General features: G+C 36.7%; 4 protein-coding genes, 2 long non-coding RNA genes and 4 pseudogenes across 15 annotated transcripts in view; 7 read left to right on the top strand and 3 right to left on the bottom strand.

The window, feature by feature from the left end:
• The first annotated feature begins 45444 nt into the window (after positions 1 to 45444).
• LOC145819869 (uncharacterized) lies at positions 45445 to 55035 on the top strand. 2 transcript variants are annotated; one of them, XM_082913807.1, is made up of 15 exons: positions 46003 to 46188; positions 46908 to 47209; positions 47396 to 47617; positions 47809 to 48030; positions 48222 to 48443; positions 48635 to 48856; positions 49334 to 49426; positions 49776 to 50014; positions 50113 to 50164; positions 50250 to 50342; positions 50450 to 50569; positions 50704 to 50802; positions 51031 to 51090; positions 51183 to 51277; positions 54708 to 55035. In XM_082913807.1, exons 1-15 carry the CDS (start codon positions 46101 to 46103, stop codon positions 54790 to 54792), a joined length of 2214 nt encoding a protein of 737 aa, XP_082769933.1. In that variant the 5' UTR covers positions 46003 to 46100; the 3' UTR covers positions 54793 to 55035. The 2 variants fall into 2 exon arrangements, with proteins under 2 accessions (XP_082769934.1, XP_082769933.1); XM_082913808.1 differs by lacking the exons at positions 48222 to 48443; positions 48635 to 48856 and having other exon boundaries at positions 45445 to 46188.
• Positions 52310 to 53153, top strand: LOC145819871 (uncharacterized). Its single transcript, XR_014360624.1, has 2 exons — positions 52310 to 52522; positions 52560 to 53153. It is a non-coding gene; the product is annotated as an uncharacterized LOC145819871 (long non-coding RNA).
• Positions 55036 to 57237: 2202 nt separating the features above from the next.
• Positions 57238 to 60676, top strand: LOC145819870 (alanine--tRNA ligase, chloroplastic/mitochondrial-like). Its single transcript, XM_082913809.1, has 6 exons — positions 57238 to 57532; positions 58253 to 58331; positions 58706 to 58828; positions 58988 to 59197; positions 59284 to 59441; positions 60021 to 60676. The coding sequence occupies exons 1-6, from the start codon at positions 57456 to 57458 to the stop codon at positions 60355 to 60357; spliced, it is 984 nt and encodes a 327-aa protein (XP_082769935.1). The 5' UTR covers positions 57238 to 57455; the 3' UTR covers positions 60358 to 60676.
• Positions 60677 to 68372: 7696 nt separating this feature from the next.
• Positions 68373 to 87141, top strand: LOC114287377 (uncharacterized). Of its 6 annotated transcripts, none has more exons than XM_082913804.1 (9): positions 68373 to 68831; positions 78655 to 78846; positions 80476 to 80667; positions 81926 to 82117; positions 82231 to 82500; positions 84108 to 84299; positions 84413 to 84682; positions 86413 to 86607; positions 86721 to 87141. In XM_082913804.1, the coding sequence occupies exons 1-9, from the start codon at positions 68513 to 68515 to the stop codon at positions 86759 to 86761; spliced, it is 1863 nt and encodes a 620-aa protein (XP_082769930.1). In that variant the 5' UTR covers positions 68373 to 68512; the 3' UTR covers positions 86762 to 87141. The 6 variants fall into 6 exon arrangements, with proteins under 6 accessions (XP_082769930.1, XP_082769928.1, XP_082769929.1 ...); XM_082913802.1 differs by having other exon boundaries at positions 68374 to 68831; positions 81923 to 82117; XM_082913803.1 differs by having other exon boundaries at positions 68374 to 68831; positions 80473 to 80667.
• Positions 87142 to 87344: 203 nt separating this feature from the next.
• LOC114264796 (auxin-responsive protein SAUR67 pseudogene) lies at positions 87345 to 87755 on the bottom strand (annotated as a pseudogene).
• A 1209-nt stretch (positions 87756 to 88964) lies between these two features.
• On the bottom strand, positions 88965 to 89363 carry LOC145810414 (auxin-responsive protein SAUR68 pseudogene; annotated as a pseudogene).
• Positions 89364 to 104360: 14997 nt separating this feature from the next.
• Positions 104361 to 105799, top strand: LOC145819488 (uncharacterized). Its single transcript, XR_014360240.1, has 3 exons — positions 104361 to 104478; positions 105354 to 105488; positions 105676 to 105799. It is a non-coding gene; the product is annotated as an uncharacterized LOC145819488 (long non-coding RNA).
• Positions 105800 to 127955: 22156 nt separating this feature from the next.
• The window catches only part of LOC114264792 (alanine--tRNA ligase, chloroplastic/mitochondrial), a 21720-nt gene continuing 5496 nt past the window's right edge, over positions 127956 to 144179 (top strand). For both annotated transcript variants that reach the window (XM_082913798.1, XM_082913797.1), the window contains exons 1-3: positions 127956 to 128238; positions 129388 to 129468; positions 129575 to 129783. In XM_082913798.1, the coding sequence (XP_082769924.1) occupies positions 128115 to 128238; positions 129388 to 129468; positions 129575 to 129783 (414 nt within the window). In that variant the 5' untranslated portion in view covers positions 127956 to 128114. The remainder of the gene's footprint in view (positions 128239 to 129387; positions 129469 to 129574; positions 129784 to 144179) is intronic.
• Positions 136693 to 138500, top strand: LOC145819867 (vesicle-associated membrane protein 721 pseudogene; annotated as a pseudogene). Its single transcript, XR_014360623.1, has one exon. The product of XR_014360623.1 is annotated as a vesicle-associated membrane protein 721 pseudogene (transcript).
• Positions 142409 to 143708, bottom strand: LOC145819866 (uncharacterized; annotated as a pseudogene). The gene has a single exon (XR_014360622.1). The product of XR_014360622.1 is annotated as an uncharacterized LOC145819866 (transcript).

Below are 144179 nucleotides of genomic sequence, written 5' to 3'. Positions count from 1 at the left end.
TTTTTTATGTTGCTGGAATCCTACGTGGTGGAATTGAACTGCTTTTTTTACTAAACAATTTTGGATAAATTACAAATACACCATTTAAGATTTGTTTAAAATATGAATTGTTCATTGTGATTTTAGAAAATACATTTCGTCTCTTCAAATTTCTAATCCAATAACAAATAACCTCTTTTACTATTAATAAAATATCAAGTTAATTAATAATTTTTAATAATGTTAGAAATATATTTTAATTAACAATTCAGGTAATTTTATTATTGTATAAGAGAATAGTTTAAAAAGTTATTTTTTAATTAATTTTTTTAAATAACAAATTCTGACAAAAAAATATTTATAATTTTTAAAATTACATAGAACAATCCAAATTTCAGGGGTATTTGCATTTTACCGAATAATGTTTGTGTGGGACCTAATCAATGCTGATGGTGGATTTGGAGAAATATTTCTTTTCTTATGCAACCAAATCTTTGTTCAACAAAGTAAACAGAAGACCACTAGGACGACTCTTATAGCTTCCTTCCTGTTCATCAATGCTGCTGTAATTTATTTATTAGATAAAAATAATTTAAATGAATTAATTTTTTTAGAAACAAAGAGAATAGTATTTTTAACTTGAAACAGAAATATTTTTAAATTCTCTATTTATAGATTATTAGATTAAGATGACCTCTAATTTCAATCTTAATTAAGATGATAAGCTTCACAAATACATTATTTGTTTTCTTGTTAATACAACAATCGAAATTATAATTCAAATCAACTATATGTAGTCACGTAGATGACTAGATATCAGGTTTCTTTCAAATTGATCCTTACATAGTTTTTAATGATGCTGTTGGACCCTGATGGATAAGGTCGGGTAGATCCACGCCTCCCACACCGTTGTCCAATGGCTGGGCCTGCGGAAAAACCTGCACAAGAGTTCAACGGGGAACGGGAGTCCCCCAGCAAACCCTCCGACGAACAAGTTAGAAATGAGAGAATGATGGAATGCCCAGAGAGAATGGTGATACGGAACTTAACCTTCATTTTGTCTTAGAAGCCTGCTTATATCCTTTGCTCATCATTTCCTTATCTACTCCGACCTGTCATGTTAGCCGAAAGCCTATGTCTTAGCTTGCCTTGTTCATGGTGAGGCTACTCTGCCCCGACGTGAGGGGGTTATCGCATTAAATGCTGCAAGGAAACCCATTAATGACTGGTGCGTGGTGCAATAACTCTGTAGGATCTTTGTCTGTTTATGTAGTTGGTTCTTCTCTTAACAAGTGTTCAGATGTTATTGGTCCTTGGTGCAACGCTGGACTTTTTAGTGTTTAAATTATGTATTGGGCTATAAGTGGTGGGCCAAAAGTCCCTATAGGCCCACCTTTGTCAGTTTTTATTACCGTCACTCTTGTACTTTATCAACAAAGCGTGAATTAACCACCTTTCAAGTATTCCTTTGTAGAAAAAATTGTTGCATATCAATAGCGTGCATACTTTTAATTACCATCACTCTAATCTTGTATTCTCTTCTGTACGGGGAGGAAATAATTCTCCTCGTAAAATCCTGTTGACCAAGTCCACGCTCCTCCGTACGACGTCGCTTTACCACCTGAAAACACAAACGTGAGCTAGCTGGCGGGTGTGTGCCGAAAACCTCTCCGATGCCTAAGTCAGTAAGCTTGACAAATAGACAAAGTTTTATGTTCTCAGAAAGAATTGTGTTCAATTACCTCCTCCAAGGTGATGTTTGTGAGCTTTTATAAGTTTCCTGTGGCACAATCCTAGTAGGACTTGTATTTCTCCATGCAGAGTCCTCCTAGGATTCATACTCCTAAGGATAATGCTTATCCTTTTACACCCTCCCCCACTGCTTAAACCAAGTGGGATGGTTTTCACCATGGCCGAACTACTATATGACCGAAATAAGCTTGGCTATGCAGAGCCACAGAGAAGGCCGAACTGTCCTTAGCTCGGTCTTCTCCTCCAACTCCTTATCTCGGCTTTCCCCTGTTCAACCATGGTGTGTTTAGATCAAACTTCCAAGTAGCAAGTTCTGACCGACCTAACCAAATTATGACACGACCGGACTAACTGTAAGGCCGGACTTACTTCAAATTGCCACCGGACCGGAGTTGCTTTACACATTCTTGAACCGGAGTAACCACACCTCTCCTGGGCCGGAATAACTACACTTCTCTTGGACCGGAGTATCTATGCCTCTACTGGGCCGAAATATCACTACGGCTTCTTACCGATTCCTTCACACTTTGGGCCGCAGGGCCCAATTCACAGCTCGGCCCAATTCTTTCCCAAAAATTACCCTCTCATCTTCCAAACATAAACATAAATAAAAATAAAAGCATATTATTAGATATTCTTAGATTATGATATAATAGTGTTTACTTAGTACTAAATATGTTATCTTTTCTTGTAACTATCTAATAATGTGAATAATATCATATAATTTTCTAAGATTATTGAATAATTATCCAATAAATATAATGGACCTCACATTATCTAAGTTAATCATCACCACTTTGCCAACACCCTTCAAAATATAATTTGACTTTACTTATGTGCTATTCCTCACAAATGAATAATAACAAAACATATCAAGTTATCATTTGTTTTTCAATTACTTGACAAAAATGAGTCAACATTAGGTTGGCTTTTTGGCTTTTTGGTTTTTTTGACTATTTTAGCATGGGCTAAAAAGCTTGGTTTGGGAAGGGCTTTTTGGCTTTTTGAATTTTTTGACTTTTTTGTGAGAGAAGAATGTAATGATTATAGGTTGGATGTGATGTTTTGTTTGTTATGGCTAAAATAGCCTATTTTGTTTTTTGTGGCTAAAATAGCCAAAAAAGCCTGAAAACCAACTTGCCAAACAGAGGCTCAATAACAAAAAATGTTTGAGACTCGTAGACTCACTCCCCTAATTTGACTTCTAATAATGTGATATAATACATATTAAGTTTTTATTTGTGATACACTTATTATATAAGATCCAACTCTCTTACCACATAATTGTAGATGTATTATGGATCTAAAATTATAAATCTCTAATATTTTTAAACTATTTAATATGCCCTAAAAGCACATCTCAACAAAATTTATTTTTTATTACATCATGAATTAAAAACACTTTATAAAATAAAAAATATCACATAATATTATAAAAGTACTAAATAATTTGCTTTAAAAAGTCAGAGTTGCGCGCCAAATTTTCAAAGAAGGCAGCTTGCATTTTTTTGTCGAAGCAGGTAAGGTCTTGCCTCATCTTAGCTATATTTGGCATGGATTTGTTTTTTTGTTTTTTTTTTTTGGTTGCTATTTTATTAATAAAAAGGTAAAATAGATTAAAAAAATTAATAAGATAAAATATTATATTTAAATTATAATTATTTTATTTTTTCTCTCATAAAAAAAAATGCCAAAAAAGCTCATCCCAAACAAAAGCTTTTTATTTTCCTCACATCACAGTTAATGTTAAGATTTTGTTGTATTTTTTATATGTTTTTAAAATTTGATTTTTGATTTTTGATTTTTTTAAAAAAAAATTAATTTAATGAAAAAATAATAAATAAAAAATACTCATTGTTTTCCATATAATTTTATCTTCTTTTTATTGAAAATAATTTTTTTAAAACCTTTTTAATATTTTATTTTTGTCACACTAATTTTTAAGTTTAACATTTTATTATATATATAAAAAAATTATTATTATTTGATGTGACACATAATAAAGTCCACTTCCAAAAAAAACAACACTATTTCATAATTTTATCCATCTGAATTTAAAAAAATAAAAATTAGGTTTAAGATGATTTTTAAAAAAATGTTCCCTAAAATTGGATTTGTTTAGAAATGAAAATAACAATTCATGATGATGACATCTTCGCGATTTATATGTATCTTGTATTAAAAAAATTAAACATATTATAACTTTAATTCTCTAAATTTATTTTTAATAAAATTAATGTTCTTAAATTTCTTTTTTCGAGATCTTTACAACAATATCTATATTGCATATATGGTTTTGAAGGGAAAAAAATTAACAAATATATATATAAATGAAGTACTAATAAATTTTAAAATATAATTTTGTGAATTGTCTACTTTTTTTTTTTTTTTTCCTTATGAATCTAAAACTTATATTAAAGTAAAAATTACACAAAAGGATAGTCACTTATATATTTGGATTTAATTTTTTAGTGATAAAAATGAGTTTCTCCAAATATGAAATTATACATTTAGGCAATCTACATTGTAAATGTTTTGAATTTTCCATCATTTTGGAACAAATCCAACATTACAAATAATAATGTAACATTCCAATATAACATACTAAAAAATTACTTAGTGTACTTTTTCTAAACGTAATAAAGTAATACTAAAAAAAAAAAAAATTCTTAATATACTTTTCCAACATAACATTTTAATCAATGTAATTACAAATACAACGCTCCAATGTAACACAAAAAATACTAAAAAATTTCTTAGTGTACTTTTTTCAAATATAACACTAACAGTTTGAAATTATACATTTGTCTAAATCTTACTAAAGAATTTTTGAACTCATTTTGGAATGGTTTGAAGAATCTCACATCTCACATCCCACATCTTTTTTTTAGCCTCTGTTTGGGAAGTGAGTTGGCTTTTTAATTTTTTGACTTTTTTGACTTTTTTAGCCTGGGCTAAAAAGCTTGGTTTGGGAAGGGCTTTTTGACTTTTTGGCTTTTTTGACTTTTTTGACTTTTTTTGTGAGAGAAGAATGTAATGATTATGGGTTGGATGTGATGTTTTGTTTGTTGTGGCTAAAATAGCCTATTTTATCTTTTGTGGCTAAAATAGCCAAAAAAGCCCCATTTAGCTCTTGCCAAACGAACCCTATTGGATTGCTATGTTTGAAAAAAAATACACTAACGTTTTTTTATATGTTATATTGGAGTGTTACGCTAAGAAATTTTTGAGAATATTATATTGGAGTGTTACGTGTAGAAAAAGTATATCAAGGAGTTTTTTTTTAGTGTTACATTGAAATGTTACGTTTTAGTGTTAAAGTTTAAAATTATATATTTGCCAAAAACTTACTATGTTTGAAGAATCTCACACACTTTTGAAATGTTTGAAGAATCTCGCATTTTAAGAAATTCATCCCAAATTTGATTCCTATTGATTGTGTATCTTACCTTTCTAATACCAAAGAAAAAAAAATAAAAAATAAAGAAATAAAAAACATAATAAAAATAAGGATATAACAGTAAATTTAATTTCTAAATAATATATTAAATCTACCTTCCCAAAATCAATGGGACTAATTGGTCTATAAAAAAATTTTTGGAACTAAACAGACCACCATTCCTCAAGATATAATTTATAGGTAAATTTTCCTATGTAAATCCCTAACTATGTTTATCAAAGATGTATTTTCCAAGCTAAAAGTAATTAATAAAACAAAATAATCCATCACATATCACCCTCTACATTTTTAAATATCTTTTTATAAAAAATTAAAAAATCAACTAAAATATGACATACATACACATACGCTCCCTCAACAATCACTTTATTCCATTATTGATAAATTTCAATAATATCATCAATTTAAATGAAAAAAATTGAGAAAATGAAACAAAATATGAAGGAGTAGGTTCCTAAAAATAGTTTTTGCCATAGAAAAGAATTTTAGAATAAAAGGAGAGCAACCCGAGTAGAAATATTAAGGAAATATTGTCCATATAAGAATTTCAAAAAATCAAAAATTTGTATGCCCTTAGACGTAGACCTTAGAAATATTAGATTTCAAAAAATCAAAACCGTATATGCCCTTAGACGAAGGGCATACAAAAATCAAAAATTTTAATTTTATTCCTTAGGTCTTCGTCTAAGGGCATATACGTTTTTGATTTTTTGAAATCTAATATTTCTAAGATCTACGTCTAAGGGCATACAAATTTTTGATTTTTTGAAATTCTTATATGGACAATATTTCCTTAATATTTCTACTCGGGTTGCTCTCCTTTTATTATAAAATTCTTTTCTATGGCAAAAACTATTTTTAGGCAATGTTTGTTTTCATTACATGTACTCCCACCTTGAGACTAAGCCTCGTTCAACATAGTATATTTTTATTTTCCATTTTTTACTTTTCCCTTTCTGCCTACAATTCGCCCTCCAACGCCTAACCACGGCTTACACGGGCTCTTCAACTAAGGTCACTCAGTAACAAAATAGAAAACTGAAGATACTACGAAGGTTCAAAGCATGTAATATTAATGAGCAAACAAGCATTCCATAAACTTAGTTTTCCTAAAAAGAAAATAAATTTTTAGAATAGAAGAGTTACCCTTTCGAAATATTTAAGGAAAAAGAGAAACTACTCACACTTCATATTAATAAGAAATATACTTACAAAGATTATATTACAGACTCTGAAACTCTGAAAAAATTAATACACTTAGAGGTTTTTGAGAGGGGTTGGAAAATTTACAACGCAGAGTGAAGTGGTGTTTTTTCATTCTGCTTTCTTCGTTGGCATGCAAGCCAATTTATATAACTCAAAAGAAAGATAAAAACAAAAATCCTAATCTATGTCCTATGACTAGCCTTTCTTAATTCAAAACCTACAAGCCTAGACTCTAGGCTTTTTGCAAACTTTGACGGCAAATTGTATGCATATAAAGACAAAACATATATGTATACAATTATATGCTTGACTTAAATCACTATTTTAGATATAGATAAATTTTATCAATAAAAGATTAGGATAATGATATCGGGTACTACTTTGGGCCCCATCGCATATCATTCAATCCTTTTTTTTTGACAAAATTTTGACACTATAATTTATTACAAGACATGTATAAAGATTTTCACAGCTTTTCTTTAATAAAGCAGGATAAAAGATATCCACTTTATTAAAGTAGTGAGTGAAGGAAAATCCTTATCACTGACAGACTCATAAAATATCTACAAAAATCTTTTTTGTCTTTTCTTGGCGTGCATTTTTCTGATATCTGAGGAGAATCTTTATCTTCTGTGGATTTTGTCTTCTTTTGACAAAGAGCCAATTATTGATGCTGACCCATGGAGTGATACTTCTAGGTGGGTTCTTGAATGTTTTGCAAAATTGAAAGAGTCACGTAGAAATACTTTTTAAAAGATTATATGAGTCTTGTAGAGTGGGAACCTGTTTTTTTTTTTTTTATCCATACATTCTGTCTGAGAGATCATCCAGGTCTGCTGCTGAGAGTTGGTCGTAAAAGTCATCCCCATCTCCCATGGGTGGTTCATCGTACCATTCTTGATCATTTTCTCCCATTACTGGTGATTCATGAGAGACGCCATGCTGATAGTTAGGGTACTGACTTTCGTCGACAAATGTTTCTTTGCTGAATGGATATCCTGGGATGGCTAAATTACAATGTATCTTCTGATATCTATCTTCACAAACTACATGTCCATAATTTCCGTTATATGCTAATAGTGAGTTGCTGGCAAATTTTCTCCATTTATTGAGCTGGTCTTTGAGTGGAAATCTTCTGCATGGCCAGGGTCTCCGATTGAGAAGTCCTGGGTATCCTGGGAATGTAGAGGTTCCTCTGAGGTACATTTTGTGTTTAGCTGGATTGCACCACATTCCCTTCCACTCTGGTAGTTTGCTATCTATCAAAGCTTCCACATACGGATGATGTTCTTCCATTACGCATAGTACTGCATGAGCAAGCTTATGTCCAAAGTTATCTGTCTGATCTGGATCTGTGAAAATTAGTCTAGAGACAAAGCCGTAATCTAACAATTTTGGGGCTGTTAGATAACGAATTTCGCCCCTAATTTCTATCTCCAATGGCTCGAATGTAGCTAAATTTATTTGGCAAAGGCAAATGCTGAAGTCTAGGTTACACTGACATCTACCAAAATGTTCGGACCTTTTTCTGCATTTTTCTTCTTCTACGCAGGGCTGCTCTTTTTCTTCATAGGTATAGGTCCATTGATAAGCTAGGCCAGGGCAGTCAACTCTTGCTATGGAGAGGTCTTGAAGAAATTGCTGAATAATGACTAACTCATTATTTCTGCTATCTTCGGCTAAGGTGTAAATATAGGGTTTTAGGTCTTCCATTACTTGGCTTTTCTCACAAAAAGATCGAATGATAGAATGCCTGAAGAAATACATTCTAGCACTCAATTGGTCAAATTCCTCACTGGTGAGTTGTTTGATTTTTGGGTTAGGTAAGGAGGTAGGTGTTCTTTCTGGAGCTAATTTTTTAAGCTGGTTGGTGAGGGTTCGAACGGTTGCTCTCAATTGTTTTTCTTCGTCTCGGAGCTGGTCTAGCTCTTCACTGACCCTTTTGCCTTTATCCATAATTTTCTTGAAATTTCTGGAAAGGCCTTCACAATGTCTGCACATCTGGAGAGGATTTTGAGAATCTATCTGAGGGTTAGAACTACTACTGCCTGTACTACTGCTTCCAAATATCTGGCTAGTTGGAACTCCACTGGTAGCAAGAATGGTTGGCATCCTGCTCAATGTGTCCAAGTAATCTTTAGCTATCTGACTAATAAAGTAACTGGTTCCTATTTGTCTTCGGGCATAGGTACTGGCTGACTCAAAATCATAAAATCCTTTAAACTGGGGTATAGGAAAAAATTTAACTAAGGGTTCTATTTCTACCCAGTCATGGTAAATTCCAGGCTTGGTTCCTTTAGCTACTACATAGAAGGAAAAGCTTTTTGACAAAGGTTTATTTTGGATTTTTGAAAAATATATACTGAGAGAATTTAGGGCTGAAAGGCGTTTAGCTGGGTGGTTCTGACTGTTCCAAAGGTTATCTAAAAGACACTGTTGAACTGGGTCTAACTCAATCCCTGTTAAAGGTCTGAACTTGGTTCTGCCTTCATGAATGGGAAGAGAAAATCCCCCAAAGTTCATGGTCTTGCTGTTCTCCATTATCTGCAAAAAAATTAAACCGGTTATCTTCTTTTTCTAAATAAATTTTTCTACTTAGCCAATCTGTTAACCTATTATCACTTCCTTTAATATGTTCAAATTCTACTTTATATCCTTGTCCTACTATACAATCTAAAAATTTTGCCCATCTTCTAGTACTTAATTTACGTTCGTTTAGTTTGTTATGAAATCTAACTATGGCTTCACAATCTGTTCTAATCGTAAAAGGTTTGTGCAAAAATAATCTAAATTTATTTATTGCGTATACTACTCCTAATATTTCAAAATCTAGACTGGTCATGGTTATATCTTTTTCTTTAGATTTTCCAGAACTGTATCTACAAATGCGTTCTTTATTTTTACTGTCATATTTACTAGGTTTAGCTAATAATATTGTTCCCCATCCTAATTGACTTGCGTCTGTTTCTACAACTATATATTTTGATTCTAAGGGAAGTTGTAGGTCTGGTAGATTTTTACAAATGTCTTTTATTTTTCTAACTAGAGCTATATCCTGCTGATTGAAATATTTCTGTCCTGTGGGTGTAGTCTTACTATAAAGGGGTCCTATTATTTTACTAAGGTTAGGAATATACATTCGTGCATAATTTAAAATTCCTAAAAAAGATTGAAGTTGTTTTGTATCTTCTAATTTATCTGGATAGTCTAAAATTTTCTTGACTATATGAGGTTGTAACCTAATTTTCCCATCTCCTAGCTCCATTCCTAAAAATTCTATGTAAGGTTTATATAATACCATCTTTTTCTTACTAATTATTATTCCATTATTTATGAATTCTTCTAATGTTATATACAGGTGATCTATGTGACTATTTTTATCTGGACTGAACACTAATATATCATCTATATATACCAGTATAAAACTATATTTACTAAATATACTATCCATTTTACGCTGAAATATGGAAGGTGCATTTTTTAATCCAAAAGGCATAACTAGCCACTCATAATGTCCTTGAAGGCAACAGAAGGCTGTCCACGGTATGCTTTCCTTTTCCATTTTTATCTGCCAAAATCCTGACTTACAATCAAATTTGCTAAATATCTTTGCTGTCTGTGTTCTATTTATGAGTTGGTCTTTATCTGGTATATTATATTTATCATCTTCTGTATTATCATTTAATCTCTTATAATTTATAACCATTCTAGCTTTTCCTCTTTTTATTTCTGCATGATTTCTAACCATAAATGCTGCGCTCCTATGCGGGCTATTGCTGGGTCTAATTACTCTTAAATCTAGTAACTCCTTAATCTGTGTTCTAAATTCTTCTATGTCTGCTGGTGTATGATCTATTTGTGCTGAGGTAATCCTATAATCTTTATTTTTTATATCTAAACTGGCTAAAATTTTATTTCTTTCCCAATATTTCGTGGGCTGTTCTCCTAAAATCTCTGTTGTTTCAGCTAATCTTATTATCTCATCTAAATCATTTTTTGTTCTTTTGTATACTGGTTTTTTCTTTAATTTTCCTATTTTTGCAAAAATTAATTCTAAGTTAGCTGTTTCATGAAAATCTTCTAGGTTCCAATAGTCTCCTTTATTTTCAAAATCAAAATTTTCTAAATCTTCATAATTTTCTATGTCTAAAGTTTCTAAAGAAGTATTTGCTATCTCATCAGGTATATATTTTTGAGCTAACTCAGGAAAAATATTTCTACTAGGAAATAAAAAACTTGCGGGAACTGAATCTACTCCTAGAAGGAAAAGAGTGACTGTCTCTTCTTCTGATTTGGTTCAAAATCCCACTCATAAGACAATTGCCAGAGTAGTAGAAGAGGAACTCACTTCTAAGGAATCCGAATCCCAAATTGAAGAGAGAGAAATTGAGAAGGAGCAGACAATACCAATACAAAGAAAAAAGAGACGAAAGATGACTGTCTCTCCTTTTGAGTTGGTCGAAGACCCTATTCATGAAGCAGCCGTCAAGGCAGTAGAGCATGAACATTCTAAAGCCATGATTGTCTTTGAGAGAGCTGAGAAGAGACGGCAACAGCAATTTTTAAGAGATGAAACTGCTGCTGCTGATGCAATTCAAAGGGAAACTGCAAGAAGGCAACATATTCCTGAGCACTATTCCCTTCGTAGCTCTCCCATTGTTGCTATCACTCCTGGAACAAGTAACTTCTTTTATGCCTCTACTGTTTTTCCTTGCCAAATTTTGATATTTGAGACTTGACATTACTTTGTACTTCTTCTTTTACAGCAACAACTACTGAGCCTATTCTTCCAATAAGGACTCCCTCAATTTCAGTTGAAGTTGATCAATTACAGAATGTGAAGTCCATTCAGATAATTCTCCAACTTCCCAGGCCTACATTTTCTGTACCCTTTTTGAGGCCAAGTATTCCTAAATCTCTTTCTTTTGACTTAACTCCATATCTTCCTTACTTGTCTTTTGATCTAACTCAATTTAGTTCTCTTTCGAGCCTTGTTCTTCCTCCTCCTCCTCCTAAGGAAATTATAACTGCTGCTCCATCTCTGATGGCAGCTGATTCCTCTACAGAGGGTACTGGTAGCTCTCCAACTCATGGTTTATTACCTTTACCTAGTTCCAGCCTTTCTTCCCTTGATCTATTGGTGGCTAGGACCATAGAGACTGCTGAAGATACTCCACCCATTCTCCTATCCCTATGCAGTCCTTTGTGCCTTCCACTACAGCTCTTTCTGCACCCCTCATGTCCACGGATGAGGTAGATATCTTTGAAGCAAGACTAGCCAATCTCTTCGACATATCTTCTACCTCTCCAATAGTTAATGAAGAGACTGAGCCATTAGTTTTGGCCGACTCCTTGCTAGAAATTTTCGAGAGCTCTTCCTCCAGCAGCAAGCCTTCTTCACCTCTGATGGACTTAAACAGTTGTCTGGAGCTGTTAACATCTTTTTCAAGGATTCCTTTCGAGCCCCTAGAGAGACCTATAATACGAAATGGCTTCCTTCAATGCTGCAAGATCGTTGAACAATCTAGCATAACTGTTTCAAGTCATTTATCTCAGGCAGCAGCCACTATTGACTTTTACATCAATATTTGTCATGCTGCCAAGGCTGCAGTGGAGAATATAGTGAGAGACTAGAGCTTTGTTTCTAAAGTACATACTGAAGTATCAGGGCTAAAGGAACAACATTCCTCTGTCTCCCATTTTCAAACTCAACTATTGGAGAGGAAAGCTCAACTTGAGGAGGAGCTATCTGCAGTGAACCAGGTCTTAATCCGAACTAACACCAAACTGCAGATCACCAACCAAGGACTGGCCGATCAAAAACAAGAAATGACCACATCCATCCAGTTGTTTTCATCATTTAAGAGTAAGACATCTGTTGTAAAAGAACAGCTAAAGCATTGTAATGATTTCTGGGCCAATTTATGGCAGAATGTATTCAACTCTTTGTGAAAAACAAATTCTTATTTATCATTTGAGTATTCTTGTGTTCTTGTACTTAGTGTTTATTTTATTCCTTGTGTTTCCCAAATGGTTGAAAAATAAGGTTTCAGATATCTGCCATTAATCTTTTTGGAGTGTACATATCCATTCAAATTTCTCAAATGGTATGCTCCAAAAGGCAGGACTCTATGAACTTGATATGGTCCTTCCCAATTAGGTGATCATTTGCCAAACTTATGGCTTTTAATCCTTATTGGAAGTATTGTCTTCCATGCCAAATCACCTTCATCAAAGCCAATGTGTTTGACTTTCTTATCATAATTTTTGGTTGCTTTCTTCTTTTGAAAAAGAATGTTATTTAATGCCAGAATTCTAGCTTCATCTATGCTTTCTAATTCCAAGCACATACTCTGATGGTATTGCTCAGGATCTAATTGGTCTTGGCATTTTACCCTCAAGGACTTAACATTAATTTCCACAGGTAACACTGCATCATGCCCATATACTAAGGCATAAGGAGTGACTCTTGTACTTGACCTTGGGGAAATTCTATAAGCCCACAAAACATCCAACAATAAGTTATGCCAATCCCTAGTATTGTCTTCCACAACCTTTTGTATTCCTTTTTTCAAGGACTTATTGGATGATTCAGCTTGACCATTGGCTTGTGCATAATATGGGGTGGAATTAACAAAGTTAATTCCAAACTCTGCCACAAAAGACTTTACCATCTTCCCATCAAATACAGTCCCATTATCAACAGTTATAGTCTGTGGGATACTAAATCTATGGATCAAATCTTTAATGAATCCAATGACCTCAGTCTGGTCTACAGCCTTGTATGGCTTAGCTTCGACCCACTTAGTGAAGTAATCAGTGGCCACTAAAATGAAACAATGATGCTTCAAAAAAGGTGGGTGTATTTTTCCCATCATATCCATGGCCCATCCTCTAAATGGCCAAGGCTTCACTACTGCAGGCCATACTTTTGACATGCCTGGCAACCTTTTGAATATTCTATGCAGTCTTTAAGGATATTTGGCCAATAGTAGGAATGTCTTCGAAGTAACCATCTCATTTTCACACCAAGCTAATGAGCACCACAGATGCCTTCATGAACCTCAACCATAGCTGTTAATGTTTCTTTTGGGCCTAAACATTCCAACAATAAACCATCTCCCCCTCTTTTGTAAAGAGCATTACCATACATCATGTATTGCATAGATTGCAATTTAATTCTTCTGCTGGCTTTCGAAGATGGGCCAGCTAAGTAATGCATTATTGGATGCCTCCAATCTTGTTCTTGTAAGTCATTATGATTGACTTTCAGGACCACATTCCTTTTATTTAAGGGTGGTATTAATTTCTGATATGTTGTTTGGCTTATGTCCCTTTGAGCATTATCCCTTCTCTTGAAATTCGAAGCTTTCTGAGCCACATCATTAGCTCTATTATTCAAGAATCTTGGGACATGAGTTACATTTGCTATTTGAAACTGAGAAAGCAGATGTAATGCAACAACATAGTATGGCAACATGCTTATACTTTGACATTTGAAAATCCCTTTCACTTAGTTAACCACTAATTGAGAATCTCCAAATATGTCAATTGCATGAACTTGTAATTCAATAAGAATTTCCAATCCCACTATTAAGGCTTCATATTCAGCTTGATTATTAGAACAAGTAGCTTCATCCACTCTAAAACCATGTGTGGTTTCTACTCCTTGTGGTGACTTAATCACTATACCAATTCCAGTTAGGCCATTGGCTTTTGATCCATCGAACCACATTTGCCATGACTCAACACTAGCCATACCAAGTTCCATTATCTCTTGGCTTTCTGTTTAAGATGGATGATCTGTCAAAAAATTAGCTAAAACTTGTCCTTTTACTGCCTTTTGGGGAACATATTCTAAATGAAATTCTGATAAGGCTAGTATCCATTTGCTAATTCTTCCCCTCAATATAGGTCTAGATAACATATACTTAACCAAATCTGTGATTGCAATTACCAAGACAGTTGTAGGCAAAAGATAGTATCTTAATTTCATTGCAGCAAAATACAATGCAAGGCACAACTTTTCTACAGCTGAATATTTACATTCACAAGAATTTAAAAACCTACTAAGGTAATAAACAGCTTGCTCCTTGCATTCTTCATTGTCTTGGGCTAAGAAAGCTCCCAATGAATCTTCTGCTACAGCTATGTACAACTTCAAGGGCTTATCACCCTTTGGTGGCATCAGCACTGGAGGGTTGGCCAAGTAGGCTTTGATTCCTTCGAAAGCAATTTGATGCTTTGCTGTCCACACAAATTCCTCTTCATCTTTTAGCCTTAACAAAGAAGAAAATGCTTTAGTTTTCCCTGCAGTGTTAGAAATGAATCTTCGAAGAAAGTTAACCTGTCCAAGGAATCTTTGTAATTCTTTCTTACTTGATGGAGGTCTAGCTTTAATGATGGCTTTGGCTTTGTTCTGGTCAATCCGCATTCCTTTCTTGTGTACTACATAGCCCAAGAAGTTTCCAGATGATACGCCAAAAGCACACTTAAGAGGATCGAGTTTCAACTTAAACTTCCTCATTCTTTCAAAAACTGCTTCTAAGTGAAACAGATGTTCCTCCATGGATTGAGATTTCACTACAATGTCATCAATATAACACTCTAAATACCCTCCAATGAGGTCATGAAAGATAGTGTTCATAGCCCTCTGATATGTAGCCCTAGCATTCTTCAGACCAAATGGCATTTTAACCCATTCGAATGTGCCAATATTCCCAGGACATCTGAATGTCGTCTTGTGGACATCCTCCTCTGCAATGCAGATTTGGTTATAACCAGAGTGCCCATCCATCATTGATAAAATTTGATGTCCTGCTGAACTGTCTACCAACAAATCTAATATAGGCATAGGATATTCATCTTTTGGAGTTGCTAGATTCAAGTTTCTGAAATCAATGCATACCCTCATTTTATCATTCTTCTTAACTACAGGCACAATATTGGATAACCATTCAACATACCTGGCTGTCCTAATAAAACTTGTCTTGAGTAGTCTAAGAATTTCCTCCTTAACTTTCTGAATCACTTCTGGACTCATTCTTCTTGGTTTTTGCTTGTATGGCTTAAAATTAGGCCTCATAGGGAGCCTATGTTCTACTAATGACCTATCCAATCCTGGTAGTTCATTATAAGACCATGCAAAACAATCTTTATATTTCGTCAAGACAACCAACAACTGGTCCCTGTCCAGAACATTCAACCAAGCACTTATATATGTGGGCTGTTGTATAGAACCTTCCCCTAAATTTACTTCTTCTAAGGAGTCTTGTGTCTGAGAACTTACTGAGGCTTCTTCTTTGATTCCTTCTGCCTTCGAAGCAATCTTCTTGCTTTGTTCTGGTCCCAGGTTCTTTAATTTAACATCTTTACCCTCCTCCTCATAGACAAAGTCTGTCCGCAAGGCTTCTTCTTCCTGTATCTCCTAGACTTTTGTTTCAATGTCTAATGCACAGTATTTATCAAGGGCCAAAACTCTGACCTGTTGCAGCTCCTGCTTGCAGCCAATTATCATGGCTTCTTTCTCTTGCTCCTGCACTTTCTAGATTATTGATTTTACATCCAATGTTGAGAACTTGATTAGAGCCAAAGACTTGGCTTCTTGTGCTTCATCTTTTTGCCTATAACCAGGCATCATTGTCATCCTTAATGACAATCTCTTCATCAGCACTCTCCTGGACTAAGTGCTTCAGGTGTGTCACTTCCTCATCAGCCGTCACTTCAGCTGAGCCATCAGGTTTCCTCAGTATACTGAGTGGTGTCACTCCCTCAATATACAATTTGGCCTCTGCGAAGTTTGCACAGGCTATGAAGGGTTGAGGATCTGCATCAATTTCCTCTGTCTCCCCATTGCCCAAAGCCATCATTATTTTCTGATGCAAAGAGGAAGGCACACATTTGTTAGTGTGGATCCAATCTCTACCAAGTAAAGCATTGTACTTAGCATTGCTGTCGATAACGAAGAATGCCATCATGCAGTCCCTGGTTCTCACACTAAGGTTGATGGGCAGAATTCCCTGAGCCATCTGTTTGTCTCCAGCGAAGCCAGCAATGGTTGTGCTAGTAGGGATCAACCTGGGGTTCCTTTTCCCTAGTTTCTTCAAGGAAGATTTCGGTAATAAGTTCACTGCTGCTCCATTGTCCACCAAAACTCGATTCAATTGTATCCTGTCGAAGAAGGCCTTGATATACAAAGGCTTGACATGTTGTGTCATAGAGTTCGAGGGATACTCAAAAGGATAAGAGAGGTTAATGCTCACCTCTTCTTCACTCTCGTATTCAATTTCCATTGGGGTAGCCATCTTGGATTCATCTTGCACCATACTCACTTGTGAATCTTCACTAGAGACTGGAATTGGGTCAATTTCTTGGCCCTCTTGGTTCTCATCTCCAGTTTGGAATTCATGCGGTAGTATGTGTACCATATTCACTGACATTGAGCCAAATTGGATGGCTGGTTGTGCCGGTCTCTCCTCTTGGCCACCTTGTTCAGTTACTTCAGATGCATCTTTCATGCTGCATTCTGGCACTTCATTACTAACAGACTCTTTCGAATGGTCTTTTCCGACTGGCTTTGCAACCAAAAATGTTTGTTCAACTATGAAGGCTTTGAACATTTCTTCCTCAACCATTCATTTCTTTTGGCCTAGGCCAACTTCTTCTTCTGTCTCGCTATCACTCTGCATCAAAGCCTTCTCCAATCCTGCTAAACTGGACTTCTCTCTGGCTTTTAGTTCAGAGTGAACTTTGGCCAACTGTTCTCTGTTGCAGCCCATTTTGCCTTGTAGAGTTGGTTTTGGAGTATGGTCTGACTTTGGATTCTTCCTTCCTTCTGTCTGGACCAATGAAGAGCTCTTTCCACTTTCTTTCAGGTCTTTCTGGTACTGAGTGTACCTACGCTGAATCTTTCTCCTTTGTGATCTTGAAATTACTAGAACCATATCTGGTTCTTTTGTTTTTGGGTGTTTAAGCAATACCCAATTGTTTGGGGCCACCAAAGGAGGTTTGACCATCCTGCCTTGGTTTCCAACAATATCTCTTCGGGTAGATACCTCCCTAGGTTTGTTCTGCATAACAAACCAATCTGGAACTCCAGGTACCCACGAACTTACTGACCCAGATGTTGAACTGTTCTTTTCTTCCTTCGAAGCCATCTTCGAAACTGGCTGTGAAGGCCGCTACTTGGTCCTGACTTCATGTTTTGGGCCTAACTCAGGCCTTCGATGAAGGTGGCCACTTTTTGTCCTGCATGAGGCTGGTCTGGGGGGCCAATCTTAGGCCTTGATCCCATGAACTGAACCCTTCTCCAATTTTCTTTCAGAATGACTGCTCTCCATTCTGTAATAATTAGGTGGCCTGGACTCATACAAAGGTCTCTTGCCTTTAGAATGCATTCTATCGGCGGTTGGCTCAACCATTAATGGTTGCTACCTACCGCTAGTTGGGTATGGCCTTTTGTTGTAAGCATTGGTTGGTTTAGTACGTCTCTGCACATCCCTGTAATATTGCTTCTCATCAACTGGAAGCCCTTTCAACCACTTATAACTCAATTTGCATCTGGGACACATCCTTTGCATTATAGCCGCCTCTAAGGAATCGTCATCCAGTGCTTCTTCATCTGAGTTTTCCCTCTGGTGTGAGAAACCTTGTCCAATAGTTGGTAAATTTCCAGTGTCTTTCTTGATAGTTGTCTGGTTGGCAACATGCATCTGCATATTGACTTTTTCCAATTCTTTCAATGACAAGCTCTAGATGTCTGGCATAATGACATTGGCTGCCACCTCTCCAATTTCTGAAAATGTATTACTGTCGATCCCCATGGCTTTTTCTGCTTTGGCTGGGAATTTCAAACTTCCTTTCTGAATTTGTTCTTGGATCCTATCTCGAAAAACAATACAGTTTTTAGTCGAGTGAGACCAAGAGTTATGTCATTTACAATATACTTTTCCTTTAAGTTCATTTGGAGATGGAATTTTGACTCCTTTTGATAACTTAAGGTAGTTGGCCACAAGCAAATGATCAAAAATGTCATCTGCCTTAGTTAAATCGAAAGAGTATTTCCTATGAAGGTCTTTCTTTTTAAACTGTTGGTCAATTGTTTTATCCTTATGAACTAATGCTTCACAGATCACAGGTTATTTTTCCACAATCTCTGCTGCATCGATCTCATAATTAGGATCTCTATAATATGTCATGTACGATGCATTATTTCGATCTTATTCCTCCTCTAGTAATGCTTCGTACCTAGACACCTTATAAGTCAGTTCCACTAAGTCCCTGAACTCAGTTGAGTCAAACTTCTTCCGAAGCCTAAACTCTAAGCCATTTTGAGCCAATCTTACGAATTCTGGCTCTGGTAAGATGACTCTATATTTATTTCGAGCCCTTTTAAATCTGACAATAAACTGAGTAGCCTTCTCCTCAGGCCTTTGACTTAATCTTGCCAAATCTGCCATGGAAACCTCTGGCTCTGATTGGAAGAATTGGGCATGAAATGCCTTTTCCATTTGTTGTCAAGTTTGGATAGAGCCAGGTGTAATGTTAATGTACCATACAAGTGCTCCCCCAGTTAGAGAATTTAGGAATAACCTTAACTTCATATAGTCATTATTAGTAAATTCACCGCATTGAGCAGCAAACCTAGCAATATGCTCTACTGTTGATTGGTTTCCATTCCCATAAAAAAGGGCAAAATCTGGTATCCTGAAATCTCTTGGGTATTCATGTACCCTATCTACCCATTCTGGGTATGGTTTCTTGTACACAGGAGTCTGGACCCCCCGAGCCATCGGTCCACACATCTCTCTAACAATATCAGCAATTTGGTCCATAGGGACCATATTTTGTGCCTGCTGAACCACTACTGGAGGGATAAACACAAGATTTGGTGAACAAACTTATGCCTGCGGTCCTCTTGGTCCATAAGGTGGTAAATTTGGGACTGGTTGTCTCTGTGGTGTAGGTTACTGTTGGGGTGCTGGGTAACCCCTTTGAGCTTGTCCTGCGAAAGGACCTGCGAAAGGTGCTGGAACAGACGTTGTGTCTCTTCCATTTGTAGGAAAACCTTCTAACCCCCCGGGTATAAATTCGAATAAGGGATTTGTGAACCCCCTCGTGCCAGGTATGGCTTCGAACATGGGATTTAGAACCATTCTTATGCCATTTTCTTGTACTGGGTCAGATCCACCAATTTGCATGGCTTCACTGTTAAGTACTGAGGCATTTTGACCTGCTATAGGCCTCGAAATAGGTTTGTACCAAGACTGAGGTGAGGGTCTTTCATAGTTCTGATTACTAGTTTGACCATTAGAATGTCCATTAACTTACATAGGCTGTTTATCTTTAGTCAATCTTTGTTGAGGGACATTTAAAACTTCCTCCATGTGTCTTGCGTTTGTTTGTTGGTGGTTGTTCATTCGATCCAAAAAGGATGTTGCCCACCTTTCCATTGTGTTCATTAATTGCTGTCCCATAGCATGTACTAGGCCACTCCATGGCTGAGTAGATGGAACAGTGGATGGTCCAATTCCTTGGTCTCGTCCAATATTATGAACATGTGGTACTTGTTCTGAAGTGCTGGTCTGTTCGACCATAGGTTCTGATAAAATGGGAGTTTCCACAGGATGTGTTATCACATTATCCTCTAGATTAGGTATCTCTATCTCTCCTTCCACGCCTTCTTCCAAGCGTTCATTTTCTCCTTGTCTTCTACGTCTAGCCATTTCAATTAGTCCCACTGGGCGTGCCAAAAATATATGTTGGCTTTTTGGCTTTCGAAGGTTATTATTGTAATTGCGAGCGTGCCAGCAAGGATCAATCAGTCATTACAGAAAAATAATTGCCAACCAATTATCAGACGATTGTGTTTTAGTTCTTTCAGCCTCAATGAAGAGAACTTTTACTGGTGGCTTGATTTAGGAGAATTAAGCAAAATAACAGTTAAATGAAGAACAATTGAAGCATTTCATTGAAATGAAAAACTTACAATGATCCAAACTCAACCTCGTAGAGGTTTACAACAACAATCTACTTGAAACTACTCCTATCGAACAAAGTGCAGTGCAGGAATTTTAAAGTGCAGAAATGTAAAGAACAGGAATGTAAAGAACTGGAATGTAAAGAACAAGAAATGTAAAACTGGAAAAGAAATAAAGTAGAATAAGACTGGTTTTTTGGATCTGAGTCTGGGGTTTTTTTCTGGGGCCTTCTCTGCTATTTATACTTCTCAAGGATGACCATCGAATTGCATTTCGAACCATCGAACTGCTCATCCATGATCGTTGATCATGTTGCCTTATAATTAGCTCCACTACGCCATCACTTGCAGTTAGGCTTCCCTCCTAAATTTGAATTTAAATGTGAGTAACCGTTGAAGCCACATCACCTTGCATCTCTTTGTTGATCCACTGCTACCCAGATCTTGTAATAACCAATAATAACTACCACGTGTACGATCAGGATCGAAGACTTGAATAATCTTCCGGTATTACCCTTATTCTGCCACGCGTTGAACTGTAATTGGCTTGTACAAAATATGTAGCCAACAATATCTTTTGGTCATGTTTGATTCACAAGATTAATAGTGAGATATTAATAATCCTATCAAATTAGTGTAGTATTTACTATCCAATAGAATTAATAGGATAAATTATTCATTGGATTAATAATCCTATCTCTACCCCATTATTAATAATCCTACAAATTTGTTAGATTAATTATCCATTAGATTAATAATCCTAAACCAAAATGTTAAAACAAACATAAGATAATTAGGCTCACGAATTAATAATCTCAATTACATATTTTAATCCATCCAATCAAACATACCTTTGAGTACATACGCGTCTTGGGCAGGTTTGTTGAGGTTTGACGACAATCATTGCATCAAAGGGTATGCAAAACAGGGCATTAGGTCTTAGATCACAAAATAAATAAATAAAGTAATCAAGAAAGATTCAGCTCTGTTGCTGGTACTGTTTCATGGGTACTAATACTAAATACTGAAAATCCATAATTGGGTGCAGGGGCAGAGGCAGCATAGGGCCGCCACCGCTGCCGCGGGGGGTTCACGTGCCCCTCAGTTTTGAATTTTTTTTTTTTTTTTGGTGATTGCCATGTATAAAATGTATTTTTTTTTTCTTAACATGTTCTTTGGTTAAGAATTTATTATATTATTCGCAATAAGTAGTTATTTGATATTTTAAGAATACTATATGCAGGGGCCGAGATAAAGAGGAGGCAGGGGGTCACGTGCCCCCTGGGTTTTGGTCTTCTTTTTTTTGTTCTATTTTTTACCAAATATAAAGAAAATATTTTTTTAAAAATTATAAAAATATTATTTGGAGTGAAATGTCAATGACATTTTTAAAATTATGAGAACAATAATGGCTATTTTGATTGAAAATTAAAAAATTACGATAGATTATATTATTATCTATGAAAAATTTATAATATTTTTAATGTAATGGTGATATCTATTATTATTAAGCATAATTAATCTTATTACGAAGATATATAATTTATTGGATTGTTAGTTACATTTGACATGTAAGGTTCACTCTTCATGTATTTCTTTATTATTGATTGATGATATCACATATCAATGTGTGGGGATATATTTTCTGAGTACCAACACGTGGCATGGTGACGCCGACGTGTCAGCCGAGATGCCACGTGTCGTGGTAGTTATGCCGAGGTTATCGGTAGTTATGCCGAGGTTATCTTGGCGAGGCCGAGGTTATCTCCGAAGATATTGGAATCCGAGATAAACGGATAAGGGACAAGAGTCCTAAAATGAAGAGGAGTTTTAGCCAAGATAAGGATAAAACTCTTAGGGAGTTTATCTTTATCTCTTGAAGAGTCCAAAGTCAGTATTGAATTGGAGTCCATAGAGGTCATGCTTCTAGTGGGACTTGGATTGAGTAAACTATAAAAGAGAGGCACCCCCGTGGGTCTAAGGTATGAGTTTTATGCTTTGAGCAGTGATTTTGGCAATTGATCATCTTTGAGAGATATACTGACTTGATCGTCAAAGTGCCCCCGGGTGGAAGAGCCACCACCGGAGCCTTCTCTTTCTATTACAGGTTGGCTGAAGTCATCTATTCTGCCAATGTTCTCCAGCTGAAGACTAAGTCGGGCAGTGTGGTCAGATTTTTACCCACACAATTTGGCGCCGTCTGTGGGAAGAAGGAAGAATAGATGGCCAGTAACGGACAGAAGGAAAAGATTGGGGACGACGCTCCCGCTGGGAGTAGCAGACTAATTGACCTTGACATTGAAGGAGACAACCACAACGCAGAAACCCGTGACCAGGGTCACAGAGAGAAAGACGTCGTCCAGGAGGGCGACACTTCGAAGAAGACAGACCAAGGAAAGTACTACAACGAAGATAACCTCCAGGTATGGAGGGACAGGTGCCTACGGAGGGATGAGGAAGTAAAAGAATTGGCAAACAAGTTGGCAGACCTACAGTCGGTCGTCAACTTTATGATGCAGAATAATGTTATGCAGCCACCATACCCCCTGCAAGATACACCGATGCCAACAATTAATACCCAGAAGGGAGGAAGGAAAACAATCCCCGAAGTCCCTCAGCACACCAGGAGCGGAAGGCACTCTCATCGACCTTCCAGGGAAGTCGGACGAGAAGAGCCAAGGCAAGAAGAGTCCCGAAGGACGCATCACACAAAGGATTCAGAGCCTAAAGAACATCGGCATATTCAAGGGCAAGCACTCTTCTTTGACACAACCCACGGAGAAAAATCGAAACGGGCCCACCAAGAGGCCGAAAGTAGTGTGCCAAAAAGATTGAAGTCCAAAGATAGCCGAGCTCTAGGGAGGAGTAAAGAAGACTTGAGGAATTACCTCAAGAGGAAGCAACAGAATGTTGAAGCCGAGGTAAATTCCCCAGTTAAGCCGAGAACACCATTCTCGGTGGAACTGGACAAATTCGAAGCACCAAAGAGATTCAGTATGCCGAGGTTCCAAATTTATGATGGTAAGTCAGATCCCAACTTTCACGTTGGACTATACCTAAATTCAATGGCATTATATAGTAGGAACGAGCCGTTGCTCTGCAAAGTATTCCCCGCATCCTTTGGGGAGATTGCATCCGATTGGTTCCATAAGCTACCGAAGGGAAACGTAAAGACGTGGGAAGGCCTGGCCGAGATGTTTGTGGCCAGGTTTGTGACAAACAAGCTGCAGCCCCTGAGGGTCGATGCCTTGATGGCTTTAAGAATCACCAAGGATGAAGGCCTTAGGGTCTACGCGAAGAGATACTACGAGGTGTTCAATCGAATACCCGAATGCAACCAAGAAGTGGCGGTCGTGTCTTTCAAGAACGGCCTGAAAGATGACTGCCCACTACGGAAGTCTTTGGCAAAAACATTGCCAAAAAGCATGGAAGAACTCATGGCGAGAATTGAGAAGTACGCCAGAGCCGAAGAAGATACATCGGGAAACAAAGAGATAAAGCAGGAGAAGGGAAACGGCTCGCCGAAGCGAGGCCGAGGTAACAACGGGCCGACTAAACAAGAGACGAAATTGAGGGGTAAACAGGCGATGACGACGGTGTTCCGAATCCCTATCCATAAAGTCCTGGATCAAATTCAAAACCAACCTTATTTCAGGGCACCAGCAAGAGCACCAGGAGAATTTATGGGAAGAAACGTTGGTAGGCGTTGTGCTTACCACAATGAAGAAGGGCACCCAACTCAGGGTTGCAGAGCCTTAAAAGCACACTTAGAAGACTTGGTAAGGCAAGGCCTTCTGAGGGACCTGGTCGATGAAGCCAGGACGAGGGAAGAACAGGCAAGATTGCCTCAAGCACCAGCAGCTCCACCACCCCCAGCACAGCAACCACAGGCAGGAGGACCACGGGTGGTTAATGTGATCCACTTAAGGGTCAACGAGAACAAAGTCAGAGGGGAGACCCAGAGGGTAAGGCATTTACAGCATGTCTACCAAGTTGGGGAAAAAAGACATCGGCCAGAAGAGTGCCAAGGACCGGTGATAGCCTTTACTGAAGCCGATCTGGAGTTGGTCCAACATCCGCATAATGATGCCTTGGTAGTATCCCTCCAGGTTGGGGAGTACCAAGTGAAACGCATCCTGATAGATCAAGGCAGCTCTTGTGACATCATGTATGTTAGATGTTACAAGGAGTTGGGCCTTCACCCAGACGACATAGAGCAATCGAATGGCTCGATGGTCGGCTTCAACGGAACGCCGACGTGGCCACTTGGCGCAACAAGCTTGGAAGTTCAAGCCGGCACGAAGAAAATCAAGACGGAATTCATTGTGATTGATACACCCTCGCCATACAACATTATCCTGGGAAGGCCATGGTTGCATGCAATGGGGGCAGTTCCCTCAACATTGCATCAACTACTACGGTTCCCAACAGAACATGGGATTGAAGAAGTCAGAGGAGATCAACTACAGGCAAAGAATTGCTCCATGGCAGTAATGAAGTCCACCTGCAGCGTACGAGAACCAGAGAAAGCAGAAATTGAAGATGAGGATGTAGAAGTCCTAGAAGACGTCGGCAAAGAACCAGCCGAGAAGAGCGAAGAGGCGCTGAAGAAAATCCTCGTCCAGGATGGGGATGAAAAACGGTTCTTCCTTCTCGGCTCAGGCTTAGCCGAAGAAGAGGAGAAAGAGTTGGAAACTTTTCTAAGAACCAACATTGAGGTGTTCGTCTAGACACCTTACGAAATGCCTGGCATTGACCCCGAGGTCACTTGCCACAAACTGAATGTCGACAGGTCGGCAAAGCCTGTGATTCAACGAGCCAGAAGACCAACGTTGATGCACGTTGAAGCAGTAAAAGAAGAGGTAGACAGACTTCTGGAGGCCAGGGCCATCCGAGAAGTTCACTACCCGACATAGCTGTCCAACACAGTAGTGGTGAAGAAGAAGAACGGCAAATGGAGGGTCTGTGTAGACTTTACCAGTCTCAACAAAGCCTGCCCCAAAGACAGCTTTCCTCTGCCCAAGATTGACTAGCTAGTAGATGCTACTTTAGGGCATGAAAGGATGAGTTTTCTGGATGCATACAGGGGGTACCACCAGATTGTAATGTACCCTCCAGACGAGGAGAAGACCGCGTTCATCACCCCTAAAGGCCTGTACTGTTACAAGGTAATGCCTTTTGGGTTGAAAAATGCAAGAGCAACTTACTAAAGGTTAGTAACAAAGATGTTCAAGCACCTGATTGGCAAAACGGTAGAAGTCTACATCGATGACATGGTCGTGAAGACCAAGGAATCTAAGGGTCATCTTGCTGACCTAAAAGAGGTCTTTGATATACTCAAAACATACCGGCTCCGACTTAACGCATCAAAGTGCGCATTTGAAGTTGGATCAGGTAAGTTTTTAGGGTATCTGGTAACAAGAAAGGGCATTGAGGCCAGCCCAGACCAAATCAAGGCCATCCTAGAGCTGAAGAGCCCGACGTCGGCAAAACAGGTTCAGATGCTTACTGGAAGGGCCGCAGCCCTAAACAGATTCATCAGCAGAAGCTCAGATAAGTGCAGACCCTTCTTCAACCTGGTGAAAAAAGCCACAGACTTCCTGTGGACAGAAGAATGCGAAGCCGCTTTGACCAACTTGAAAAAGTACTTGACCACAACTCCGGTTCTTTCCAATCCAGAACCAGGGGAAGAACTGTTTTTGTACTTGGTAGTTTCAGAACACCCAGTCAGTGCAGTACTAATCCGAGAGGAAAAATGGGAGCAAAAGGCTGTTTATTATGTAAGTAAAACCTTGGCCGATGCAGAAACAAGGTATCTACCACTGGAGAAATTAATGCTAGCCTTAGTAATGGCCTCAAAGAAGTTGAACCATTACTTTCAGGCGCACAAGATTGTGGTCCTAACAGAGCACCAACTGAAGTCCTTGTTGCAACAAGGAGACTTAACAGGAAGGATAGCAAGATGGGCAGTAGCCCTGGGCCAGTATGACCTGGAGTTCAGGCCGAGAACAACAATAAAGGGCCAAGTTTTGGCCGACTTCGTGGCAGAATTCACCCCTGAAACTGTCAAACATCGGGCTCCGTTGAGCCAGGATGAGCATTGTCCCAGCAAGCAAGAAGAATCCCAGCCAAAGGCAAAAGAACAAAGGAAGGAAAAACTTAGACCCTGCAGCATCTACATCGGCGATTCATTCAGACTGTTTGTCGATGGAAGTTCGAACCGACAAAGAGCGGGGGCAGGAGTACTACTGATATCTCTAGATGGAGAAATAATAGAACAGTCCATCCGTTTGGGGTTCAAGGCCTCAAACAATGAAGTGGAATATGAAGCACTAATTGCAGGGCTAAAACTGGCAGCAGCAGCAGAAGCAGATGAGGTAATAGTTTTTTGTGATTCACAGCTTATTGTTAACCAGTCAACAGGAGAATTTGCAGCCAGGGACGAAAGAATGTCGACATATGCAAAAGAGGTCATCACATTGGCCGCCCTATTTCAGAACTGCCGACTACTCTAAGTTAGCCGAGATGACAACACCTACGCCGACGCGTTGGCTAACCTGGCAAGTTCAATGCAGACTGGAAAAACAAGGACAATTATGATCGACTACATGTCGGGCCCGAGCATAGAACCACAGAGCACCGAGCAAGAAGCAATGTGCGTGGACTTGGGACCAAGTTGGATGGATGCAATCATTGCATTCCTAAAAGAGGGAAAGCTGCCAGAAGACCATAAGGAAGCACATAAAATCAGATTGAAGTCGGCCAGATTCAGCCTAACAGCAGAGGGCCATCTCTACAGAAGGTCCTTCACTGGGCCCCTTTTAAGGTGCGTACACCCTTTGCAGGTTGAAGATTTTCTGTACGAAATTCATGAAGGGATTTGTGGAAGCCACGCTAGGGGCAGATCATTAGCCCACAGGGCCATTACCCAGGGGTACTGGTGGCCCTACATGCAAAAGGATGCTGAAGCCTACGTAAAGAAGTGTGAACAATGCCAAAGGTTTGCACCTTTGATACATCAGCCAGCTGCTGACCTAAACCCAGTATCCAGCCCTTGGCCGTTTGCCCAGTGGGGCATGGATCTTGTTGGGCAACTTCCCCAGGCAACTGGGCAGAGAAAATACTTGCTGGTAGCAACAGATTACTTTACGAAGTGGATAGAGGCAGAACCTCTTGCCAAGATCCGAGATGTGGACATCAAGAACTTTATATGGAGAAACATCATCACTAGATTTGGGATTCCAAGAGCAATAGTTGCCGACAACGGAACACAGTTTGACAGCAAACTCATCAAGAAATTTTGTGCGAAATTCAAGATCAAGAATTACTTTTCAACACCAAGTTTTCCCCAAAGTAATGGGCAAGCAGAAGCATCCAACAAAGTAATTTTGGACGGAATAAAGAAGAGGCTACAGGTAGCAAAAGGAAAGTGGGTAGGCGAGTTGCCCAACGTACTTTGGGCATATCGGACTACGCCGAGAAGATCAACGGGGGAATCTCCCTTTGCCATGGCTTATGGCACAGAAGCAGTCATCCCATTGGAGATCGGCATCCCAGGGATCAGAACCCAGGGAGTAGAGAATGGCACCAATAACATACTCTTAGCCCGAGATCTGGATCTTTTGGAAGAACGAAGAGAGAAGGCTGCAATTCAGCTCGCAGTATACCAGCAACAGCTTGCCAGAGCTTACAACAAGAAGGTCAACCCAAGAGATTTTCAAGTCGGCGACCTAGTCCTGAGAAAAGTCGTCGGCAACAAGAAGGATCCCAAAGAGGGCAAGCTTGGCCCAAACTGGGAAGGACCCTACAGAATTACTTCGGTATTAGGGAATGGAGCTTATCAGCTTGAAGATAACGAGGGCAAAGCACTGCCAAGACCTTGGAACACTTGTAATTTGAAATTCTTTTATCACTAGATGTGCATTATTTTTGGCCGATGTCATCAATAAAATCTTTTCCCTTTTTTTCAAAACACATATGATTGATCAAGTTACATATGGGTGTTTTTGGAGACATGAATAAATGAGAACCCAAGTAGAACTCAGGTTCACATTGGGGGCAGTGAGAAGACAGAGACACTTAATTCACTTGTTGAAATTTGTAGCAATTTACAAGTTGGAGTTAAGCTGATTCCTTATCTTCACTTGTTGAAATTTGTAGCAATTTACAAGTCGAAGTTAAGCCGAGATTATTCCTTAATTCACTTGTTGAAATTTGTAGCAATTTACAAGTAGGTTAGACCGAGATCACTGTCTAAACACTTGATCGAAACTTGAGAAAAAGTTTGCAAAGTTAACATTAAGTAGTATATGTTTCATACTTGTTACAATTTATGAAAAGTTTGCAGGTCAGTATCTTGCCGAAGTAAAAGTTTTGTAGTTATTACACCCGGGGTATGTAACCCCGAGAAGATTGCACAAGGAAGGAAGAAGTATGTTAATCATGCAAAATATTCTAAGTATAGAAACCATGCAGAAGCAATCAAAGAGGTGACAAAGATTCAAGCATTCAGAAAAGGAAAGCTGAGTTAACATTTACAAAACTGGGAGGCACGTCGGCCATACAAAAACTTACATTGTTCAGAAAAATATAAAGGAAAAACAAAATACAAGTAAGCAAACAAAGAACATAAAACTAAGGGTCTTCTCCTCCAGATTGTTGAATTTGGAGATCAGATACCACCTCGGCCTCCTTTTCTGCTGCTATTTCGGCGTCAATTTCCTGAAGAGTTTGTTCAACAGTCTTAACCTCGGAAGGGATGTCGGCTGGTACAGTGTCAGGAACAGCTTCTCGGACAACCTCATCACCTTCTTCATCTTGAGTCAAGTCAAGGAGTTGCTCATTCTGAGGAGGGGACTTAGCCCCATCAGCATCCTTTGACTTTCTGACCAAAGCCTCATCTTCCTCCCCATCGGCATCTTCAAACTCAGATTCAGATTCTCCTTTAGGTTGACTTAATGAAGGAGGAGGGGGAAATGGCAGAGGGATATCATCTGCCTTACACAATGGCGAGTCATCTAGGATGTTGAGCTTTTTGGCAAGGGCCATCCAACCAAGGGAGAAGTCCCTGTTGCATGCCTGCCTGACTTGAAGTTTGTATTCCTCAGTGACGTCGGCCATGCCCTGGGCGTAAGCCTTCTCATCAGCTTCTTTGATTTTGGCTTCTTTGGTGACCAGAGCCTTCTGAAGCTCCTTCTCAGCCTGGGCCTTTTTAACCTCAGCCTCTCTCTTCTCGGCCTCAGCAACTTTCTTTATGGCCTCGGCGGATTCGACTTTTTCCTCGGCTAGACTTTGGGCTCCGGTGGCGGCTTCAGCTTGGTCCTCCAGTTTTTTCATTTTTGATTGAAGGGTTTTGCTCTCCTTTTTAAGGGCAGCAACCTCCCTCTTCATGTTGGCCAACCTCTCCCTTGTTTCAAAAGCTTGCATGGAGAGGGAGTGGGCATGTTGAATGGCCTGAAAGAACACAAGGCACAAATTGTTACAAAATTTTACAAATTAAGAGAGAAAACAAATTTCAACACAAAGGCACTTACTTGGACAAAGTGTTGCAGCATAAAGGCATAGTTCTCATACTCACTCATCTTGGCATTCCGCTCAAGATCGCCTGGGAGGAGTAGAGCAGTACTAAGGGCCACGCCGACGTTTATGTCATCGGCACTGTCGCTGGCTAGGACTGGCTTATCTTCTAGAGTAATCTCTGGTCTCCAAGGGACTTTTGGTATTCTGGAACCCGAGGTCTTCGCAGACGATGACCTCGGCTTCTTTGATTGGGTGGAATCTGATGGCTGGGCCTCAGCAGACCTTTTTGCAGAAGTAGAAGCAGTTTTTTTACTCTCAGCCAATTGTGAGATGGGCAGAGCATCCTCAGCCTCAACCTCAGTAGCTTTGGCCTTAGGCTGAGCCTTTTTTATTCTTTTTTGCTTTGGTGGGGGCATGGATTGGGTCGGTACAGCATCAACATCAGCTGGGAGGTCGGCTAGGGGATCTTGGGCAACGGGCTTCGAGTGACCCATTTCGGCAGTTTTGACGAGCCTTCGCCGATGTTTCCGTTCAGAAACAGGGATCAAGTATGGGGCCGAAGTGGATGGTTGATTGGTTGGGTTAGATGTGGACTCTTGATTTGTTCGGGATGTAGAAGCGGTTATAGTTGTGGCAATAGGTGAAGAGAGGCTCTTCTTCTTCTTCTTCGGGACGTCGGGCAGAGTAGACTTGTACGTCGGGATAAAATTTAATACCAGGGGGGCTCTGCGTTTTTGGATTGGAAGATCTAGGAGCTTCTTTAAATCCTTGCCCGGAAAGTAGGATTGGCGGAAGTTTTTTGGTGGCTGATGAAGATCTGCAGGGCAAACAAACAGACATTAGAAACAGAAAGTATTGAAGACTTGAAAATAAATAACTAAGTATTGACGCTGGGCTCTTACCCTTGCCCTCTTTTACTATTTGAAGAAGAGGGTAAATATGGACATCTTTATCTGGGCCGAACTCCTAATTTCTCGAAGCAATAACATAGTCATCCCCAGCCCCCTTGTTGGAGTCTGGGAGGTCGGCTACGATTTTGAATTCAGTAGACCTCGGCTTGAGATAATAGACGTAACCTTTTTCCTTCAGGTTGAGGGGGCACATGGTATAACAATATTGGATGTCGGCAAGGGTGATCCTGACATTCTCCTGCCTAGCTAGGGTTATGATACCATTAATCACTCGATAGGAGTTGATGGTAAGTTGCATGGGGTTCAACCTATAGTAGTGGAGAACTTTGCAAAAAATGGGATTAAGTGGAAGCCGGAGTCCACATTCAGTAAAGGCTACAATAGGAAAAGGCATCGTATTGTCTGTAGGCATAATAGAGTCATCATCCCTAGCCAGTCTCAGGTGGACATCGGCAGGGATGGAGAACTCCTGCCTAAAGTATTCGAGTTTTGTTGGGGTATTTACCCTATGTCTCCACATGCCCATAACGTCGGCCTAAAATCAGAGGGCTAGGTCTTAGAAAGAAGGTATTCTTAAAAGGTTATTAGAACCTCGGCAAAAACCTAGGTAAGTATTGGTACAGCTTGTTTCAGTTTTCCCTAAATTAAAAGTTCTACAAACAAATCCCAAGCCTAAGAACTATGAAGATGAAGATCAAAGGCACATATCTGGAAAGGAAAAACAGAAAACAAGAAACAAAGAATGACGTTTCAGAATCAAAGAACAGAGGTATGGTTCTCAAAAACGAAAGAAATACAGAAGTAAAAGGTCAAGAACAGTGGCAAGAAAAGTGTTGAAATAGTGCAAGTGTTAAAGATATGAGCAAAATCATGGAATAGACACATCCAGATGAATAGTTCAGCAAATCAAAGGTTTGAACAAAGCAGTAATGGCAGCAAGTAAACAAAAGCACATAAAAAAAAATTGGGAATAAGAGGAATAGAGGCTTACCAGAACAAATGAAACCGGAGTGAAAGTCGCCGAGGTAAGGCAACGATTGTAGACACAACGGAACGGCGAAAGCTTCGCTGGAATGGAGGAATGAAGACGGTTGCAGAGCTTGGAGCTAGAGCAATGGCGGATTTGAGAAAGTTTAGAGAGAGAGAGAGCCAGAAAATCTAGTGCATAAAGTAAAGAAATGAAGATGGAAAGAAAGGTTTTATCAAAAACTTGAAACGGCTGCAAAACAGGGCATTTATTGCGCTTGGAGGAACGTATACGTCAGACGGCGCAGACGGATGAAAGACGGTCTACAGGCGCGTCACAGACACGGGCCAATAAAGATAAAGCACGTGAGGGGAACGGTTGAGAAGTGATGCATGACAGCTTATGCGCGTGAGGGAGTTTGTTTGAATTCTTGTTCTCCGAAGAGAACACGTCGGCTTGAAATGAATTATCTCGGCTAAACAGTTTTTGAGCCAATATGCAGAAAGAAATATCGATATAGGATCCATCATCTCAGAATACCGAGGTAATAGAACCTAGGGGGCAGTTGTGGGGATATATTTTCTGAGTACCAACACGTGGCATGGTGACGCCGACGTGTCAGCCGAGATGCCACGTGTCGTGGTAGTTATGCCGAGGTTATCGGTAGTTATGCTGAGGTTATCTTGGCGAGGCCGAGGTTATCTCCGAAGATATCAGAATCCGAGATAAACGGATAAGGGACAAGAGTCCAAAAATGAATAAGAGTTTTAGCCAAGATAAGGATAAAACTCTTAGGGAGTTTATCTTTATCTCTTGAAGAGTCCAAAGTCAGTATTGAATTGGAGTCCATAGAAGTCATGCTTCTAGTGGGACTTGGATTGAGTAAACTATAAAAGAGAGGCACCCCCGTGGGTCTAAGGTATGAGTTTTATGCTTTGAGCAGTGATTTTGGCAATTGATCATCTTTGAGAGATATACTGACTTGATCGTCGGAGTGCCCCCGGGTGAAAGAGCCACTGCCGGAGCCTTCTCTTTCTGTTACAAGTTGGCTGAAGTCATCTATTCTGCCAGTGTTCTCCAGCTGAAGACTAAGTCGGGCAGTGTGGTCAGATTTTTACCCACACAATTTGGCGCCGTCTGTGGAAAAGAAAGAAGAATAGATGGCCAATGACGGACAGAAAGATCAGATTGAAGACAACGCTCCTGCTGGGAGTGGGAGACCTATCAACCTCGACGCTGAAGGGGACGACTGCAACACAGAAACTCGTGACCAGAGTCACGGAGTGAAAGACGCCGACCAGGAAGATGACGCACCAAAGACAACAGATCGAAGCGGATACTACAACGAAGATGACCTCCAAGTATGGAAGGATAGATACCTGCGGAGGAACGAAGACCCTTCCAGAAGGGATGGAAAGAAAGGGGGCATGAGCGCTCCCAATGAGATAACATTCAAGTATAGAAGAACTCATCCTAAGTGAGCAGATCCCGGATTCCAGATCCTGGATCCCGGATCCGAGAAGACATGATCTCAGCCTAGACAAGTAGGCCTGAGAAGGCGAGAGCTCAGCCTAAGTGAGCAGATCCCGGATTCCAGATCCCGGATCCTAGAAGACATGATCTCGGCCTAGATGAGTAAGTCCGAGAAGAGAAAAGCTCAACCTGAGTGAGCAGATCCAAGATTCTAGCAGACAAGATCTCGGGACTTAAACCCGAGAAGAGAAGAGCTCAGTGAGCAAATCTTAGATCCCAGAAGATAAAAAAGAAACACACAAGATCGGACTGAAGTTAGCCAAGGTGAAGACCTGTTGTAAAGTCCACAAAGGAGTATGTGGAAGCTATGCAGGGGGTAGATCCCTTGCCTACAGAACCATATCAAAGGGATTCTGGTGACCCTACGGACAAAAGGATGCAGAGGCTTATAAAAAACATGAGAAAAGAAGCGGCTCGCCAAAGCGAGGCCGAGGTAACAATGGATCAAGTAAGCAAGAGGCAGAGAGAAGAAGAATATGTTTAACACTTGTTGAAATTTGTAACAATTTACAAGTCGAAATTAAGCCGATTCCTTATCTTCACTTGTTGAAATTTGTAGCAATTTACAAGTCGAAGTTAAGCCGATTCCTTATCTTCACTTGTTGAAATTTGTAGCAATTTACAAGTTGGAGTTAAGATGGTTCCTTATCTTCACTTGTTGAAATTTGTAGCAATTTACAAGTTGAAGTTAAGCCGATTCCTTATCTTCACTTGTTGAAATTTGTAGCAATTTACAAGTTGGAGTTAAGCTGATTCCTTATCTTCACTTGTAGCAATTTACAAGTTGAAATTAAGCTGATTCCTTATCTTCACTTAGAGTTAAGCTGATTCCTTATCTTCACTTGTTGAAATTTGTAGCAATTTACAAGTTGGAGTTAAGCTGATTCCTTATCTTCACTTGTTGAAATTTGTAGCAGTTTACAAGTTGAAGTTAAGCCGAGATTACTGTTTCTCTTCGCTTGTTGAAATTTGTAGCAATTTACAAGCCGAAGTAAAGCCAAGGTTATTGGTTAAACACTTGTAGAAATTTACAAGTTGGTTAACCCGAAGAAGATGCTTAACACTTGTTGAAATTTGTAGCAATTTACAAGATGACATTAAGCCGACATATGATCATCTGTTGAAATTTGCAACAATTTACAGGTTGAAGTAAAAGCTAAGTATATTGTTTAAACACTTGTTGAAATTTGTAGCAATTTACAAGTAGATCCTTATTTAACACTTGTTATAACTTGAGGAAAGTTTATAGGTTGAAATTAAAACAGTATGTGTTTTATATCTGTTGGAATTTATGCAAAGTTTATAGGACAAGTTATTGCCGAGGTAAATCATCAGTTTGTATACCCGAGGTATGTCACCCCGAGAAGGTTGCACAAAGAAGGAAGAGCATACTAAAGACACGCAAAATATTCTAAGTATAGAATCATGCAAAGGCAGTCAAGAAAAGACAAATGCACAAGCATTCAGAGAAGGAAAGTTGCATTAGACATTCAAGAACAAGGAGGCACATCGGCCATATGCAGAGCTTACAAGGTACAAGAGTACAAGCGACAAAAAAGGAAAAACTTCAAAAACTGAGGTGATGCTTAACCGGAGTTAAGCCGACATGATGTTTAACCGAAGTTAAATTGAGATGATGTTTAACCGAAGTTAAACTGAGATGATGCTTAACCGAAGTTAAGTCGAGATTATGTTTAACCAAAAGTTAAACGGAGATGATGCTTAAACCGAAGTTAAGCCGAGATGATGTTTAACCGAAGTTAAAACGAAATGATGTTAACACTTGTTGAAATTCTGAGAGAATTTACAAGTTAAAGAGTGCACAAAGTTAAATGTCGGCAAAAGATTCGCCGGAGTCAAACGTCGTTTTGATTAGAACAGAACCACTAAGTGCATGCCAGAAGTGGTGACCAGAATTGTGAAAGGAATAAATGCTTCAAGAAACAGCGATAATAATTTGCAAAGGCCAAGAGAAAGAAGGTCTAAAGGGGGTGAATTAAATACTAGAAGTTTTAATACATCAGTGAAAGAAGAACACATCAGGTCTGTGACTATGGCACGAAGCCAACTTCCCTAATGTGATCCTAAGTACAGCTTATGTTCACATTAAGGGGCAGAGAGAAGGTGTAGGGGGAAGGAATGATAATTAAGGAGCAAGGAATGTTAACACTTGTTGATTTTTTACCATTATATTGATTTTTTACTCACATTTTGTATAAAAAAATTACTTTATTATTATATAATTTATTTTAAGACTTATATTCATAACTTTTTTTGTATTGTCCATGATACATTAGTTACAAATAATATCATTTTTTTGATATTTCTCAAAGTCAATCGTAAAAATTTATGTTAAATATTTTTGAAAAAGCTTTCAATATTATAATTAATAAATGCCCCATCTGATTTAATTTTTTGGCTCTACCACTGACTATGTGGTATTATTTATATAGTAGTTTAAATCAATAGTGTAGAGAAAAATATTTTAGATTTGATATAATGAACTCATTATTTTCAAATAGTTGACATACCACTTAGTGTGATTTGTGATTTTTTATGCTTTGAGCATCATGTAAGTAACGCTCTATGGTACTCTAAGACTGTTTAATAATTTTCATTCAAAACATATTATTTATAAGAAATGTCATCTCTTTAATATTTTTCTATCAAATAAAAATTAAATATATTTTATAATAATTTGTGTTATAAATGAGATTTTTTTTTAATATTCTAAAAAAAAACTATTTAGAGAATTGACCCACTTTTAAAACTCTTTGGGAAACTAACTTGTTTTTTAAATCACATTTTGAAAATACGATTTTGAAATTGAAATTGTATTTTCAATATGCAATTTCACCTTGAAATCGCATATTGAAAATGCGATTTCAATTATTTCAATTAAAATCGTATGTTGAACATGCAATTTCACCATGTCATCATAAATTGTATTTTCAACCTGCGATTTCAAGGTAAAATTGCACATTGAAAATGTAATTTCAATTTCAAAATCGCATTTTTAAAATGCGATTTCAAAAAGTAAGTTAGTTTCCTAAATAATTTGAAAAGTGGGTCAATTCTCTAAATAGTTTTTTTTTATAGAATTTTTTTTTAAAATAAAAAAAAACTCCTATAAATGATGTGTTTTTATTTTTTAAAATTAGGAATTTTGATCCATAATTTTTTGTGTTAAAATTACAAATTTACGTCATCATCCCACACCGAACTATTCTACACTATTATAGAATTTTGATTTGTTCTTATTAATAATGAATATGTAATTTTTATGTTTAAATTTATCTCATAAAATTATAATTATTTTAATATTGCTCAAGATTTTTTTAAAATAAAAAATTATAATTAATAAATACCTCTCTAACTTAATTTGTTGGCTCCGCCGGTGATTATTAGGCCAAGTTTGGGAAGACTAAATAAGTGTACTTTTTGAATTTTTATGAAATATGGGTTGGATTTGGGTTAGGTTTGAAGTGATGTGTTAGAGAGGTGATGCGACTTAAATAAGATGATATGACTTAAATAGAATAGTGACTTTTTAACTTTTAAAATTTTTTTAAGAATGCCAAACTTGACCCTAGTAAATAGCTTTGAAATGCTAGGCATGTTGATTTTCAGTTCAGAAGAGTCTTTTTCAAATACAGCTTAGGACCTGTAGGTACTCTCTCACCTAAGACTGCATTGAAATTGTTGGCCTAATTAGACACCATCTTGTACGGCTATCTGAATTGAAATCAGGTCCAAAAGAAGCAAATTTTCATCAAGAACAAAACTTAAAAAAATTCTAATAAATTACATACTAAATTACTAATTACTCACAAGATCGTGTTTGGTCCATACCAATGTGGATGTGAGACTTCCACCACACTAATGTAGATAAGATTTTTCCAAATACATATTATTTGTCCCAAAAAATTTTATTTTGAGTTCTTCAAAATAAATCAACTTATTTGGTTTGGTTTTTCAGAATTTACTTTTCAAAAAACTAATTTTTTAAATTTTTAATTTTTTTTTTATTTTCATTGAATTTTTCAATATTTTCAGCAATAATTTTTTAATTTTTAAATGCACCTAATATAAATACACTTAAAATGTATAATATTTGTAAAAAAAATATTTAAAAAATTCACTAAATATAAAAAAATACGAAAATTCAGTACATTTTCGTATTCTTGTATATTTATTAATTTTTAAAATATTTTTTTGACAAATATTTTACTTTTTAGATACATTTATGTAAGATATATCTAAAACAAGTTTTAAATTTTGCTTAAAATCTGAAAAATATTCACTAAAAACAGAAAAACACAAAAAAATAAAATTTTAATTTCTAGAAAATTAAATTTAGAAAATTGAAATCAAACGCAATAAATAAATCTATAGACTGAGAAACTGATCATGGAATCAGTTACATATGACTAAGATTTTTTTTAAAAAAATAGACCATTCTAATAACTCTATAAAATCTTATTAATTTATGTGTATTATCACATAAAATCTTAGGGTGAAGCACCAATAAATCCCAAAATATAATCTTGTAAATTATTTAGTCTTTTCTTTTTTTCTTATGAATCTAAAGGTCCCATTCAAAGGAAAATTAGGTGTTTTGGAAAGTTGGTAAAAAGCTGACTTTTGACTTTTTTAGCTTATTTTGTTTTTTTTTGGTAAGTTATGTGAGAGGTAATGTGACCCAAAATTAATAAAAAGCTGGGAGCTGGCTTTTTACCAGCTTCCCAAAAGAGCACAAAATGGTAGTCACTTACATATTTAAGTTTAATTTTTGAGGAATAAAAATGGGTTTCTTCAAATATGAAATTTCACATTTGGACAATCCGCACTATAGAGGGTAATTCTATTTCCATACACCCACTTATCTCAGTGTACATCATTTATCAGTACACACATTTAGTAATTTGATTATGAGTTATTATTCTCATTCAACACATCAAATGTTCCAATCATACCCTTAACTCATATGCTTGTACACACACCACCTCAACCCTTTTTCCACAAATTTGTTCAAAATTATATACCAACGATTTAGACCCTATTTCGATTTAAGGCAACTCAAAGTTTTTAATCGGTGATGTGACTGTGAAATGGAGGATCAGTGGGTGGAACTTCAATGAATATGTGTTTGGACTAGACCTTGTTTTTCTAGGGAGTAATCAATGTAACAACCCTCATACTGTTTACTGATTAATGACTGATTGATTACCGATAATCACCGATTACTGTTAAACGGAACTGATAATGACTGATAACTGACTGAGAATTGAACTGATTAAAGTACTGAACTGACTGACCGAAATTGAAATTGAATTGAGTGAATACATCTGTTTGAATTGCATTTTATCTGTTGACTGTTTGTTTGATCTGTTCGTGTTTTACGTTTAAACTATTAATTGAAGGCCTTATCGGCGGCCGAACCGGAAATGGGTTAGTGTATTATGATCCTCATAATTAATGTGATTTTATGGTATAATTATCTGAAAACTGATTAGGTATGCTTAAATTAGATTAAATAAGCTAATTAAAGAGTTGGACTTAATTACCGTTTTGCCACTTAAGTGGCCCACTACTTGGGTCATCTTTGATTCTCTTTACACTCTTGCATACACATTTTGAGCACATCACCGACCTTGAGGGAGAGAGGGAGAGAATAGAATTGTTCTTGGGGGTTTGGCTTAGTCAACTTGAAGAATTGCTTGAAATTGAAGTGTATCTGTCTATTTGAGCTCCATCACTTCTAATTCTACACCTAAGGTAGATCATTCATCATCTTAATGGTGTCCTTGAGTTGTTCTTGCATGATTCATGCTTCATTGTAGAACTAAGTCTTGTTTTGGTTCATTGTTGTTGAATTGAAGCTTGATTGTTGCATGCATGTACATATATTGGAGTTTTGAGGTTGTAGTTCATAATACCTCACATGCATGTCCATCTTTTGGTCATACTCTATGAGTTCATCTTGTTTTTGAAGGCTTGAGCTCTTTTAAGACAGCATTAAAGTTTTGAAAATGATTTAAAGATCATGCATGTCATGTTTGAGGATTGTTCTTGGAAAATGGTTTGAAATTGGGTTTGAATAAAACACCCTTGGGCTTTGATTTCTCAAAATTGAGCTTTGAACCATGTTATTCTATGTGTTTATAAACATTTTTCAGAAAATGAGCCCAAGAGGTCGAGTTTTGATGCATTTGAGTGTGAGTTTGAGCTTGGAGGTGCAATCTGGGTTTTCCAGATTTCGCACTTCCGCTCGAGCGGGGTAAGTTCCGCTCGAGCGTGGAATCCGAGCATCCAGCATCTCTCTGCACTGTTCTGCAGTACGCTCGAGTGGATGATTGGGCGCTCGAGCGGAGTCATATCTCACGTTCGAGCGGGCGTCGAGCGGAGATTTCACCCATCCAGTACTTTAATGGTACGCTCGAGCGGGAAAGTTTACGCTCGAGCGTGTACCTTTGTTGCATTGCCGCTCGAGCGGGGAAACCTGAGCTCGAGCGGAACTCTGTTTTTCTGAAAATGCTTTTAAATGTACATCTTTGCATCCTCATCCCATTCTAGGCATTCTTAGGCCTAGTTTAAGGCATCTTGTTGAGGATATAGATGTAGAACACACCGAGGCATTAGGGGTTAAGTTATTATCTTTCCCAGCTGTGTAGCTTAGTGTGTTCAATCTGTTAATTGTGTAGGGTTGGCGACTGGAGAGGCACGCTCTAGCATACTGTAGCCCGAACTCTGTGAGTAACGAATGTGTAAAGATATGTTCACAAATGATTATTTTCTGAACAACTAAACTGTACTGTTTTCTGAACTGATTACTGTTAACTGAATGAATGTATGTCCTATATTCTGAACTGTATTGTGGCATTCTTGGCACCTACTGCTTACTGTTACTGTGACAGAATTCTCTGTCGGTTCCCTCATTGGAACCACTACTGTTTACTGACTGACGACCATCATTACTGTTCGGTCTTTTAAGACCTACTGTTACTGTTATGCTAATGGATGTACCACATATGACTGTTTACTGTACTGAGCAACTGACTGACTGATGGCCATCATTACTGTTCGGTCTTTTAAGACCTACTGTTACTGTTACGCTAATGGATGTACCACATATGACTGTTTACTGTACTGAGCAACTGAAATACTGATTGAAATGAACTGTTTTCATTACTGTAAGGGCATTCATTCTAAACCCCTTTACGCTTTATGTTATTCACTGGGCTTTAGCTCACTGCTCATATATATATGTAGGTGTACAGGCACCGGATTGAAGCTAGAGGCGTCAGGGTTACTCCAGTTTTGTCAAGCCAGCCTTTGTGCCTCACTGCGAGGTTCCGAGCCTAACGTGTTAGGGATTAGGGGTGTTTTACAATTCCCCCTTTTGTACTGTTTCACTGTTTTGTATAGACTGAATGTTTACCGTATTGTCATCTAGGGTTGAGTCCCTAGTCTGAATGATTGTAAATATTGTGCATACCGTTCTGTACTGTTTACGTATAAATGTATGAAAAATCTTTTCATATAGACTGTCGCAGCTCATTGGGCATTGTTTATTTACTGTTTTGGCTTCCGCCAGGCCCTGTACTCTGTTTTACTGTATTACTGTCCTGCAGGCCTTCGGTAATCTCTGATTACTGGCCGGTTACGGTGCTAAACCCATAGGGCCGGGTTTGGGTTGTGACAATCAAGATGATGATATTGTGAAACAAGTCTAATTTAGTGGCAAAACCATCATTCAAGAAAAAGGAAGGAAAGTCAGAGAAATTGGATTTACAGACCCAAATAGGTGAAGGTGAGATTGGTAGCGATGGTGGATCAATGGATAGGGAGGTGATGATAGGGAGTTTGTTGTTTCTAAAGAAGAGTTTGGATGATCAGAGGCAAAAGGTGATGAAATATGATTGATATGATTAGTGGAGGAGAGAATGTGGAAATCGACAGAGAATGCAAAAGGTGATGAAATATGATTGATATGATTAGTGGAGGAGAGAATGTGGAAATCGACAGAGAATTACAATTGATACAAGTGATTGAGAATCTAAAAATGGAATTGGAGGTTCTGAAAAAGATGACCTTTGAATTGGAGATGGAATTGGGGATTTCTTAGTTCATAGCAAAACAATAATCCCTCTGATTTTAAGATGGTTCCATGGATTTCAATGGCTTCTCTCTTTATCTAAATTAGGAATTTTTTTTTTTTACTCAAAAAATGTGCATTGAGATTTTTTTTTTTTAAATGTGTACAGAGAAAATTTAAATTCAATATTAAGGGTGTGTTTTGATATCCATTATATTCATTTTATTTTAAGTTATAATTGTCATTAAAATAATATTTCATTAAGTGTGTGCACTAAGATAAGTAGGTGTGTGAAAATAATTTTCCTACTATAGAGGTTATGGATTTTCCCTCTTTTTGGAATAAACCTCACGTTGCAAATAAGAACGCAACACTCCAATGTAACGCACTAAAAAGCTCCTTAGTGTATTTTTTTCCAAATGTAACAACGTAACACTCCAATGTAACACACTCCAATGTAACACGCAAAAAATAATTCCTTAGTGTATTTTTCTCAAACGTAACACTCCAATCAATATAATCTCAAATGTAATACTCCAATATAACACACATAAAAACATTAAAAAGCTACTTAATGTACTTTTTTCAAATGTAACACGCACAATTGGAAATTATACATTTACCCAAAGCTTACTAAGGAATTTTTGTTCTATTTTTGTAATAGTTTGAACAATTCCACACCCTTTTGAAATAGTTTGAAGAATCCTACATTTTTTTTTTGAGTGTTACATCGAAATATTACGTTTCGAAAAAGTACACTAAATAATTTTTTTGCGTATTACACTAAAGAGTTTTTTTTTAGTGTTGCGTTGGAGTGTTACATTGAAGTATTACATATTGAAATTATATATTTACTCAAAGTTTACTAAGAACTTTTTATACTCCTTTTGAAATCCTTTTGGAATGCTTGAAAATTTTCATATTTTAAGTCATTCCAAATAAAAAAGATTCTCATATAAAAATTCATTCTAAATTTGATTATCATAGGTTGTGTATCTTACCTTTCTAGCACACAAAAAAAGAGAGAGAGAGGAAAAAAAAAATAGAAATAAGGGTATAACCGTAAATTTACTTTTCAAATAATATATTAAATCTACATTTTCAAAGTCAATGGGACTAATTGGTCTATAAGAAAACTCTTGGGACTAATCGGATTATCATTCCTCAATATGAGATTTATAAGTAAATTTTCAAAAATCTTATTCATTTATGTGTATTATTATGTGATAGATTTTTTGTGTTCTACTTTAAATGTAGGGAAATTCTATTATACACGCTCCTTGAAAATGATGTATCATATGCAACCCCTAGTTATGTCATTTTTTTATTTAATTATGACTAATTTTCTCCTTTAAACATGACAATATTTTAGTTATGATTCATCTGATCTTTGGTTATTCCTCATGTGATGTTTGGTCATGACTTTTTTAAATTTTTTTTTTTTTTAGTTATGACTCAAAACGTATAAAATTATGCCTTTTTTTTTTCTTTAGTTATAAGATTCATATGATATGGTAGTGTGGTTCAAAATGCTTTGAAATAAGGGAACAAAATATATATATATATATATATATATACCAAAACACGGAAGCAGCAAGCAGAATGAAGAAAATGGATTACGAAATCAAATACGAAACAAAATTGATAAACAGAATTAGAATGCACTAATTAAACCAAAACCATTTAATATTAAACTTTGTAATTAAAATACAGAAAATAACTTACAATTACAATTGTATCAACTGCAAGGATCTTAATTGGGTTACAGACGGAAAGAAGTAATTTTCACTCAGAGCTCTCTGGCTTTCTTAGAATGAAGATTTTCTAAAATTGAAGAGTGCTGAATGAATATAACTGATTACAATATATAGAAAAGAAAAGCAAATTAGCATGTGATTGATGAAGGCAGCTGGCAGCGCATGAGGCAAAGCAGATGCTGTCGGTTGCTTTCGGTGGAGTGATTGCACAAATGAGCAGCTTTATCAACAGTTGATTGATTGAATAGTGAAAGTGAACAGTAAAAGTGAACAGTAACTTTTACTATTCATGCCTTTCGGTGGAACATGCGATTAATGGAATCAATATAAATACAAATTGGCAACTTTTCGCAAAAGAGTATTGATTGAAGCTAATTTGTATCTATGTAGAATCCAATGTTGATCAAGCAAATGGATCCTGAGCACCTTGAAACTCTGGACCTGAGTACTGATTGGTTGATTCTTCAGAAGAGTGTGGATTTTCTGAACCTTCTTCTGAATTATCTGAACTGGTTGAGTGGGAATCAGGTTGATCCATAAATTTGCTGACCAACTGGATCAATTCTTCCTTGGATAACTTGGACTTTCTTTTGGATTTGACTTTGGGCTGAGCAGGAGGTGAAACGGGCTTTGCTTGAGATTTTGACTTGGGCCTTGAATGAGCTTTGGATTGGGCTGTAGACTTAGCCTTGGACTTGGAATGATCAATATTGGGCTGAATCTTTGACTTGGATGATTTGGGCTTGAAGCCACTAGATGAGGGACTTCCAAGGTTGATTGGAGGAAGACTGTGCTGACTTCCTTGACTGATTGCAGCAGTTGGGATCTGCTGGGCTTTGCCAACACCCTTCAAAATATAATTTGACTTTACTTATGTGTTATTCCTGATAAATGAATAATAACAAAACATATCAAGTTATTATTTGTTTTTCAATTTCTTGACAAAAATAAGTCAACATTATACCTTTAAAAAAATTTCGTCTCAATAACAAAAAAATGTTTGAGACTCGTAGACTCACTTCCCTAATTTGACTTCTAATGATGTGATATAATACATATTAACTTTTGATTTGTGATACACTCATTATATAAGATCCAACTCTCTTACCATTGATTGTGTATCTTACCTTTCTAATACCAAAGGAAAAAAAATAAAAAATAAAGAAATAAAAAACATAATAAAAATAAGGGTATAATCGTAAATTTAATTTCTAAATAATATATTTAATCGACCTTCCCAAAATTCATGGGACTAATTGGTCTACAAAAAAATTATTGGGACTAAATAGATCACCATTCCTCAAGATGTGATTTATAGATAAATTTTCCTATATAAATTCCGAACTATGTTTATCAAAGATGTATTTTCCAAGCTAAAAGTAACTAATAAAACAAAATACTCCATCACACATCACCCTCTATATTTTTAATATTTTATTTTTGTAACACTAATTTCTAAGTTTAACATTTTATTATATATATAAAAAAATTATTACTAGTTGATGTGACACATTATAAAGTCCACTTCCAAAAAAAACAACACTACTTCATAATTTTATCCATTTGAATTTTAAAAAATAAAAATTAGATTTAAGATGATTTTTAAAAAAATGTTCCTCAAAATTGGATTTGTTTAGAAATGAAAATAACAATTATGATCTTGACATCTCCGCCATTTATATGTATCTTGTATTAAAAAAATTAAACATATTATAACTTTAATTCTCGAAATTTATTTTTAATAAAATTAGGCCAAGTTTGGAAACTTGACAAAAAGTTAAAAAGTCAAAAAATTATTTAAAAAGTTAAAAAGTTAATATTAAAAAATTAAAAAATTAACTAAAATATGGCATACATACACATACACCCCCTCAACTATCACTTTACTCCATTATTAATAAATTTCAATACTATCATCAATTTAAATGAAATAAATTAAAAAAATAAAACAAAATATGAAAAATTAAAAATATAATTCCGATTGCAAAAAAAAATCTGAGAGAATCTCAATTGAGACAGAGAAAGAGATGCTCTTTCTTTTCGACTTCAAATCATTGAGTTCTAAAAATTATGAAATATGTTCGATGATTTCTACGCAAACAAAGGGAGGAAAATCAACAAATAAATAACATATTTATCAACCCACATTCCAACAGCACTCGTACTCAGATTAGTTACCCAAAAGTTACACCTTATTAGCTTAGCTAACAATTTTTTCAACACACATTCCAACGGCCCTCTCTACTTTAACTATTTCCTTCAAAATATTAATAAATACAAGCACAGGGAAAGAGAGACAGAGGGGCAGAGACCCAGAGATTCGTCTGCGATGGTGATTAGGTCGGCGTCGATCGTCCTCGTTGCGTTCTCGTCCGCCGTCGATCGTGACTCGTTTAGCGTCGATTCTCCTCCTCCGGCTCGATCGTCCTCCTCTGGCGTTGATTTTCCTCCTCCGGCTTGGCCCTCCTCCTCCGGCATTGATCGTGAGTTGTCCAGCGTCGATCGTCGTTCGTAAGCAAAGCTTGGAGTGCTCGAAAGAAACTAATAAAAAATTGAGAGGCTACTGAACAGCGCCTCGTCTTCCCTGGCGAGGCACTGTAGCTGAAAATCAAAGTAGCTAGCCACCGGCGAGGCTGCTGGAGATGAATTTTCTGCTTTTAGCTAGCTATAGTAACAAAAATAGAGGAATAGAGAGGCTTCTGGAAGATTGGAAAAACCATATCAAAATTCCTAATTCCTTAATCAATCATTCCTTAATTAACTAATTCCTTAATTGATCAAATTTCTTTCAAAATTCCCGCAATCTCTCTCTCTCCCTCTCTAAATGCATTTCAAAATTCCCGCAATCTCTCTCTCTCCCTCTCTAAATGCATATATATATATATATATATATATATTCGCATACACACAGCTATTCAGTACGCTGTTGTAGTTGTTGCAATGGAGAATTTCTTTTTGCTGATTTTCTTGTTGCTGATTTTCTTGTCGCTGCTTATGATATTTCTTCAGAGGATGATTCGACTTTCAGGTTCTCCTTTTATCTTAGGTCCATATCCATGTTTTTGTTTGTTTTTCAATTCAGTGTAAGTTTTTACAAAAAAGTACAGTGAATAATTAAAGTCTTAAAACTCTTTTAGGAATTTGTAATAATTTTCTAAAACTACCATTGAATGGTAATTTCTCTTAAAAAGTATATGAATGAAAGATGAATATAAACATACATGTTCATCGAGTTTTAAATTTTTGAATAAGTTTGATTTGTCACATGATAATTTTTAGTTTCATCGACAGTTGTGTTTAAGTAATGCATGTGACCACGTTGCTGATTCATTCCTCGATATGGTGGATGCGAGATGTTCAATTTTTTTTTTTTTTAATCGGTAAAAAAAAAATTATTGATAAATTTAGACAGTAAAAAGTTTACATCGCCAAATACATCAATAAAAAAAGAAGCTTGGTGACCAACAATGTTTGAGTTGGTGTGTGTATTTTTGAAGGTTTTTGCAAGAAGTTCCATTAGAGATGCTGGTCTAAATTTTGTGCTCCTCTGTTTCTGTTTGTAATGTTATCGAAAATAAAAAATTAATGAATCTGTTTAAATTGTATTACATTTCTGTGCACGCATATGTTTATGAATTGCATATATACCTGTCCAATATCTTTGTTCTTGGATTTGTTTTTTATTTTTTTATTTTTGGTATGATTTTCTTGGATTTTATGCGTACATGTAACATGCATTTGAAGTAGTTGGTGGGAGAAAATTAGAAGGGCGTAAATCTTCCTCGGGAAAATCCGGTGTGGGCTCCTCTTCACACCCTGGTTATAATGTTAAGAACACGACACTTCGTGCATCACTGAACAAAGATGTAACACCTGATAATAATCAAAATGCCATGAGAGCGCCTCAAGCAAATTGTGACAAAGTAAGAAAGTCAAATATGTCCAAGGAATCTACTGCTAAGACTCGGGATTTGACTTTTAAATCTGGATGTGGAAGTAAAATCATTGCTGCCGCAAAGTCAGCCCACCTGGAAACTGCAAAATCAAAGGTGAGAAGCTGCAACATTTTGATTAATGACACCAAACTAGGCATATTTACTTCTGTTTGAAATCCATCTATTCACCTTCAATCTGCTACTTAGTTTTCAATCCTGAATAAGTTCAGCAGACTAAACACTTGGCATATTTAGTCCAGAATCATGGTTAGTCAGCTGAATTATGCATAAAATTTTCAGGCTAACAAAGTTGTGCATTCTAAAGCCACGAGGCTACATAGAGTCAATGCACAAGATTCTGTGACTGGTGCTACAAAAGCAAATGACAAAGTGGGAGTCAACAAGTATAATAGACTCGGAAATGGTAAAGAGAATGTTACGAGTCAGAGACCCAACACCGGAGCTGGAGGCACGGTTCAGCAGGTTCAGATAGTGACAAAGCAAAAGAGTATTGTTCCAAAGGTATATCAATTGTTAGTTAATTGATCTCTCATGTGTTGTTTTCAATATAATTTACTTTTGTTTGAAATCCATGTATTCACCTTCAATCTGCTACTTAGTTTTCAATCCTGAATAAGTTCAGCAGACTAAACACTTGGCATATTTAGTCCAGAATCATGGTTAGTCAGCTGAATTATGCATAAAAATTTCAGGTTAACAAAGTTGTGCATTCTAAAGCCACGAGGCTACATGGAGTCAATGCACAAGATTCTGTGACTGGTGGTACAAAAGCAAATGACAAAGTGGGAGTCAACAAGTATAATGGACTCGGAAATGGTAAAGAGAATGTTACGAGTCAGAGATCCAACACCGGAGCTGGAGGCACGGTTCAGCAGGTTCAGATACTGACAGAGCAAAACAGTACTGTTCCAAAGGTATATCAATTGTTAGTTAATTGATCTCTCATGTCCTGTTTTCAATATAATTTACTTCTGTTTGAAATCCATCTATTCACCTTCAATCTGCTACTTAGTTTTCAATCCTGAATAAATTCAGCAGACTAAACACTTGGCATATTTAGTCCAGAATCATGGTTAGTCAGCTGAATTATGCATAAAATTTTCAGGTTAACAAAGTTGTGCATTCTAAAGCCACGAGGCTACATGGAGTCAATGCACAAGATTCTGTGACTGGTGGTACAAAAGCAAATGACAAAGTGGGAGTCAACAAGTATGATAGACTCGGAAATGGTAAAGAGAATGTTGCGAGTCAGAGACCCAACACCGAAGCTGGAGGCACGGTTCAGCAGGTTCAGATAGTGACAAAGCAAAAGAGTATTGTTCCAAAGGTATATCAATTGTTAGTTAATTGATCTCTCATGTGTTGTTTTCAATATAATTTACTTTTGATTGAAATCCATGTATTCACCTTCAATTTGCTACTTAGCTTTCAATCCTGAATAAGTTCAGCAGACTAAACACTTGGCATATTTAGTCCAGAATCATGGTTAGTCAGCTGAATTATGCATAAAAATTTCAGGTTAACAAAGTTGTGCATTCTAAAGCCACGAGGCTACATGGAGTCAATGCACAAGATTCTGTGACTGGTGGTACAAAAGCAAATGACAAAGTGGGAGTCAACAAGTATAATGGACTCGGAAATGGTAAAGAGAATGTTACGAGTCAGAGATCCAACACCGGAGCTGGAGGCACGGTTCAGCAGGTTCAGATACTGACAGAGCAAAAGAGTACTGTTCCAAAGGTATATCAATTGTTAGTTAATTGATCTCTCATGTCCTGTTTTCAATATAATTTACTTCTGTTTGAAATCCATCTATTCACCTTCAATCTGCTACTTAGTTTTCAATCTTGAATAAGTTCAGCAGACTAAACACTTGGCATATTAAGTCCACAAACATTTTTTTAAACAAAAAAAATCAGAACCAAAGAAACATATATTTACATGTATTTGAAGAACACAATTATAGAATTCCACCACTTAATAAACTAATTTGCGAGAGACCATTGAGGATCTACTGTGATAATTCTGGCAGCTGTGTTCTTCTCTAAGCACAACATTAATGTAAACATTAAAAAATAAAATGAAAGGGTGAGAAATGCCCATGCCAGCTGAATATATTACTTCGGAATATGATTCTATGTAATGAGTATTATTATTTATTACTTACAAGTTATAAGTTTGTCCACCATTTGGTAGTCTAACATGTTGGATATGTAGACACAAGACCCAGAAATCGCCGAAAACATAGATACAGTAGTTGCTCCTCCGAGGAAGAACGTTGTTGAACCAGTCGATCAGTGGGCTTTTCTGGTAATTTCTGGTTCTTCATTTTCTTCGTGGTTTACTTGTTGATTCGCTAATCTCAACCCGCATTGATTATTGGTTGGTTTGAATCTTGGAAATGATTGAACTCACTAGTGTTTCTTATAATTTTGAAGAAAAAAATTTATAGGTTTTTTTTTTTTCCCTGTTGATTGCTTATTTTTTGATCTGGGAATGGTATATTCACTTCAATATGTTATGGATTCTTGATCTTGGTCTGTTTGGGTTCATGTTTAAAGCTAGGTTTTGATCTTCTTGAAATTAATTATTTCTTTGAATCTTTTGTTTTTTTTTTTGTCTCATACTATTGACCCCCTTTTTCCTCTTTCTTTTCCAGCCTAAGCTTCTTACGATACCGAAGGGCTCAGATCAGACAGATGAGAAACAATCAGAAGATGTTGGTGATGATGATGATGATAAGAAGGGGATGAAATGGGCATTGCCAGGACTGCAACAACCTAAGGTGTCCGAAACACTGATTTCTTCTTCGTTCTTTCCATCAGATTTTTTCGTGATATCAGAGAGTTTAGGTTTGGATTTGCATGTTTCGTCTTCATTAGATGGCAGCCATGGAAGGTTGGTTATAATAATTTGATTAATTTTTATTCTCTTATTTCTTCTTTCAATCGTTTCAATTTGGATCCTAATTGGGTTTGCTTTGAATTATTTTCTAGCTTCACTATTTCAAACAGGACTTCTGGTGGTGGTCACAAAAGCCGACGAAATGTAAGCATTTTTTTTTCTATTTCTAAAATGAAAAATGGACCTGTGTTTTTTTTTTTATTTTTAATATTCATTTTTTTCAATGTAGAGCTCTGAATCATCTGGGACCTTTGGTGGAAGTCGTTGGAAGAAGAAGCAACTCAAAGCAACCTACCAAAAACCCTTCAAGCTTCGAACAGAGGTGTGTGTTTATGGTTTTGTGAAATTGACTTTTGCTTTTAAATCCTTCTGTCTTTGCCTCAATTTACTTGAAATCATGTTAATTTTGGTGATTGATTTTTATTGCAGCAAAGGGGGAGATACAAGGAGGAAGAATTTGTCAAGAAATTACAACAAATGATGATGGAGGAGGAAAAGCAACGGATACCAATTACACAAGGTCTCCCATTGACAACAGATGAGCCAGAGGTAATTCCATTTAATTTGAGGAGAAAAAAGATGGAAGTTTCGCTGTGTTGTACAAATGTTTCTATCTCTAATTTCATATGTAATATTTTGTTGAAATGTGTAGCATGAATATATGCTTTTTGATGGTATTACAGTGCTTAGTAAAACCTGCCGTCAAAGAAATCACAAGACCGGTTGATTTGGTGCTGCATAGCGATGTGAGGGCTGTGAAGCGTGCTGAGTTTGACCAACAGGTGTATTTTTAACTTTCTTTAAATATTTTTACTCAGGGTTTTCATGTATTAATCAATTGTTTTGGGCATAATGACCATAACTTCACTCACCTATCACATACAGAGTAGGCATTATGTCATTACTATAGTCTTTACCATTCACTCACGTTCTCGCGCATATTACATAGCAATAATGAAATCCCCTTTATTGAATTACCTTTTAATTTTGCTTCTGTGATTGCATATTAGCTGGCTAAGAAGATGAGCCTTGTTGAACAGTACAGGGAGAAAAGGGAAAGACAACAAAAGGTACATGACAGAAAAAACCTTATGGGTGTGTTTTGGTGATATTATTGGTAGTTTACTGATATATGTGTGCATGTTGGATTTTGCTCCTGTAGTTAGCAGAAGAAGAGGAAATCAGGAGACTAAGAAAGGAGCTCATTCCAAGAGCTCAACTCATGCCCTATTTCGACAGGCCTTTCATCCCTAGAAGGTATCGGATAAAATCTAGAATTTTTAAAAACTTCTTTTGCTATACATGGTTTTCCATTTGAATATGGATAACCAAAAAATCTACTAAATAGAGAAATTATCTAGTAGGTTTGGCCTATAGGACACATGGTGTGTCTTTTCAATATTAGAAAAACATATGATCCACTTGTTTCTATTTTCTATACAAGAAGATATCATGTCTATTTTGGTGGGCGCGGAAAGCTGAACCTGCCAAATTACTTCTCCTACTAAAGACTTCAAATAGACCCTCTTCTTCAAATGATTCTTAAAAAGCAATATGTAGTTTGTATACATTGCTTTCTTTCTTCTTTTTTTATATACATTTTTTTCCCCTCAGTGTCACTGTAGCTGCAACTTTTCCAGCATATTTTATTGATCAGGTGTTGTTTGGATCTCCAATTTTGTAAAATATACCTCAAATCTAGAAGTTTTCTAATGCATCATTTGACTGGCACAAGTGGTGTAAACATAACTGTTAGAATTTACCATAAACCTACCACCACTACCACCTCACCTACTCCACTAAACCTAACCCACTACACCACTACCACCTCCACTTCACCTACTCTCCAACCACTACCACCTCCACTTCACCTACTCTCCACCTACTCCCAAACACACTCCTATATAATAGGAATCCTTGTAATTGTAATAGATACAACACAATACATCAATCAATAATACATTTCTCTAAAATAAAAGAGCTGGTTTAAAACCTAGTATTTTCGCTTCTCCGGCGGGCGGCAACCTCACCTTAGCCGCCCGCCGGACCTCAACCTATTCCGCTGATAAAATCAACAAAGATTTGTGCAACTGTAGTCATGTGTGAGGCTGATGGAGAAGAATTCTTCACCTCATATGACGAGACAGTCTGGAACTGGAAACATTGCAACATTCTGCTCTGGAATTCTGCAGCAGCTAGATTATAGCTTGGTTGAGTGCCAAGCTTTGGTTCTTCCACCCACTCTTGAACTTGCCCAGCAAAGTGTGAAGGTTCATGCTTGTGTTGGAGGGACTAGTGTGCGCGAAGATCAGCGCATTCTCTCCAGTGGGGTTCATGTTGTTGTTGGTACTCCTGGTCGTGTGTTTGACATGTTGCGGAGACAATCACTTCGCCCTGTTTACATCAAAATGTTTGTCTTGGATGAAGCTGATGAAATGCTGTCACGAGATTTTTAAAAATCAGATCTATGATATTTTCCAGTTGCTGCCACCCAAAATCCAGGTTGGGGTGTTCTCAGTTGCTGTCACCCAAAATCCAGGTTGGGGTGTTCTCTGCCACAATGCCACCAGAGGCTCTTGAAATCACCAGGAAATTCATGAATAAGCCTGGAAAGAGAAAAAGCTCATGCTAGGATTTGCGAAGTGATTCGCTGCAGGAATTTTGGCTTTGGATGAAACCCTTACCATACTCCACTCATTCTCTCCAACTGTTCTAACTTTTTATTTTTATTATTATTATTATTATATCAAATAATCAATGCACTCATGTTCCCCACTAACAGTGTCCACTTTTGACCCAAACCATTTTCAATCCATCATTTCTCCTTCACCTTTTGCACCCCACTCACCGACTCTCTCTCCACTTTATCACATGGGTTTGTCCCTCTCTCTCCTCCATTTGATTTCAAAAATCACTTATTTTTATTTATTTTTTCCAAGTCACTTTTCCTCTTTTTTAAATACCCCACTTTATTTTGAAACAATCGCACTGATGTTTTTCATATAATCCATCTATAAATATTTTTTATCTATTTTCTTTCTCCCTTGTTTTCTTTCATTTTATTTTTATTTTTTCAACAAAACACTCCCAAAACAAAAAAAAAAAAAACAAAAACAAAAAAAAAAAAAAACAACATTTTACAAACTTGTTATTTCTTCATGCCGGGGATCAACCCCGATCAGCATTTTACACCATAAAAAAAAAAAAATAAAAAAATAAAAAAAATAAAAATAAAAAAACACAAAACAAAACAAAACACAACCAACACAAATCGGAACAGTGGGATTTTTCTTCTCGCCTATTCCGCCGGTCTTTTCTTCTTGCCTCCGTCCTGGGCGGTCCTTGACGGTGTTGCCTCCGTGCTTCCTCGACCACCAAGCAAGTTGCCTCCTCCCTGCTCCTCCACTGCAGCATATGGTGGACCTCCAAATCGGAACATCACGGTGGCCTTCCGCTTCAGCTCCTTGTTTTCTGCCCTTAGCACGCTTATCTCTGCTCGCGCATCCTTATACATGCGTTGGAGCAGAGCCAGCTGGGAGTTTAACTGCTGCACCTCATTTGCCCTACTCTGCAGCCGGTTCGACAAGTTTGTAACCGCAGTCATGGTTTCCACACATGACTTTAATGTATACTGATTGGCTTCCACATCCGACTGCACTGCCATTCTTTGCTCCACAGACCGCATCGGAAAGTTCAGCGGAGTAAACTCCGGGGCACTCGGTTGATGTTCCAGTGCCACCGCTCCAGTTCTCTCTCTTGTTGACTCGTTGAGGTCGGGAAAGAGGGTGAGCAGACTCCGGGAAGACGAGGCCATTTTCTGGACAACAGAGTGTTACAGAATATCTCTCGTTACAGAGTATTACAGACTATCTCTCTCAGCACAAGGAACTCTCTTTCTCAGCAACACGAAGGATTTTTCAGAGGTTTCTCTCAGTTTTTTCTCAGCCTCAGCCTCTGCCTTCGTCTTGGTTATATAGCCAAGGCAGCCACGCGTATCGCGCGCCACTTGCCACCAGACGACAAACGGGCACGCCAACCAAGGCACTCACGTGCCTCGCCATCATGTCCGGCACATCTTTTTATGACTTAGGCTCGCCTTTTGATGGCACGTCTTTTTATGGATTGGGCACGCCTTTTGATGGCACGCCTTTTGAAAGATTGGGCACACCTTTTAAGGGTGCGACTTTTTAGGGGTCCGACAAGACTCTGTAAACTGTCCCGACATTGATTCCGGTTAGCTCCTTTATGGGTCCGACAAGACTCTGTAAACTGTCCCGACATTGATTCCGGTTAGTTTCTACAAGGGTCCAGCAAGACTCCGTAAACTGTCACAACAACTGTCACAACATTGTCTGCTACAACGGTCTGACATGACCCCACAAACTGTCTTCTACATCGGTCTGACACCGCCATCCAGTGTCCTCTACACCGTTATGACACCCCCATACAGTGTCCTCTACAACGTTATGACACCCCCATACAGTGTCCTCTACAACGTTATGACACCACCATCCAGTGTCTTCACCAATGGTCTGACACGACCATACAGTGTCACCTATCCTTTTTTTATTTTTATGTATTTTCTTGTTTTGTTCCTCTCTTCAAACTCAAGTTGGTTAGTTTCTATCCTCCTTGAGTTTGCGGGGGGCAATAACGATGTCCTTTGTTTGTTTCGGGTTATTTTCAGGTCGATGAAGCATTGCACCATACCTAGAGAGCCAAAGTTCCATATACCACCACAACACAAGAAGATCAAGCGTGGCATGTGTTGAGATGCTATGTTCACACACCAACAATGAAATGCAGAGAAGGAAGAAAAAATCAAGATTTTTCGTAATTCTTTTGTTGTCAGTTGCTTAATAATGCTGAACTTTTTTTTCTTCTTTATATGGTCCTCCAATATTCCTATGAAAGCAATCAATTTAATTGCAATTTTGATGAAACAAGTGATGGTAGTGTTGTATGCACAATTGTGTGCTATTTCAATGAATATTAGCTCATAACCATTCATTTCTCTAGTGTTGTTATTTGCCTTGTTTTCTTTTTTCTATCTTTGAAGCACAAGTCATGTATGCATCTTTATTTGAAGTTTTGCTCTTACCCTTTGTTTGTTTGAGCATTTTTTAGATACGTGTTGGTTAGACTAATCACATAGAAATCCAAACAAAGCCTATATATTTAATTAGCACAACCTCAATATACACATTTTGCTGACTTCTTCTAGTGTACGACATGGTAAACTTGGGTAGTTAGGACTTATAATGAAGTTTAGTTCACACCACCTTCAAAAAAAGTAAAGGTGGTGATTAATATGCTTGTGACCTTTCTAATTCACTCTCTCTTGAAAAGTTTGATCCTTGTATACTCGTGGCATTTCCTATCAACTCTATAGAAGAACTTCATAAGACTTTTTAGAGAAAATGAATGTTTGGTATATGTTCATCTAAGAAGTCCTTTAAAATCATAAAGTGCTTTTGTGCTTTCACCATGTAAATACACATTTGGTGACAAAATCTCAAATGTATTGAAATGACTTTCATCAAGCATTCTCCTTTACAAAACTTAATTTAAAAATACAATAATTGTGAAGGGAAAAAAACACAGGATAAAATAACGACATCCATACTAATAGATGCCGTTATTGTGTATCCAATTGTAACACCTATGAGATTACCATACTGAGCTATTCCACATAGCTTCACCTGGATGCCTCTTGAGAAAAACAGAAATGACCCAAATCCATGAATATTTGAAATTTCTACCTTTACCCATATCATAGTTTCAACAACAATAAAACTAATAACCAATCTAAAAATCAGAGGCAATCTTTATATGATTAGATTCTGTGTTTCTAAAAATCGGACATAATTTTCATATGATAAGTTTATGTGTTTCTAGACTTTTTCATTAATAAAATGATGGAATTGAAATTTGAGAGGTGGGGCTACCCCTCTATTACAGCCCATCCCATTTTATTTGCTTTTGTGTTGGAAAAATGTGAGGTGCCTTCAGATGGTGTTCCCATGTGGGTTCATGACAGACCTGTCACTGGCTAACTGATTGTCTAACTGATCCAAACACCCATGTCTTCATCCCAGATGCTTCCTCTGTGTGGTATTGCCAACGAATTTGATTTACTGTCAATCTGTATTCTATAATTCTGAAAGTAGTTTGGGACAACACTAAAAACATACCTATAAAACCCATGAAGAAAAACACCTTTACGGAGTGTTCTTTCTTTGGCCATCACATCATTCACCAAACTTAAAATTTTCCCTCAGTCACCAAGTTATATTCAATCATAATTGAAAATGGGAAAAATGAACAGTAAGAGAACCAAATGTTGATCAGCAAATTTGTATAAACAGAAATGAACCAGAAAATGGCAAGAGAAGAAAACGAAGGGGAACAGAAAGAGAATGGGAATAGAGACAGAAATCTTACCTTGCACAGATAAAAGCCTCAGGTTTGGTATAGCTTTGAAGTAGCTCTGTTTCACCAAATAATAAACCATGAACCAGAAACAGAAATGATGATAAACCAGAAACCATGAAGCAACAATTTAAATTTGAAGCATAGAGAGAAAGAGAGAGAGGGAGAGAAGTACCAAAGAGCTCCAATCGAGGTTCGAAGCAGAGAGAGAAAGTGGGTGGGTGGTGGTGGAGGGTTGCGAATTGAAGCCACTGAGAGAGAAGGGGGGAGATAAAGAAGAGGAACAAAGATGGAGATAGAGATAAGGAGAGAATGGAAGGAGACGTGCAACAGAGAGATAAAGATGGAATGGGGAGAGACGTGGTAGGTGGGAGAGGGAGAGAGCACCAAGTGTTTGGGCGGGAATTAAAGCATATCTCAACCATCTATATTTATCACAATTAATCTGAGCCCTTAAAATGAAATGTATCTCTGATACATTTTACATATTTTCAAAAATCGTTCTGCTTTATTATATAGATATATACTATTTTAAGCAAATGTATGATATGGAGTTATAAACACTTACCTTGGATAAAAAAATTATTTTCAAAAGGCACTGATGCACATCTCGTAATTGGGCTGGTTAACATATTGGCATGATGTCTGATGATTACCAAATGTATGATTCATTAATCTAGTAATTGACTGGTTTTTCATTAATGTGTGTCGTAGTTTCCATCTTCTTTTTTGCCCCCGTTGTTCGCCTTTTGATGGGTATGTGTCTCTTGGTTTTGGTCTACAAGGTCTGCTAATGGAATGCAATGATGTGGTCTTATTCATTTTGTTATTAATGAACATGTGTATATTACAGATGTTCTTTCGAATGCAATTTTGAGCCACTTTAACATCATCATCATCATATTTTGCTGAGGTACCCTGTGCCACAACTTCCCAAAGATGCATACGCGCAAATGATGTTGAGATTGTAGGTCGAACATCTAGACATCATACATTCTTTGAGATGCTTGGAAACTTCAATTTTGGAGATTACTTCAAGAAGGAAGCAATTAAATGGGCATGGGAGCTTACTACCTTGGAGTATGTATGAGTAATTTTATTGTGACACTAAAGTCTAGACTGATAATTCTCTTGTCTTCACACTCCTTTTGTTGATTGAATATGTCTATTTTTAATTTGTTTTTTTCCCTTCATTGGCATGCCATAAATCTCAACATCCTTATTTCAAGTTGGCACCTCTTATGAAGTTTTATGTTTCTCAATAGGTACCAGGCCTATAAAATTTCTGATAAAAACTGGTTTTTAAGTCATACAAGCAGTATTTTTTGAATAATATTTCCACAATTTTATGTGTACAATCAATGCCTGGAATTATTTATGACCTTAAAATATTATGAGTATCAATTCACTATATAAGATGTAACCATTCTAGTGGCTGCAAGTAGTTGTAGTTTCAAAGGCACATCCTTGGACAGTGTTTGTTGTGGGATGACACTGTTGTTAGCAATGGGAAAAAAGCAGCAGTCAAAACTGTAAATATTTTGGGATCCATACTAGTAGTGAAGAGTGCGAAGTACATGTGCACATCAGCCAAACAGACCCTAAAGTCAAGCATAAATGCCTTTTTTGGGGGGCGTAGGTTCCAATATGTTAGTACCAGATGTTGGTCAATACAGAGGATCTTACTAAAAGGATGGGTTTTCATAATTTTTTTTGAATAAATTTTTTCCTCGTCGTAGCTATGAATTTGTGATTGTTTCCCTGAGCAAGAAGAATGAAAGTTATTTTTTAATTGCGCAGGTTTGGATTGCCAGCTGAAAGAGTATGGGTAAGTGTTTATGAAGATGATGATGAAGCATTTGAAATGTGGCATGACGAGGTAAGCAGACAAGAACTTTAATCATATTGTTGTACTTATAGTCTAATATATCTTTTGTAATTTTCTCTGCTTGCGTATCTGATCATTAAAATTGTTTTCCATGTAAAGAGATGTCTAGCTATCCAAATTCATGCCAAAGAGGCTTGTCATGAATGTTTCCAAAATTTTCATACCCTTGTTAAAATCACTCTTCATGGTCATTCAAGTTACAAATATGCACTTGCCTGCTAAGCCCAAGGTGTCCATTTGAGACTTTTTTGTTCTTCACTTCTTGGGGACTGTATACTTCCACGTGAGAGTTCTTTAACTGATAGCTTCCAGATATAAATGATATGTGAAATTAACTTCATAAATCTGGTTCTTGCCTCGTGGAGATTGAAGGACTGATCAATAGCTGGATTGAGGACTCTACACTTCTGCAAACTAAAGTGATGCCTCTAACTGATGCTAAAAATGCTGGGGTTATTGCAATGTTCGGAGAAAAATATGGAGAACAGGTTCAAGTTTCTATAAAATCTTTTCTTTTGTACTTCTGAGTTCTGACAGAAAATGGTGTTAAAATATACGCTCATTTCACAACAGATAAATGCTGTAACTTATGGAACATACTTTTACATAGGATTTGATTTTTCCTTCAAATACTGTGATTATTTTAGGTACGTGTTGTAGAGGTTCCAGGTGTATCCATGGAACTATGTGGTGGCACTCATGTCAGCAGTACTTCTGAAATACATGGCTTCAAAATAATCTCAGAACAGGGGATTGCGTCTGGAATCATACGTATAGAAGCCGTTGCTGGTGAAGCTTTTATCGAATACATCAATGCTAGAGATAACTACATGAAACAGCTCTGCTCTACTCTCAAAGTATGTTTTCTTCTGTAATCTTTTTGCTAAATAGAGAACACCTTATTGTTTCCAATGTTCTCATTATTAAAATTCATTCTGCAAAGGTGAAAGCTGAAGATGTACCAGCCAGGGTAGAAACACTATTGGAGGAATTGCGAATGGCAAGAAATGAAATTTCAGCTATTCGTGCTAAAGCAGCAGTTCACAGAGCCTCAATCATCGCAAACAATGTATTGCTTGTGGGAAATTCTAAAAATATCAGGTATTAAATTAACTTCTGTAGTTCCATCTATGTTAGAGAGTAGAAATTTTGGATCAACTATGCATCTATGATAAAGAGCACACGAAATCATTCAAACTTGTAAAGAATAGCTTGTTACAGAGTCTTGGAAAAAACACACCCTAAAGTTAGCTCAGCATGAGGTGCCTTCAGATTTATATACTGCACATTACTTTTGTACCCAGTCAACGTGGAATTTCGCTTCACACCTCTTCCCTCACACCAGTGTGCTCGCTTGGCAGCACCCACCATGTACAAGCCAGGGATATGCACCCTACCCATCCCTAGTTCTCTGGCTCTGATACCATATGTTATATCACCATTAGTCCCCAAAGCTTAGGCTATTAGAAAATGAGCCCAACAATGTGTATTAAGCTATTCAACATAGCTAACTCGCACCGCCATCATTCAGACAACTCAACCTAAACCCAAGCACAGAAAAGAACAAAAACAAAAACAAAAAAAATTGACATTAACAAGTCTTGATATTATTTCCCCTTTGGAGTTCTAAAAGAGCATTCTATGAATAATACAGTTGCTTTCTGGAAAATTACTTTACAGGGTGCTGGTTGAGTGCATGGATGATACAGATGCTGATTCACTGAAGAGTGCAGCCGACTACCTAGTGGATACATTAGAAGATCCAGCAGCTGTGATTTTGGGCTCATGTTCTGGTGAAGGCAAGGTAAGTTTAATCGCTGCATTCTCACTGGGGGTGGTTGGCATGGGAGTTCAAGCAGGGAAATTTATCGGGCCTATAGCGAAGTTATGCGGTGGAGGAGGGGGTGGCAGGCCTAATTTTGCTCAGGCAGGTGGTAGAAAACCTGAGAATTTGTCGAATGCCTTCGAAAAAGCTCGATCCGAGCTTGTTTCTATTTTATCAGCAAAAGCTAGCTGAAATTCATTAGGCTGTCCCAAAAGCTAGGAGAATCATTATTCTGTGAAGCTTTTATAGATTCCAGTTATGCAACTGCTTAGGCAATTATCACATCCCAACATAGCAATAGCATCGAACCCTTTTCTCTTTTTATTTTTATTTTTATTTTTTTATTTCTGTTTCTTTTGGTTGGGGGAAGAGGGCAAGTAGAAAATTTGTAAAGTTCATCATATAGCATTGGTATTATTTGGTCAAACAATGTAATTTTGCTATGTTCATGGCTTAATGTGAGCCAATTGTACATAATAATCAAAAGTTTTGGGCTTTAGTACTTCAAAAATGACTGTTAGCCTGACTGGAAGAGGAAAAATATTTGCTAGTTTGGAAATAGTATTAATTCTTCTGCTTGTGATTAGTTTCAACTGTCAACGATTATTAGATTAATTTTTTGTTAGAAATATGACAGTAAAAAGCATGTCGAAGATGATAGTACATGACAAGAACATGGTTGAAGATAACGAGATTGTGCTTCTCTTTCTCAATATAGAGATAATCGCCCTCGCCAACCACATATACGTAGCATTAGGGTAAGAGGTCACAGTATCCCAACACACCACAGTGTGTTGACCTTTGTTTCCATTTTTACCTCTACTTTTAGCTAGTGTGTGCGGCTTATGCATACCTTTGTGGACACTTTCGTGTGCTTTGGAGCAGATGGTGTTTTCACAAATTTTTAAATGTTCCATGCCCTCTGAACTTCCCAGTTTTATATCTGCTCTTCACTCCATGCATATCAGGGCCATTTGAAGCTGGAAAAGCAATTATTTATGAAGTTGTTTATATAATTCCTATCTCTCTCTCTGAATCATCCAGATCTGTTGGGATAAGTATCAGATTTCTGACACACCTAACCTGATCCATGTATGACGGGGAATGAACCGTTATTAATATTAACATGTATAGTTCAATTGTTTACTGCCATTTTGTTTTTAAATTAATGTTTTAAGTTCGAATCCCTGACATGGAGGTATGGCTGATTAAACAAAAAAAAAATATATATATATGGTCTAAAGGTTAAGCACAAATATCTCTCAACATATTGTGTTCAGCGTGTATTTCTGCTTGTAGTTTATACTCAGTTATGGTCAAATTTGAATAGCTAATGTTTTCCAGCACATTAAGATAAGGATAATTAATAATTTTGCTAGAACTAAAGAAAGACAAAAAGAATCACATGCTTTATTCCACAGCCCACCTTAATTGTTCTTGCTTGATAAGATCAATTTTTTAGCTTTGTTCCTTTCTCTCCCCTCATTGACAAGATAAGCAATCATTTCACATCTCATGCTTTGCTTTGACATCTCATGTTTTGTTTTCGTATTGTTCTTAACTTCACAAGGTGCATTATTGATCATGTTTTGTTTTCATATTGTTCTTAACTTCACAAGGTGCATCCCCCACCCCCCCCCCCCCCCCTTTCACAAGGTGCATTATTGATCATGTTTTGTTTTCATATTGTTCTTAACTTCACAAGGTGCATCCCCCCCCCCCCCCCCCCCCCCAAACCTCTCTTCTAAAATCTCCACTTAACTATTGTCACATTGAGTCCAATAAAACATGATAAAAATACCATCTCCTAGTTGGTAATTGCATTTAAAAGAAAAAAACGATGATAGAGAATTTGCAAATCATGAGGCTCATGCATACTTCAAGGTTATAATGTTCATTTTGACCCAAAAGCACCGGTTACCGAATAAAGGTTAGATGTAATGGTGATCAAACGATTTTTATCAGTGTTCAGTTAAAAGTGTGTCACCAATACTCTTTGAATTACAAATGTGGTTCTCATAAATAAAAAAATACTAATAATTGAATGACTAGAGCCGATCTTAACTACCTCAATTGATTGGATAGGAGACAAGATCGGTTCCATCCATCATTTTGTGTGTGGTGTTATTGGTTGGGATTATAGAGTGCACATGTCACGGTGTTATTGGTTAGGAGTGTTACTGCCGCACTGGCTTTGGCAACCAGCAGCGCAGTAGTCAGGGGTGGTTCCGCACCCCCCATGTTGCCTGCAGCATAGACCTCCTGGGCACGATGCACCCCCAGCTTGACTTCCACATTGCTCTGCTGAGATTCCTAGTGTTAGTATTACTAGGATGGTGAGCAAAGAGAGAAGTGTCAAGGCCCCAACTAGACCTCATTTTGATTTTCACTTGTGTTTTGAAGTGATTTTGTTGATGTTTGAGGAAGTGGCAGGGGATGTATGGTTTATATATAGGAGGTGATGAGGCAACTGGAGAAAGCATTTTTTATGTTGCTGGAATCCTACGTGGTGGAATTGAACAGCTTTTTTTACTGAATAATTTTGGATAAATTGTAAATACACCATTTAAGATTTGTTTAAAATATGAATTGTTCATTGTGATTTTAGAAATTACATTTCATGCCTTCAAATTTCTAATCCAATAACAAATAACCTCTTTTACTATTAATAAAATATCAAGTTAATTAATAATTTTTAATGATGTTAGAAATATATTTTAATTAACAATTCAGGTAATTTTATTATTATATAAGAGAATAGTTTAAAAAGTTATTTTTTAATTAATTTTTTTAAATAACAAATTCTGACAAAAAAATATTTATAATTTTTAAAATTACATAGAACAATCCAAATTTCAGGGGTATTTGCATTTTACCGAATAATGTTTGTGTGGGACCTAATCAATGCTGATGGTGGATTTGGAGAAATATTTCTTTTCTTATCCAACCAAATCTTTGTTCAACAAAGTAAACAGAAGACCACTAGGACGACTCTTATAGCTTCCTTCCTGTTCATCAATGCTGCTGTAATTTATTTATAAGATAAAAATAATTTAAATGAATTAATTTTTTTAGAAACAAAGAGAATAGTATTTTTAACTTGAAACAGAAATATTTTTAAATTCTCTATTTATAGATTATTAGACTAAGATGACCTCTAATTTCAATCTTAATTAAGATGATAAGCTTCACAAATACATTATTTGTTTTCTTGTTAATAAAACAATCGAAATTATAATTCAAATCAACTGTATGTAGTCACGTAGATGACTAGATATCGGGTTTCTTTCAAATTGATCCTTACATAGTTTTTGATGATGCTGCTGGACCCTGATGGATAAGGTCGGGTAGATCCATGCCTCCCACACCGTTGTCCAATGGCTGGGCCTGTGGAAAAACCTGCACAAGAGTTCAACGGGGAACGGGAGTCCCCCAGCGAACCCTCTGACGAACAAGTTAGAAAGGAGAGAATGATGGAATGTCCAGAGAGAATGGTGATAAGGAACTTAACCTTCATTTTGTCTTAGAAACCTGCTTATATCCTTTGCTCATCATTTCCTTGTCTACTCCGACCTGTCATGTTAGCCGAAAGCCTATGTCTTAGCTTGCCTTGTTCATGGTGAAGCTACTCTGTCCCGACGTGAGGGGTTATCGCATTAAATGCTGCAAGGAAACCCATTAATGACTGGTGCGTGGTCCAATAACTCTGCAAGATTTTTGTCTGTTTATGTAGTTTGTTCTTCTCTTAACAAGTGTTCAGATGTTATTGGTCCTTGGTGCAACGCTGGACTTTTTAGTGTTTAAATTATGTATTGGGCTATAAGTGGTGGGCCAAAAGTCCCTATAGGCCCACCTATGTCAGTTTTTATTACCGTCACTCTTGTACTTTATCAACAAAGCGTGAATTAACCACCTTTCAAGTATTCCTTCGTAGAAAAAATTGTTGCATATCAATAGCGTACATACTTTCTATTACCATCGCTCTAATCTTGTATTCTCTTCCAAACATAAACATAAATAAAAATAAAAATATATTATTAGATATTCTTAGATTATGATATAATAGTGTTTACGTAGTACTAAATATGTTATCTTTTCTCGTAACTATCTAATAATGTGAGTAATATCATATAGTTTTCTAAGATTATTGAATAATTATTCAATAAATATAATGGACCTCACATTATCTAAGTTAATCATCACCACTTTGCCAACACCCTCCAAAATATAATTTGACTTTACTTATGTGTTATTCCTCACAAATGAATAATAACAAAACATATCAAGTTATCATTTGTTTTTCAATTACTTGACAAAAATGAGTCAACGTTGTACCTTTAAAAAAATTTCGTCTCAATAACAAAAAATGTTTGAGACTCGTAGACTCACTCCCCTAATTTGACTTCTAATAATGTGATATAATAAGTATTAAGTTTTGATTTGTGATACACTCATTATATAAGATCCAACTCTCTTACCACATAATTGTAGATGTATTATGGATCTAAAATTATAAATCTCTAATATTTTTAAAATATTTAATATGCCCTAAAAGCACATATCAACAAAATTTATTTTTTATTACATCATTAATTAAAAACACTTTATAAAATAAAAAATATCACATAATATTATAAAAGTACTAAATAATTCGCTTTAAAAAGTCAGAGTTGCGCGCCAAATTTTCAAAGAAGGCAGCTTGCATTTTTTTGTCGAAGCAGGTAAGGTCTTGCCATCTTAGCTATATTTGGCATGGATTTGTTTTTTTGTTTTTTTTTTGGTTGCTATTTTACTAATAAAAAGATAAAATAAATTAAAAAAATTAATAAGACAAAATATTACATCTAAAATATAATTATTTTATTTTTTCTTTCATAAAAATAAAAAATGCCAAAAAAGCTCATCCCAAACAAAAGCTTTATTTTCCTCACATCATAGTTAATGTTAAGATTTTGTTGTATTTTTTATTTGTTTTTAAAATTTGATTTTTGATTTTTGATTTTTTTAAAAAAAAATTAATTTAATGAAAAAATAATAAATAAAAAATACTCATTGTTTTCCATATAATTTTATCTTCTTTTTATTGAAAATAATTTTTTTTAAACCTTTTTAATATTTTATTTTTGTCACACTAATTTCTAAGTTTAACATTTTATTATATATATAAAAAAATTATTATTATTTGATGTGACACATAATGAAGTCCACTTCCAAAAAAAACAACACTATTTCATAATTTTATCCATCTGAATTTTAAAAAATAAAAATTAGGTTTAAGATGATTTTTAAAAAAATGTTCCTTAAAATTGGATTTGTTTAGAAATGAAAATAACAATTCATGATGATGACATCTTCGCCATTTATATGTATCTTGTATTAAAAAAAGTAAACATATTATAACTTTAATTCTCTAAATTTATTTTTAATAAAATTAATGTTTTTAAATTTCTTTTTTTGAGATCTTTACAACAATATCTATATTGCATATATGGTTTTGAAGGGAAAAAAATTAACAAATATATATATATAAATGAAGTACTAATAAATTTTAAAATATAATTTTGTGAACTGTATAGTCCTTTTTTTTTTTTTTCCCCTTATGAATCTAAAACTTATATTAAAGTGAAAATTACACAAAAAGATAGTCACTTATATATTTGGGTTTAATTTTTGAGTGATAAAAATGAGTTTCTCCAAATATGAAATTATACATTTAGGCAATCTACATTGTAAATGTTTTGAATTTTTCAGCATTTTGGAACAAATCCAACATTACAAATAATAGTGTAACATTCTAATATAACATACTAAAAAATTACTTAGTGTACTTTTTCCAAATGTAATAAAGTAATACTAAAAAAAAAAAAATTTCTTAATATACTTTTCCAACATAACATTCTTATCAATGTAATTACAAATACAACGCTCCAATGTAACACAAAAAATACTAAAAAATTTCTTAGTGTACTTTTTTCAAATGTAACACTAACAGTTTGAAATTATACATTTGTCTAAAGCTTACTAAAGAATTTTTGAACTCATTTTGGAATGGTTTGAAGAATCTCACATCCCACATCCTTTTTTTAGCATCCGTTTGGGAAGTGGGTTGACTTTTTGGCTTTTTGATTTTTTTGACTTTTTTGACTTTTTTAGCTTGGGCTAAAAAGCTTGGTTTGGGAAGGACTTTTTGACTTTTTGGCTTTTTTGACTTTTTTTGTGAGAGAAGAATGTAATGATTATGAGTTGGATGTGATGTTTTGTTTGTTGTGGCTAATAGGGGTGAGCAGCGGATATACCGATCCGCCAAAACCGACCGAACAGAACCGATCCGCCGCATTTTGGACGGATGCATGATGATGAGCGGACGGTTGAGGATTGATTTTCTCCAATCCGCCAATTTGGCGGACGGATGGCGGATTTGAGATTTTTTGGCCGCAACCGAACCGCCAAACCGCCAAATCGCGAGCACCTATAGTAATTTATAAGACTTTGTATTTTCAATTTGTTTAAATATTATGTTTGTGTTTTCAATTGAAAAAGAGTTTAAATATTCTGTTGAAAAAAAGTTTTCAACTTGAATATATTTTTGAATTGAAAAAAATAAACATATTATTCATCTATATTTTTTAGTTTTTAAATCTAACTCTAAAAATAATAAATAAAAAATATGATATATGCTGGTTGGTTTTTGTTTTCAAAAACATATGTAGATGTAACAATATAGAGACATTCAATCTCTACTACTGCTCTGTTTATGGTTTTGGTGGTTTGAATTGTTATTATATTTTAAGAATCACAGATTGTAATACTTTATAGGGATGAATCATGCTGTAATTGTAATATGTGGATGAAGCATACAGTGATCGTGATATTCTAAAGTTTCAAACTTTCTTTCTTTGGATAAGGCATACAGTGATTGTAATAGTTTTTTAAGTCATTGACTGTAATACTTTTTTTTTTCTTTTTTTTTTTAAGGAAGTGCACAAGTTGAATTATGTTGAAAATTTATAAAATTTTAAACCGCCAAACCGATTCGCATCCATCCGCCAAACCGCCAATCCGCTCAATCCACATCCGCCGGATTGGCGGACGGATGCGGATTGATTTTCTTCAATCCGCCAATCTGGCGGACGGATGGCGGATTGGAGGTTTCGTGGCCGCAACCGACCCGCGCCCACCCCTAGTGGCTAAAATAGCCAAAAAAGCCCCATTTAGCTCTTGCCAAACAAACCCTATTGGATTGCTACGTTTGAAAAAAAATATACTAACGTTTTTTTATATGTTACATTGGAGTGTTACGCTAAGAAATTTTTGAGAATATTATATTGGAGTGTTACGTGTGAAAAAAGTATATTAAGGAGTTTTTTTTTAGTGTTACATTGAAATGTTACGTTTTAGTGTTAAAGTTTAAAATTATATATATGCCAAAAACTTATTATGTTTGAAGAATCTCACACCCTTTTGAAATCTTTGAAGAATCTCGCATTTTAAAAAATTCATCCCAAATTTAATTCCTATTGATTGTGTATCTTACCTTTCTAATACCAAAGAAAAAAAAATAAAAAATAAAGAAATAAAAAACATAATAAAAATAAGGATATAACCGTAAATTTAATTTCTAAATAATATATTAAATCTACCTTTCCAAAATCAATGGGACTAATTGGTCTATAAAAAAATTCTTGGAACTAAACAGATCACCATTCCTCAAGATGTGATTTATAAGTAAATTTTCCTATGTAAATCCCTAACTATGTTTATCAAAGATGTATTTTCTAAGTTAAAAGTAATTAATAAAACAAAATAATCCATCACATATCACCCTTTACATTTTTAAATATCTTTTTATAAAAAATTAAAAAATCAATTAAAATATGGCATACATACACATACACATACATACGCTCCCTCAACTATCACTTTACTCCATTATTGATAAATTTCAATAATATCATCAATTTAAATGAAAAAAATTGAGAAAATGAAACAAAATATGAAAAATTAAAAATATAATTTCGATTGTAAAAAAAAATCTGGGAGAATCTCAATTGAGACAGAAAAAGAGATGCTCTTTCTTTTCAACTTCAAATCATTGAAATCTAAAAATTATGAAATATGTTGGATAATTTCTACGCAAAAAGAGAGGAAAATCAACAAATAATTAAGATATTTATCAACACACGTTCCAACAACACTCGTACTCAGATTAGCTACCCAGAGTTCCACCTTAGCTAACAATTCACATTCCAACAGCCCTCTCTGCTTTAACTATTCCCTTTAAAATATTAATAAATACAAGCACAGGGGGAAAGAGAGACAGGGGCAGGGACACAGAGCTTCGTCTGCGATGGTGAGTAGGTCGACGTGGATCGCCCTCGTTGCATTCTTGTCCGCCGTCGATCGTGACTCGTTTAGCGTCGATTCTCCTCCTCCGGCGTTGATTCTCCTCCTCCGGCTCGATCGTCCTCCTCTGGTGTTGATTTTCCTCCTCGTGCTCGATCGTCCTCCTCTGGCGTTGATTCTCCTCCTCCAGTTCGATCGTCCTCCTCTGGCGTTGATTCTCCTCCTCCAGTTCGATCGTCCTCCTCTGGTGTTGATTTTCCTCCTCCGGCTTGGCCCTCCTCCTCCGGCATTGATAGTGAGTTGTCCGGCGTCGATCGTCGATCGTAAGCAAAGCTTGGAGTGCTCGAAAGAAACTAATAAAAAATTGAGAGGCTACTGAACAGTGCCTCGTCTTCCCTGGCGAGGCACTGTAGCTGAAAATCAAAGTAGCTAGCCAAGCTAGCCACCAGCGAGGCTGCTGGAGATGAATTTTCTGCCTTTAGCTAGCTATAGTAATAAAAATAGAGGAATAGAGAGGCTTCTGGAAGATTGGAAAAACCGATATCAACATTCCTAATTCCTTAGTCAATCATTCCTTAATTAACTAATTCCTTAATCAATCATTCCTTAATTGATCAACTTTCATTCAAATTCCTCTCTGCAATCGCTCTCTCTCTCTCTCCCTCTCTAAATGAATATATATATTCGCATACACACTGTTGGAACAATCTTCTGTGTAAATAAAATAACTAGAAATAAACTCAAACAAAATAAATAAATAACATACCGGATTTATTTTGTCGAACCAAATAAAATTACAAGACCAAGTCGAGTGTGTGACACTCTGTCCTTAAGACAGATTCGCCCCGCTATGGTACTTACGGATGAGTGGCGTCTATCTCCCAGGATACAATGATCTTCACAAATTGTAATAGTACTCCAAACAATTTGTTCGGCGAACCAAACCTGTGTTCTAACTCTCTGAATATTATACTAAAACTAATATGAAGAATAAAAACAAATGCAGTATTTTTTGGACAGCAAAAAGACCACAAACACACTGAATTTCCCCCGGGCCTAAACCATTGCTGGAATGTAATATTTATAGGCAAATATTACTGTCCGAAAAGGTTCCAATATTGAAAGAACATAAGAGATTTCAAATGAACAGGTGCCAACTTATTCAAACAGTTTTAGCCGTTGCACATGGAATAGAACTTCCTTCCAACAGTTTGAAAAACAAAAAGCCGTTAGAGGACAAAGTTCTACACTACACTGATTGGAATAAATTTTATTAAACTATTTGCATAGTTTAATCAAACCAACAACCTTCACTGTTTGAAATAAATATATTAAACTATTAGATTTAGATTAAACAAATAAATCTAATAGTATAATAGATTTTAATAAAACCTGTTTGGAATATAAATATTAATCTTATTTGACAAACTTTAGGAAACCATTTAAGGAATCCAAAAATTTGAATTTAGATTTAAATTAAATTCCCACAAAAATTTTTATTGAAAAAATTCAAATGAATTTTGTCTAAAAATTAATGTTAAACCTGAAAACGATGTCAATTTCCCATTCACTCATAAATGGTTTTGACGTTCCGTGTTCATCGTGTGACTTGCCATGCGGCAAGGAACACTTCACCTCTTCGGACACGCCCCAAAATATTTTAGGGGCCTACTAAATTTTGGGCTCAAAGTCGGCCTAAAATATGCCTTATATAAACCAATTTTCCAACAATCCCCCACATGAATGGAATTTGACGGAGAGAAAATGCAACAACATGATCTAATACAGAGAGTACAGAAATTGAAAATATTCTGCAAAGGATAGGTAGCTTTTGGCTTTGAACCTTCCCTTGTGAGACACTATCGGATTTACTAGCTAACCAGTGAACATGATGTCTTGAACTGTTCAGCCGTTTGTGTAAACCAAGACAATAGAACTCACACAGTATATCAACAGACACAGTTTAGTTCTCACTATTGTGTTCATTTTGGCCCTGAACAACCTGGTCTTTCATGAGTGCTCTAAAGACTTGTAGCCCTTCACAAATCTTATAGAACCGGCCCAGTTCACACTCACATAGGTGATTCTTATGAAAAGTATCCTGCCATACTCAACTAGGTTTACCTAGATATAAGAATCATTAAAAGTATTACTTAACCTAAATCGCTGCAGACATCACTTATTTCATCATAGAAATGGGTAGGAGTTGGACTCCACAGTGATCCTTCTGAGTCAATCACAACTCGGTTGTCCCTTTGAACCTAGATCTTGGGATCTCCAGTCAACTAGGTTGGGTTGCCGTTGTGGTAACTCTTATTTAATAGGCTTAAGTCCCATTCCCCTCGATGAATTTTCAACTAACTCTCTTGCTAACCCTTTGGTTAGTGGATCCGCTATGTTATCTTTAGACTTAACATATTCTATGGAAATAATTCCATTAGAGAGTAGTTGTCGTACGGTGTTATGTCGACGACGAATGTGTCGTGACTTACCGTTATACATATGACTCTGTGCTCTACCAATTGCTGATTGACTATCACAATGTATGCATATAGCAGGCACCGGTTTTGGCCAATTTGGAATATCTTCAAGGAAGTGGCGAAGCCATTCTGCCTCTTCCCCTGCTTTGTCTAAAGCTATGAATTCAGATTCCATAGTAGACCTAGCAATACAAGTCTGTTTGGAAGATTTCCAAGATACAGCCGCCCCACCAAGAGTAAAGACATACCCACTGGTGGACTTCGAGTCTCTAGTATCCGATATCCAATTTGCATCACAGTATCCTTCAAGTACTGCTGGATATCTAGTATAGTTAAGCCCAATATTACGAGTAAATCGGAGATATCTTAGAACCCGTATCATTGCTTTCCAGTGTTTTACTCCCGGATTACTCGTATATCTACTTAATTTACTTACTGCATAAGCTATATCTGGGCGAGTGCAGTTCATCAAGTACATTAAGCTTCCAATTATTTGGGCATACTCTAATTGAGAAATACTTTCCTGTACATTCTTAGAAAGATACAAATTAACATCTACAGGAGTTCTAGCAAGATGATCATCATCTTTGCTGAATTTGTCGAGTATTTTCTCAATGTAATGAGATTGTGACAAAGCATATCCTTCTGATGTTTTGGTAATTTTCATACCAAGTATTACATCAGCAATGCCCATGTCCTTCATGTCAAAATGTTTATTCAACATTTTCTTGGTAGTTTTAATCATGCCATTATTACTACCAATGATGAGCATATCATCTACATAAAGACATACAATGACATAACCTTTATCTGTGTTTTTAATATAAACACACTTGTCACACTCATTAATTTTAAATCCATTTGACATCATTGCCTTGTCAAATTTCTCATGCCATTGCTTTGGGGCTTGTTTTAAACCATATAATGATTTAACCAATTTACACACTTTCTTTTCTTTCCCTGGAACAGAAAACCCTTCTGGTTGTTCCATGTAAATTTCTTCATTTAACTCACCATTTAAGAAAGCGGTTTTAACATCCATTTGATGAATTTCTAGATTGTACAGAGATGCAATGGCAATTAGCATTCTAATGGATGTGATTCTAGTAACCGGTGAGTATGTGTCAAAGTAATCTAGACCTTCTTTCTGTCTAAAACCTTTGACTACAAGTCTTGCCTTGTATTTATCTATTGATCCATCCGCTTTCAATTTTCTTTTGAAAATCCACTTGTACCCAAGAGGTTTACAACCTGGTGGCAAGTCCACTAATTCCCAAGTGTGATTTTGCAAGATGGATTCAACTTCACTGTTGATAGCTTCTTTCCATAAAGGAGCTTCAAGACTGGACATAGCCTCTTTAAAAGTTAAAGGCTCATTTTCTAACAAATATGTTAGAAAATCTGGACCAAAAGATTTTGAGGTTCTAGCACGTTTACTACGCCTAGGTTCTTCTTCCTCATTTTGATCTAACTCTTGTTCTTGATCATGTTCTTGATCATTACTAGTAATAGCATCAAAAGATCTTTTCTTATTACTAGTCTCTTGTCCAATCTTATTCGGAAATACATGTTCAAAGAACGATGCATTCCGAGATTCAATAATAGTATTTACATGCATTTCGGAATGTTTTGATTTATGAATCAAAAACCGATATGCACTACTATTCTTGGCATAACCAATGAAAATGCAATCAATGGTCTTAGGACCTATCTTAGTCTTTTTAGGACTAGGAATAGCCACTTTAGCCAAACACCCCCACACTTTTAAGTATTTGTAGGATGGTACTCTTCCATGCCATAATTCATAAGGTGTTTGATTTATTTTCTTTCGGGGTACTTTATTTAAAATATAATTAGCAGAAAGTATTGCTTCCCCCCACAAGTTCTGAGGTAATCCAGAACTAATTAACATGGCATTCATCATTTCTTTTAAAGTCCTATTTTTCCTTTCAGCAATTCCATTTTGCTGAGGTGAGTAAGGAGCAGTGGTTTGATGAACTATTCCATGTTCTTTACAAAACTCACCAAAAGGTGATTCATATTCACCACCTCTATCACTTCTAAGTTTCTTGATTTTCTTACCAAGTTGATTTTCTACTTCATTCTTATATTGAATGAAAGTTTCCAAAGCTTCATCCTTGGTTCGAATTAAATAAATATAACTATATCTAGTATAGTCATCTATAAAAGTGATTACATACTTTTTTCCACCTCTGGTTTGAATTGATTTAAAATCACAAATGTCACTATGAATTAATTCAAGTGGTTCCGTACTTCTTTCAATTGAATGAAAAGGAGTTTTAGATAATTTTGCCTCAACGCAAATTTCACATTTATGATTTGAATCAATGTTAAATTTAGGTAAACATTCCATATTAATTAATCTACGCAAAAATCCATAATTAACATGTCCTAGTCTACCATGCCATAAATTTGAAGACTCAAGCAAGTAAGAAGAAGATGTAGTATTATTAATAACTGAGGGTACAACGGTCATTACATTTAACTTGAAAAGGCCATCAGACAAGTAACCTTTTCCTACATACATCCCATTCTTAGTAAGTACAAATTTATCACTCTCAAATACTAGCCTAAACCCATTCTTACTCAACAAAGATCCGGAAACAAGATTCTTGCGAATGTCCGGTACATGCAGCACATTGTTGAGAGTGAGTTCCTTTCCAGATGTCATCTTGAGTACAATCTTTCCTAGTCCTTCAACTTTGGAAGTTGAGGAGTTGCCCATAAAAAGTTGTTCACCATTATCCACTGTAGAATAAGATGTGAACATCTTTTTGTCGGCACAGATATGGCGAGTAGCACCAGTGTCCACCCACCATTCTTTAGGATTTCCGACAAGATTTGCCTCGGAAACAACTACAGAAAGATTTATGACATCTACACCATTGGAAATTATATCCATTTTGGTTATATCGGCTTTAGTAACCTTCTTACTTGTTCTTCCTTTGCCTTTGCAAAAATTAGTTCTTAAGAACTTCTCTGCCTTTTCACTATTATTCACTGGCACAGTCCCAACAAAAGGAGAAATTGGCGTAATGGCAATTACCATACCAGTACTGGTTTGAACATAAGTTTGACCAGTTTTAGTAGCCATAAATTCTAAATTATAAAAACAAAATTATAATTAGAATTTATACTACACAGAAAATTAAACCAAATTCACAGAATTAAATTCTGTAAAAATAAAAGAAACAAGAATGTAACTTTTATTTTTCAATTAATTTGAAAATAAAATAAAATTTTATTTAAACAAATTAATTCCACACAGAAAATTAAATTCTGTAAAATAAAAGAAATAAAAACTATAACTTTTATTTTTCAATTAATTTGGAAATAAAATAAAATTTTATTTAACCAAATTAATTCCACACAAGGAAATTAAATTCTATAAAAATAAAAGAAATAATAACTATAACTTTTATTTTTCAATTAATTTGGAAATAAAATAAAATTTTATTTAACCAAATTAATTCCACACAAGAAAATTAATTTCAGTAACACTTCAATAATTAAAATACTGAAACAGAATTTTAATTAATGAAAACTCAGAAAATAATTTCTAAAACCCAAAATTAATTTCTGAAAAAATTCCACAAAAATATATTCTGAATTGTTAATGACACCAGTATCGTACTACTAGTTGTTGTCAAAGAAAAGAGACAGTATATTACTACTATCTGTCAAATAGCATATAATCACTATTTGTTTTTCCAACCAGAATATTATTTTGTAAATTCACAGAAAATAACTTTCTTCCGAAATTATTTACGAAGAATGGAAAAAGGAAAACAAATGAAAAGAATGTAACTTTTATTTTTCAATTAATTTGAAAATAAAATAAAATTTTATTTAAACAAATTAATTCCACACAGAAAATTAAATTCTGTAAAATAAAAGAAATAAAAACTATAACTTTTATTTTTCAATTAATTTGGAAATAAAATAAAATTTTATTTAACCAAATTAATTCCACACAAGGAAATTAAATTCTATAAAAATAAAAGAAATAATAACTATAACTTTTATTTTTCAATTAATTTGGAAATAAAATAAAATTTTATTTAACCAAATTAATTCCACACAAGAAAATTAATTTCAGTAACACTTCAATAATTAAAATACTGAAACAGAATTTTAATTAATGAAAACTCAGAAAATAATTTCTAAAACCCAAAATTAATTTCTGAAAAAATTCCACAAAAATATATTCTGAATTGTTAATGACACCAGTATCGTACTACTAGTTGTTGTCAAAGAAAAGAGACAGTATATTACTACTATCTGTCAAATAGCATATAATCACTATTTGTTTTTCCAACCAGAATATTATTTTGTAAATTCACAGAAAATAACTTTCTTCCGAAATTATTTACGAAGAATGGAAAAAGGAAAACAAACGAAAAATTCTGTAAACAGAATAATTCGAATCTGTCTTAAGATTGTTGGAACAATCTTCTGTGTAAATAAAATAACTAGAAATAAACTCAAACAAAATAAATAAATAACATACCGGATTTATTTTGTCGAACCAAATAAAATTACAAGACCAAGTCAAGTGTGTGACACTCTGTCCTTAAGACAGATTCGCCCCGCTATGGTACTTACGGATGAGTGGCGTCTATCTCCCAGGATACAATGATCTTCACAAATTGTAATAGTACTCCAAACAATTTGTTCGGCGAACCAAACCTGTGTTCTAACTCTCTGAATATTATACTAAAACTAATATGAAGAATAAAAACAAATGCAGTATTTTTTGGACAGCAAAAAGACCACAAACACACTGAATTTCCCCCGGGCCTAAACCATTGCTGGAATGTAATATTTATAGGCAAATATTACTGTCCGAAAAGGTTCCAATATTGAAAGAACATAAGAGATTTCAAATGAACAGGTGCCAACTTATTCAAACAGTTTTAGCCGTTGCACATGGAATAGAACTTCCTTCCAACAGTTTGAAAAACAAAAAGCCGTTAGAGGACAAAGTTCTACACTACACTGATTGGAATAAATTTTATTAAACTATTTGCATAGTTTAATCAAACCAACAACCTTCACTGTTTGAAATAAATATATTAAACTATTAGATTTAGATTAAACAAATAAATCTAATAGTATAATAGATTTTAATAAAACCTGTTTGGAATATAAATATTAATCTTATTTGACAAACTTTAGGAAACCATTTAAGGAATCCAAAAATTTGAATTTAGATTTAAATTAAATTCCCACAAAAATTTTTATTGAAAAAATTCAAATGAATTTTGTCTAAAAATTAATGTTAAACCTGAAAACGATGTCAATTTCCCATTCACTCATAAATGGTTTTGACGTTCCGTGTTCATCGTGTGACTTGCCATGCGGCAAGGAACACTTCACCTCTTCGGACACGCCCCAAAATATTTTAGGGGCCTACTAAATTTTGGGCTCAAAGTCGGCCTAAAATATGCCTTATATAAACCAATTTTCCAACACACACAGCTATTCAGTACGCTGTTGTAGTTATTGCATTGGAGAATTTCTTATTGCTGATTTTCTTGTCGCTTCTTATGATATTTCTTCAGAGGATGAATCGACTTTCAGGTTCTCCTTCACCTTACGTCCTGTGTTTGTTTATCAATTCAGTGTAAGTTTTTACAAAAAAGTACAGTGAATAATTAAAGTCTTGAAACTCTTTTAGGAATTTGTAATAATTTTCTAAAACTACCATTGAATGGTAATTTCTCTTAAAAAGTATATGAATGAAAGATGAATATAAACATACATGTTCATCGAGTTTTAAATTTTTGAATAAGTTTGATTTGTCACATGATTAATTTTAGGTTCATCAACAGTTGTGTTTAAGTAACGCCTGTGACCACGTTGCTGATTCATTCCTTGATATGGTGGATGGGAGACGTTCAATTTTTATTTTATTTTTTTAATTGGTAAAAAAAAAAATTATTGATAAATTTAGACAGTAAAAAGTTTACATCGCCAAATAAATCAATAAAAAAAGAAGCTTGGTGACCAACAATGTTTGAGTTGGTGTGTATTTTTGAAGGTTTTTCCAAGAAGTTCCATTAGAGATGCTGGTCTAAATTTTGTGCTCTGTTTCTGTTTGTAATGTTATCGAAAATAAAAAATTAATGAATCTATTTAAATTGTATTACATTTCTGTGCACGCATATGTTTATGAATTGCATATATACCTGTCCAATATCTTTGTTCTTGGATTTTTTTTTTATTTTTTTATTTTTGGTATGATTTTCTTGGATTTTATGCGTGCATGTAACATGCGTTTATGTTTCGAGTTGTCTTTCTTATGGGAGGGAAGTTGACCATCTCTTTTGAATTTTTTGAAGTGAATTCAATGAGGGCATTTGATGTAGTGATTGTTTAGCACCTCTTGTAAAATCTCTGGTTTAATTTCAATAGAAATGAGTTTGATACTCTTTGTGTGTGTTAGTTTATTTCTCCCCCATATTGTTTTATTTTTATTTTTATATTCTATCTATTGAAAATTGGAACAATATTTTATTTTTTTTAGTATAACTGCATCAAATATATTTTTTTTTATATATATATTTTTTTGCATCGTCAATATTTTTTACATATATATATATATATACATCTATTTGCTCTATCAAAGAGGAATAGACTTTCCAATACCTCCAAACCAATAGTATGGAGAAGAAGAACATTCAATTATCTCCTTGGATTTGCTCAGTAATTTTATACTATCGCCACCACCTCGGTTTAAATGACATCACTTAAAAAACTTTTCTTCATTTTTACGTACATATACATCAACGATAAATTGTATGTATATATATAAAATTTATTTTGACTTTTTTTGTGTGATGATGTGTATGAAACTTTTCATAGTCATTGTTGCGACATGCTTTAGCTAGATATAGTGATCTATCTGCCTGGAATTTTCATTTCATTCACTGTTATTAATTTCCTATGTCAAATGTGTTACAAACAGATTAAATAACTTCAATTTGATGATGGTATTATTATCCCATGAAAAAAAAAAAACAGAATAATTGATGATATTCTAAACATAAAATTAAACAGGGACTTTGAATATTTTGTTGATTACTTTTTTATTTTTCTTTTTGTCCATTTTTTTTTTAAAAATTTACTCGGTTGCTGATCTTTCGAAGTAATTTAAGGCATCATTTCTGGCAAGATTTCTAATTCTAATTTTCATGTCTTATTGTTGAAGGCATCATTTTTGGCATCATTTCTAATTCTAATTTTCATGTCTTATTGTTTATCATAGTGTTAAGACTAATAATCAATCCATTAGAATAGGCTTGTGTTTCTAATTCTTCGGTTACTTTCGGGGATGGGAGCAAAATTTTAAAAACCTTAATATTTTACAGTAGTTCCCTTATGGTAGGTCTGAATTTCTGTTATCGTTTTATTTGTGAGATATTTCATAGTTTTGCATCATCTTTGACTCTACCAATTCCTGATAACTAACACGTCAATATCTAAAGGACTCTAATTTACTTAGGCTGCATGAAAAATCACCAACAAATCTCAGTTTCTGCATCAACATTAGGAATAATTCTGCAGTTACTTGAACTGATACATTCTTCCATTTTCAATTTTAGCCTGAAACACTTTATTCTTGAATTCATTTTTACATCAGTGTCGGAGAAAATAGATGAGCAAGAAGGTTTCAAGCTGTTTGGGACCACAGATTCGCGTGAACCTGAAAATGCAGCAGAAATACTCAAGGAAAGGGAGCAAAAGCTCTTATTTTATGAATCCACTGAGTTGGGAAGAGCAAGCAACTTGCGCAAAAGTTTAGATTGGGATAGTGGCTTTCTCACCAGAGCAGGTATGGTTTTACAACAAATCTGAAATATTTGGAGCCTTGTGCCAATGTTAACTCCTCTGTTTCTGTTTGTAATGTTATCGAAAATAAAAAATTAATGAATCTATTTAAATTGTATTACATTTCTGTGCACGCATATGTTTATGAATTGCATATATACCTGTCCAATATCTTTGTTCTTGGATTTTTTTTTATTTTTTTATTTTTGGTATGATTTTCTTGGATTTTATGCGTGCATGTAACATGCGTTTATGTTTCGAGTTGTCTTTCTTATGGGAGGGAAGTTGACCATCTCTTTTGAATTTTTTGAAGTGAATTCAATGAGGGCATTTGATGTAGTGATTGTTTAGCACCTCTTGTAAAATCTCTAGTTTAATTTCAATAGAAATGAGTTTAATACTCTGTGTGTGTTAGTTAATTTCTCCCCCATATTGTTTTATTTTTATTTTTATTTTTATATTCTATCTATTGAAAATTGGAACAATATTTTATTTTTTTTAGTATAACTGCATCAAATATTTATATATATATATATATATATTTTTTACATTGTCAATATTTTTTACATCGTCTCTGTGTGTATTATATATATATATATATATATATCTATTTGCTCTATCAAAGAGGAATAGACTTTCCAATTCCTCCAAACCAATAGTATGGAGAAGAACATTCAATTATCTCCTTGGATTTGCTCAGTAATTTTATACTATCACCACCACCTCGGTTTAAATGACATCACTTAAAAGACTTTTCTTCATTTTTACGGACATATACATCAACGATAAGTTGTATGTATACATATAAAATTTATTTTGACTTTTTTTGTGTGATGTCGTGTATGAAGCTTTTCATAGTCATTGTCGCTATATGCTTAGCTAGATATAGTGATCTATCTGCCTATAATTTTCATTTCATTCACTGTTATTAATTTCCTATGTCAAATGTGTTACAAACAGATTAAATAACTTCAATTTGATGATGGTATTATTATCCCATGAAAAAAAAAAACAGAAAAATTGATGATATTCTAAACATAGAATTAAACAGGGACTTTGAATATTTTGTTGATTACTTTTTTATTTTTCTTTTTGTCCATTTTTTTAAAAAAATTTACTCAGTTGCTGATCTTTTGAAGTAATTTAAGGCATCATTTCTGGCAACATTTCTAATTCTAATTTTCATGTCTTATTGTTGAAGGCATCATTTTTGGCATCATTTCTAATTCTAATTTTCATGTCTTATTGTTTATCATAGTGTTAAGACTAATAATCAATCCATTAGACTAGGCTTGTGTTTCTAATTCTTCGGTTACTTTCGGGGATGGGAGCAAAATTTTAAAAACCTTAATGTTTTACAGTAGTTCTCTTATGGTAGGTCTGAATTTCTGATATCGTTTTATTTGTGAGATATTTCATAGTTCTGCATCATCTTTTGACTCTCCAATTCCTGATAACTAACACGTCAATATCTAAAGGACTCTAATTTACTTAGGCTGCAGGAAAAACCACCAACAGATCTCAGTTTCTGCATCAACATTAGGAATAATTCTGCAGTTACTTCAACTGATACATTCTTCCATTTTCAATTTTAGCCTGAAACATTTTATTCTTGAATTCATTTTTACAGCAGTGTCGGAGAAAATAGAAGAGCAAGAAGGTTTCAAGCTGTTTGGGACCACAGATTCGCGTGAACCTGAAAATGCAGCAGCAATACTCGAGGAAAGGGAGCAAAAGCTCTTATTTTATGAATCCACTGAGTTGGGAAGAGCAAGCAACTTGCACAAAAGTTTAGATTGGGATAGTGGCTTTCTCACCAGTGCAGGTATGGTTTTACAACAAATCTGAAATATTTGGAGCCTTGTGCCAATGCTAACTCCTCTGTTTTTGTTTGTAATGTTATCGAAAATAAAAAATTAATGAATCTATTTAAATTGTATTACATTTCTATGCACGCATATGTTTATGAATTGCATATATACCTGTCCAATATCTTTGTTCTTGGATTTTTTTTATTTTTTTATTTTTGGTATGATTTTCTTGGATTTTATGCGTGCATGTAACATACGTTTATGTTTCGAGTTGTCTTTCTTATGGGAGGGAAGTTGACCATCTCTTTTGAATTTTTTGAAGTGAATTCAATGAAGGCATTTGATGTAGTGATTGTTTAGCACTCTTGTAAAATCTCAGGTTTAATTTCAATAGAAATGAGTTTGATACTCTTTGTGTGTGTTAGTTTATTTCTACCCCATATTGTTTTATTTTTATTTTTTCTAGAAATCCAAAGTCTGACTCGACTTCGCCAAATTAGAGTGTTTCCTAATTATAGATAAATAAAGAAAAATAGTCTATCCTAAAAGATTTATGACAATTACTTTTTAATTTATATATATTTTTATTTATGGTCGTATCCTTTAACATAATCCATATCCTACTTTTTCAAAATTTGTATCGATGTATCCATATTGTGTCATACCTCTATCTTGTATCCCTCTGTCCATGCTTTATAAATTGTAACTAGTCACCTAATCTCGGCCAATACAATACTTTGTACATATGTCTTAAAGTGAGATAACATAAGTATATTTGAAGAAATACTCTGTAATAATCTGATTGTAGGTTATATGGTACGTGAATGATATTTCTCTGCTCCATGTAGGCATGTTTATATTCTAATTCTAATTTTCATGTCTTATTGTTTATCATTGTGTTAAGATTAATAATCAATCCATTAGAATAGACCTGCGTTTCTAATTCTTCAGTTATTTTCGGGGATGGGAGCAAAATTTTAAGAACCTTAGTATTTTACAGTAGTTCCCTTATGGTAGGTCTGAATTTCTGATATCGTTTTATTTGTGAGATATTTCATAGTTCTGCATCATCTTTGACTCTCCCAATTCCTAATAACTAACACATCAATATCTAAAGGACTCTAATTTGCTTAGGCTGCATGAAAAACCACCCATAGATCTCAGTTTCTGCATCAACATTAGGAGCAATTCTGCGGTTACTTGAACAGATACATTCTTCCATTATCAATTTTAGCCTGAAACATTTTATTCTTGAATTCATTTTTACAGCAGTGTCGGAGAGAATAGATGAGCAAGAAGGTTTCAAGCTGCTTGGGACCACAGATTCTCGTGAACCTGAAAATGCAGTAGAAATACTCGAGGAAAGGGAGCAAAAGCTCTTATTTTATGAATCCACTCAGTTGGGAAGAGCAAGCAACTTGCGCAAAAGTTTAGATTGGGATAGTGGATTTTTCACCAGTGCAGGTATGGTTTTACAACAAATCTGAAATATTTGGTGCCTTGTTTCAATGTTAACTCATTTCATATGGTTAGAGCAAGTTAAAATTCGAAGTCATTAATGCTTCATGCGTGATCAGGACTCCTAGATCCAGAAGAGTTGTTTGCCATAAATAAAGGATTTGAGAAGGCTGAAGCTCACCTATTACCCGAAGTTCAAGAAGATCTGTGTAGGTGGAGATATGCGGACTCAGAATCTACATTAGACAGCGATGACTTCTCTTTGGACAGCAACCAAAGCACTGAGGTTGATTTGTTTGAAGGAATAAGAGCATCCATTAAGAAATCCAATATAATGTCCGATGTTTGCAAGTCAGGAGTTGGAGAAGCCCACAAACGGGATACCCACTGTAAGTATATTGCAAATTCATAACAAATCTTACTGTGAATGGAACAGGAAATTTTTTCCTGTTCATTTTGTATGTGAATTGCAATGTGATTGCATTTAAGGTATCCAAAAGAGATTTAATGGGTAATCAGGCCTTCCGCTATTGTTGCAGCAGGAAATATTGAAACCTCACTTGTCCCAAATTCTTTTCTTACTCTTAGGCTTAGTAAGCATAATATCTTAGGTTGGTACCTAGCCTTAGTGTCTTGTAAAAAATGTTATATGGTCTCCCTTTTTATGCATCTGTTTATCACAAATCTATGCTCAATATCTATGGTTGCTTCTTTTCAGCCTTGAAGAAACTTGATGAAATCTGTCGAATTGTTATATGGTCTCCCTTTGTATATTTAGAATTGTTATTGTCTTTCAATGATTTATGCACACTCTGTGCTTGCTATGACTCCTAGTAATTTGAAAAACAGTCTTCACAAAGTTACTTTTTAAATTTATATATGTTTATATATTGTCGTATCCTTGACATAATCCATATCTTACGTTTCCAGAATTTGTATCGATGTATCCATATTGTGTCATACCTCTGTCTTGTATCCCATTCCATGCTTTACAGATTGCAACTAGTCATTTAATCTCTGCCAATACAACACTTTGAATTTTTTTTGCGTGCCGTGACTTTTGGTAGTTTGAAATTAAGACTATTTGGTAGAGTAGAAAGTCAACACATACTTGATGTGGTTGAATATATCGTAGGGAAGCATTGCAACTCTTGATGGTAGTGGAGTTATATGCGGAACGTGAGACTGGAAGTAGAGAGCTTACATACTTTATGGTGGTTATGTAACTGTGTATATAAAATAACTACGTGACTCTCAAATGATTTGATTAATTATCGCCATCTGAATAAATTAATCAAATTTTATTGAACTTTTTCTAGAAATCCGAAGTTTGACTCGGCTTCGCCAAATTAGAGTGTTTCCTATCGATGTATCCATATTGTGTCATATCTCTATCTTGTATCCCACTATCCATGCTTTATAAATTGTCACTAGTCACCTAATCTCCGCCAATACAATACTTTGTACTTATGTCTTAAAGTGAGATAACATAAGTACATTGGAAGAAATACTCTGTAATAATCTGATTGTAGGTTATATAGTACGTGAACGATATTTCTCTGCTCCATGAAGGCATGTTTATATTCTAATTCTAATTTTCATATCTTATTGTTTATCATAATGTTAAGATTAATAATCAATTCATTAGAATAGACCTGTGTTTCTTATTCTTCAGTTACTTTTGGGGATGGTAGCAAAATTTTAAGAACCTTAATATTTTACAGTAGTTCCCTTATGGTAGGTCTGAATTTCTAATATCGTTTTATTTGTGAGATATTTCATAGTTCTGCATCATCTTTGACTCTCCCAATTCCTGATAACTAACACGTCAATATCTAAAGGACTCTAATTTACTTAGGCTACATGAAAAACCACCCACAGATCTCGGTTTCTGCATCAACATTAGGAGCAATTCTGCGGTTACTTGAACAGATACATTCTTCCATTATCAATTTTAGCCTGAAACATTTTATTCTTGAATTCATTTTTACAACAGTGTCGGAGAGAATAGATGAGCAAGAAGGTTTCAAGCTGTTTGGGACCACAGATTCTCGTGAACCTGAAAATGCAGTAGAAATACTCGAGGAAAGGGAACAAAAGCTCTTATTTTATGAATCCACTGAGTTGGGAAGAGCAAGCAACTTGCGCAAAAGTTTAGATTGGGATAGTGGCTTTTTCACTAGTGCAGGTATGGTTTTACAACAAATCTTAAGTATTTGGTGCCTTGTTTCAATGTTAACTCATTTCATATGGTTAGAGCAAGTTAAAATTCGAAGTCCTTAGTGCTTCATGCGTGATCAGGAGTTCTAGATTCAGAAGAGTTGTTTGTCATAAATAAAGGATTTGAGAAGGCTGAAGCTCACCTATTACCCGAAGTTCAAGAAGATCTGTGTAGGTGGAGATATGCGGGCTTAGAATCTACATTAGATAGCGATTACTTCTCTTTAGACAGCAACCAAAGCACTGAGGTTGATTTGTTTGAAGGAATAAGAGCATCCATTGAGAAATCCAATATAATGTCCAATATTTGCAAGTCAGGAGTTGGAGAAGCCCACAAACGGGATACCCACTGTAAGTATATTGCAAATTCAGAACAAATCTTATTGTGAATGGAACAAGAAATTTTTTCCTGTTCATTTTGTATGTGAATTGCAATGTGATTGCATTTAAGGTATCCCAAAGAGATTTAATGGGTAATCAGGCTTCCGCTATTGTTGCAGCAGGAAATATTGAAACCTCACTTGTCCCAAATTCTTTTCTTACTCTTAGGCTTAGTAAGCATAATATCTTAGGTTGGTACCTAGCTTTAGTGTCTTGTAAAAAATGTTATATGGTCTCCCTTTTTATGCATCTGTTTATCACAAATCTATGCTCAGTATCTATGGTTGCTTCTTTTCAGCCTTGAAGAAACTTGATGAAATCTGTCGAATTGTTATATGGTCTCCCTTTGTATATTTAGAATTGTTATTGTCTTTCAATGATTTATGCACACTCTGTGCTTGCTATGACTCTTAGTAGTTTGAAAAACAGTCTTCACAAAATTACTTTTTAAATTTATATATGTTTATATATTGTCGTATCCTTAACATAATCCATATCTTACTTTTCCAGAATTTGTATCGATGTATCCATATTGTGTCATGCCTCTGTCTTGTATCCCATTCCATGCTTTACAGATTGCAACTAGTCACTTAATCTTTGCCAATACACCACTTTGAAATTTTTTTGTGTGCCGTGACTTCTAGTAGTTTGAAATTAAGACTATTTGGTAGAGTAGAAAGTCAACACGTACTTGATGTGGTTGAATGCATCGTAGGGAAGCATTGCAACTCTTGATGGTAGTGGAGTTATATGCGGAACGTGGGACTGGAAGTAGAGAGCTTACATACTTCATGGTGGTTATGTAACTGTGTATATAAAATAACTACGTGTCTCTCAAATGATTTGATTAATTATCGCCATCTGAGTAAATTAATCAAATTTTATTGAACTTTTTCTAGAAATCCAAAGTCTGACTCGGCTTCGCCAAATTAGTGTTTCCTAATTATAGATAAACAAAGAAAAATAGTCTATCCTAAAAGATTTATGACAATTACTTTTTAATTTATATATATTTTTATTTATGGTCATATCCTTTAACATAATCCATATCCTACTTTTTCAGAATTTGTATCGATGTATCCATATTGTGTTATACCTCTATCTTGTATCCCTCTATCCATGCTTTATAAATTGTAACTAGTCACCTAATTTCCGCCAATACAATACTTTGTACTTATGTCTTAAAGTGAGATAACATAAGTATATTTGAAGAAATACTCTGTAATAATCTGATTGTAGGTTATATAGTACGTGAATGATATTTCTCTGCTCCATGTAGGCATGTTTATATTCTAATTCTAATTTTCATGTCTTATTGTTTATCATTGTGTTAAGATTAATAATCAATTCATTAGAATAGACCTGTGTTTCTAATTCTTCAGTTACTTTCGGGGATGGGAGCAAAATTTTAAGAACCTTAATATTTTACAGTAGTTCCCTTATGGTAGGTCTGAATTTCTGATATCGTTTTATTTGTGAGATATTTCATAGTTTTGCATCATCTTTGACTCTCCCAATTCTTGATAACTAACACATCAATATCTAAAGGACTCTAATTTGCTTAGGCTGCATGAAAAACCACCCACAGATCTTAGTTTCTGCATCAACATTAGGAGCAATTCTGCGGTTACTTGAACAGATACATTCTTCCATTATCAATTTTAGCCTGAAACATTTTATTCTTGAATTCATTTTTACAGCAGTGCCGGAGAAAATAGATGAGCAAGAAGGTTTCAAGCTGTTTGGGACCATAGATTCGCGTGAACCTGAAAATGCAGCAGAAATACTCGAGGAAAGGGAGCAAAAGCTCTTATTTTATGAATCCACTCAGTTGGGAAGAGCAAGCAACTTGCGCAAAAGTTTAGATTGGGATAGTGGCTTTTTCACCAGTGCTGGTATGGTTTTACAACAAATCTGAAATATTTGGTGCCTTGTGCCAATGTTAACTCATTTCATATGGTTAGAGCAAGTTAAAATTCGAAGTCATTAATACTTCATGCGTGATCAGGACTTCTAGATCCAGAAGAGTTGTTTGTCATAAATAAATGATTTGAGAGGGCTGAAGCTCACCTATTACCGAAGTTCAAGAAGATCTGTGTAGGTGGAGATATGCGGACTTAGAATCTACATTAGATAGCAATGACTTCTCTTTGGACAGCAACCAAAGCACTGAGGTTGATTTGTTTGAAGGAATAAGAGCATCCATTGAGAAATCCAATATAATGTAAAAAGTCTCTACTGTGTCTATGATCCGTTGTCCTTCAAATGTTTCTCGTCAATTAAAAACTATTACTGATTAAATTTTGTTTCATGATTTTTCACATACTACTTGATTTGGAATTTCCACGATTACTTATGAACAACCAACTGATGGAATTTTGAGACACAGATTATATTAGTTCATAATAAAAATTATTTTGGTTGTCAAAGCGATTAACTGGGTTTTTTCTGACCATAATCTACAAATTTGTATGTCACTATTATCCACAGGACAATATTTATCATTCCAAAGCCAGAAGCTCAATTTCACTACAATAAAAAATTGGAAATGAAGGTAAACCCTCGGAATTTTTCATAATATGTATCAAGTTAGAACTGCACTGATCATTTACGCCACTAAACTTCAATTAAATCAATACACAAGTAATTGCTGCTTTGTCTTTCCATGGTGGAAAGATGACAATGATGATGAGCGGAGACTGGTAGCAACTGACATAAGTAAAGCCTTCTCTAGATCTTTAACTGCACCACGCTGAATCAATGAGACTATGTACTCCATGAAAATCGAATAACATGGCAATGTAATTGGTCCATCCCTTGGGAGCCCAAACTCTGCTTTGGACAACTTGAAGAGCTCTCTCGTGATCTCCTTGTTAAGATACGCTAGGGGAATCATGAAACGCTTTTGATCAGCGCTGTAGACAACAAAATGTCCCTTATCTGCCACGAATGAAGTACTACAGTTACTTGCAGTGTCCACATTTCTGTGAAATGAAATTCTCTTTGTCCTCGTGGCAGCAAACTTCTGCCACTTCCTTGCCATCTTGACGAGTTTCTTAGCACTGATCATGTTGTTGTGTTTAGAAATAAGAGGGAATAAAGATTTCAAGAGACTGAAATGCTAAAGATGCGAATGCAAATGGAAATGGTTTATATAAAAGAATGCCTGAGACAGTAGTGAAATTGTAGCTTTAAAATTGTTAGGATTGGTGGGTTGCAAGACCATGTGCTGGTTGGGTCGCAAGGGACCGCTGAGGGTGGACATGTTTGGCTACTTGGTTTTGTTCTGAAATCAAAACAAACATATGTGGTTTATCTCTTCAAATATGATTAGTGGTGTTTATAAGTTTGTACATGGTTATATCATCAAATATGCTAAGTGGTTTCAAAACATCACGGCCCAATCAGTTTTGCTTTCAGTTCATGTAATTCACAAAACCATACGTGGGTACAGTGGTACACAGAAACAATGACAAGTGCTTAAGGCACAGGAATGGTGATCATTGATAACACGTTTGGTCAGACAAGCGGGCAAGGTTTCCGAATCTCTGCTGAGGGGTCCAATTGAGTCGCTTCCAATAAAAATGCGACAAAAGAGGCATATTTTCAATTTTTGCTTTCCAAAACTTGTCAGCAATGATAGTTTACTGTAATAGCTTTGGGGTTTTTAATGTGATTGACATAAGAGGATATATGGAAGTTGCATATGATTTGTACTAGTTATTTGCTGCAGCTATATTTGATGAATGAATTCTTAAGTGGTTCAGGAATATATCAAAAATCTTTTACCAGCGAGATTGTAACATAGGAAATACAATGTAAATAATCTGATGAGGTTCCAGAAATGATCGTTATATTGAAATCTCAAAGGGTGATTTAAATGACAGGCTCAATTTAGAGTCTTCATGACATGTTTCAGGACCTTTATGACAAAACCAGAAAATAAAATATCCCAATGACTTGAATTCAGATGATTTCAAGAACAAATGTTACAACAAGTTCTTAATAACAAAAATTGTTCTTTGTAAGTTCGAGAGTTTTTTTTAAGTCATGAAACAGTGCTACATGATATCCTGTGCCCAACCATGATAGTTACCGAAGTTGTTTCACTCAATCCATAATATACAATTGGAAAGAACCAAACATGGATAAATTTTTGGATTTTCAAAGTATGTATGACCCTATATTAAGTTGTGATTGTTACATACAAAATTTGCACAATAACATTACAAATTAACCACAAAACAAACATCTACTTGTTTGCTCGTTTCTTGTTGAGTACAAAAGGTAAGGTGCCTCTACTGCCAACAACCGAAAAGACCAAGGCTTGCTCTAAATCTTGCTCTAAATCTTGAGCTAAACCTCTCCGGACAAGTGAGAGTATGTAATCTATAAAAACTGCATCACATGGCAACATAATAGGCCCATCTCTTGGTAGTCCAAATTCTTCTTCAGACATCTTGAAGAGCTCTCTGAAGACAGTGTTGTGGAGATACGCCAAAGGAATCACAAACCGCATTTGATCGGTTCTGTATACAACAAAATGTCCTTTATTACACCTGTCGGTGTCCATAGTAGTCCCTTTGGTTCTTGATAAAGAAATTGTTTTCCTTCCAATGGCCAGCGCTATCTTCTGCCATCTCCTTGCCATTTTCGTGAGCTTCTTGGGGCTTATGATCACACTGTTTTTCCTTCTTTTCTTTTTTTTCTTTTTTTTTTTTTTTTTTTTGGGGGGGGGGGGGTGGGGAGACAAGAGTTTAGAAGGAACAACATGAAAGGAGATTTGGGTCTTAAAACACTGAAAAGGTGTTGATGTGTTGAGTGGTATGAACTATTTATATACAAAGCTTTGAGAAACAATGGTTGCTGTTGTTTTTATTTTTTTACTTTTATGTTGGGACTCATACTATGTGATTAGTTGTACTAAAAATGTGTACGGTTGCGGAATAAACCACACACAAAAGCAACATGAATCGATCACATATAAGAAAAGCACCACACAAATTTAGGTGGTCCAACAAGATTATTTTATTAAACGAAAATAAGAGATGAATACAATGCGATTGTTTGGATAGACAACAATAATATATATGTTAGGGTTTTTATTAACAAATTATTAGTAATACCCTTAATAAAATTCATCTTCGAAGTATAGTCTTCGTCCAACTCCTGCCAACTCGCTGCAGAGTTGGATCCAGTATTAATTAGGCTTCACAAACCTAACAATTGGCATGTCCATTAAGTCTTGTGCAATTAACCCGAAAAGAGGAAGGATAAGAAAAGGTAAATTGTAAGATGAAAAGGATAGAGGGGAGAAACCAACATATACCAATTATCTTTAGAGGGCAGCCACAGGAGCAAGCCCCTACCCATTGGGAGCCGAACAAGAGGGGCTAAATGGACCTAACAATGCGAGGAAAAGCATATAGGTGATTCACAACATGAGGAATTTACATTCTTTTTCAAGATAGACTTAAGCCATAGACTAACGTAAGATATATCAATAAAGAGTCTCACCCCAAGCATTGCCCTAGAGACTCAAGTCCATGTCCTACCAAATTATATGGAAATTTTCATAAAGTGGTTTATTACTAATTTATGGCCCAAAGGACAACGTTGAGTTTGCTATGCAGGGTACTTCAGAAACACCATTTGATGAAGCTTTTATTGTGTGTTGGGATTCATGGGCAGCAAACCATGTGAATTTAATTATATCTTTGAGTACATACGCATCTTGGGCAGGTTTGTTGAGGTTGGACGACAATCATTGCATCAAAGGGTATGCAAAACAGGGCATTAGGTTTTAGATCACAAAATAAATAAACGAAGTAATCAAGAAAGATTCAGCTCTGTTGCTGGTGCTGTTTCATGGCTACTAACCACTGAAAATCCATTATTGGGTGCAGGGCGGAGGCTGCATAGGGCGAGGGAGGTCACGTGCCCCCTTCAATTTTGATTTTTTTTTTTTATTATTGTTATGTATAAAATGTGTTCTCTTTTTTTCTTAACATGTTTTTTGGCTAAGAATTTATTATATTGTTCACAATAAGTAGTTATTTGATACTTTAGGAACATTATGTGCAGGAGCGGAAATAAAGAGGAGCCAATGGGTCACATGCCCCCTGGGTTTTGGTCTTTTTTTTTTTTGTTTTATTTTTTACCAAATATAAAGAAAATATTTTTTTTTAAATTATAAAAACATTATTTAGAGTGAAATGTCAATGACATTTTTAAAATTATGAGAACTATAATGATTGTTTTGATTGAAAATTAAAAGATTACGATAAGTTATATTATTATCTATGAAAAATTTATAATTTTTTTAATGTAATGGTGATATCTATTATTATTAAGCATAATTAATCTTATTATAAAGATATATAATTTATTAGATTGTTAGTTACATTTAACTTGTGAGGTTCACTCTCCATGTGTTTCTTTATTATTGGTTGCTGATATCACATATTAATGGTAATGTAGTATTACAATTATATTGATTTTTTACTCAAATTTTATATAAAAAATTACTTTATTATTATATAATTTATTTTAAGGCTTATATTCATAACTTTTTTTGTATTGTCCATGATACATTAGTTACAAATAACATCATTTTTTTGATCTTTCTCAAAGTCAATCGTAAAAATTTATGTGAAATATTTTTGAAAAAAAATTCAATATTATAATTAATAAGTGTCCCCTCTGATTTAATTTTTTAGCTCCGCCACTGACTATGTGGTATTATTTCTATAGTAGTTTAAATCAATAGTGTAGCGAAAAATATTTTAAATTGGATATAATGAACTCATTATTTTCAAGTAGTTGACATACCACTTAGTGTGATTTGTGATTTTCTATGCTTTGAGCATCATGTAGATAACGCTATATGGTACTCTGAGACTGTTTAATAATTTTCATTCAAAACACATCATTTATAAGCAATGTCATATCTTTAATATTTTTCTATCAAATAAAAATTAAATAGATTTTATAATAATTTGTGCTATAAATGAGAGTTTTTTTTTTAATATTCTAAAAAAAAACTATTTAGAGAATTGTCCTATTTTTCAAACTATTTGGAAAACTAACCTGTTTTTGAAATCGCATTTTGAAAATGCGATTTTGAAATTGAAATTAAATTTTCAATATGGAATTTCACATAGAACATGCGATTTCATCATGTCATCATAAATTGCATTTTCAACCTGTGATTTCAAGATGAAATTGTATATTGAAAAAGTAATTTCAATTTCAAAATCGTATTTTTAAAATGCGATTTCAAAAAGTAGGTTTCCTAAATAATTTGAAAAGTGTGTCCTATAAATGATATGTTTTTATTTTTTAAAATTAGGAATTTTGATTCATAATTTTTTGTGCTAAAATTATAAATTTACATCATCATCCCACACCGAGCTATTCCACACAATTATAGAATTTTGATTTGTTCTTAGTAATAATGAATATATAATTTTTTATGTTTAAATTTATCTCATAAAATTATAATTATCTTAATATTACTCATAATTTTTTTAAAATAAAAAATTATAATTAATAAATATCCTTCAAACCTAATTTCCTGGCTCCGTCGGTGATAATGAGTGAATAGCTCTTTTTTTTTTTTTTTTTTTTTAATTTTTTTGTTGAAAAAGAGTGAATAGCTTTGAATGCTAGGCATGTTGATTTTCAGTTCACAAGAGTCTTTTTCAAGTACAGCTTAGGACCTGCAAGTACTCTCTCACCTAAGACTTCATCGAAATTGTTGGCCTAATTAGACACCATCTTGCACGGCTATCTGAATTGAAATCAGGTCCAAAAGAAGCAAATTTAAAATGACCTCAAATGGCAACTTCATCAAGAACAAAACTTAAAAAAATTCTAATAAATTGCATAGTAAATTACTAATTACTCACAAGATCGTGTTTGGTCCATACCAATGTGGATGTGAGACTTCCACCACATTAATGTAGATAAGATTTTTCCAAATACATATTATTTATCCCAAAACATTTTATTTCGAGTTCTTCAAAATAAATCAACTTATTTGGTTTTTTCAGGATTTACCTTCCAGAAATTTAAATTTTTTTATTTTTCATATTTTTTTTATTGACTTTTTTAATATTTTAAGTAATATTTTTTTAATTTTTAGATACACCTAATATAAATACACTTAAAATATATAATATTTGTAAAAAAAATATTTTATAAATTCATTAAATATAAAAAAATACGAAAATTCAGTACATTTTTGTATTTTTGTATATTTATTAATTTTTAAAATATTTTTTTTACAAATGTATCTAAAAAAGTTTTAAAATTGTTTAAAATTTTAAAAATATTCACTAAAAATAGAAAAACACAAAAAATAAAAATTTAATTTCTAGAAAATTGAAACCAAACGCAATAAATAAATCTATAGACCGAGAAACTGGTCACGGAATCAGTTACATATGACTAAGATTTTTTTTATAAAAAATAGACCATTCTAATAACTCGATAAAATCTTATTAATTTATGTGTATTATCACATAAAATCTTAGGGTGAAGCACCAATAAATCCCAAAATATGATCTTGTGAATTATTTAGTCCTTTATTTTTTCTTATGAATCTAAAAGTCCCATTCAAAGGGAAATTATACAAAATGGTAGTCATTTACACATTTAGGTTTAATTTTTGAGGAATAAAAATGGGTTTATTTAAATATGAAATTTCAAATTTGGACAATCTGCACTATAGAGGGTAATTCTATTTCCACACATTCACTTATCTCAGTGTACATCATTTATCAGTGCACACATTTAGTAATTTGATTATGAGTTATTGTTCTCATTCAACACATTAAATGTTCCAATCATACCTTTAACTCATATACTTGTACACACACCACCTCAACCCTTTTTCCATACATTTGTTCAAAATTATATACCAACGATTTAGAACTTATTTCAATTTAAGGCAACTTAGAGTTTTTAATCGGTGGTGTGACTGTGAAATGGAGAATTAGTGGGTGGAACTTCAATGAATATGTGTTTGAACTAGACCTTGTTTTTCTAGGGAGTAATCAAGATGATAATATTGTGAAACAAGTCTGATTTAGCGGCAAAACTATCATTCAAGAAAAAGGGAGGAAAGTTAGAGAAATTGGATTTACAGACCCAAATAGGTAAAGGTGAGATTGGTAGTGGTGGTAAATCAATGGATAGGGAGGTGATGATAGGGAGTTTGATGTTTCTGAAGAAGAGTTTGGATGATCAAAGGCAAAAGGTGATGAAATACGATTGATATGATCAGTGGAGGAGAGAATGTGGAAATCAACAGAGAATTACAATTGATGCAAGTGATTGAGAATCTAAAGATGGAATTGGAGGTTGTGAAAAAGATGAACTTTGAATTGGAAATGGAATTGGGAATTTCTTAGTTCATGGTAACAAAATAATCCCTCTGATTTTAAGATGGTTCCATGGATTTCAATGGCTTCTCTCTCTATCTAAATTAGGATTTTTTTTTACTCAAAAAATGTGCATTGAGATTTTTTATTTTTAAATATTGTAGACACCCCATTTTTGACCGTTCTCAAGACTTGGACGTCACCGTTTGAACACTTGGTGATCACCCATGTTTGTGTTCGTCTTGAGTTCCCGGAGGTCTCGGCTACGCGCCTTGCCTTAGGACCTCTCGACTCGACTGTTTTGTGTTTGGTTTTGCACCAAACACTTGTGTTTTGCTTTCAAAGGGCAGGGAATGGCTTGTTGGCCATCCCCACACCTCACCGGCCATGGCTTGAGGCCACCAGCCTTGTTTCCTTGCCACCGACTATTGGTGATGGCCGGTCGGCACTTTGTGTGGTCGGTCGACCATTTATTTGGCCGATGGTCTCCTTTTCTGGCCAGTACCACCTTTATGCCTCTTTCAGGCATAGTGCATGCCAGCTGTGCTAGCTGGAGTGCACGGACTTGTCATCCATACAGCTGTATGGAGGAACTTGCACCTTTTGCACCCTTTTGGTCTAGCTTCTTGAGGAAGCTTGGACCTTTGTCTTAGCTTCCTCAAGAAGCTTGAACCCTGTCTCAGCTTCCTCAGGAAGCCTTGGCCCCTTTGCCTTAGCTTCTTTGAGAAGCCTTGATCCCTTTAGATTAGCTTCTCTAAGAAGCTTAGCACCATTGCCTTGTCTATATAAGGAGACCCTCCCTCTCCTTTGAGGAGGTTGAGCAAAACCAGACCTAATTACATATATCTCTGATATATATCACCTTCTCTCTCTATATCTCCCTCTCTCTCTTGATTTGTGTGTGTTTGAGGGCCTAAAAGTGTAATTTGTTCTTAGTTTTGCACTAGAACACATAGTATTACACCATACTTCGACTTTGGAGGTGTTGAGGGTTTGTTCTTCAAGTTTTGAGCTGGTTTTGATCAGAAGAAAGCAGCTGGAGTGCTGTTCTTGAAGGGGTCTACAAGGGTAAGAACTTCACCTTTAGATACCCCATTTTTGCATAGTCTTTTTGCCTACCTTGAATCTATTTTTGAGCTTAGTGTATAACACATAAAAGTCTTGTTTTTACTTACTTAAAATAGTTGTTTAAGGTTGCTTTGAGCTTTGGGGTTGTTTGACCCCCCTTAGGCCTTGTTTGGCCCCCATTTTGTGCTATTTTGGTGAGCTCCGGGACCACCTTATTTAGGCCTTCTCACCACTGAAATCTTGAGGGATTTCAGTGGTGGGGATGGTGCTTTAAGGTCCTAAGAGGGAGAGGGCCACCCCCTCTCCTTGTTGCCTTCAATATGTGTCATTATAGCCTCATGTGTGAGCATCATTTTTAAGTGCATGTTGGCCATGTCTTAAGTGTTATTTGGTAGTATTTTGCCATATATTACCTCTATTTTTACTTGGTTTAGACACACCATGCTTGCCTTACATACATGTCTTGTAATGCCATGATTTGCCTTAACAGGTGTCTAGCATTTAGCCTATTATGCTTACTTGTTTTGGCCAACCTTTGTGAAGCTTTTGTGCTTATTTTAGCATGCTCAAGTTCTGTTTTTGGTTGTTTTGGTCGACCATGACATGCTTAGTATAGCCACCTTGCATTTTGGCTTGTTAGCCTTGAGTGTGTGAGTGTGGAGCATGCTTTACTTGCTTTGTTTCAGTGGTTTGGAACCATTTGCCATGCCATTTCAGTCCTCATGGTATGCTTGTATGCTTGCATTTGATGCCCCTTTAATGTGTTAAGAGGTTGGTGTTTCATGCCCCATGTTTGTGCTATTGTGTATGCCTCTAGGATTAGGTCATTTAGATGCCATCTAAGTGGTTTTTGGGGCTTACTTTTGCATGATTTAGGACTGTTTTGATTCATTTTGGTCATTTGCTTCATATGTCATATGGCCATGGTTTAAGTCCTTGGGTTTGGTTGCATGTCTTGCTTGCATTGACAATTTGATTTGGCATCATCGTCCACATGTTTTCCAAGTTTATCATGCATACCATATGCCCATGTTGTTCCTCTTTTAAGTGTGCTTAAAAGTTGTCTTTATGTGCCTAAGTGTTAGTCCATTTGCATGCATGTGTGCATGTGCATTTGTCCTTCATTTCCATAGCATGTTGGCCACTGTTTTGGGCCTAGTATAGAGCTGCCCAAATTAGTCTAAGTCCACTCTTTACATGTTGTTACATGTCTTACACTTTGCATGCTTTGATTGCATCATGTCTGGCATGTCCATTAACCTTGTATGTTGTTGCATACTTGGCCCATCACATGCTTGTTTGTGTGCTTGAACATCTGTATTGCATCTTGTATGATCGTTGGTTAGCATTGATGCTTTATGCCTTGTGTGCTTGTTTGCATTGTCATGTTGCATACTAGCTTACATGCCTAGGTTGCATTGCATTGACATGCATGCTTTGCCTCTTGAGTTGAGTATGATAGAGGTTGGGCCATTTGTTTATTTGGTTTGCATTACATTTGAAATCAAAATGCACAACTTGATTTCTTGGGCCATCACGCATTGGAATGCGTGATTGGTGGTCCGAGAATCGAGTACCATCCCATTTTGAGTCATGAACATGATAAGGAGTGTGGTTGGTGCACACATTGCTTGAAATGCATTGCCATGCCATGTTTTGCCCTCTGCTACTGTCAAAACAGGCCTCTACAGGAAGCTTTGGCCGGCCGGCCATCTATACTGCCGACCGACCAAATATGGATGGCCGAGAGCTCAACAAATGGTCGATGACCATCCTGCTATGGCCGGTGATGATTTCTGTTAGCCGGTGGTGATCCACAGTGTCCATGGAGCATACCTTGGGAGTTGTGCAATTTCCAGAGGAGTAGAGCAGGAAAAACAGAGGCAAACTTGTGCATGGCAACGGATTTCCGAGCAAACCCGAGTACGCGCGCTTTGGACCCTCTTCCTAAGGCCTTTTACTACTTTTCTTAGCTTAATTGGTTTGTTAATTAGTTAAGTGGTCTATAATAATTAATTAGCTTGTAGGTTAATTAATTTGTATATTCTTTTTGTTCCTCCGAGCGAGGACGAATTTGTAATAAGTGTGGGTGCATGTGTGCATGTCTTCCAATCCCCACTTCTTTCTCCTTTTTACTTACTTGCTTTGATGGTTAGTATTAGGGCATATTTAAATTAGCATACCTTATGCTATGCATGCGTGCATTCATTTATCAGTATCGCATGCACCGACCTCGGCGCATCATGCTAACTGCATAGTATTTCAAATCTAACTTGAATACATGTTACTTGTTGCATTCCACATGCCATCCTAGGATTAGCCGAGCCTATTCTAGTTACATTTTGTATGCGATGCATTAGCTACTTAACATGGACTTGGATCATGCATTTGATTGTTAACATGTTCTTTGTTTTGGCTCGGAGTACGTTGTAAGTATTTATGCTTTAGCATCTCGCATGAGTGTGAATGTTAACATAACAACATGCTTACCATGAGGCTAATTGCTTATATGATATATCTGCCTGAATGCCTGTGGGTGAAGGTTGGATTGCTCAAGTTGGAATAACTCGTTGAAATCCGTATTTTAGCCTACTTGCGAGTAGCAAATGCCAAACTATTTTCCGAACAAATGGATATGCAATGCTTCGTTCCAAATTAGGCGATCTAGTCTATACTTTTGTGTTGTGCGCATCACATAGTAAAGATTAGGCTAATAACCGGAATAAGAATGCATAATGTTTTCAAAACTAGATATCATGTTTAGTAGAGGCCGATCTTTGATCGGGCGAGAGAGGGTGCTCATAGCTAACCTTCCCCAATCGTACCCAAGTTCCCGAGCCGAGGCAACTTTGGTGATGACGGACACGTGGCCTTAGGCAAACGAGTCAGGATTTCCTAAATTCCCCCAAAATAAAATATTTAGGTGGCAACTTTGTATCTGGCAAAGCAGTCCATGTTTGGCACTTCTTTACAAAAATCTGTTTTCCAAAACGATTTGCCGGATTTGGACTCTTTGGTTCAGATTAAGAACCGAGACAATTTGAGAGTCCTGAACTGTAGTGAGCCCATAAAGAACAGAACGGGGGGATTTCCCTCCCGAGACGTTCGGGGACGTCTACAAATATGTGTACAAAGAAAATTTAAATTCAATATTAAGGGTGTGTTTTGATATCCATTATAGTCATTTTATTTTAAGTTATAATTATCATTAAAATAATATTTCATTAAGTGTGTGCATTAAAATAAGTAGGTGTGTGGAAATAATTTTCCCACTGTAGAGGTTCTGGATTTTCCCTCTTTCTGGAATAAATCCCATGTTGCAAATAAGATGGATTTTTCCTCTTTCTGGAATAAATCTCATGTTGCGAATAAGAACGTAAAACTCCAATGTAACACACTAAAAAACTCTTTAGTGTATTTTTTCCAAACGTAACAACTTAACACTCCAAGCTTTTTCTAAATATAACACTCCAATGTAACACACTTGAATGTAACACGCAAAAGATAATTCCTTAGTATATTTTTTTCCAAACGTAACACTCCAATCAATGTAATCTCAAATGTAATACTCCAATATAACACACATAAAAACATTAAAAAGCTACTTAATGTACTTTTTTCAAACATAACACTCACAGTTTGAAATTATACATTTACCCAAAGCTTACTAAGGAATTTTTGTACTATTTTTGTAATAGTTTGAACAATTCCACACCCTTTTGAAATGGTTTGAAGAATCCTACATTTTTTTTTTGGAGTGTTACATTGAAATATTACGTTTCGAAAAAATGCACTAAAGAATTTTTTGTGTGTATTACATGTTGGGATTTGGGATCCCGCCCATGACCTTATAGAAATCATAGCAAGCAGAAAAACACACCCACACAGAAATGAGACACCATATTTAACGTGGTTCGGCGTTAAAGCCTACGTCCACGGGAGAGCAACCAGTTATCACTATAACAATGGAGAGATTACAGAAAGATTATAATAGAGGAAGAGCTCACACTCTCCTCACTCAGCCACTCTCCCGTCTCCCTTGCTCACACCGAAAGAGACAGTCTCTCCGCCTCACATCTCTCACTTTTTGTTGTTCTTGGTTCTCACGGTTTGCTCACATTTTCAACTCTCCTCTCAACCTCCATTTATACACATTGGAGGAGAGGTGTGATTGGTCACCACCTACCCCTATGATGGTCAACAATGGTGGCTTCTCCTCAATTCAACAATGGTGGCTTGCCAACCCATTTCTTGCTAACCCATTGTCAACCATGGTGGCTACCATTCTTGACTTGGTTGGTTGGCTTTCCATGGGTGAATTTAACAAATCACCCCCTTCATCCATGTAAGGTGATCCACAGCACATACTGATGCTAATCTTGTTACGCCCAAATTTCAGCATAGTCTGCATCTCCTCGCTGAGACGTCGCATCCCCTGAAAGCTAAAGATAATACCCAGAGATACAAGAGGAGGAGGGAATCCTACATCCTCAACTCAACTCACACCACTCTCTGATTTGGAGAGAGCCTCTGCTCCTATCTCCCACAGATCTCTTTCACGTTTCCTGTCTCGGATGTCTACACCTGCTATGCTTGAACTTGCGCAACCGAGATATCCGACACCCCCTGATTGGATGTCCTGCACTCCCTGCTGGGATGCCCTTGACTGTCATGCCTTATCTTGCAGGACAAGTCATTGGAGCAATAGAAAACTAGTTGTTCATTAACGTCCTCGGTTTTTTTTGCTCGGAGTTTTTCCTCTGAACTATTAGCCTTTGCCCTATGCACTTCTAAACAACCTTCTAGCGTTTCCACATATGCTTGTTGTCTATGTCTTTTCAATCCTTGATTTGTTGTCCAGTAGATTGATGGTTGACAATAGCTCCATCTGTCAAAGCATCATCAGCTATGCACTTCCTTGCATAGTGCTCGTACCCATGGCTTCTGTCTCCCTGCATCGAGCTTGCTTGAGAGATCCGCATCAACTTTATCCCCCGCTGCCATGGAACTAGAGAAACCACCATAGAGAAAAAAAACTTTCCACTCTTTGGCACGCACTCTTGCATTTTACCCGTCTTAATTTCTCTGTCTGGAAGTTCCTGTGAACTTTCAACAACCCGTTACTGCACACTCTTCTCACGCCTCTGTACGACACTCTGGCGTATCCTTGCACTGCTGCACGTCTGCATTTGTGCTTCTGCGCTTAGTATGCTCCTCTGCAACTATTGTTCTACACGTCCACATACCATTAGTATCTACTCATATACAGTAGCTCCAACAGCCACAATATTTCCCTGAGCATGTACTCGTTGCCAAATCATCTATCTGATGAAGTGGACTTTTGATTGAACTAGATCTTCCGATCACATTAACAACTAGGAAAGTTCCCAGGAAAGACTGGTGGGGTCACAACCGGTCCCACTTAAGAACCAGTCTCCTTAGACAGTGTCTTTTTGACAGAACTTTCCTAAACATTGTTGATTTTGAGATAATCATGTGCAGTTCATCTAATCTCCCTTGAATTTGCTATTTGATCAAGCCTGATCTCCTTTGGTCTCCAATGATCTATTTCGATCTGTATCTGGTTGTCCAATCTGGTCAGAATCTATCCATTCTAACCTCTTCAGTGAATCCGCAGCGTTCCACAATATCCAGCAACCTTCCTTTGGCTATTGAAGATGGCAAACTCCCATGTTTTGACAATCTTTCAAAAACCGTTCAGAATTTCACTATTCTGACCTCGCGGTTGCGTCCAGAGTAGTCCATTTAGCTAGGACCAACCTTTGCTGCACTTCTGGGGAACTCACTGAAAAATTTCCCCAAAAGTTGGGCCACACCACAATTTACAAAAAATTCTGGGCCAAATTACAATTTTCAGAAGTTCAAGGAATATTCCGTATACCAACAGAATATTCCGTCTGCTGTACCTAATGTCGTCTGCCACTTTAATCTGCCTTCCTTTTACAGAAACTTCGATTCCAAAATCTGACCGTACGGATGTGTCCAGAATACTCCAAATAGTTGGAAAGAACTATTGGATCGCTAGAAACGGACTCCGAATGGCTTAGATCAAGCCAAAACATTTTGTACGCCTCAGATCTGCGGCTACACCTTAGCCGCGAAGCACTAGATCCTTTCACCTGTGGCACACCTTAGCCGCGCACCACTGGATTTCTCCTTTACATGCTGACGTGGCAGATGACGTGGCGCTGACTGGGCCTGTGACATGGTAGCCACGTGGCAGCCTTGCTGACGAGGCGCCACGTGTCGATGACGCGGCCTGCTGACGTGGCGTGCACGCGCTCCCCCTTAGTCGCCTTCTTCCTTGCGCCGCGCGTGAGGCGCTTTTGCACGACTGTGCCGACGCACCGCTACCTTCTCGGCGCGTGGAGGCGCGTGCTGTGACTGGGCCTCACACGCCTTCTTCAGGTGGCGCGTGAGAGCGCGTCCGGGCTCTTCTGGGGCTCTGTTTTGCATATTTGGACTCCTCTCGTCGAGCCCTTGCTCCTGGTATACTCAAAATTGGATTTCGAGTAATTCGATTTTTGGGCAGTTTCGAACAACACACTGTTTTTGTTCCGAAACACCATCAACGAGGCTCTGATACCACTTATTGGGATTTGGGATCCCGCCCAAGACCTTATAGAAATCATAGCAAGCAGAAAAATACACCCACACAGAAGGAGACACCATATTTAATGTGGTTCGGCGTTAAAGCCTACGTCCACGGGAGAGCAACTGGTTATCACTATAACAATGGAGAGATTACAGAAAGATTATAATAGAGGAGGAGCTCACATTCTCCTCACTCAGCCACTCTCCCGTCTCCCTCGCTCACACCGAGAGAGACGGTCTCTCCGCCTCATATCTCTCACTCTTCGTTGTTCTTGGTTCTCATGGTTTGCTCACATTTTCAACTCTCCTCTCAACCTCCATTTATACACATTGGAGGAGAGGTGTGATTGGTCACCACCTACCCCTATGATGGTCAACAATGGTGGCTTCTCTTCAATTCAACAATGGTGGCTTGCCAACCCATTGTCAACCATGGTGGCTACCATTCTTGACTTGGTTGGTTGGCTTCCCATGGGTGAATTCAATATTACATTGGAGTGTTATATTAAAGAGTTTTTTTTTAGTGCTACATTGAAGTGTTACATATTGAAATTATACATTTGCTCAAAGTTTACTAAGAACTTTTTATACTCCTTTTGAAATCTTTTTGGAATGTTTGAAAATTTTCATATTTTAAGTCATTCCAAATAAAAAAGATTCTCATATAAAAATTCATTCTAAATTTGATTATCATAGGTTATGTATCTTACCTTTCTAGCACCCAAAAAAAAAAAAAAAAAAAAAAACATACATAATAGAAATAAGGGTATAACCGTAAATTTACTTTTCAAATAATATATTAAATCTACATTTTCAAAGTCAATGGGACTAATTGGTCTATAAGAAAACTCTTGGGACTAATCGGATTATCATTCCTCAATATGATATTTATAAGTAAATTTTCCAAAATCTTATTCATTTATGTGTATTATTATGTGATAGATTTTTTGTGTTCTACTTTAAATGTAGGAAAATTCTAATATACACGCTTCTTGAAAATGGTGTATCATATGCAACCCCTAATTATGTCATTTTTTTATTTAGTTATGACTAATTTTCTCCTTTAATCATGACAATATTTTAGTTATGATTCATCTGATCTTTGGTTATTCCTCATGTGATGTTTGGTTATGACTTTTTAAAAAAAAAAAATTTATTAGTTATAACTCAAAATGTATAAAATTATACCATTTTTTTTCTTTAGTTATAACGTTCATATGATATGGTAGTGTTGTTCAAAATGCTTTGAAATAAGGCACTACAGGAATTTACACATTCGGTGACTAAAAATGCTGACTAAAACCAATTCAGTCGCCAAAGACACACACTCTAGCTACCAAAATAAATTTATTCGCCAAAGATAGGCACTTTAGCTACTAAAAGAAATTTGGTCAGGAAAGGTTCTATTTTCAGCTACTAAGAATAATTTAGTCGATATTGATGTTACTTTTGGCGACTAATTTAAGTTTAGTCATTGAAAATAGGATTTTGGGCTACAACAAAAAAAATCTTGGTCCCTACATGTACAATCTTTAGCTACTAAAAATAATTTAGTAGCTAAAGATGTTACTTTTGGCGACTAATTTAAGTTTAGTCGTTGCAAATAGGATTTTAGGCTACAAAAAAAATTTTGGTCCCTAAATGTACAATCTTCAGCTACTAAGAATAATTTAGTCGCTATTTATTTAACTTCTACTGACTAAACTATTTGGTCAGCAATTGTAATTAAGTTTTGGAGGAAGGATTCCCAATTCAATAATGCTAGGTATCATGAAAAGTCTTCAAGAAGATTCTCCATCTTTGGATTAGTTTATAGTGTTTATAGTGTTTTGTTGTATGTTATACAATCACCCTTTTGGATGGATTCCTAAAACAATTAGCAACTAAATTATTCAATTTGTCGGGAAAAACTAGTTTTATTTTGTTTTGGCGACTAATAGACACTGGTCGGGAAAAAACTAAACCTAAGAAATTAAAAGTCCAAGGTCGATCTGTCTCACTCTCATTTATGCCTCTGTGTCACTGTCTCTCTTATTCTCGCCTCATCCCTCTGTGACTTTCTCTCTCTCACTCTCGCCTCTGCCCTCATTTCTGTCGATTTGTCTTCGTCTGTTACACGAGCACCACCACAAGGGTTACACGAGCACCACAGTTGCTTCCAGGTATATCTCCTCTATTTCGCCCTTTCTCTATCTCTCTCTATTTGTCTCTGTGCCTTCCTCTCTCTGTTTTCCTCCATTCGGAACTGTGAGGCACCAGATGTTGAAGAAGTGGAACAAGAATTGTTCCTTCCATCTCCATCAACCTCTTCATTACAAAGATCTTGTGTATTATCCATCTAATTCACTGCAAAACCACACTACACCCAATAATCAAACCACTAGTTTTTGAAGCATTGTCGTTTGGTGATGATGAACAGACCTTGCTGAATTGATTGGAGTTTAATAATCGACCCAGTCCCAACCTTCTTTTCCATACTCCATCTATGAGGATGTTGGTCATGACCCATTAACAAACATAGCATCTATTCCCATTGAGTTCCGTTCATTGACTCACCCACAAAAACTACTTCTTTCCCTCTAATCAATACCAGAATTTTTGTTGCATTGAACCTAAGAAAAATAACAACCTTCTCTCTCTCTTCTTTCTTCTTCTCTCTCTAATTTCAATGGCATCAGATTGAACACCTCTATTCAGGTACCCCTCTCTCTCTCCTCCCAATCTAGTTTGGTAGAACTATTGTGTATACCTCTTTGTGTTTTTATTTAATGTTTCAACTGTTGAACCCAAATGAGTTTAACTGAAATGCTTGGGTAAATCACTAAGTGGGGTTAATTGGCTCAAATTTTAAGCATCTCATATTAGCCAAATGAACCATTGCTACACTTTTTCACATGTTGAGTTCAACTTCAGGCAATTGAGTATAACACCTTAGCACCTTAAAAAAGAAAAGAAAAAAAAAAAAAGACACAAAAATTAGCATAATAGGACAGATGGTTTGGTCATGTACAATGAAAACCTATAGATGTAACCATAAGGAAGATGGATGTGATCACCACATATGAAACTGAATGCAATAATAAAAAAAAAAGATATGAATTTGTTTAATCTAACTGAGAATATAGCTTTTGACAAAGAAAAATGACGAAAAAATATTCAAATACCCCACTTGATTGAGAAATAAGGCTTAATTTGGTTGAGTTTGGTTTGGTTTGGTTTGGTTTGATTTAGGAGAAAAGCAAAACCTATCATGATCTAAGATTGGTGACTGACAGTGATACATAATTTTGACTATCAAGAGCACAATGAGTTTGTTCTATGTAATGTGTGCATTCATTCAAAAACTTAATGAAGTTAATGCCTCTCATCAGTTTCATTAGCAAACAAATTAGTTGGTTTATTTAGGCATCATTTGTCACAGGGTTTTGGAAGAAAAATTTTCTTCTTCTGAAAGCAAGATCTGGCTTATTTTTGTTATAGGAGTTGAGAATCACACACACTGCACATGTCCTACTCAGTGTTTCAAGCAATTTATGTATTTCTTAATTTATTAATATCCATATCTCATGCAGTATAGAAGAAAGGTATGGCAACCAAAAGGAGCGTTACACGTTTCAGCATCAAGTGCCAAGAAAATCCTGATAATGGGAGGGACCCAGTTTATTGGTGTGTTTTTGTCAAGACTTCTTGTAAAAGAAGGCCACCAGGTATGAACCCTTCTATTTACATTTTAACATTTAGATGTACTGATTTTCTTTTCCCAATTGTTTTAACTTTCTTAACAATCTTTTCCACCTTATGGTGTGCAATTAAAATTGGGTTGACAAATTACTAAGATTTATATTTGATGACGTCTTTGACTTTTTAATAAACAAGTTTTATATCATAGTGCAGGTGACTCTGTTCACAAGAGGAAAAGCAACCATTACCCAACAATTGCCTGGTGAATCAGAGAAGGATTATGTTGATTTTTCTTCCAAGGTTATTAATTATGGCATATACACTGGAAAATTCTATTGGCCTTTTTGATTAGTTTCATATTTTTCTTTGTTGATGAATGAAATATTGTATTCTAAGTGTAGATCTTGCACTTGAAAGGAGATGGGAAGGACTTTGAATTCGTGAAAGCCAGTCTCTCAGCTGAAGGCTTTGATGTTGTTTATGATATTAATGGTATGCATTGCAATAACTTTTGCTCCTTATGCAATCCACACAATGTGTCTTATCTATGTGCTTATTTTAGACTTGTTAATTATGTTCTAGTTTTTGTTATAAAATTTGGAGTGTTTAGATTGTTTTAATTGTTCTAGTTAATTGCTTTGATAGCCTTCTTAATATCATATATGGAGTTTGTGTTACATTAATTGGGTATTGTCATTCCTGTCTTGTTCATCATCTATGGCCACCCTTTTACCATTTAATCTTAGAAAAGTAAATTGCTAAAGTTAAAATTTGTGTGTGATAATTCTTTGAGGATATGGCTTGCGACACATTCTTGAAAATTGTTCAGAAGTGCAAGCGTAAATTTGTTATTGTACAGGTAACATTATTTTAATCTTGTTGGTCAAATGTCAATTTTCCATATTGGATATAACTTTGAATGTGTCATGCTTTTCTTTTATTGTTTCCAGCTTGGAGAAAGCAAACCATTTGTATCTAAGCTTCTAACTGTAGAAGTTGTATAGGAAATGAAAATATCTTTGATAATAGATCTTGAGTATAGAGTTTCCTATTTATACAATATTAGAGTTTTTTATGTAGCTATACTATATCTAACTATGTAACTGAAAGTAGTTGTAACAGTCTTGATACAACTGAGCTTAACATCTAATGAATTACAATGCTTGAGCCTCGTCTATTTGTTCTGCTTGTGTAGCTGATATTATCTCATCAGGCCCCCGTAAGCAAAGAGGGGAGGCACAAACCATGAGCTTGTGTTGAAGGAAAGTAAAGCGAGCATAAGAAAGAGTCTTAGTGAAGATATTAGCAAGTTGGTCAGAAGAGCCAACATGTTTGACAACAAGTTTCTTGGATACACTTTGTTTTACTACAACAGAATGCACAATTTTTTAATTTTATTTTATTAAATTTTATTTATTGTGTTAGGTCCTTTAGTCTTGTCAATCTCATGAACAAACATGTTTTTATCGAGTTGTAATTTTTCTAAGTTTTTTTGTCTTGCTTGCTCGAGCGAAGGAGTTCTCGCTCGAGCGAAAGCTGCTTCTGTAAAAAACCTGAGGATGATTGGACGCTTGAGCGCAGGTAGCGTCGCTCGAGTGAGGCCACTTAAGAAAAACATGCGTTTTTGGTTCCTCGCTCGAGTGAGAGAGTCTTCGCTCGAGTGAGCTTCGTTGCCCAGTTTTCTATAAGTACTTGTTTTAGTCCAAAACGAGGATTACGTTTTAGAGATCTACTTTAAGGTTTTTGGGGTTTTCTTTTGGAGTTTTTTGTGAGTTTTCCTTGATGATTTGATTGACTATTAAACTCATGTTTTGAGAAGCACACATCAAGGAGATTGATTGTTCATATTCAAAAGTGTTCTTCTTCGGTGGAATCCAGCGATTCAAGCGTGGAGTATCAAAGGAGTTTGATACTATACGTGGTCATTGATTCGACGATAGAAGTTGTGGATTCAACTTCAATCTAATCAATTCCGAGACGAAGGTTGCAGTGAGAGATATATAGAAGATTTGAAGACAAATTGGAAGTATTTGGGTAATTTGTTTGTTATCTTTGTAATCTTTCTTTCTTCAGTAGTGGATTGATTAGTGGCGTTTCGCCCGTGGTTTTTTTTATCATAATTGAAGGTGTTTCAATTGTGGTTTTTCCACGTAAAAATCGTTTGTGTTGATTTATTATTTTTCGAAAACAATAATCTAAATCACTCTCGTAAGTGCTTGATGATTTAGATTGTGAGTTTTATTTGATTGGGAATTGGAATAATTAAATCTTGATCTAATCACGAATCATTTAGGTTTTTCAATTGGTATCAGAGCAGGTCACTCTTTGTTTTTATCCAAAGCTATAGGAGTGTGATTTTGTGTGATTGGTGATATGGATTCAATTCATGAAGGTAACTCGACCCATAGACCTCCGTTACTTGATGGTACAAACTATTCTTATTGGAAAGCTCGTATGAGAGCGTTTTTAAAATCTATCGATGAGAAAGTTTGGCACTATGTGATCTATGGGTGGAGTGAACCTATTGTCACCATTAATGGTGTTGATATTCCCAAACCCCTTGATAAATGGGACGCATTAGATTATCAAAACTCAAGTTGGAACAGTAAAGCTCTCAATTTCCTTTTTTGCTCTGTCACACCTGAAGAGTTTTGTCGTATTTGTGTCACGACCCGAACCCGCCCTTATGGGTTTAGCGACGTAACCGGCCAGTAATCTTTGGATTACCAAAGGCCTCTTAGCATAATAACATATAGTTAGGGGCTACGGAAGTAAATACATAAAATATACATAGTCCATCGAGTTGTGCAGACATACATGAGACTGATAATTTTAAACTTTTATAATCATACGAGTGACGTCATAGGTACAGCATTTACACGTCACTAACAAGTACATACAAAAGGGGAACTTGTTCTTAAAACAAAAGGATTAGTCTTGAACATTTACATTAACATAGCTACAAAACATGACATGATCTGGAACCTCCTCGGGAGGCGCGAAGGGTGGCTGACAACACAAAAGTACCCTAGGCATCAACTTAAGCCTGATCACGAACCTATTCACCGACATACATAATAAATAACTAGTGAGCGGAGGCCCAGTGAATAATGAATGATGTCTCAATATCATAGTTGAAATAAAACAATTTACATTCGTATTCTTGTTCTGAGCATGTAGACAAAAGTCAGAGTTCATACTTAATCTTTTGTATACGTTTATCTGTACTAGTAGATCTTACACAGAGTGACTTAAATTTTACTTGTCAGTTCCATAGAAGAACCTCCGGCCGGGTAATGATAACTTGTCAGTCCCATATAAGGACCTCCGGACTGGGAACTTGTATACTTGTCAGTTCTACTTAGGAACCTCCAGCCGGGTACAGATAGCTTGTCAGTTCCATAGAAACCTCCGGTCCGGGAACTTATAACATACTTGAATCATAACATCATGTCACTTATAACGTACTTGAATCATGGCATACATCACTTGCAACATACTTGAATCATAGCATAGCATCATAAATGCTTGTTAGTATCGGACAATCATTTATAGTATAAAACATAGCATTTCTTTCAACAGGTCTTACTTCGTATACAGAAAATACATAAAGTTGAATATAGCTTTACTAAGTTATTACTCACAGATAATAGGCGTCGTAAGTAGGCAATTCAACTTTCCTGTGGCACTTGACCTACACAGTTACAAAACGAACATATCCCGAATTACACACCCGAAAATAATAACTTGGTCCTTTCTTGTTCTGGTGTGTACCTATATCATTATCCTCATTATGGGGTCTTAATCATGGCCTAGGAATGCCTAGGATGGAATGAGGATGCAAAAATACACTTGAAAACATTACTCAAATTTTGCTGAAAATAGGGTCCACGCTCGAGCGTGGCTTTCGTCGCTCGAGCGGACATGCAAGATGTGAAGGTTCGCTCGAGCGTGACTTCCCTCGCTCGAGCGGACTGTAAACTTTGGAAAAAGTACTGGTTGCATGTTTTTTACGCTCAACGGACGCTCGATCCTCGCTCGAGCGTGAGACTCAGACCTATGCTCGAGCGTGAATTCCCTCGCTCGAGCGGACTGCAAAACATATGAACTTCTGGGTATATGCATTTCACGCTCGAGCGTGACTCATGTCGCTCGAGCGGAAGTGCACGTACTCAGAGTGCTCGCTCGAGCGTGAAGTTCCCCGCTCGAGCGTGGATCAAATTTCTGGAATTTCCAGATTTGATCTCCAAGCTTCAAGTTCAAACCAAACACCTCAAACTCAACATTTTGGGGCCAAAACTTTAGGAAATTCATAAAAACTCATAAAACAACATGTTTAAAGAATCATTTCAAGAAATCATGGCCCAATGGCTTGCCAATTGTGCAAAATTCAACTTGAAACTCAAGAATAATTCATGAACATGACATGCGTGCAATTCTTTAGACCAAAGCTTCTCAAAACATAATCAAGTGTTACCAAACAACATGAAACTCATTGTTTTCCCAAAATTGAGGTGAATTGGAGACATGCATGAGGAGATTCCTTGAAAACACTTTCAAAGCTCCATAAAATGCGCATGCACATATGAATTTATTCTTAATTCCATTCTTTATTTCAATTCTTATGTTAATTCATCTATCACCATTGATCTCATGCATTGATCAACTAAATTACAAAACTAAAGACTAAAATTCTTACCTAAGGCTCTCAATTCACAAGTATTGAAGTTGTAGCTTTCAAATCTTCCCCAAGGTCAACAATTCCAAGCAATCCCCTCTCATCTTGCTTTTGATCTCAATTTTCTTCCCTCTTTCACGTTTTTCTACTAGAATGGGCTCAACATGTATTCAAATGGATGAAAAGATGAGTGGGGCTCATAAAGAAATGGTGTTTTATTAGTTTAAGTCATAGGCAATTAAGTGGGATTAAATTAATCATATTTAATTGTTCCGAAATGAATTTTTAATTGAACCTACCATAAAATTCTTAAAATTCTAATTAACACATAAATCAAATCTATTTCTGTATCGGATGCCGATAAGGCCTTTAATTCACAAACCGAAACTAAAAACATGAACAGATCTTCCTACGCTGAACAGATAAAACATAAAATAATGCAATGCACATGAAATCAACTTAGGATTTCTTCTTAATTACTTGTTAGGCACACTTAAGCATGAATGAACGTTAATTAAGGGTCGGGGTTGTTACAATTTGTACGTGTGAGGTAGCAAAAAAGGCTTGGGACATTCTTGAAACGATTCACGAGGGTACTACTTTTGTTAAAAGGTCAAAACTTCATTGTCTCACCTCTGCCTTTGAAACCCTTTTTATGCGTGATGATGAGACGTTTGATGATTTCTATGCTAAACTTAGTGACATCGTGAATTCCTATTTCACACTCAGTGAAAAAATCCCTGAAGCTAAGGTTGTTAGAAAAATTTTGAGGTCTTTATCCGAGGGGTTCTAATCAAAAGTGACAGCTATTGAGGAGGCTCAGAATGTTGATACCCTCAAGCTTGATCAATTGGTTGGAAACTTGTAGACTTATGAAGCCCACCAGATTTCTAAGAAAAAACAAAAAGATAGTGTGGCTTTCACTAGTGCTCATGAGACTGCAAAAACTCCTGAGACTGAGTTTGATCTAGAGTCCGAGATGACGGCTATGTTTACTAAACAATTTAAAAACTATTTAAAGAAAAAGAAGCCTAATTTCAGAGACCCTATTTCAAAAGACAAAAGTAATGATAAACCCAAAAATTTTCCACCAAAACTTGCTCCAAAAACTGAAAAGAAGATGGTAAAGGGGCAAGGGGTCAAGTGTTATGAATGTCAAGGGTTTGGACATATTACTCTTGAATGTCCATCGAAAAAGAATCGGAAGAAAGTCTATATAGTGACTTGGGATGATGAAAGCAGGTCGGAGCAAGAACCCGAAGAAACTGAATCTAATGAAAATGGAGATAGTGCTTTCATGGCATTCTGGTCCACTTTCACTCAACCTCTTTTGAAGCCAGTGGAATTTCCTCGTGGTCAGAATCTGCACCGTACTCCCACCTTTGATAAGAGTAATTACTTATATTGGAAGATCAGAATGAGGGCATTTCTGAGAGCTTTCGACGCGGAAGGCTGGCAAGTCATTGAAGAGTATGTTGAAAGTGCTAACAATCCGAACAATTAGAGAGTTCTGATTACTATTCATGAAGCAATTTTTGATGAAGAACAACAATGAATTGCTCACTACACAAAGGCCAAAGATGCATGGGACATTTTAAGCCAATTTCATGAAAGAGGAGAATCATCTTCACCACCATCTATCACTTTCCCTGTCTTAGTTGCTCGACTGGATGAGGTTAAAGCGAAAAAGGAGCAAAAAGAAGATGATGAAACACCAGAAGACAATGATGAGATTGATGGTGATGATCTACAACAAGCTTACGAAAAGCTTTACGACAAATCTCTGAATTTGTCCAAGATCAATGACAAACTCACCCTCAAGCTCAAAGCATGTGAAAGCGAGAATGTCAAGCTAAAAAGAGAACTTGTAACAGCAAAGTAGAAACTGAATCCAGTGAAAATGGGGATAGTGTTTTCATGGTATTCTGGTCCACTTTCACTCAACCTCTTCCGAAGACAGTGGAATTTGCTCGTGGTTAGAATCTACACCGTGCTCCCACTTTTGATGGGAGTAATTACTTGTATTGGAAGATCAGAATAGGGGCGTTTCTGAGAGCTTTCAACCCGGAAGGCTGGCAAGCCATTGAAGAGTATGTTGAAAGTGCTAACAATCCAAGCAATTAGAGAGTTCTGATTACTATTCGTGAATCAATTTTTGATGAAGAACAACAACGGATTGCTCACTACACAAAGGGAAAAGATGCATGACACATTCTGAGCCAATTTCATGAAAAATGAGAGTCATCTTCACCACCATCGATCACCTTCTCTACCTTAGTTGCTCGACTGGATGAGGTTAAAGAGGAAGATGAGCAAAAAGAAGATGATGAACCATCAGAAGACGATGATGAGATTGATGGTGATGATCTACAATAAGCTTACGAAAAGGTTTACGATGAATCTCTGAATTTGTCCAAGATCAATGAAAAACTCACCCTCAAGCTCAAAGCATGTGAAAACGAGAATGTCAAGCTAAAAGGAGAACTTATAACAGCAAAGCAGAATGTCATCAAGATCTCTAATGACAGGCAAGACCTATGTAGGAAACTTCTATCTTGTGAAACTGAAAGGAATGAACTCCTAAAAGTATATTCCACATATGAAGAGAAGAGTGAAAGCCTTGAGATGTCATAAGCTACATTGGAAGAGATGGTTTGTCATAAAGATAAAGAACTTAGAATTGCTAAAGCCACAATTGCCATGTGGAACAAAGGTTTCAAATCATTAGAAGACATCCTCGGGTCTCAACAAATGGGTTGTGACAAAAGTGGGCTAGGCTATGGTATTGCGACAGCTCACAAGGGACATGCCTCTACATCTCATGACCTAAAGACTCAAGCAAAGGGAAAACTGAAGGTGCACCAGGGTGATCCCTCTCTTCATCTCCCTAACGGGGGTAAGATCAACAAAAGAGAGGTAAAACCTGTTTTTATTTGTTATCATTGTGGTAGGTATGGCTACATTCGTCCTTATTGTTTTGAATTATTTGGTAAGGTGTCTCAAAAGGATAGAAATTCTAATACTTTTTGGATTAGGAGACAACCTTACATGTCTAGGCAGAACACCAAGATTCATGAGGGTGTTCTCAACGCTAAGACATTTACCAAGACCGTCAGTCCTGATTTTGTTAAGACCAAAAAGATATGGATGAGAAAAGATGACTTGACTTTTTTAGTTGTTCACATTACTCTAAAAGCATATGACTCACACATGTGGTATCTTGATAGTGGGTGCTCTCGTCACATGTCAGGTGACAAATCCTACTTCACCTCCCTTTAAAAATATGAAGGTGAAATTGTTACCTTTGGAGATGATGGCATTTCTAGAGTCATTGGTAAGGGCTCTATAAGTGTGGCTGGTCTTCCCAAGCTTGAAAATGCTTTACTTGTTGATGGCCTTAAAGCAAATCTTTTGAGTATCAGTCAAATGTGTGATTCCCACCATGAAGTGTTATTTTCAAAAAATAAATGTGAAATTTTGGATAAAAAGGGAAATACTGTCATGTATGGGGTTCGCACATCTGATAACTGCTACGGATTGTTACTACTAATAATCTCACTTACCACTCAGCCATCATAAGTAACATTAATATGTGGCATCAAAGGTTAGGTCCCATGAATTTCAAAGACCTAACTAAGATAGCCAACAAAGAGCTTGTAAGAGGCGTACCTAAGCTGGGTAAGAATTTGAACCATGTGTGTGGACCATGTCAACTTGGAAAGCAAACCCGTGCCCCTCATAAAAAGGTGAACATCTTTACAACCAAACGTCCTCTTGAATTGGTTCACATGGATTTAATGGGACCCACTCACACTGAAAGCATTGGAGGTAAAAGATATATTTTTTTAACTGTTGATGATTTTACTTATTTTTCATAGGTAAATTTTTTAAGAAAAAAATCTGATACGTTTGATACTTTCCAGGTTTTAGTCCTTAAAATCCAAAATAAACAAGGTGTTTCCATTGAGCGTATCATAAGAATCCGAACTGATCATGGTCGTGAGTTTGAAAATAGTTCGTTTTCGAATTTTTGTGATATGCATGGAATTAAGCATGAATTTTCTGCACCTATTACTCCATAACAAAATGGAGTTGTTGAGAGGAAGAACAAGGTTGTTTAAGAGATGGCTAGGGTTATGCTTCTTAGCAAGAAAGTTCCTCCAAAGTTTTGGGCTGAAGCCCTAAATACTGTTGTTTATGTCATAAATCGTGTGTATTTAAGGCCCGGCACTTTACAAACTCCATATGAATTGTGGAACGGATTGAAACCTAATGTAAAATACTTCAAAACTTTTGGGAGCAAGTGTTACATTTTCAAAGATAGGGAGCCTTTGGGCAAGTTTGATTCCCGAAGTGATGAAGGTATTTTTCTAGGGTATTCAACCGCTGGTAGGGCTTTTCGAGTCTATAACCTGCAAACTTCATTTTTAATGGAATTGATCAATGTGGTTATAAATGACACAGGTTCTCTTACTTCAGCGAAAAATGAGGAAGAAAATGGTGAGTCTCCAATCTTGGATACAGAACCACAAAGTCAAAGTGAAATTGAGGTCCAAGCACAAGAAGTTGAGACAGCACCAACTTCTTAGGTAAGTCAGAGTCCAAAGAGTGCACAGAGAGACGCCACTTCTGATGCTTCTGTCACCACAAGTCCTAAGTTCAAACCATCAGCAAGAGTGAAACTGAATCATCCAACTCAACAGGTGATTGGGAGTGTCTCAGATCGAATGAAAACCCGAAGACAAATTCGGGATGAGGTATCTCATATGTGTTATGTTTCGTTAATTGAACCTAAGAATATAAAAGAGGCCTTACTAGATGATAGTTGGGTCAATACTATGCATGAAGAATTAGGTCAATTCAAACATAACAATGTTTGGACTCTAGTTCCCAAACCTAGAGACATGAATGTGATAAGTACCAAGTGGATCTTTAAGAATAAATCTGAGGAGAATGGTACTGTGGTTAGAAATAAAGCTAGGTTGGTTGCTCAAGGCTACACAAAAGTAGAGGGTGTCGACTATGATGAGACGTTTGCCCTAGTTGCACGTCTCAAATATATTCGTATTTTACTTGGTGTTGCATGTTTTCTTGGTTTCAAATTGTATCAAATGGATGTGAAAAGTGCCTTTTTGAATGGGTACTTGAAAGAAGAGGCTTATGTTGATCAATCAAAAGGGTTTGAGGACCCTAAATGTCTAAACCATGTCTAAAAGTTAGACAAGGCTTTGTATGGGTTGAAACAAGTCCTTCGGGCTTGGTATGATAGACTTATTACCTTTCTTCTTGATAATGACTTTCAAAGGGGTAGCGTGGATAAGGCTTTATTTGTGAAACATACTGAGTCTCATGTTCTTGTTGCTCAGATTTATGTTGATGATATTGTGTTTGGATCCATTGCTGATCATCTTGTAAAATATTTTTCAGATTGCATGACACATGAGTTTGAGATGAGCATGATGGGAGAGTTGTCTTGTTTCTTGGGTCTTCAAATTAAACAGTCTCCTTCAGGTATGTTTGTTTCTCAGACTAAGTATGCCAAAAATCTTGTGTCAAAGTTTGGTCTTGAGTCTGCCAAATATGCACGCACACCCATGAGCACCAGTCTTCACATTTCTAAATATTCCTCTGGTACTGATGTTGATCCTACCCTTTATAGGAGTATGATAGGGAGTCTTCTTTACCTCATAGCCAGTCGTCCTGACATTGCATTTAGTGTAGGTGTCTATGCTCGTTACAACGCCAGTCCTAAAGAGTCTCATCTTCTTGCGGTCAAACGTATCATTAATTCTAATGCCGACTGGGCAGGGTGTACTGATGATAGGAAGAGTACATCCGAGGGTTGTTTTTACCTTGGAAATAATTTGGTTGCTTGGCATAGCAAAAAGCAAAATGCCGTCTCTCTTTCGACTACTGAGGCTGAGTATATTACCGTAGGAAGTTATTGTGCACAAATGCTGTAGATGAAGCAAATGCTTCATGATTATGGGATAGATCAGAACACTCTCACTATTTTCTGTGATAACACAAGTGCCATAAACATTTCAAAAAATCCTGTCCAACACTCTCACACCAAACACATTGATATTCGTCATCATTTTATTCGAGAGTTAGTGGAAGAGGGCCTTATTGTTCTTGAACATATACCCACTAAGCATCAAAAAATTGATATTTTTACAAAACCCCTTGATCTTTCTTCAATTTGAGTTCCTTAGAAAGACCTTGGGTGTAGTGCTCAGTCACTAGGGTGTTACCTGTTCCTTGAGTAGGTGTGAGTGTTTTGCTTTTTGTGTGCTTGGATGCTATAATCTCATTGTCATTGATTCCTGTCATCTTTGCATCTAAATTTATATGAACACTGCTCATGCTGCTTACAAGATCTCATTCTTCTTTGTTCATAGCTCATTCTGAATGCCCATACTCATTGACTTCATGGTCTCATTTCGTACACATCCTTGAGATAAACTATTGCAGGGGTTTCCGCACAAGTGATCAAAGTTCTCTATGGACCACTAACAGTGTTTCTTGTACTTTTTTAGAGGAATTGACCTATACTTGTATATCATGGGTGATGTTGAGTCTCTTAACCATCCACCATCGTTTTTTACTTCCGCGATTTCTCCCTCAGTTCATTGAAGTCCGGGCATTAGGAAAAGGCTACCTTAGAGGCACCAACCAGGCCATCCTTTTTTATTTCATACTTCTCTGGTTTGGTCTCTATACTCTTGAGCGTGCATCCCACCAGTGAGTGCCCACAAGAAAGAAAAGTTGAAAAAAAAAGACTCATTAATTGAGGGGGAGCCTCCGCGTTTACTCAACAAAAACCCTGTGATTCTTAGTGGTTTAACTTTTCTCTGTGATGTTTAGTTACTCTTGCTAGAGGTCCAGCCATTCGATCACTATGAGGATTAAATCTAGCACTGTGGCCTCTCAAGGTTTGTACACACACGCGCATTCATTTTGTGAGCTCTCATGTTAGTTTTTGAGTTGTGTAATCTCATGTAGCTTATGATCATTGATTAAATTTTATCTAATTTGCTCATGATTATATCCTTCATATTGTTATAATTGCAAGTTTGCAGGCATCATGGTTTGTAGATTATTTCATCTTAGTATCACCTTTTTGCTATTGTGCTCACCTACTTGTGTTTCACGTTCCACTTCATAGTGTGGGTATTGTGTTTTTGCTCAAAAAGCATTTTTTAGTTTTTTCTTCTTTGCTCAAGCGAGGGAGTGTACGCTCGAGCGTGCTTCTGCAGATGGCTTAGATTCTGAGAGCGTGCTTTGTAGGCTCGAGTGACAAGATCTTGGCTCGAGTGACAAGATCTTGGCTCGAGCGACCCCGTGCGCATAAGTGTCTTCGCTCGAACGAGAAAGTGTTCGCTCGAGCGACTTGTCATGGTTTAAATTCTAATGCTACGACCCTTCATTTCATTTTTTCCCTCTTACTTCGAGTTCTCTCTCTCACCTAGGGTTTTTTACGCTCCCATTGCCTTTCATCATCTGGTGGGCTTCACTCGATTTTTGGGGGCATCACTCCTTCATTCATCTTACATTGTCATTACTTGGTAAGTTTTCTTTTCTTTTCTCTATTTTTTTTCATGCTCGGTTTGTCTTTGTGTCTGCTCTGTTTCGACTATGGTGTCTAGAGTTCTTCATTATTGGTTTTGGTCTTTTCATTATGGTTTATTGTCTTTCGATTGCATGTTGGTTTGGTGATTTGGCACATTGTTACTAAGGTTCATTATGATGGTTTTTGTTCTTAGGGCTTGATTTTTTTTTCCTACCTTAGTTTTTGTCCTTTGTTTCTAATTCTACTTTATGGTGGCCTTAGTACGTTGTATGACTGTTGGTTTTTCATGCTCTACTGTCTCCATATCTATCACATTACTGCAATTGGTTTATGTTGGAACTTTACCCTAGCTTTGCTTTTATTATATTTTATCTCATGCTATGGTTTTGTGCCTGTTATTATGGTTTAATTCTGTTGGACTAATTGTTGTTTGCCGTACTCTTGTGTTTTCCTTTGGGGGTTCTTATCGGCTTTGGTTGTTTTCTGGTTCTGCCTTGATGGGTTGTGGTCTTGTGGGTGTCTTCTCTTTTTAATTGGTCAGTCATTGGTAAGCCTTCAAAACGTCGTAAATCCACTGTGTCCCGCTCAAATTACAACACTGAAAAATTTGAATCCAAGGAAAAATCCAAACTGTTTAGGGAGTTCTATGCCTCTAGGAAAGTTCACCTTGAACGGAATGTCCTTCCTAGTGCGTTTGAGTTGCTCCACATCCGTTCGTTGTTTGATTCTTTAGGGGGTGATCAAGTTTTGCTTTTCTCAGGGCCTCAAAATCTCAGTTTGGTTCGTGAATTTTATTGTAATATGCATTCTCTCCGCAAGGAAATTGCACCCTCTTTTAGCACCTGAGTTAGGAAGAAATCTTTGGTCATCACTGACGATGTTTTTCTGTTGTTTCTTGGTCTTTTGGAAGTTCAGAATTTTCATTTTCCTTTCCTTACTCGCAGTGGTGTTGATTTTGATCGTGTTGCCACTGAACTTTGTGGTACTCCCCGGTCTTGGATTGCTAGGGCGCTCATTCAGCAGAATGAGCTTCTTCCTCGTTTTTGACTTCTTAACATAATTATTTGTGCCAACATTCATTTGACTACTCATTCATCTCACATTACCCAAGATCAGAGGTATGTGTTATATTGTATTGACCATCGCCTTCTCATTGATCTGCCGATGATGATTTTCTTCAAAATGATTGTGGTTTTTGAGGGGCGCAAATCTTTGGGTCTTTCGTATAGGTGTTTTCTCACTCGTTTTCTTACTTTCCTTGGTTTTCCTACTTTTGATGATGATGAGTTTGCTTTTCCTATTAAACCCATCACCAAGTTGACGGTCTCTCAGAGTCAAGCACATGTCCGGGGGAGTGTGTCGGGAGTTGGGATGCATGGGGTGTCTGATACAAATGATGATCCACTTGCCAAGGAGGCGGAGTTTGATGCAGCCACTGGTGCACCTGAGATGTATCCTCGTTTGTTTCGTGGCCAGCTACAGCAGTTTGAGCAATCGGTCTCGCATCGTCTTGATCAGTTGGATGCTCAACTGGATACACTTGATGGCCGTCTTGATTAGTAGGGCACGATACTTGTTCAGATCCTTTCCTTGCTCTAGATGCAGCAGCCACCTCCACCAGATTCATAGTTTTTTGTCAGTTTATGGACAATGTTTTTTTGGATAGTTTTTTATTTTCTTTTATTATGGTCTGTATATATTGTTTCTTTTGTTTCTCTCGGACCAAAAGAGGGAGTATTGGTTAATTTTTGAGGAGTATATATAGGATATATGTTGTTAAGTTTGCATACTCATTGTGGATTTTGCAGGCAGCCTAGACATACTACTGGACTAGTTTTTGCTTACATTATGATCTAGCTTCTGATGTGTTATGTCTTAATATGTTTTTTTTTTCTCAGAACCAGTATTCTCTATATTCTCTCATTCTTTTTCTTGGTGATGATTTTCTATTTTTGCAGATATTTGGTTCAGGTTGTTTTGTTAAGCTAGAATGGTTGTTTTCTTTAGCTCTTGTGTTGTCTAGGAAATTGTTAGAATGTTTTGTCCGGGAATTGAAAAAGGGGGAGATTGTTAGGTCCCCTAGTCTTGTCAATCCCGTGAAAAAACATGTTTTTATCGAGTTGTAATTTTTCTAAGTTTTTTTGTCTTGCTCGCTCAAGCGAAGAAGTTCTCGCTCGAGCGAAAGCTGCTTCTGTAAAAAACCTAAGAATGGTGATTGTACGCTCGAGCGCAGGTAGCATGGCTCGAGCGAGGCCACTTAAGAAAAACACGTGTTTTTGGTTCCTCGCTCGAGCAAGAGAGTCTTCGTTCGAGAGAGCTTCGCTGCCCCAGTTTTCTATAAGTACTTGTTTTAATCCAAAACTAGGATTACGTTTTAGAGATCTACTTTAAGGTTTTTGGGGTTTTCTTTGGATTTTTTTGTGAGTTTTCCTTGATGATTTGATTGAGTATTAAACTCATGTTTCGAGAAGCACACATCAAGGACGTTGATTGTTCATATTCAAGAGTGTTCTTCTTCAGTGGAATCCGGAGATTCGAGCGTGGAGTATCAAAGGAGTTTGATACTGTACGTGGTCGTTGATTCGACGATAGAAGTTCAACTTCAATCTAATCAATTCCGAGACGAAGGTTACAGTGAGAGATATACAGAAGATTTGAAGACAAATTGGAAGCATTTGGGTAATTTGTTTGTTATCTTTGTAATCTTTCTTTCTTCAGTAGTGGATTGATTAGTGGTGTTTCCCCCATGGTTTTTTTTATCACAATTGAAGGTGCTTCAATTGTGATTTTTCCACGTAAAAATCGTTTGTGTTGATTTATTGTTTTTCAAAAACAACAATCTAAATCACTCTCATAAGTGCTTGATGATTTAGATTGTGAGTTTTATTTGATTGGGAATTGGAATAATTAAATCTTGATCTAATCACGAATCGCTTAGGTTTTTCATATTGTTTTAGCATGGAGATATTTGAACATAATAATGGTATTTTTTTTTTTTGTCATTGAACATAATAATGGTGTCATTACAAAGAATTGTAAACATGCTTCAGATTGACAAGAAGAAATGTAAGTGTCCTTGTTATGTACTTTTTTCTTTATTTCCCTCTGCGTTGGCTATGGCGGGGAGTTAGTTAATATTACATATTGTAAAAGATTTATTGTAATTTGCTATTAATGGGTTCTGTTCTTTGTATCATTTAGATCAAATGGTTGTTTTTGTTAATAACTTAAACTCATCAACTGTGACTCATGGTTTATCATTGGTAATATATTCAATGAAACACATTAGATGCTTTTTGCTACTAAATCTTTTAGCTTTCTTTTTTGGGTCACCTTCTTCAAGATTATTTCTTTTTGTACCTTTCTTAAAAAGTATTTTGTTCTATGTTTCCCTAGTTTTTTAGATAGCAGATTGTGGATCTGTATACAAGATTCTTAATCTTGATAGGCTCTCTTATACATATCACTGTCACTTCATGCTCATGCTAAAGCATGATTCATGGAAGTCATTTTGTTTTTGCTTGCCAACAAATACAAGTGTTGCCAGTTCACTTGGAACATATTTCTTATCTCACATTTCACTTATCTTTTTGGACATGGTTAATGTATACAGGTATTATTTCGGATTACAATTTAGTCAATACTAATGATTAATTTTATTTTTTCAAATGGTTTTTGAAGTAGAAATGTGGATATGACTTTTTTTGACAAGTATGAAAGGGCATTGTTTTTATACCTCTGTCCTTATATATAATGGTTCGTGCAAATTACTTTTTTGGTGTGGTAAATATCTAAAATTTAGCTTCGTACAAATTAGTATTGGACGTGGTACAAATTAGTTTTAGGGTCAGTACAGATTAAATTCTTGGTGTGATACAAATTTCCTTTTGGATATTAAATTTGATTAACCCTCTATTATGTATGGAATTACATTATTGAGGTTTGATTGTACTTGGTTCGTATGGAATTTGTATTACATTTAGAATTGGGCGTTCAATATTAATTTTTGGTATGGTTGAAAGTGAAATGTGTGCACGTTGTCAAATAGTTGATAATAGATTGAGTATTGATGGATTATAATGTTTATACAGGGCACAGGTTGCACTAATAATGGATACAAGTGGTTCAGAAATTAAAAAAAAAATTAATATAGTATTTGGTGACTAAATATGTCGGTAGCTAAAAATGCAAGCAAATGTTTTGGTGGTAAAAACTATTGCCGACTAAATATAAATTTAATATAGTATTTGGTGACTAAATATGTTGGTAGCTAAAAATGTAAGCAAACTATTGCTGACTAAATATTTTAGTCACGAAAAACCTAGAATCCTTTGGCGACTAAAATGTTTGGTGGTAAAAACTAATGAAATGAAAATTAAGAGACTTTTGGCGACTAAAGTTCTTAGTCGGTAAAAGTAATGACCAAAAAATTTGGTCGCTAAATGTATGTATTATATTACCTGACTAAAATGTTTTGTCACAAATTGTATTATGGTAGGTTTTTGAGAACTTTTGGCGACTAATATTGTAGTCGCCAAAAGATAACCTTTGCTGACAACTAAAGTTTAGTAGCCAAACGTTCACTTTCGGCGACTAATGTTTTAGTCGGCCAAAATATAACCTTTGCCGACTAACCAAAGTTTAGTAGCCAAACGTTTACTTTTGGCGACCAAAAATAATTTAGTCGTCAATACTATTGCTGACAGGGTTTAAGTGACGACCTTGGCGACAAAAAAATTTAGTCGCTAATGCGTTTCAGCGACCAAAAATTGAGCTTTTGGCGACTAATTTTTTAGTCGCCAAAAGTGGCATTTCTTGTAGTGAGGGAATAAAATATATATATATATATATATTTTTTTTGTCCCTTTTTATGTTTGGCTACTTTTTTGACTAATTTTATTTTTTTTCACTTTGACCCTTTGTGTTTTAAGTTTTTTTTTTTTTTTTTTTTTTTTTTTTTTTTTTTTCAGCTTCACTCCTAAAGCTAATTTATGTTGAAAATTAGACAAAAAAAGGTCACAATAACTATTACATAATATAAAAAATATATTATTATATTGGAGCTTGAATTTATGTTATAAGTGTGAATTATATATAATAAAATATTAGGGAGATTTGGTCAAAACCCCCTCATAATAAAATTTTAATGCATTAAGGATAAGTACAAAAAAATTTCCTCGAAAAGTCTGACAAATATTACTATTATCAAAATATTAAAATTTAAAATAATATAACTTTTGATGTAGATGTCAGTTTTTAATAAAATTAATACTTTTAGAGTTCTCTCATCAAGATCTATCTAATAAGATCTAGGGCTAAGCAAGTAATTCATGAAATCTGTAATCCGATCCAGTCTAGTCTAATCCGATAGGTTTGGATCGATTTTTTAAATCTGCGGTTTGGTTCCGGATTGAAGAATTAAAAATTCATAATCTACGGATTGGTTTCGGATTGAACCCCACGGTTCCAGATTGGAACCGATCCGGACCGTATATAAATAGTCTATATTTTTATTATACATCTTCCCCCATAGTATCCTCTCTTAATTCTATATAAAATCTAAACTCAAATCTAAAACCGTATAATATCTTCTTTTATTACTTTTGTTTGTTGGTTTTTAGTTTTAATTTGTAATGGTTTAAATACTTATAGTGAAACTAGTTTTCTTATGGTTGTTTAAATTTTAGAACAGTATGTCGCTATTATAGAAAAATATGTTGCTATTGTGGAACTAATATAGTGCTATGTTTATATTTTTATAAAATGAAAGTGTTATATATATATATATATATATTTTTGTTATTTAATTATGTGAATCTGTAGTCCTAAACCGATCCAATCCGTATTTAAATGGATTGGTTCAGATTGGTTCCATGATTTAAACGGATTGGATTGGTTCCAATTTTTTAGGAACCGTAGATAACGGATTGGTCCTAATTTTATCTCAATCCGGTCCAATCCGGACCATGCTCACCCCTAATAAGATCCATGTTGACTATGAAATTTTTTTTAAAAAAAAATTTATTACCGTTGAAATTGATGTAAACAATAAAAGTAACATGTTAATCTGTTTGATAATTGCTCCACATGTTACTCTATTGGACAATTACTCTATTTGACAGTAACATGTTACTCTGGCAATATTTTCCAAGAAAAAAAAATAAAAAAAATATTTTACTTTGTCCTTACTCAATTATATATTTTCTTCTTAGGGGGTTTATGAAGAAAAATAAATTGGATTGTCGTTTTTAACAAATTAGGGTCCAGTGGATGGGGCTTTGACTCAATTTTCCAAAATAATTATTATGTCACGCGACTATCAATATATCATTTTATATTTAATTTTTTACAAACATTAGCTTTAGGAGTTAATTGAGAAACACTTAAAACATGAAAGGTCAAAATAGAGAGAGAGAGAGAGAAAAAAAAAAAACCTTTAAGGCCTCGTTTGTTTGGCGGATTAGGTTAGATGTGATTAAGAGTCCAGTGGAATTGAGTACGGAGATTATTAGTGTGGTGATATTAGGTTGGAGGTGTAAGATAAAATGTGTTTGTTTGTGCACTAGTGTGATGGTATTAGTTAGTTAGAATTAAATGTGCAAATTACGTAAAAACCCTTTTCACATAGAAGTTATTTTTGTTGATTTTGTAGAATGAGGGGCAAAATAGCCTTTTTGCTCCAATCCATGGGAGTGGAATTCTAATCCCACCCTTTCTATGGGAATGCTAATTCCACCGTGGGAAGGGATTGATAGTCCCATGGCCCCGTTTGTTTTCAGAGGTAGAATGGAGGGATTGATAGTGAGGGGATTTTTAATGAAAGGATTGATAATGAGGAGATTAGTAAAATTATGTTTATTTGATGGTAATTGTTAGTGTGGAGATTGTTAAATTATTTTTATATAAAATAATAAAACAAATAAAATTTTGATTTTTACTTAACCAAAAATACAAAAACATTAAACATTAGTGTTTTAAAAAAATGCCCAACAAGTGAAAAAAAAAAATTATAGTTGATCGATTGACCAGCTGAACGTCCGGTAACACCCAATTCAAATGGGCTATTTTGCTAATACCCTCTCTCAGCCCAAATTGCTAATACCCCTCGCCAAGGCCAAGGCCTATCGTAATCCGAAGAGACTACGAATTTGGAACTCCAAAACCAAAATAAACATAAGTCATCTTCACTGTTCATCTATCACAGTCCGGAGTGGACTGTGATAGCAGAAAACAAATGGGGCCCATAGGATTAGCATTCCATGTCACTTCTTCACAAATAAACATACTATAGGTGGACCGCATAGATTACTAATCCAATCTTGTAACGCCCTCAAAATAATACATAAATCATTCATTTATAAGGTCCAAAATCATAAAAGAAACATTATATTTTCATTCATTAGAGTCCTTTTTACAAAAGATATTACATGTTAACAAACTAAATAAATGCCCTATGGGCTTACACTTTCCAAGTAGACACTTGGTTACAACAAAAGAGGGTCAAAAGCCCTTTACAATTTAAAGCCCTCGGCTTGAAAATAAAAGCATATAAACATAAAGTGAAACAATAAAACGGAGTCTTCAACTCCTAAACCTCCCAAGCTAAGATCTTGAAGGCGGCATATCACTGGCATCTGAAAAATGATGTCCCAAATAGGATGAACCAAAGCCCAATGGAGATATGCTAAACAGTATATGAAAGTTAACTAAAACATAGCATTTGATAAATGTTTAACACATACAACATAAGTACATCCTTTCCATAACCAATCAATATTTACACCATGATTAGTCCACTTTCCATTATTTATCCAAACCGTGTAAAATGAGACTACAACCCATATAATAGCACTTCATTAACAAACATCATTTAACATTTCCAATATCACGCCATTTTACGGAACTACGTCCGAGGGAACCAGCACTCATAAATAAATAAGCTTTTAGGACTTTCACCCAGGACACTCCGGCCAACTTAGTTATCAATGGAGTCCATCCCCTATCTCCTCTCAAACAAGTGGAGTACATCCCCTATCTCCTCTCACACAATATACATATACAATGTATTTAAACGTATTGTCATATACAATGACCTAACAATTCACATATTCAATGCGTTAATTCCATCGTCACATTCAATGATATAATCCGATTGATTAGTTTCAATTTCCCTAATCTTCATGCAATGTCTACAATAATCAAGACTATCCTCCATCGATAACTCAAAACAATTATTTCTAAACAGATATATAAATCTATCAAACAGATAAATTATTATAGTTTCCATCGGTGAGTGATTTATCAATCCAACTACACCGTTCAATCACAATTTCCTCCAATTTCAAGATTTTCAACCCAATTTCATATTTCCATAATTTACCAAATTAATTATTTAAATCCAATTAGGGCATTTCCCCCTATTCTCAAATATTGCCCCCAAGGCCAAATTTCTCCCACTACACCCAAACAATGCCATTTTCAAGACCTTATGGACACATGGAGCCTCAAAACATAAAACCCCTCATCAATAATTTCAATCTCAAAACCTTAACTTCAACAAATTTCCCAAACATCGCCATTTATACAAAGTGACTAAAATTAATGTTAACATTCATAATAAATAGTAGATTATCCTTACCTCAAATGGAGAAGCTTAAAAGAGAAGGAGGAGGAAACTCAAGATGCTCCAAAGTTCAACTTTTTCGAATCAAAACGTAGCCCATGCGAAGCTCAAGCTTTAATACAAAGGGACTTAGGTAGAAAACCTCTAGAACAAGGTGTATTTGTAGAGAGAGAGAGAACTTAGAGAGAGAGGCAGCCAAAACTAGGGTTTGGATGAAGAAGATAATGAAAAAGTGATGAATATCACGTTGTTGCCAACTGATATACTCAAGGCTCGCTCGAGCGAGCAGACACAAAAGAATCTCTCTCGAGTGCAAAAAGCGTCGCTCGAGCGAACAATGCGAAGCTTCAGGTCTGCAACCCAGAAGTACGCTCGAGCGCAAAAGTGCTCGCTCAAGCGAAGGAACTCAAAACATAAGGCTTGCTCGCTCGAGCACAAGAAGCATTGCTCGAATGAAGAATACCAACCTTTAGGTCTAACAAGGATGCAGACGCACGCTCGAGCGAAAGTTGCGTCTGAAAAGAAACCTGAGGACTTCCAATCCTCGCTTGAGCGCAAGAACCTTCGCTCGAGCGAAGAAGCAAATACCCAGGCCTCGCTCGAGCGCAAAAAGCCTCGCTCGAGCGAAGAAGTCAAAACCTGGACAGCAACCATTTGCAACAACTCGCAACCAACCTGTTCCAAACTCACCCAACACATCCCAAAACTCAAATACAAAGAATAAAGGATGAAAATGAAGTATAAACAACAACATACAACCATGGGACCCGAATTCGGAATACAATAAATGAAGGGAAAAAACCGAGATCACTATAAATCTCTTCTCCCAAACTTTCAATCAAACATGACTTAAGAGTCAAAGTGATTAAGGTCTCGTTTGGCATGTGAATATTTTAGTTTAAAAGTCAAAATTTTATTAAAAAAACTAAAAAACTTATAACCTATACTAAAAAGTCAAAAATTTATTTTTCTCTCCACTTGTTATACATTTTTTTTGTAAAAAATCAAAAAATATTCTAAACATTCTAATTTTTTTACCTCATATTTTAACTAAAAATTTATCAAAATAATTTGTTTCCAAACGATACCCAAATAAAATGGGGGGAATAGTGTAATTTAAAACACCCCCTTCTATTTCCAAACGATACCCAAATAAAATGGGGGAATAGTGTAATTTAAACAATCCCCAAAAAAAAAAATTAAGAACAGAAAATCTCGTATTCCAATCTTTCTGGGGCTTTTTTTTTTTTGTGTGCGTCTAATCACGGACTAGAAATTCATTTGGGTGCAATGCAGCCAAGCAATCGCTTGAGTTGGGTACTCTGGATATGGACCTGGGTCAATCAGCCCCTTCATTTGTGGCCTGGACTTGGAAGTCCACTGGCCTCTCAGTTTTTATTTAGGAAGTGGGTTCACTTTTTTATTTTTTAATTATTCAAAAAATTTAATTTGAGAAGATTTTTTTGACTCCTTTTATAAAAGAAATATATATATATAATAATTATAAATTAAATATAATATTTTATTTATTATAATTAAAACAACTTATTTTATATTTTATGATTATTTTAGTCACAAAATCACTTGTAATACACCTCACAACTGACCTTACAATTTTCAACTGCAAATTATGTGGATATCACATCGAAGCTTATCCCTCTATCTCCCTGTCTCTCTCCCGCCCTCCCTCAATCACTCTCTTTCTCTCTCTAAAAAATAACACCAATTCGAAATATAGAGAGAACCACAGAGAGAGAGAGAGAGAGAGATAAGCGGCCATGAAAGGCTTGAAGATGGAACTCTCTCTGCGCTGCATACATGGAGCGAAACCTCTGCTCCCATTTCTTACTTCAAGACCTTTTTCAAGATTTCAGCCAAGATGCCAACTTGCCCTCTCCATTGGTAATTTCTTTGCCTTGAATACATTTATTAAATCTTAAAATTTGTTTGAGTTCCTTGGGTTTAATTTACCTTTGCTTCTAGTGATGTTATGTTAGTTTAGCAAATTGGGTCTTTAATTTGTCTTTTAGGAAATTAAAAAATTGCTGTTACAGGAAGTGTATGTGAAAGGTTATGATCAAACTTTTTTAAGATGGTAGAATTAAGTTGTGTTTCTTTTAGGGCTAAAACATTCTTGAAGTGATTTTTCCTTATTACCCATATTGCAAATCTCTCTCTTTTCATCCGTGTTCTTATCTTAATTTTGATTAATAGATAAGTTAGATTTTGTTCTTTTATTGTATAGTTTAGTTTTTGTAGGCCTTTTTCTTATTTTTGGAAGCACTCATGGACTTAATAGTTGAAATGAGTTTTGCAGGGATAGTAATTTGTATACAAAGCTAGGGTGAGTTTTAAAAGATTTAAGAGCATGTGGTGGGGATTATTGATTTGTACTTCGTAATATTGGAGTTCTTATAAGTGGTGTAGTGTTTTTATGTGAATTCAAGAGTCCTCTTGCTCAATTGTGGTATACATATATATTGGTTGAAGATGACTTTTATTTCACTTGAAGCTACATGAATGTATGACTTGATTGAACAAATTCTAGTCTTTAAGCTTTAGTCTATTGCTTAAATTTGGAATAATTAGTTTAACTTCTTGTGCTTATTTTTTGAACTTTGGTTTTCTATTTGAAGGTCTCAATTCGTCCTTGTAATTTTAGAGTTTTCTTGATTATCAGATTCAAATCAAGAAAAACCAAATTTATTAACTTAGGGCAGGAGATATAATTATTTTTCTCGACTCTGGTAAATCCTTCAATTTCTTAAGTTCAATCGTGGTTTTGGATAGAAAAATAATCGAAACAAACTAACTGGACTCTTTTTCAAGTGTTTGATTGTATTGCCATGTATAAATTTCCAGACTCTTCAGGGCACAAAAATTACAGGTTTGGGGATTTGTGAGTGCAGTGTAGTGTATTCTTTTGGTTTTTCTCTGTGAACTTTGCTTTATCTAGATTTACCACGACATGAGTAGTCTTCTTTTTTTTTTGGGGGGGTGGGTTGCATTAAGTTCCCTTCTTGAGGCTGACACATTAGAACCTGCATACAGGTTGCAGGGATCATTTTCCCTCTAAACATTCCAAAATGAAGGGAGCGCGGAAAGTAAACTTCACCACAAGAATTACGTCAGGTAGAGAACTCTTGTTTGTTCACATTTTTTGTCATAGGAGCTTACAAATTCTTCAGCATCTGTCTTCCGAATGATATAAAAACCTTTTCTGGATATCTTCTTTCAGCCTCAATACAACCTATGACTGAGGAATTGGTTGAGGATAAATCCAAGGATGTCCCCACAAGTGGGGATTCCATTCGCCGGCGATTTCTTGATTTTTATGCTTCACGAGGTCACAAGGTCCTTCCAAGTGCTTCTCTTGTACCAGATGATCCAACAGTTCTGCTGACAATTGCTGGAATGCTTCAGTTCAAGCCCATATTCTTGGGAAAGGTATTTACATGTAGTTCAGAATTTTCTTACAAAGCCTGACTTGGGATCACTCTATTGAAAATAAAGACTAAACTTAGCATTCAGTTGATTATATTGGACATAGCATATAGAAATATATTACATTGAGATCATTGTGCACTGTGAATTATTTATTTTAGTATGCTACATTGAGATCATTGTGCACAGTGAATTATTTATTATATTAAAACTTGTAGGTATTTATGCCTCATTAGACACACCATGCTCTACTGTTGTTGGAATATCTCAATATTTAAGTTGTCATCCATACAATTGTAATGATTAAGGATAAAATTGCATCACATGAGGTAATGGATTTTTCTATACTACCATATTGAAATACTTCTCCATTCTCTCATCACATAATATTAGGGTCTTGTAAGTTGTATCTGAATATATACTATTTTTTTTTTTTTTGGATAAATAACCAAACTTTATAGATAAAGCATCAAGAAGATACAAAGAATACAAAAACGGCTTCAAAAGCCCAACGAAACTAACAAATCAAATTCTCCACAAAATCTGTAAAAGCCAACACATCTGAATCTACTAAACCTGTGACCCAACTATACAAAACAGTAAGAAGCCGCCTCTCTAACCAAGTGATGGAATGAGCCACCCTGTGAAACACCCACCTGTTACGCTCCAGTCAAATCAACCACAGTAAACAATGCAAGGCAAGAATCCAAGCCTTTCGACGCCTTTTCCCCACCCTCCCCCCTACCCAACTCTACAAAACTGCGAACAAAGAACCTGATTGAACCCAAACCATCCCAAAAATTATCACCACAAGCATCCAAAGACGAGAAGAGACCGAACAATGAATAAGCAAATGATCAACTGATTCCACTGCCTGACCGCACAAGCAACACCAATTCACCAAAATATGCCCACGACGAATCAAATTATCAATGGTCAAAATACGATCCAAACTCTCCGTCCACACAAAGAAGGCAACCTTGGGTGGCATGCCGGGCACCCAAACACTTTTCCATGGATAAACCAAGGTGCCATCAAAAACACACTTATCTTGAACAAGCGCCCCATGGAACGAGGACACTGTAAAAATACCTTTGGCCCTAGGACAATCTCAAACCAAGGCATCATTATCCGCCTGTCCAAGATGTAAACCATATAAAAAGCCAAGAAGGTCCACTAATTGATCTAGCTCCCAATCTTGGACATCACGACGCAACTGCATGTTCTACACCCTCAACTGCCCCTCCCTAACCCTCACAGCACCCACCAACACCTCAGAATTAGCAACAATAGCGAAGATCAAAGGAAATCGAAGCTCTAAAGACAAGTCTCCACACCACCTATCTCGCCAAAATTGAACTCTATCCCCCACACCAATTTTCAACCTCACTCGTTGCCAAAACACCTCCCGACCCAGCCAAATCCCTTTCCATAACCTATAACCATGAGAATGACCCACCCGTCCCGAGCACCACTCCCCCTCTACCCACACCAAACTTAGCAACCACCACTCGCCTCCAAAGCGGCTCCCTCTCCTCCACAAAACGCCACAGCCACTTCCCTAACAAGGCCAAATTAAACAAAACCAACCTCCGAACCCCCAATCCCCCTTGCTCCTTAGACATACAAATCCGATCCCAAGACACCAAGTGATAATGACCACCCTCACCCCCATCACCCCACAAAAAGTCCCTCTGCAGTTTCTCAATCTGCCTCACTATAGAGACCGGGATGACATGAACAGACATAAAATAAGTCGGAATACTTGACATAACACTTTTAATCAATGTAAGCCGTCCTCCCTTCGACAAATACTGTCGTTGCCACCTTGCCAACCGTCGTCGCACCCGATCCACCACCATTCCCAAATCCCTGTAGCTTTGAAGGACGCCCCCAAAGGCAACCCCAAATATATGACAGGTAAAGAGACCACTTTGCACCCCAAAATGGCTGCCAGAACCGAAGACCTCACCACCTCTCCCACTGGAATCAATTCTGATTTTGCTAAATTCACCCGAAGGCCGGACACTGCCTCAAAACACAACAACACACATCTCAAATGCCCAATCTGGGCCTCCTCCGCATCACAAAAAATAAGCGTGTCATCTGCATAAAACAAATGACACACAAGGTTCTGAAAAGCGGTTGCGGTCGCCGTAACAGTGGTGGTGGCGCGGTTGCGGTTGCGGGGTGTAAAGGTCATAGCTTAACGGTTGCGGTAACCGGAACCGTGAATTTTTTTATTTTTTGCACAATTTGAAAAAAACGTACCGATACACACATTTTTTTTCCATGATCAATATTTGCTTCAATTTTTATAAATTTTTAAGTTTGATCCAATATATTTCATATTTTTAAATTACTATAAACTTAATTTTTTACATTTTATTTTAATAATTAATGATTTTATATTATACAAAAAAATCAATCACTAACTATTATATATAAGATAAACAATGACAAAAGTAAGAGAATAAATAAAAGCATAAATATATATATATATATATATATATTAATCAAGCCAAATAGATAATGACCACACTTATTATTATTATTATTATTATTATTTTCAAACAATATATAGATAGACACACACAAACAAAATGGTTGAGTGCTAACAGCTGAATAGAATAGCATAGGTCTTACAACTTCAACAAATCAATAACATGTTCTTCATCTTCCCTCTTCTCTCTCTCTATCTCTTGTTCCTCCATCTTCCCTCTTCTCTCTATTTCTCTTCCCCTATTTTCAATTTTTTTTTTTTTTTTTGTGTTTTTTCGAAAGAAGCAATTCGGAACCGTTACGTAACGGTGCGTAACAGGCCGTTGCGGCACCGTTACGACCGCTATAGCAACCGCTACGGCCGATACACCTGTGAATGTCAATCACACTGCAAAAGCGGCCGTAACGGGTGACGGTAACTACCACAACCGTTACGTAACGGTTGCGGTCGCTTTTTAAAACCTTGCTGACACACCATCGCATTCCTCGGAGCCACTCCTACCTCAAAACCATTCAACAAACCTGCTTGCACCACCTTAGCCAACAAATGCCTCAAAGCCTCTATAACCAGAATAAACAACAAAGGAGATAGAGGATCACCCTGCCGCATCCTGCGATGAGTCAGGAAAAACCCTGTCGGGGAACCATTAACCAAAACCGACATTCGCACAGCAGAAATGCAAAACAGAATCCAACGCCGCCACTTCTCCCCAAATCGCATCCTCTCCAGAAAACTCCCAATTCACATTATTGTAGGCCTTCTCAATATCTAATTTACAAATAATCCCCTCCTTCCCTTGACACAACCGCGAGTCCACACATTCATTCGCCACAAGCACCGCATCCAAGATTTGCCTACCCCACCACAAAAGCATTCTGGGATTCCAATACCACCCCTACCAACACACTGTGCAAACGATTCACCAAAACTTTAGCCAACACCTTATACACACTCCCTAGAAGTCTAATAGGCCGGAAATCTCTAATATCCTCCGCCCCCCCTTCTTCAGAATCAAGGCAATAAATGTAGCATTAGGGCTTTTCTCAAATTCACCTGACTAATGAAACTGCTCAAACATAGCCAACACCTCCAATTTTACCACCCCCAAACACTGTTGAAAAAATGAAATAGTAAACCCATCCGGACCAGGCTCCTTATCCCCAGGCATACTTTGCAATGCCTTAAACACCTCCTCTTCTGTAAATGGCCTTTGTAGTAAAATTCAATCTTCTTCAGAAATAACATCAAAACTTACCCCATCCAAACCCAGTCGCCACCCCTCCCCTACGAACCAAAACAAATGCTCATAAAAACCCACAATACTTGCCTTGACCTCTTCCGAGGACGAAAATTCCACCCCATTTACTCAAATACGACCAATCTGATTAACCTGCCGGTGAGCATTTGCCATACGATGGAAAAACTTTGTGTTACGATCACCATCCTTCAACCACAGACATCTAGACTTCTGGCGGAAACTAATCTCCTCCATGTGAGCAATGTGACCAAATTCCTACCGAACTTCCTCTCGGCGAGCCATATCAACCTCAGACAACACCGCGCCACCTTGTTTCTCCTCCAATGCCTGCAAAGCTACTAAGGTTCTTGCCTTCTGCCCCTCCAATTGCCCAAAAACCTCTCTATTCCATCTCTTCAAGTCTAACTTGAGGAGTTTCAATTCTGCGCTAACTGTGAACTAGGCAACCCTGCCACGTTGTAAGACACCCACCAGCCTTTAACGATCTCCACAAAGCCCTCAGATTGTAACCACATGTTCTCAAACCGAAAAGGCGTTAGCCCACTCCTGATACCCCCACTATCCAGCAAGATTGGCCAATGATCTGAAGTTGGACGTTGTAATCGCCGTTGAGTTGCCCAAAAGAAATGCTCCTCCAAATCCCCTGTGACCAGAAATCTATCAATTCGAGACATTGCTCCACCCTCGGACCAAATGAAACCACCACCCTGAAGCGGGAAATCAACTAATTCCATCTCATCAATGAATAAAGAAAAACGCCGCATTGGACCCCTCCCTGAGGAAGCCCCTAGTTTCTCCTCCAGACACCGAACCACATTGAAATCTCCACCCACACACCACGGAACCCCCCACCAATAAGCAATACTCTGTAGCTCCTCCCAAAAACTTGGCCTCTCTACTCCACAAATTGGGCCATAAACCCCTTGAAGGCCCATCTGAAATCATCCTCTACACACCGAAAGAGGCAAGACAATGAAAAACCTCTCAATTCTACATCCTCCTTTACCACCACTCATTGATCCCAACACAGAAGAACACCCCCAGCCACCCCTAGTGTAGGAAGGAAGTCCCAGTCCACAAATCAGCCACCCTAAAGATCCCGAACTATTGCCTCCTCAATACAGTCCATCTTTGTTTCCTAAAGGCATACCACATCTGCCTTTGCACTTCTAAGGACGAATTTCTCCAAAACCCTCTTCCCCTTGTCATTTAGTCCTCGCACATTCCAAGACAAAAATTTTAATCTCATGATAATAATGGCTGATCACGTCCTTTTCTGGTACCCCGCACTCCACCTCCCTTAGTCCGATCATAATTAATAGTACATTCCAACCTACGTAATTCCCTGGCACTCTTGACATTATGGCTAGCAGACTCCATCCCTTGCTGAAGAGGAACATCACCTCTCCATGATTCCTCTATTGCCGAAAATAGTCTCAATGCTTCCTCTTCATGGCCCTCAAAGGAGACCTCCAATAATTGGCTTACCTCATTAATTCGAGACAAAACCCAAGCAGAAACCTCCTCTGGCAGTGGTATATCATCATCTGACCCAACAGTATCTCTCTCAAGATCAACCTCCTCGTTTGCACCATTCTCCACAGCCACCTCATCGGAACCTGCCTCAGGCCTGACCACCATGCTCAACCCATCTGTCATATCAGTCCATCGACTTGCTTCACCTTCAAATTGCTACGGTCGTGATTCCGATAGGCCGGCTGTACTAGGCGGCTGCTCCGTCACCTCATCAATATGCTGCTCCACCCCTTCTAAATCTGAAGAAGCATCAACGACGACACCTGACGACGGCAGTGGACCAGTCGGCAACTTCTCGGCATTGCCCATCAAGTCGCACAACACCGGCGAAGACCGATCATTTGGTCTAGGGCCAAACCCAGCTTTTAGCGTGGAGAATATTCGACTGATAACTGGGTTTGCTTGGGCTTCCACTGATTAAACCCCCCCATCCCTCCTTGGGCTCAAAATGACAGCTTGAGATGGCCCACTTCGATGAACCCCTTGTTGTTTGGCCCACTTCTATTTGGGCACTACCACATTTCTCTTAGCTTGGACCTTAGCAAAGCCCAAATGACCCCCCTGTTTTCCCCGATTAAAATCCTAACCCAGGCCCATATGGGGTTGGCCCAAAAAAATTACCCCGTCTACCCATCCCCATTTGCTGCCCCAAATCTTTGCAGATAATCGTTGACCCCCAATTTCCGCCATTTCCTTCGATCTGATTGCAGCAAATCTCGCCCATCCTTATCCGTTCCACCTCCTCCACCGCCCACCATCTCCGGCACTGCTAGTTCCACCGAAGGTCCCTCCTCCACCCATACAGGTAAAGAAAACTGCCACAAACCCCATCAGACAACCACATGCGTCGGTGTGCTATGAGAACTTCTGATTCGTAGCCAAACATAGCCCAAATCCACTGATGACTCATCTGTTTCCACATAACCACCACACTAATCACCAATGGCACGGTAAACATCTTCCCCGCGAAGGTGGATGGGCACTCCCATCACCTGAATCCAAACACTCTTCGCTGTCAAGGTTGTAGCTTTCGAGGTATAGAGTGCTAAAGGTGACCACCATTCCAACACTAGATCCCTTCCATTAACAATCCACTGCCGTCGCAGCAACACCTCTGCCTCACGGCGATTTGGCAAAACAAAGAGGAACGCCTGGCCTCCTAACGGACGCACCTCCACCTTCCCCGTTGTTTTCCACCATTGATTTACCCAACCAGACATAGCGGCAAAACTCATCCCCTTGCCACCCATCTCCCCCACTCTACCAACAAGCGACCTGTCCAACAAACGGAACCATTCCACCTCTATTGCACTCCGTACTTCCTTAACCCCGTCAGTCACTCCCCCCATGGCTGATTGCGATGGACCAGGTTTGGACCCTTCCTTACCCTACATTGAACCACCATTATGCATCCCAAAACATTCAAGGACCAGGGCCACTCCTTCCCACCCATCCCCAAAATCCGACATAGGAATGAAGATTTGCTCTCGCCTCTTCCCTGCCGTCACCACTATTTGAAAGGACGAACCACCACTTTCCTCGCCACGAACCCATACTGCCACAATCCTACTACCCCTAGTGAGACGACCCAAAAACTGCAAGTTACCTGGGTCCTGCGAGGCCAACCGCATTCGCGCCACCATCCAACGCACATCATGACCATACACCACCACAGCCTGACGAAGCCCAAGCCCCCTCTCCACAATTGACACATCGCAGTGTCCAGGCGCTTCCAACGAAACCTCCTCAAACTCAAAAGATCGACCGCCAAGGAACAAAATCTGCTGTCGAGGACCGCGTTTGTTCAATGCCGGAAACATCAAGAAATGGCAAATCTAGTAATTAGCATGTGTGTTTTTCCATTATCAAGTTTTCAAAAACCAGCCACCTTGTTAAAATCCACCTACTCTCCACCTACTTCACCCACTTAAACCTACTCCACTAAACCTAACCCACTACACCACTACCACCTCCACTTCACCTACTCCTTACCTACTACACACTCACCCTCTTCTATATATAGGAATCATGAATCGTTGTAATTGATATCAATATACATCAATCAATAATACATCAATCAATACATATAATTTATTTTCTCTGTAATTTTCTCTCTATCAATTTATTTTTTACATGGTATCAGAGCAAGGTTAAAAATCTTAGTGTTCTTCGCCTTCCGGCGGGCGGCAACCTTGCCTTGACCGCTCGCCGGAGCTCAACCAATTCAAACCTCCCTCTCCCTCTCGGCACATCACTTTCTCTCTCTACAAATTTCTCCGTCCGTTTATCTCTCTACCCCTTTGTCTCTCTAAGTTTTAGGGTTTTGAGTGTGAGAGAGATGGGGCAACAGTCTTTGATCTACAGCTTCGTGGCTAGAGGAACAGTGGTTCTCGCCGAATTCACTGGAAATTTCACGAGCATCGCTTCTCAGTGCCTCCAGAAACTCCCTTCCTCCGACAACAAGTTCACCTACAACTGCGATGGCCACACCTTCAACTATCTCGTCGAAGACGGCTTCACTTATTGTGTCGTCGCTGTGGAATCTGCTGGCAGACAGATTCCAATGGCATTTCTTGAACGAGTTAAGGAGGATTTCACCAAGAGATATGGTGGTGGAAAAGCTGCAACTGCTGCTGCTAATAGCCTGAATAGGGAGTTTGGACCCAAACTTAAGGAGCAGATACAGTACTGTGTGGATCATCCAGAGGAGATCAGCAAGCTTTCCAAAGTAAAGGCTCAGGTTTCAGAAGTCAAAGGAGTGATGATGGAAAATATTGAGAAGGTTTTGGATCGTGGAGAGAAGATTGAGCTTCTAGTGGATAAAACAGAGAACCTTCGCTCTCAGGCACAAGACTTCAGGACCCAGGGTACCCAAATGAGGAGGAAAATGTGGTTACAGAATATGAAGATAAAGCTTATAGTTCTTGGTATCCTCATTGCCTTAATTTTGATCATAGTTTAATTGTGCGTGGGCCAACCTTCTCCATTCATTTATTTTATTATTATTTTGTACAAATCCATACCCACTCTAATTCATACTTCCTCACTTTTTAAAACGCATGCTGATTCACGCTACCCCTACTTTACCCCACTTTACCTTTATTTATTTTATTTTATCTAAAAAAAAAAAAAAATACCAAACCCATTGCAGGTTTTCACCAAAACCGTGGGCCAAGAAACTCACGTGAACCAATTTTTTTTTTCCCTCACTCTCTCGTTTTGATTTCACATATCTTCTTATCATTTCTTTCTTTTTTTCTTTTTCTTTCACTTTATTTTTTTCATCTTTTTTTTCCCCTTATTATTTTTTTTTTGCACAAAAAAAAAAGGGAAGAAGACGAACTGCACACCAAACTCATTTTATTCATGTCGGTGCTCACCCCGATCACCATTTTACACCCAAAAAAAAAAAAAAAAAAAAAAAAAAAACACAAAACAAAACAAAACCAACACAAATCGGAACAGTGGCATTTTTCTTCTCTACTCTGCCGCCGGTCTCTTCTTCTTGCCTCCGTCTTGAGCGGCCCTTGATGGTGTTGCCTCCGTGTTTCCCACTCCGCTGGGCACGATCACTACTCCCTGCTCCTCCACTGCAGCATATGGCGGCCCTCCAAATCGGAACATCACGGTGGCTTTCCGCTTCAGCTCCTTATTTTCCGCCTTTAGCACACTTAACTCTGCTCGCACATCCTTATACATGCGTTGGAGCAGAGCCAGTTGGGCGTTTAACTGTTGCACCTCATTTGTCCCTACTCTGCAGCCGGTTCAACAAATTTGTAACCGCAGTCATGGTTTCCACACATGACTTCAATGTATACTGATTGGCCTCCACATCCGACTGCACTGCCATTCTTTGCTCCACAGACCGCATAGGAAAGTTCAACGGAGCAAACTCCGGGGTGCTTGGTTGAGGTTCCAGTGCCACCGCACCAGTTATCTCTCTTGTTGACTCGTTGAGGTTGGGAAAGAGAGTGAGCAGACCGCGGGAAGACGAAGCCATTTTTCTGGGCAACAGAGTGTTACAGAGTATCTTTCTCAGCAAAACGAAGAATTTTTCAGAGGTTTCTCTCAGTTTTTCTGTCTCAGCTTCTGCCTCAGCCTCAGCCTCAGCCTCCGTCTTGGTTAAATAGCCGAGGCAGCCACGCGTATCGCGCGCCACTTGACGCCAGACGACAAACGGGCGCGCCAGCCAAGGCACTCACGTGCCTCGCCATCATATCTGGCACGCCTTTTTATGGATTGGGCACGCCTTTTTATGGATTGGACACGCCTTTTGATAGATTGGGCACGCCTTTTGAGGGTGCGACTTTTTAGGGGTCCGACAAGACTCTGTAAACTGTCCCGACATTGATTCCGGTTAGCTCCTTCATGGGTCCGACAAGACTCAGTAAACTGTCCCGACATTGATTCCGGTTAGCTCCTTCATGGGTCCGACAAGACTCTGTAAACTGTCCCGACATTGATTCCGGTTAGCTCCTTCATGGGTCCGACAAGACTCTGTAAACTGTCCCGACATTGATTCCGGTTAGTTTCTACAAGGGTCCGACAAGACTCTGTAAACTATCCCGACATTGATTCCGGTTAGTTTCTACAAGGGTCCAGCAAGACTCCGTAAACTGTCACAACAACTGTCACAACATTGTCTGTTACAACGGTCCGACATGACCCCATAAACTGTCTTCTACATCGGTCTGACACCGCCATCCAGTGTCCTCTACACCGTTATGACATCACCATACAGTGTCCTCTACAACGTTATGACACCACCATCCAGTGTCTTCACCAATGGTCTGACACGACCATACAGTGTCTCCTATCCTCTTTTATTTTTATGTATTTTCTTGTTTTGTTACTCTCTCCAAACTCAAGTTGGTTAGTTCCTATCCCCCTTGAGTTTGCGGGGGCCTGTTAAAATCCACCTACTCTCCACCTACTTCACCCACTTAAACCTACTCCACTAAACCTAACCCACTACACCACTACCACCTCCACTTCACCTACTCCTTACCTACTACACACTCACCCTCTTCTATATATAGGAATCATGAATCGTTGTAATTGATATCAATATACATCAATCAATAATACATCAATCAATACATATAATTTATTTTCTCTGTAATTCTCTCTCTATCAATTTATTTTTTACACACCTATATACTATTTTAAGCAAATGTAGATATGGAGTTATAAACACTTAGGCCTCGTTTGGGAACCCTCATTTTTAGCCAAAAAGTCAAAAAGTTACTAAATTAGCCAAAAAGCCAACAATCTATATCAAAAAGTCAAAGATTCTCTTTTCTCTCTACTTTTTGCACATCTTTTCGTAAAAAGCCAAAAAGTCATCCCAAACATACTAGTTTTTTTTAGTTCATATTTTAGCCAAATGGCCAAAAAGTTACTAAATTAGCCTGTTCCCAAACGAGGCCTTACCTTGGATAAAAAATTTATTTTCAAAAGGCACTGGTGCACATCTCGTAATTGGGCTGGTTAACATATTGGCATGATGTCTGATGATTACCAAATGTATGATTCATTAATCTAGTAATTGACTGGTTTTTCATTAATGTGTGTCGTAGTTTCCTTCTTTTTTGCCCCCTTTGTTCGCCTTTTGATGGGTATGTGTCTCTTGGTTTTGGTCTACAAGCTCTGCTAATGGAATGCAATGATGCTGTCTTATTCATTTTGTTATTAATTGTAGAAATTTAATGTATAAAGAGAAATGATTGTATTATTAATTGATGTATGTTTATTGATATATATTACAATGATTCATGATTCCTATATATAGAAGAGGGTGAGTGTGTAGTAGGTAAGGAGTAGGTGAAGTGGAGGTGGTAGTGGTGTAGTGGGTTAAGTTTAGTGGAGTAGGTTTAAGTGGGTGAAGTAGGTGATAGGTTTTAACAGCCCCCCGCAAACTCAAGGGGGATAGGAACTAGCCAACTTGAGTTTGGAGAGAGTAACAAAACAAGAAAATAGACGAATACATAAAAGAAAAGAGGATAGGAGACACTGTATGGTCGTGTCAGACCGATGGTGAAGACACTGTATGGTGGTGTCATAACGTTGTAGAGGACACTGGATGGTTGTGTCAGACCGATGTAGAAGACAGTTTATGGGGTCATGTCGGACCGTTGTAGCAGACAATGTTGTGATAGTTATTGTGACAGTTTACGGAGTCTTGCTGGACCCTTGTAGAAACTAACCGAAATCAATGTCGGGACAGTTTACAGAGTCTTGTCGGACCCATGAAGGAGCTAACCGGAATCAATGTCGAGACAGTTTACAGAGTCTTGTCGGACCCATGAAGGAGCTAACCGGAATCAATGTCGGGACAGTTTACAGAGTCTTGTCGGACCCTTAAAAAGTCGCACCCTCAAAAGGTGTGCCCAATCTTTCAAAAGGCGTGCCATCAAAAGGCGTGCCCAATCCATAAAAAGGCGTGCCATCAAAAAGCGCGCCCAATCCATAAAAATGTGTGCCGGACATTATGGCGAGGCGCGTGACTACCTTGGCTGGCGCGCCCGTTTTGTCGTCTGGCGTCAAGTGGCGCGCGAGGCGCGTATCTGCCCTGGCTATTTAAACCAAGGTTGAGGCGGAGGCTGTGCAAACCAGTCTGAAACCGCTGAATATTGGCATTCTGAAACACTCTGTAAACACTCTGTAACCAACCCGTCTCTAAAACACTCAGCAACCCATAACATGGCCTCTTCTTCCCGTCCAGCTACCCAGAACATGGCCTCTTCTTCCCGTGGTCTGCTTACTCTCTTTCCCGACCTCAACGAGTCCACAAGAGAGATAACCGGTGCGGTTGCCCTTGAACCTCAACCAAACGCCCCTGAGTTTGCTCCGTTGACCTTTCCTATGCGGTCTGTGGAGCAAAGAATGGCAGCGCAATCAGATATTGAGGCGAATCAGTATACATTGAAGTCATGTGTGGAAACCATGACTGCGGTCACAAACTTGTCGCACCGGCTGCAGAGTAGGACAAATGAGGTGCAGCAGTTAAACGCCCAACTGGCTCTGCTCCAGCGCATGTATAAGGATGCGCGAGCAGAGATAAGTGTGCTAAAGACGGAAAATAAGGAGCTGAAGCGGAAGGCCACCGTTATGTTCCGATTTGGAGGTCCGCCATATGCTGCAGTGGAGGAGAGCAGGGTGGAGTGATCGTGCCCAGTGGAGTGGGAAACACGGAGGCAACACCGTCAAGGGCCACCCAGGACGGAGGCAAGAAGAAAAGACCAGCGGAATAGGCGAAGAAGTGAGGTCGGTGGGTGGCCGTCTGCAGAAAAGAAAACAAACCTTTTGGTGTTGTGTTTTTTTTTTTTTTTTTTTTTTTTTTTTTTTTTTTGTGTGTGTGTAAAATTGTGATCGGGGTTAATCCCTGAGATGAATAAATTATGGTTTGGTGTGCAAAGCTATATGGTATGAATGGAATTTGAAAAAGATAAAAAATAATGTGAAAGAAAAATAAAGAAAGAAATAATAAAAATATATTTGAAATCAAAATGAAAGATGAGGAAATAAGGAAAGTGGTTTGGAGAAAATAAATAAAAATAATGGATTTTGAAATCAAACGGAGGAGAGAGAGGGGACAAGCCCATGTGAGGGAAAGAGGGGTTTAAAGAAAGTGAGGGAGTGGGTTGATTAAAAAAAAGGATTGTGGGTTTGAAAGTGGAAAGATGAGAGAGAGAGAGAGAGTGAATTTGTTTGCTTTAACAAGATGACAAACTTGGGCACAAGTCTTCCACTGTGAGAATAAACCCATAAGTTCTCTTAAACATCTCCCGAAGACCACCATATTGTTTAACAGAAATGCCACATAGAACTAACACGTAGAATGCCCACATGGATGCCCACAAGAAGAAACACACAACTGGTTTCCAAGAGAAACAAATTAGTTGCACTGGTTGATTTTTCAGTTCCTTCTGTTGACCTGTCAGTTCACAGGAATTCCTTTGCAGTAACAATTTCCTTAGGGGAGCATCTGGACCATAACCTAATAAAAGAATCACCGGTACAATCAGAAGAGCAGGATAAAGAGACAAATGTGTTGCTATGACCCATCCAAAAGCTGCCAATGGAATTTGTCGTGTACAAGCTCCATAAAGTGACAGTATGATGACCAAATTTTCAATTGGAGAAGTAGACAAACCCACACAGCTGACTATGGTAAAAGGATTCCATAAGTACACCAGAGCAGCCATATCCCCAGATGAAAGAATCTCTTAATTTTCCAACAATCCAACAAGGCCTAGTGATTTCAATCTTTGAGAATATGCTTTTTGAAGATTCAGGCCAGTTGAACGAATAAGCATTGCAGTGACAAAATCTGCATAGGGAGACATCGAGGACTGTTTCAACCAGTAACCTTCAGCCAGGCGGCGGAGGGAGGTGAGAGGAGTGGAGACTTTGGGACGAGAGGACATGTCTTGTGTTCTTACATCTGAACACATACACGGCACCGAGACAGTTAGAACAGGTCGGCGGCAGCACATGTAGCTCGCATGAGCAGTGAATGAGAAGGATGATGGACGGACCAACGACGTATTGGGTAGGCGTCGTGGTCAGCAGTCACGGCTGACAGACGCAGCAATATTGCAGGTGCTGGACACGAAGCATGCAAACCATGCGAGTTGGGATGGTCGGCGACGGTGCCCGGAGTTGCAGCAAGGCAATCTGTATCTGCAGTAGGCCGAAATGAAACACTGGTTGCGAGAAGAGTTGGCGTCAATTCGAGCTCGCAGTGGTTTGAGTTGCTGCAGTGGTTGGAGGTTTTGGTAGGTTTTAATTGGTTGAGGTCTGGCGGGCGGTTAAGGCAAAGTTGTCGCCCGCCAGAAGGCGAAGAGCACCAAGAGCTTAACCTTGCTCTGATACCATGTAGAAATTTAATGTATAAAGAGAAATGATTGTATTATTAATTGATGTATGTTTATTGATATATATTACAATGATTCATGATTCCTATATATAGAAGAGGGTGAGTGTGTAGTAGGTAAGGAGTAGGTGAAGTGGAGGTGGTAGTGGTGTAGTGGGTTAGGTTTAGTGGAGTAGGTGAGGTGGTAGTGGTGTAGTGGGTTAGGTTTAGTGGAGTAGGTTTAA

Source organism: Camellia sinensis, chromosome 2 (genome assembly GCF_055761805.1).
Source record: "Camellia sinensis isolate YWXY chromosome 2, ASM5576180v1, whole genome shotgun sequence".
In the NCBI taxonomy this organism is placed as follows: domain Eukaryota; kingdom Viridiplantae; phylum Streptophyta; class Magnoliopsida; order Ericales; family Theaceae; genus Camellia; species Camellia sinensis.
This window is presented reverse-complemented; position numbering and strand designations above follow the sequence as displayed.

What these genes read in the sequence shown, in the direction of transcription:
- LOC114287377 (XM_082913801.1), top strand. Translation starts at nt 68,513, where the DNA reads ATGGTGAGTAGGTCGACGTGGATCGCCCTCGTTGCATTCTTGTCCGCC. An exon ending in CCACAAACGGGATACCCACT is followed by an intron (nt 82,501 to 84,107) that starts GTAAGTATATTG and finishes TTTTTACAACAG; the next exon opens with TGTCGGAGAGAATAGATGAG. An exon ending in TGGCTTTTTCACTAGTGCAG is followed by an intron (nt 84,300 to 84,412) that starts GTATGGTTTTAC and finishes ATGCGTGATCAG; the next exon opens with GAGTTCTAGATTCAGAAGAG.
- LOC145819869 (XM_082913807.1), top strand. Translation starts at nt 46,101, where the DNA reads ATGGAGAATTTCTTTTTGCTGATTTTCTTGTTGCTGATTTTCTTGTCG. An exon ending in TTAGATGGCAGCCATGGAAG is followed by an intron (nt 50,015 to 50,112) that starts GTTGGTTATAAT and finishes ATTATTTTCTAG; the next exon opens with CTTCACTATTTCAAACAGGA. An exon ending in GTCACAAAAGCCGACGAAAT is followed by an intron (nt 50,165 to 50,249) that starts GTAAGCATTTTT and finishes TTTTCAATGTAG; the next exon opens with AGCTCTGAATCATCTGGGAC.
- LOC145819870 (XM_082913809.1), top strand. Translation starts at nt 57,456, where the DNA reads ATGCTTGGAAACTTCAATTTTGGAGATTACTTCAAGAAGGAAGCAATT. An exon ending in TGGGAGCTTACTACCTTGGA is followed by an intron (nt 57,533 to 58,252) that starts GTATGTATGAGT and finishes TTAATTGCGCAG; the next exon opens with GTTTGGATTGCCAGCTGAAA. An exon ending in TTGAAATGTGGCATGACGAG is followed by an intron (nt 58,332 to 58,705) that starts GTAAGCAGACAA and finishes TGCCTCGTGGAG; the next exon opens with ATTGAAGGACTGATCAATAG.